The 134,634-nt window shown below is 42.7% G+C and overlaps 3 protein-coding genes across 4 annotated transcripts in view; all 3 read right to left on the reverse strand.

Annotated features, from left to right (window-relative positions):
* Positions 1-24,581: 24,581 nt before the first annotated feature.
* Positions 24,582-91,511, reverse strand: LOC307268005 (rho GTPase-activating protein 12-like). 2 transcript variants are annotated; one of them, XM_080050509.1, is made up of 17 exons: positions 91,409-91,511; positions 83,119-83,905; positions 42,329-42,595; positions 40,209-40,349; positions 39,975-40,055; positions 39,327-39,449; positions 35,286-35,347; positions 34,771-34,852; positions 33,023-33,124; positions 32,832-32,930; positions 32,021-32,123; positions 31,401-31,520; positions 30,938-31,036; positions 30,405-30,482; positions 28,723-28,857; positions 28,185-28,290; positions 24,582-26,135 (listed from the first exon to the last, which is right to left on the reverse strand). In XM_080050509.1, the coding sequence occupies exons 2-17, from the start codon at positions 83,797-83,799 to the stop codon at positions 25,961-25,963; spliced, it is 2,454 nt and encodes an 817-aa protein (XP_079906635.1). In that variant the 5' UTR covers positions 83,800-83,905; positions 91,409-91,511; the 3' UTR covers positions 24,582-25,960. The 2 variants fall into 2 exon arrangements, with proteins under 2 accessions (XP_079906635.1, XP_079906634.1); XM_080050508.1 differs by having other exon boundaries at positions 33,023-33,127.
* A 1,766-nt stretch (positions 91,512-93,277) lies between these two features.
* LOC307268003 (kinesin-1 heavy chain-like) lies at positions 93,278-118,170 on the reverse strand. Its single transcript, XM_080050506.1, has 26 exons — positions 117,924-118,170; positions 116,047-116,134; positions 115,592-115,665; positions 115,380-115,484; positions 115,222-115,270; positions 115,080-115,135; positions 113,497-113,584; positions 112,658-112,782; positions 111,991-112,095; positions 110,830-110,975; positions 109,556-109,704; positions 106,728-106,930; positions 105,737-105,805; positions 104,321-104,527; positions 103,632-103,775; positions 100,473-100,661; positions 100,169-100,286; positions 99,626-99,681; positions 98,060-98,169; positions 97,375-97,476; positions 96,922-96,982; positions 96,323-96,394; positions 95,323-95,421; positions 94,767-94,974; positions 94,541-94,640; positions 93,278-94,257 (listed from the first exon to the last, which is right to left on the reverse strand). Exons 1-26 carry the CDS (start codon positions 118,047-118,049, stop codon positions 94,251-94,253), a joined length of 2,856 nt encoding a protein of 951 aa, XP_079906632.1. The 5' UTR covers positions 118,050-118,170; the 3' UTR covers positions 93,278-94,250.
* Positions 118,171-126,900: 8,730 nt separating this feature from the next.
* Positions 126,901-134,634, reverse strand: part of gfod1 (glucose-fructose oxidoreductase domain containing 1) — a 46,574-nt gene continuing 38,840 nt past the window's right edge. The window contains exons 2-3 of the mRNA XM_080050466.1: positions 130,895-131,088; positions 126,901-130,038 (exon numbers count right to left, since the gene is read on the reverse strand). Coding sequence (XP_079906592.1) covers positions 129,304-130,038; positions 130,895-131,088 — 929 coding nt within the window. The 3' untranslated portion in view covers positions 126,901-129,303. The remainder of the gene's footprint in view (positions 130,039-130,894; positions 131,089-134,634) is intronic.

Here is a 134,634-nt window from a genome sequence, read left to right on the forward strand (position 1 = left end):
TGTACCTGCTTGAGCTTTACGATCGTAACTGAATCCAAAAAGATGTTTTCTACGCTTCAAGTCCTTTTCCTTCTGGCTTAATGCAGTAACACTAAAGTGAGAGTGTATTGGGCTGTGAAGGCTAGTGTCAGACCCTTCCCCGCCTGGTAAATACCCACTGCTTTCACACTTCATGTCCCCAGGTTGTGATGCTGGCTACTAACTGGTGCATGTTATCAATGTGTCATCACGAAAGCCAAGCTGAGACACCCAAGTGTCCCCTTGAGTCATTTACTCATGAAGCTCTTCAAGAGCCACAACATACATTTAAAGGTGGAGTCAGTGATTCTGGAGAACGCTTGTTCAAATCAGTGAATATCTCCTTCCCATCCTCTACCTGTCCGTACTGTGTGTGCACTGAAAATAAAATCTTGTATTAATACGCAGCCTATGCTCTGTAATCTGGTATGTAAACAAAGGAGGCCCATCATAGCAAGCAACATGCCAGTTTACAGAGCCTAGGCTGTGTATTAACGCACAGGTAGCGGATTGTGAGGACATATTCACTGATTTTGACTAAAAGCGTGATTTGGCCAACAAACTTGCTGACTCCACCTTTAATGATGCAGTTCTGAAATTGTGAAATAACAGTTAACTTTGGCTTCTTGAAGTTTTGATGAAAGAAATAGAAAATAAAAACATTAAAAACCCATAGTTTCACCTTTGTCTCTTCACATGCCTCGTGGTCTAATAATCAGCGGCCAACTGTGTCTTTGCCAATCAGTTGTTTGGAATGCAAGAGGTGCTCACTGCCGTCCCACTCACGTCCACCATCTGCAGCTGCTGACATTTAGCAGCAAACATCAGAGCGTACAAACGTTCACACAAGTGTAAACACGCACAAGAAAGCATTCACACGTAGACAAACTCTCAAATCTGACTGGGGCCAGGGCTCTTTGGGAGAATGCAGACGTGTCCTCCTACCCCTGTATGGCAGCCATACGAAAACCACACACACACTCTACGCCAGTGATTCCCAAACCTTTTTCCCTCGAGCATTTTTTTGATGGAAATAAAGCCTATAGAAATAATTACAATACAATGATGTTCCACCAGTGTCTAATTTGTAAAAAAAACATTGTAATTGAAAGAATACTTGCATTAATAAACAATAATCTGTAGTTATAATTGCACTTTTAGTTTTAGTGCAAAACATGTTTAATTAACTTATTCTAATATGATTAGATTAGTATTTATACATGATTTTTTTAAATCTTGTACACTTTCCCCCATTTGAGAACCCTAGCTCTACGCTGAGCTCCTCTGAGGTTTGGAGCATGGACCTTGGGCTCCAGTCTCACCCAGTCAGCCCTGGTCTGATGATGTGAACCCGGGCAACACTCCACTGTGCAGGCTACAGGGTGAGGCTGGATGCCCGGGGAAGAGGTGATGAAAGAATGCCTGTTTCTTTAAGCTTCTAAAATGCTACTTTGGCTGTAACAATGGCATGACGTCAGTGCTGACATTTTCCTTTCTAAAAACATATTTTCTTCAACCAAGATATTATCAGTGTTCTAGTGAGACACTTCCAGACATGGTTCACATTGCCCAAAACATGATCCAGAGTGGCCCTCCTCTCTGCTCAGCGCAGGCTAGGCACACAAACCCTTCAATCTCATGTTCATCATTTAAAAAAAAAAAGCTTTTACAGATTAGTCATAATAAAAATACCCAATTATGTAGAAGTGTAGCGATTTAGACTAACATAACAAGGAAATATCTGTATGCATTACGTATCGGAAAGCGCTGTTCACTCTCAATTAATTGTGTTTGTTTTACTTACAATATCCACACCTGGCAACGAGAGCCTCTTTTTTTTTAACCTTTCCTGAGTTCTGTTCTTTCTCACAGCACTGGGTTATGGTTATGGTCAGGGCAAACTTATGGGCACGATCAAGAGTCCAATAAGTCAGAGAGATGGAAAATGTTTTGTTAACGCCGCGGTTCAGTTCTGATGGTCTGAACCAAGGACAAAAATATGATTCACCGTTACATTTGAGTTCTTCTTTGTTTAATGAGAGACGTAAACAAGGCGCTCACAGAGAGTAAAGTGATTATGATCACTATTAGTTGAGACGGCAGCTGGACCTCACAGGTCAACTAATGACAAACAGATAGAAGAATTTGGATGGAGAAAAAAAAGGTTTCTTGTTGTAACATTATGGATTGTTGTCTGGCGCTACATTTCACTGCGTGTTTACTGACAAACTCAGCCCTCTACGTAGCCAATAGCTTGCAACATTTGGGTTACATTTGGGTTCCCAGACTTCAGTGTCAAACACCTGGGGCCTGTTTCAGGTAGCTGGTTTTGAGGCAACCCGGAGTTTGTTCGCTCTGAGTTGGTGGAAACTCTGGGTTTTCCGTTTCAGGTAGCAGGTTCAGTGCAACCGAGAGTCAGTTACTGCGGCAACATACGCCGTGGGTCTAACCTGCTGGATAGGTGGTTAGACCTACCCGAGTTTGTTTTCACTTTACGCTGCAGCTCCGACTGAAGAAAGAGTGTCACTGTCACACGCGTCCCTGTACAGTTTGAAGCAAAATCACTCTATAGAAATCTCCATCGGGATGTTTTTTTATCATTTCCTGATGATTTTACGTTTGACCAATCATTTATCTGATCAGTAGCCTTGTTCTCAGCCCTCGGTCCGTTCATATAGGCGGCCACCTTACACATCGTGACATGCTCTACATTCAGATTAATAAACCTATTTGTAGCCTATTGTATGTTTTTTAACGTCTGTGCCACTGAACAGATTTATGTCAGGTGGATTCATGTAACGCTGCGGCTGCACGCGATCGTTGTAGTTCACTTGTGCGATCCTAAAGTCACAGACAAGCCTCGTTAAATAGCCTAATATGAATATAAAAATGATGTAATAATTTAAACTGTGATCACTTGAGGAAAATGGATCTGGTAATAAATCAATCAGGCTCTTCAATGGAAACTGTCACCTAATGTGTCTTGACGTTAATGTATTTCACTCCCCATTTAAAAGAAGCGACTGTCTGTTCTGTTTACTGCACAGTAGGCTTTGGGCACTGTAAGCAATGCTGTGCCGCGCCAGCTTTATTACTTTACAGCTGATATGCGTAACTTTTTAAAATAGACTATGGCTTCTCATACGGAAGCGAAATGATTATCTTGACAAAAAATGTTTGCTCTGTTTTTTTTCTGAATTGCCGAGGAGATTAGATCAGAGTTATGAGACAATATCCCGTTAATTCTTCTCCATAGGCTACCATAAGCTCATTCGTTAATATTTCTAACTCTAGTGGGAGGAGCGGAGATTTCTTTTTTTCTTTTTTGAGAAGTGGAGAAGTGGGAGGATCAATCATTTGTTTCTTCTGTTTCCATGGTGAATCATGTTATCAGCGATCCATTGACGATGGCTTTTATGCACACGCTCCACCCAGAGTGAACACGCTCAGAGTTGATAAACCCAACGCCGATCCACTGTTCTGAAACCGAAAACCCAGAGTTGCTTATCAACCCTGCGCTCTGAGTTAACCAACTCAGAGCGTATGATTAAACCCAGAGTATGTAAAACCAGCTACCTGAAACAGGCCCCTGTCCTTTGTAAGTGCAAAAACCAATCCGGACGTCCTAACTATGAGGTAACGATGGAGTCAGTATTATGTGAGAAACATGTCTAAATCACTTTTTGTAAACATCAGTGAATGTCTCCTGATGATCCGCTGTAGCTGTACGTACTGTGTGTGAGCTGGAGAAAATCTGGTGTTGATACATACAATATATACAGATATAGTGTCTGTAAAATAATATGTAAACAAAGGGTATGTAAACAAATAGGGGCCACTGCGCACACATGACAGGTATCGTAAGGAGATATTCACCAAAAAAAACATTTGCTTTGGTTACTTTGGTTTACATTAAAGAGGACCTATGATACTTTTCGACTTTTATGACCTATAAACGTTGTTATAATGATTTATAGTCATGTTTAACCATACTAGAATATCAAATAATTACGTACATGCATTTCGACGTATTCCCTGCTGACCGTCTGGGGTGGCTGTGCAGAGCGCTAAAAACTATGGCAGCCGGTCGAGTCGAACTTGTTCAAATTTCAGGGTAGTTTCTGTCACGCTCGGGTAGTTTCTGTCATGTTTCCATGTATGGTAATGCTGCTCAGGCAAGCTCCGGCTGCATGCCCCCACCTTCCTGAAAATTTCCCGCTGCTGGAAGGAAGGTAACCAATCACAACGGAGTGGTGTTTGCAGCAGGGGGGGGAGGGGCGGAGAAGCTCAAAGCAGTGTGTAGAGAGAGACTGCTGTGCTCGCTAGTGTAAGAGGAAGAGTGTCCCGAAAATCTACATAGTTTTTTGTGATGTGACTCGTGTCAAGTTGCTCTATAGCAGTTTTTAACAAGAAATTAAGACCAGAAAAGTAGTAATAGGATCTCTTTAATGTTAAATCAAAGACCCACCACAATCGGGCTGCTAAAGACAGATGCCAAGCCACGATCCAAACATTAACCAGCCAGGTTAGCAAAGAGGCGAGGTTAGGCTGACCTAGGATAACCTAGCCTAGCTGCCCACCACTCTCCATCCAGGATCTCACCCAAACTTCTGCCATTGCAAATGTCACTGCATGAAAACATCCGCTGGTTGTTGACCGTGTTTGTCTGGTTACAAGATTGGCCGTTGACCACCGGAGCTCCAGTGGTTACGGAGCAGTTCCTCAGTGTTTATTGACTCTTTCGTGAGGATTCTGCTCTTTCTTCCTGACTGTCAAAGACTAAAACATACTGTGTACTTTGGTGGAAAAGGTCTTCATGTGTGGTTTGGCCGTTGTCTGTAGGTTTCAGCAGCTGGCCATCAGGTCCGGCCCAAGCTTTACTGACCTTTGTAGGCGACTGGATTTAACAGTGATGAACTGTGACATTTTGTTTCATATTACTCACCGTGTGAGCCATAGCCAACCGTGTGAGTTGTGGCCAGTAAACAGAGCATTCAAATTAAGATCTGTAACAGAAACACAATGTAGACTAAACATGCACAGTAACGCTGTTTGAAATCACAATGAACATCAAAATCCTTTAGTTTTTTCTTTTTCATTTACCACTTGCTTCTATGAAATCTCTGGAGGCTTCGTGAATGCCGGTTGACTCACGGCCTCATGTCAGCTCGTCAAGTTGAGTGAGAGCGGCGGTTGGACTACTGTAACAGGTGGGACACGGGCACATAATATGAACAAGCAGTAAAAACACACACACACACAAACAGACAAACACACATACACACACACACACACACACACACACACACACACACACACACACTCACACACACACACACACACACAGACACACACACAGACAGACACACAGTGGCGTGCCCCTCACCTCCATGACTCCTCACCTTCTGGTCCCTGCAGGCTTTTGGACGTGAGCCCCTCGTCTTCGTCTTGTAAACACACACTCTCGCTGTCAGGATAATGCACTCTCCAAAAATCCATGCTGAGCCCAAAACAGAGTGGCCTCACAAAACGAACACTCCCAACACCCTTGCACAAGTTGCACACACACACACACACACACACACACACACACACACACACACACACACACACACACACACACACATACACGCAGACCCCCACAGAGCTAGTGAGATTAGCTTTTTTTGCCGCTCCTGTAAATTCAGTTATCCCCCTCGCTGCTTGAGGCCAGACGGCGGGCAGGGGAGTGGGATTCTGCTGTGTCTGTGCTTTGCGTGGCTGGAGGCTTGCTTATCCCTCTCATACACAGTTCAGGTGAATGGTCTTTTTTTTGCCTGCCTGTCTTACTCATGTGGTGGGCTTCCCGCAACCCCCAGGCCACAGTGGGTAGGCCTCCTCTCTGCTAAGCTGCCATCTCAAATCCACTGTTGTGACAGTCATTCCTGACATGGTTTCCCCTTAAGATTTGTTACCAGAGGCAGTTCACTCAAGCCACCTCTGCTCCTAAACAAGCGTAGCAATTACTGAGAAGCAAGTGGAGGTTGGCAGACAGGAAGACACAGGGACACAGTGACAAGCCCACCACCAAACAGCAATGACCTGAAAACCATACTGACTATACCTGAAAAGATATTGTACTAGAGAAAAATGACTTACAAGTTTCAAGTCACCTTTTATAAAACCACTTGAGTGAATGTACAAAGGTATCTGATTTAGAAGTATCAAGAGTATTTGTTTTAGTATGATCAGGAAAATGTTCAAAGTGACTGCTCTAGTATAATATATTCCATTACTAGTTACTTTGTGGCTAGAAATTAAACTGCAAATACATCTTATTTTCATTGTGGATTTAAATATGTATTTATTATATTATTAGAACCATACTTTGCTTGGTAAAATTGAAATTGATTGAAAGGAACAGCATAAGATTCTCAATTAGAGAAGTTGGAACCATGACATGTTTGGCATATTTGCATGACAAATTACTATTATCAAGATAGTCACTAGAAAATACATTTTTGACAGTCAAGTCATCTATTCATCGACTCTTGTAGGCCTAAATACTGTTGGGTTATACACAATAGTTTATAAACTCTTCATTTGTTTTGTGTGCAAAAATCTTAATTCATAAAGAAAACAGTAACTTAGAAGTAGAGGTAACACTTTACAATAAGTGTACATTAATTAACTGTAAGTTAATGCTTTGTTAATGATTAAGAATAACTAAGTTAATGCTTAACTAAGCATAGTTCATGGTTAACTAACCATTAATAACTAAACTTTAACAGTTAGTTCATGCTTAATTAGCATTAACTATGCATTAACAAAGCATTAATAGCGTTTAGTAAGCATTTAGTTCATTAATGTACCCTTATTGTAAAGTGTTACCGAAGTAGAGTGTAGTGGAGTAGAAGTATAAAGTAACATGAAGGAAAATAAGAAGGAAGAAAATATTCAAGTAAAGAACAAGTGCCGCAAAGTGTATCTAATGTCAGTACTTGAGTAAATGTAGTTAGTTTACAGTACACCACTGTGATAAAGTAATGCAGCCAGTGAGTGCTTGACGTGCAGGAGCCCACGTTACTATCTGCAAGCCTGCACGCAAACACAAAACATACCATCCACGGAGTGAGTCACGAACACACAGTAGGAGCGTGCATGCACACAGTGGGAGAGGGAGCTTTCATGGCACAGGTTCACCACAATGCGGGGCTTTCCCTCCTCCTTCCCCCTGGCCCTCTCCTCTTCACCATGGTGGACCCCCTTGCCAAGGCGGCCAGGCCTGGAAAAGAGGTCACATTCTCCAAGGTGTGTCTAAACAGAGATGACATGATGTGGATGTGCTGGCACCAAGCAGCCAACGCGCTCTCAGCTCCCCCTACTCCACCACTGCATCTCACCGCCCTCCTGCCAGAAAAGCAGCCGCCGCTTGTTTTCTTTCCCCCTCTCTTTTCCTTCTCTTTTTCTTCTCCTTTTCCCCTCACTGAAGAAGCCTATCTCTGCCAGAGAAAACACAATCATTGTTTGCTTTTAATGGTTGTTCCATTCCTTCAGGTTTATCCCGACTTTAAGAAGGTACCAATAAAAGTAGAGAAGGGGGGGGGGGGGGGGGCTTGACAAGTGGGAGGATGCTTATGTTCATTTGGGTACGCTGTGGTGCTTCTATATGGCCCGGGGAGTTCTCTCTCCGTCATTTCTCATTAAACACTTTCTCTCCTGACTGACATGTTTATGGAAATGTACCGCTGTGACTTATTCCCTTCATAACACGACAGCCTAGTGTTTACAGTATCAGATCTTTTTCTCGGGGCAACGTCTAATAAACATCTAATTACACACTGACGGACACTTCATAATAACCAATGAGGTGAATTAGGAAAAGGTGTTTAGAAAATACTCTGACCATTGTGGTTTCCTTTGGATAAAAGAGTTTCTTTTTAATCATCTACAGTATATGGAGAGGCTGTTGATGCTGGCCTGGTTCCTGGTTCCTGGGAGCTGTATGATGATTTGTGAGTGTCACCTTCCCGTGAAACAGGATGTCTCCATTAAAGCCTGACTCAGAATAAGGAGGAAGTGAGACGCACACATTACAGATTCCCCCTCTGGACATGTTTTTAAGACGCGTAAAATGAAATCAGCTTTGAAATTACAATTTTATATTATAAGGTTTTAAGGGTTTTGTATGGTGTGCTGGATGTTTTTATATTTATAGAAGATGCATTTTTGATCACGATTGGACTTTAAAAATGGTTGTTATTTTTACGTCTTCAACTCAGATGCACGGCAGTCTTCAGGGGATTGGAGTGAAAGCAGCATCTAATGTTGAACATCCAAGTAAAGGAACAATAAGCGACACCATTTTTTCAGTGGAGGGACTTTAAAACACAGTGACGGGGGCACCTAAACTAGAATATTCTGGGGGGGGGGGGCGCTAGTGGTGTAGAGTTTTAGAGCGTCGCCCAAGATTCACTGATGTAATTTTGGGAGCATGTGTAATAATAACAGGTTTGAAATGTCACCTTTCATGATTAAAAAGTCTACAATAACAATGAAAATAGTTTTGTGTTACCTGTTGGCGTAGCAGTCATGGAGCAGGTGTAGCATTTGAAGCATATTCCGGGCCAGGAGTCAATATCCACGCTCCTATAAGGCTCTGATTCAGTCTGCTCCAACTCTTGATATAAAAGTATCTGGCTCTCTAGCTGTGAGATATTCCCCTTCGTTCAACAGCTAGTCGATAACTTTGTCTAACTGCTGTTCGATGCACAGTAGGTATAGTACCATTCATCAGAACTTCCCTGAAAATCAAAATGTTGAAAGCAAATTGAAATATGCGTTGTCACTCACTACCGGCAACACCTTAAACACAATTTCATCCATTGTTAACATCGAAATACAGTATTGATTAGATTAGCAGCTTTAAGTGTCATGTGCCCGAAGAGTTCCTCTCACTCAAAGTATCCCCACCTATCCCCTACCAAAAAATTCTCCTCCGGAATTAGCTTCAAGCGATTCCTAAATCTGAGAGGATACACGACTGCTCCTAGGTAAAACTCTCTGTATTTTTTAAATGAGTAACATCTTAATTTTTTTTTGGTTGTGTCCCGAGGCCAACACAGCTCCAGTCCTGTGCCTCCCCCCTCCCTCCCCCCCACCCTCTGGCTGATAAGCCTTTTAAAGCTGACAGCGCAGGACGGGAACCGCAGCAGCTCTGGTAAATGGAATGCTGTGCGATGAAAGCTACCCACACTCAAGCGGATTGCTTTGGCTTGCATCATTTTGCGTCCCTGGCTGAATTAGTGCTTACTAGGTGGTAATAAAACAACTGGGGAGCTGTAACATTGAGTTTGGGGTGAAGACAGAACTTGGATCCATATAGTCAGATAGGTGTAATGTAAAACCTTCTATTTACTCAACTTAAAGGACAAGTGTGAGGCTCTTGTCATTGACTTGAATCTTTTTTATTTGCATGCTACATTATACTTCTACTCCAACACAATTCAGTAGAAGATATTCAACTTTTTTACTCCATTACATTTATCTGATTTAAGTTAAGTTACTTGTTACTTTACCAAATAATATTTTTAGCACATGAAACATATTCTAGGGTTTATTAAATATTGAAGGCTATATACCCCAAAATAATTTGTGGCTATATGGACTATTTTTAAGCAAGTCATTTGTAATACAAATATGCCAATAATGTCATGGATTTTGTACTCTTACTCTTGTGGTACAGTAACTTGTAACAGTTTTTTTTAGTAAGATATCTCTGCTCTTACTCAGGCACTCTTTACAACACTGTCTTAAGCCCTAAGCCTGTAGGTATGTCTACCTTTCCTGGCCAAGGCTTGAGAGTAGGTATCAGATTCAGAGCTGTCCTGGTTTTGATTTACTGCATGGCTGGAAGAGAGCGTGGAACATCACCTGCATCTGGTTTGCACTGACAAATCAAAGCCAGTTGCTGTGTTGTGTTTGGGAGGGCACAGTTTAACCAAAATAGGGGCTTTAATCATTTTTATAGATGGTGGGAGGTTACAGCTTCTAAATATATATGTTTGTGTTCTTCTGGGCCCCTCAGGTACCAGGGGATAAATCACAGCAGTGATCAGGCCGTGGAAAAAGGCTAACAGCTAACGGTTAGCACAACAGGCCGGCTAGCACACAGAGCTGAGCAGATAGTTCAGCAGAGGCTGAAGCTGTCCAGTTTTATTTCTTTAGGGGATGTTAGACTGCTAGTAGGAAGGCTGTTGAGACAGTCCGTGGGGGTCTGCACTTGTACATAACTTAACTTGTACTTAACTTGTTCTTTGCCCTTTGTACTGCGTTATTTTACAGTTTGTGTTCTGTGTTGTGTCTCCTGTATGTTTAGTTAGTCTGTAACTTTGTGTTGCTGCTGATGCCTACCTGAACAGGTCTCTCTTGTAAATGAGACCCTGGGTCTCAATGAGATTTTACCTGTATAAATAAAGGTTAATAAAATAATAAAATAGTGATGAGGTCACTACCGATGGACATGGGAGTGGAACGGATCAGGTTTAAGTTCCTGGATATCTGACAGGGAACTGCACTAAAGTGAAATATGAGATGACATGTGATACTTTAAGTAGTGATAGACATCATGGTCACATTAAAGGTGGAGTCAGTGATTCTGGAGAGAATGCTTTGTTGTCAAAATCACTTTTTTGTGAAAATCAGTGAATATCTCTCACAAACAATACATACAGGTAGAGGATTGTGATGATAATGTATTCACTGATTTTGACAAAGAAGTGATTTTGACAACAAGCATTCTCCAGAATCACTGACTCCACCTTTAAGCTGTCAATGTACATATATGCTCTGAACATGCTGGAGTTAACACTGGAAAGCAGTTGTGGAAATGAGGATTTCATTTGGCCAGTGTATGTTCTGTTTAGTAATATTTTCTGAAATTGTTCTATGTACTTGCAAATCATAAGATATTGTGTTTTTGTATCTGCAAACCTGGCCACAATATACTACTGTATATGTACCAGACTAAAGAGCATGACTTTGGCCATATGTCTGCAGAGCTCACATCTTAAATCAGCGCTAAATTACCTTGCGAAAAACTCGCTATAAGGAGCATTATTTTCTTTTTAAATTGCGACTGAGATGAAAGGCTGTATAAGCGTATCCCATAGTGAGTGGACTGGGATTAACATCAGTACAGAATGTACCGTGACTCAGCTCCAATCTGACATCATGAGGATTTTTTAGTCTTATGGTTTTGATGAATTATGATCCATGCATTTGACCTTTAAGCTCACACCATGGAATATTGGATCTTAAAGCTCCCTGAAATATGGAAGAAAGTCACTTTTTCATACATGTATTTAGGTAGAAGGAAATGTTGTGTTTTCCTGCGATCTCATGTTACGTCACTTGCTGCTGTTAAAAGTATCACAGACACGAGCATAAAAGAGATAGTCAGGTTGACTATGCAGATCAAGCCTTTCTCTTCACAGTTCTGATCACAGTGACTATGGAGACAGGTTGGGGTTGCCAGACGACTAACTGAAGACGAGAACTCCCTGTGTGTGCCAAGTGATCAAACGATGATGCAGGAGCAAGTGATTACTGTAGTACTGACTAGTATAGGTTGTGTTTGGTACATGCAAGCAACTGAGCAGTTACTGTCTCCTACATGTCAAGTTATGACAATTCTTTAAAAATCTATTAATGGAAAAAACTACAACAGATGCCAGCCATCCTAGAGGAAAAGTCAGTCACCCATGTCTATAGAAAGAGCCACGCTGATAGTGGGACAAATATAAAGGGTGAGGGGGTCATCCCTATGTTCTCACAGCCCTGAAATTGGCGATTAGGTTCAGGCATCACAGCTGAGTGGTTATAGGGTTAGGGGACACGGAGAGGGTAGAATAGGAGTGAGACGACACACACACAGACATACTATTCTCTATTATATAGTTAGATTGTTTAACGGCGGGAACATAGACACGCTCCCAGGGTGAGAATGAACTCAAATTGCAGTCACTTTCCCTCTTTTAAGAAGAAAAGTTCCCCTTTTAGGACAGCTTTTGGAGGACAGGTGCAGGTCACACATTATATCAGTCCGTGATCCTCCTCTCTTCTCTGACTAATTTCATTTAGCCATGGCCTATGGAAGGTAAGTCCTTATTAGCCTCTTTTATTAAACCACTAATTATGCTTCAGACAGGAGCCAGCTGTTTGCACGCTGCAGCAGCTTTCCCTCCAGTTAGCGTCCCGGTGCGTTGATGTGTGTATACGTGTGTGTGTGTGTGTGTGTGTGTGTGTGTGTTTGGGGGGGTCGACTGTTTGTCACCTAAGGCAGTGCCATAACACTGATGGAAACGTGCTGTTAGGGGCCCCGGAGTTTTTTAATGTTGTCTCCTCATCACTCTTAATACACACACACACACACACACACACACAGACACACTCACACAGCGAGCAGTTGGAGCGAGTTGACAGACAGTCCCATTTGGAGTTGAACTAAAGAGAGAGAAGCCCAGTGTTTTTGTTTCCCCCGGCTTTTTGGATAGCACAACAGAGCGTCCCGAGGCTGACTCACTCTCTCCTCTTGGTTACGGCCTTTTTGTGTTTTTGTTTGGGATCCCTCTGCGTCTGAAAATTATACACCTGACCCCTCGCCGTTACCCTGCAAACACACACACACCACAAGAAGAAAAAACCTTTGATGTCAAACTCATTTATGCTTGGAGCAGCACATGTTTTCTACATGACACAAAAGCAAAACCTCTTCCTGCCTTTGTACACCCCTCCCCCCCCCACCACCACCACCACCTCTGGCCAAAGGAGTCTAGCAGAAAAAGTAACTTATTCTACAGAGAGTTAAGGCTGTGTTCAAATTCACATACTTCCCTGCTATTTAGTATGGTAGGAAAAGATTTAGCATGTCCCGATACATGTGATCAGATGCAGCATGCTAAACTACATCTGGTCTTGATTTTTTAGTGTGGAAATCAGCATGCTTTTTGGGCGATTCTGACCCACAATCCCCTGCACACCTAAAGTTACGTCAAATCGAAGGGGGCATCCAAGTGAAAAAACAACCAGGGATGCGATGGATATATAAGCAAGAGGCAAGTTCAAGGCGCAATATTATGATGAAATAAATGAATAAAACTATATGTCCCAAATTGTTTGCCTATACTTCATGATAGCTATAGGTCATTCTCATGATCAGCTATAGTATGTAGAATAGAAAAGAGAAAGAGTATGCTAGTTGGAACGCAGGGCTAGGAACTGAAAACACGTGAGTAAGTGGCCCTCTAAATCCCTCCTTCACCACCCAGCACACTGTCTGCTGTCTATCACCCACCTGGTTAGCTGCACCCTGCCCTCCCCCAAAATACATGCACTACTCTGCCCTCCACAGCAGGCTGCCAGGCCCGGGGCAGGGGAGGGGAGGGGAGGGGAGGGGAGGGGAGGGGAGGGGAGGGGAGGGGAGGGGAGGGGAGGATGGAGTGTGTTTGTTGGTGTTGATTAGAGGTTTACAGCCTCTTAATGATGCCAGGTGGCGCTGGGAGGGCAAGTCTCTTGACTCCGGTCATAAAGGCTTCGATTTGGAGGTGTGGTCAGTGCGCCACTGGGAAGTAAAGATACACACACGCACGCAATTGTATCTTTTTTAGGACATAATGCATTCCCTAGAGCCTTCCCCTAACCATCACAACTACATTTCTAACCCAAACCCATCTAGCCCTAATGTAAACCTAATTCTATTCCGAACCTGAACCTTGAAACCACGTTTTAACCCTCAAACAGGCCTTTGAAGAAGTGAAGACAGGGCAAAATGACCTCACTTTCCAAAAATGTCCTGACTGCGATGGTTAAAAGCTTAAATTGGTCCTGAAAAAGATGCCTGTACAAGTGCACACACACACATATTGAAGCTTCTTACCATGTGTAAAGCATTGCCTATCAGCCATGTACTTTCACAGTTTTGAGGAATAGAACTGCCACGCGGTAGCTCTAGATGTGTTTGAAATAAGTGAGAAGAACTAAGTCCTATCATTACTCAAGTATTGATCGTACACACACGCACACCGTCATTTGCTTTTGTCCTTATCATAACCTATGAAGTGACCCATATAAATGAGGCTCCCAGTCAGAGGGCGGTTAGAGGGAAATGAACAGAAGAAGAAAAAGGAGGATGAGGGGGAGGAGGCGGAGGAGAGAGAGAGAGGGGGGGGGGTAACGCAATGATGAGGAGGAATCCTAATCAGCGCGGGCAGCATCCATTCTCTCCTTCTGTCTCTGTCTGTCCTCATTTCCTCCAGCTCTTTTCATTAAGACACTGCAGGCTGGGTTTGTCCATCAGCAGAACACTAACCTTCTGATCCGAGATGGAGCACCCCCCCTGTGTGAGGGTTAAAAGATGTGTGCCCCCCCCCCCCCTCCCCTCCCTCCCTCAGGGCTATGTCATGCCTTCTCTCTCTGTCATAATTCACTGTGTGTTTGTGTTGTGTGTGTGTGTGTGTGTGTGTGTGTGTGTGTGTGTGTGTGTGTGTGTTTGCTATGGGGGGCTTTGGGGGGGCATCGTGGGCCACATGGGGACAGGACCAGATTGGTGTAAATGATCTAGAACAAGAGACAGAGGAAGACATGCTTTGTCCTCAGCATAGGTGAGAGAGAGAGAGAGAGATAGAGAGAGAGAGAGAGAGAGAAGGAAAATAAGTCCGTAAGTTACATTCTATAACAGCTTTTAAAGGGTTGCAAAGTGCTTCACAGGGGACAATAAGAATAAATTAAAAACAGACCAACATGACAATCTGAACATAGGCCTACAGCAATAATGCAGAAGGAAGTGTTAGAGCAGAACACAATAGTAATAATAAAAACAGTAATAGTAAATAACTATTAGGACAATGATAATAAAAGACAGGAACTAAATTTATAATCAATTATTAATGAAGACTCATCGTTTAGACGCATGTAGGCGAGGCGACTGAAATAAGTTTGAGTCAATAAGTGATATGATACAATTTGTGTGTGTGTGTGTGTGTGTGTGTGTGTGTGTGTGTGTGTGTGTGTGTGTGTGTGTGTGTGTGTGTGTGTGTGTGTAAATGTCATGTGTGTGTAACCCAAGCCGTCTCTCCTGATGCCCCCCTCCCCTCTCCTCTCCCACTTTCAGGAAAAGGAGAACAGGTTGGAGCCTCATCTTTCCGTGCCAGATGGCTCCACATTGACAAATCAATTAGGCTCCACCTCATCACCGGGGGGACCGGGGCTACAAACCTGCCGGCCTGCCCCCTACCCCCACCACCAGCCCGGGGTCCACCACTCCTCCATCGCCCCCCCCCCCCCACACAAAGCTTTGCCTGGGTAAAGAGGAGGCAAGCGGGGGGAAAAAAAAGATAAAACAAAGAGGTTGGCAGCACATGAATCACCTAGCATCAATATGGATGACTTCCATGCTAATGCAAGAGGGGGCCGGAGAGGAACAGTGGCAAAAAGCTTGGTTTTGTGAGTGTGTGATGTATGTGTGTGTGTGTGTGTGTGTGTGTGTGTGTGTGTGTGTGTGTGTGTGTGTGTGTGTGTGTGTGTGTGTGTGTGTGTGTGTGTGTTACAAGCTTAGTCAGAGCAGATTTGCCATGTGCCGAAGAGCCAAGTGTCTCTGGTTGTTTTTTTGCTTGCCTGTGTGGAGGTGGGAGAGGAGGAGGAGGAGGAGGGGGTGGGGTTGGGGGGCGATTGGGGAAATTAATCCGAGGAGAATAAACAGCGCAGCCTGGAGCAGGTATACTGTATGCATCTGGGTCGCACGGAGGAGAGAGGATCAATCTGTGTTCTTCACTACACCCTAGTGGCAGAGGAGAGACACTGCAGGGAGACAGATGCACTGGAGTTTGAATTACGGCGCAGACATCACTCAGTATATTCCTGTGCTTCTTATTTTGTAGACATGCCTGATGGATGTCGTTACTGTTGGGTTGTTTGATTGGAGCTACAAGATCAAAATCATTTTCTTTTGCAAAAAATTTAAAAAATTGTATTAACACAACCAGAACCAAACTTATATATTGGTTACAGTTATATAGTTATATATTGGTTATAGTTTTTATATATATTTATATATATATAGTTTTATATATATATATATATAGTTATATACTGTATACTGTCGGGTTGTGAACTAAAAACATGACAAATATTTCCATAAATTTTCAAAATCAGAAATCTTTCAAATGTTTGATAAAGTAATGCACGGTTTCACTCACTCCTCTACTCCTGGAAACTGGACTGGTGAGACACACATGAACACAAAGAAACAAATATAAAATCAACTTCATTTGATTTCACAATTCCAGCACAAGCATTTACAATAGAACTCTGGAGAATATCACACAACAGACTAAATGCAAATTACAATGACAATAAAAAATGACTTGTAGGTAAAAGCCTTTCATATAAAAAGGTGTGTGTGTTAAGATGTTGTTGTGATCAAAGCTGCATTAGTTCTGTAAAGCCCCAGGTGGAAGATATTATGATCCTGACATTCTAATGTGCTGTTGATGGACTGTACTGCTCCACAATGCAATGCACCAAGGAAATAAAGGAGGCACTCACAGCTCGGGAAACTAAAAATTAAAACTGTGGGAGGTAGACTGTGCTCCTGGAACGCCTCGGAGAAAAGAAATGAAGTTTTAAATCTCGCTAGCTCTCCGCTTCTTGCCCAAATTGTATCAGCAGTGGCAGCTTTCCAAAGTTTTGTCGAGGTCTTTTGGTGTATTATTTCAGTACAACACATAAAAGTACATTATTAATCAGATAAAAGCTAAGGGCATCTCAAAGTATTTTGTAGTAGTTTTGTAAACCTACTAAGTACTTGGGGGGGGGGGCTGCAGAACGAGTTATAGACAGAAAACTTTGCTATAGGCATTCACAAATTCAGCAAACGCAGAGCAACATTATCGCTATAGCTACAAGTAAAAGTACTTAAAGCATTGTGTACTTTAAGTCATTATGCATATTGATACCCCATTCCTAGCCTGGTGAGACCAGCCGGAACTCGCAACCTGCAAATCCGTTTCTTTCCCGCAGATCCTTCTGGACTTTCTCCATTCTCTGTAGGGAGGAGCCCGGCCCCATCCGTTAGTGAAAGGCAGCTTCTGATTGGTTCATGTAGTCGTCAATCTAGCCTCCAGTCAATCCGGACCCTCCCCCCACCTTTCGTCTGTTAGTGGAAGGCAGCCCCTGATTGGTTCATGGATTGACCATAAAAGCTTTTGAGATATGGCTGGTCACACACGCCAGATTAAGGACTACATGAACCAATCAGAAGTTGCCACTATAAGGGTCGTAGGTTAGGTCAGAACACGGGTCCTGATTGGCCAGGCCCCTCCCCACAGAGATTGGAGAAAGGCCAGACAGATCCTGCCTGAAGCTTGCCAGTTCAGACTAACAAGAATACATTTACTACTACTTAACTACAAAGTTTCTGTCTGATATATGTGTAAAAATCAATCAGTAAGGTGAAAGGTATTGAGACATCAGGAGAGAAATATATCTGATTGTGATGGTTGTCATGTACATCCCAAAGTCTCCCGGTCGAAGCCTTGAGCTCAGAGTGAGGGGAAGGTGGGAGGGTAAGGTGGGAGGCAAGCTACCGTCATGGGGTGGTGCTGTGTGGGTGCTCCTTCTGGCTCACCTCCATCCCTGAGTCCCTTTACTCATCCCATCTGGGGGCAGCGGGGAGAGAGACAGAGAGAGAGAGAGAGAGAGAGAGAGAGAGAGAGAGAGAGAGAGAGAAAGAGAGAGAGAGAGACAGAGAGAGAGAGAGAGAGAGAGAGAGGGAGAGAGACAGAGGGAGAGAGAGAGAGAGAGGAAGAGAGACAGAGAGAGAGAGAGGAAGAGACAGAGGGAGAGAGAGAGAGAGAGAGGAAGAGAGACAGAGAGAGAGAGAGAGAGAGAGAGAGAGAGAGAGAGAGAGAGAGAGAGCTGATGCCCGGACCCCTGGGGAGAGATTAGCGCTGACAGCACAACAAAGAAGAATGATGCCAGGGGGCCCTCGGCTCTTCGACAAATTCAAATGTAATGTATGGCTTTAACTGCAGCCAGAGGAGGATCAACATAATATATGATCGACCCACTTTGCGGTGCGCTCCGTTTGGCAGCGATGTAAAAGCGATTTATGCCCGTAAAAATGTGCAGGCTAATTAAGTAAGACGTTGGCACCGGAGCAAATCCAATGAGCTTATGAGCGTGCTGGCAAAGTAGAGCGGCCCTTCCCTTCTCTCTCTGTATACCTGCAGTGTAGTGATGGGGAGAAAAAGAAAACTTTGAGTTGACTTCACAAGTCACAAGTCACTCCTAGGTGGAGAACTTGCCTGATCAGATGTTATAGACGTCCACGTGTGCGGCTGTTGTTGATCCTCTAATTAAATTCTTGTTTGTGATTTGTTTAGCCCCCTCCCTCTCCCCTTCCCTCGTGGCGATGTCGGGGGGCCCGGGGCCTCTGTAATTACGCACGGCCTCTCCTCCAATCAGACAGCTGTGTTGAAAAGGGGCTGCGGATGAAATGTCCTAATTACAGTCTCTCAGTGGAGAAAGGCTCCACCGGGGGAATACATACATGCGCTGTTAGCTAACACATTCTGGAGCCAACAGTGTTAATGAGACAGAGGGAAAAAACAGAGAGAGCGAGAGAGAGAGAGAGAGAGAGAGAGAGAGAGAGAGACCCCCCCCCCCCCCCCCACACACACACACACCAACACCCTTCATGTTAATCAGAGCACCTAGTTCTTGCTGTCTCACTGTCAGTTTGTATCATGGCCAGCCCTCACCCTCACATCTCAATCCTAATGCCAGTCCCACTTTCCAGAACACGGAAGCCCCTTCTTTTTTTGCTTTTGCACCCTGTCCCTCCATCCAGTTTTGAACTATCACCTACAGCGGGCCGATGCAAAATGCTCTCTTGAATCATTAATATGGGCCCGCGGTGGCTCCCAAAGTATGAGAAGAAACAACCGCCTTTCTCTGAAAACCGGTTCAAAAACCCCAGACAGATTTATCTCCTCTTATGACATCATAAGGGGGTAAGCCACGCCTCCTAATTACCAACCTAACTATCTTCACCGGTGATAAGCCAATAAGACCAGAAACTCCTAAATCTACCTGGCAGTCAGTCTCAAACCAGCAGTTAGATTCAGGGCCAATCAGAGCAGACTGGGCTTTTTGGACGGGCGGGGCTTAAAGAGACAGGCTCTAAAACGGAGCTTTTTAGACAGAGACTGAAAAGAGGAGATTAATCAATGGCACTGTGAGAAATATAAGGGGCTTTTTTGGACACTACACCATGAAAACAGTTTCTAGTAGAAACCCAAATTACAATTCTTGAACCTGTAAAATTAGCATCACATACATTTAAGCATTAATCAAAAGAAATATGGCAGCATTTTGTCTGCGGTGGCGGAAGAGTGTGTTCTTGCAAAAGAAGGAGGGGCAGTCCACCGGCTCATCCTATGTCTCTGATGAGCTGCTAAACAGGCCGTGTCAGAGACCTGCAGAGGCTAACTACCACCTAGCCCACGGCACTCCACTGCATGGGAAAAGTATACATTCAATTTGGTGTTAATATTCCAGCCTGGAAGAAGATGTTGTAACCACTAGTTGACAAAGCCAAGTATCTTTTTCTCCCCCATAGGAAGAGTAGGTGTAGTGATAGATTGAAGTGGCCCTCCACCTCTGCATACATCCTAAAGCGCTGCACTATTGTCTCTGTGTTCTCCCAGTTAATTTCCCCAGACCCCCATTGCATCAGCTGCAGGTAGCCCTCAGAGAGATTGGTGGAACATGGGGCCCCATCTCAATTCTCCATCACACCCTCCTCTTTCCTCACAGCCAACTGGTTTTCCATACTCCATCATGGCCAGAAGAAAATCAACAAATGCCACACATGACTGAAGCTGTCAAATCTTCTTTAGCATTTTGAAACGAAAGCTAATGTAGGTAGCAGCACGCGTCTGCTAGAACAGCGGCTGTAACTGTCCATGGGTAAATAGATAGATATTCTGGAGAGGGGCTGTTATCTGTCACGGAGCGCTCATACAGTCACTGCCTTGTATTTATTGCCTACTTAATGGACTTGATTGTATTATTGAAGGTAAGGCAGGAGAGAGAGAGAGAAAAAAAAGTCTTCCGCCAGCGAGAAAGGTACTTTCAGCGTGCCGCAATTACCTTATGTAAATCCTGGCCTGGAATGTTGATCCACTGCTATTTAAAATGCATTGAATTTCCATGGAAAATGATCCACTCCTGGCCGCCTGAAGCTCATTAATAACAACGAGGAGTCGGGGGCTGACATTTGGAATACTTACACGCTTACTTAGCATGGCCATGCATGCGAGAACACAGGCTTGTTTAGCCGTGAGCCGCCGCTATGACAGCACATTTGGAAAAAGGATGGCTTTGAATTAAAGTGCACCGGAGAATGACTTATTTCTGCAACTGGAACCAGTTTTTCTTCTCCTTCTTCTCTTCCACATGATGTTCTGCTAGGTGCTCACACAGGCTTTGATCATGCAGAGCGGGGCGTGCAGGGAGTGTGAAGCCGTTTTTCACGATGGCTGAAATAGTATCCATTCGCCTGCATCTGACCACTCTATCAACGTGACCAGTACAATGTACAATGGATGGAACTGTCAGTTTTGAAGAAGCAGTTCAAACAACTGATCAGAGAACATGTTTCTCTCACTTCTCTCTAATGATGTGAAGCCATGCAGACAGGTTGGGTTTTGTATTTCCAGTACTCAAGAGCTTTAGAGCATTCAAAAAGGGCCAACTCTACACATCAAGAGCAGTTAGAAGTATACAAATGTACAGAAGCTTTGGTGGCCTTCAAGGAAAAGAAGCTAGTTACTAAAGATGGCATTATCCCACCAAGTCTTTCCACAATGTGAACGGGTGAAGATTTATTGAGTTATTTATTGCTTCTTCCAACAGTGGCATGTCCACAGGATGCCCACTTTATGGAAACATGAAAGGGGTTAAGGTGTGTCCTTTCGGTGCTACTGTAGAAACATTGCATTGCGCCCGGCTCCTATATAGATATAAAAGGCTCATGCTGAAGTGATACAGTGGGGACTTAGTTGCCATCAGAGTCAAACAACAGAAGGTCAGTGCTATGCCACTGCCACATCACTCTAGCAACATTGTAGCAAAGGGCCCTCCAAAGGTTAAGATGGACACACAGGAGCCAGTCGAACATTGGTTCTGTCAAGCCAGTAGTTTAGACCTGGGGGGTAGGGTTGGGCCATAGGAAGAGGCAGAGGCTGTGGGTAGCTCAAGCTGTATATTAAGCTATAAACGCACTTCATGTGTCAAATGAAATAGCGGATGTAGCCTCTCCCCCCCTTTACACAAATGCTTTATTAGCATCTCAGACAACTGATTTAGGGCTGAGAAAGTTTTACTGCTGCTATTTAAAAAATGAAAACATTGAAAGATTTAAGCTATGTTTTATGGCTGCGCCTATCAATATTTTTTTATATTAACAATGGATCAAATGAATATGTATAATTTGAAAGGTATGGCTTGGAGTGACCAACCTACAGAGGGTTAAGCATCTGCAGTTCCCCTTAGCTACATGGAGGGTTTCAGCATTTTAATTCGAGCATTTAGCCAATAAAGAGCAAGATGTTTTTTCTGTGTTGGCAGAGAAGAAACCTTTTGGACTTTCATTCATTATGTGGCCGGAAACATGACTACAAATGAATAACTACATGTCATCTCGCAGACGCTTTTATCCAAAAAGACCTACAACTGGTGGTAGGTAGTTAGCATTAAGGGTCTTCCCTAACCACCCTCACTGGACATGCCCTGCCCTGACTGAGAATCAAACCATGGTTTCCAGTACCGAAGTCAATTTTGTTAGCTACTTAGCTATCAAGCTGCCCATGATAACTGATCTTAGCTGCTGGACTTCTTGACTGCTTGCTAACAAGTTAATAAAGATGTTTTTTTTTAAATGTCCTTCTAAAATACTGTTTTCCTTCCTGCATCCATTACCTAATTAGCAAACTAATAGCACCATCCCCTTGGCTAAGCAGCCATTCGCTCACTGAGCTGGTAATAAAAGCAGTGGGTAAAGTACAGGGGCCTTTACCACACACCTTCCCCGACCATTCTATTCCTCATCCAGCCACTTTGCAGACAGACAGCCCACCTGCAAACCAAACCAGGAGGGAAGCACTGAGCAGCTATAAATCTTTAATGCTCCATAATGGCTTGTTCACATTACCTGCCCACACCTCAGCCTCCATGGAGCAGCAGGCCCCCGGACCAAATCAGGGCCTGAAAAACCACCGCGAGCATATATGGAGCACTCAAAACACTCAAAAGCTGTGAGCCCGTGGTCGCACCCATGAATTATAGAAATGATCTAATTGTTTTCTCATTTGGAAATAGTGTGTGTGTGTGTGTGTGGGGGGGGGAGGAGGGGGGGGGGGGGGGGGCTCTCCTCTCTGCGTCTCAAGTTTTTTTTACGGCCTGTGGTTCTTTTTCCAACAGGGCACATGATTCAGAGCTGCCTGCCTACCTCCAGCACGTCTGTTTGAATCCAAGGTGGTCCCGTCCTGTCAAAATAAGAGCCAGAGCTAAAGGCTTTAAGTTAAAAACCTGTTGCAGTATATTAACACCAACTGGCAAGAGAGAGGTAGAGTGGGTTCAATATGACTTCAAAGAGGACTGGTTGTGATCAAGGGGAGGGGGGGAGGGAGGGAGGGAGGAGGGCACATGTGGTGGTAAATACACATAAAACAAAACCTGGATGAAAAGTCCCATTCTGGGTCTGAAGAGAGCTACGGAAGCTCAGTGCTGCCAGAAAGACAGTGAAAAAAGGAAGTGAATATAATGGGATACTTCAGTCATCACTATGTGTTACTAAGTCAAAATATGTACTTTATAAGTGTAATCGTGACAAAAACAAAACATTTGTACATCTGCACAACATTGCTACCTTTTACACAGCCCTAGACCTTCATTAGGTGAAATTCATGACTTTATGAAGTTATATTATGAGATCAAAAGTTAAAGTTGTGATGAAAAAGTAACTCCTTGATCTATTCATAGTCAAAATGAGACTAAAAGTCATATTTTTAACAGATCTAGCAAATTATATGGCTATCTTTACACCTGGAAAAATATGAAAAGTTAAAGGAATAGTTAATTTTTTTTTTGAGCGTTTTGCCTCACTCTCCCGCTCAATAAAACGTGACAGAAACCGTTCCTGTAACTGTGCATGCATTTCTGATATATGAATGTGCAAAGGTCACTCATGCAGGTTAGCTTAGCTCAAACACTGGCAGGCAAGGGGAGCATGTCATGAGATATACTTTACTACATTTAGTTTTCAAATTACATAATGTGTTAAAATATAGAACGCGGTAAAAAAGTCTCAACAAGACACAGGTGGATTTAGTAATGTTACTACGATATGAGATATCCGATCCCTGTATACATGCAGAGAGAATGCCTACTATGAACAAGTTATCTAGGTGTTCTTATCCGACTTTGCTTGTCCGTTAATGTGCCGATATGTGTGCGAAGTAGATCGGATAAAGGTGTTTACATACATTTTACAAGTCCTGTTGAAGTCTTATTCGTTTATTTACCCGATTATGAGTAATGTAAACGCACTGACTGTCAACTTTGAACAATTTCCGCTTGGAAGTCACAATGTTGAATCTGAAAATGTTAACCATTCAATGAAATAAGTATCTCATACATTTGACCAAATACTTTTTCACTTTTGACCATGAGCATTTTTGTCATTTCTAAAATGTAATCTATTTCCACCTTTTTATTTGGCAGCATTGGGCTTCCATATTCAGCTGCCATTCTGCAGATGATGAAGTACAGGCCTGTCAGATATCCCAACGCACACACACACCACACTGCAGAAAAAATGAGGCAGTGAAAGAAAAAAAGCGCTAGATTGAGTCGTTTTGTTCAGTTGTGCTTGCAGCAAGCAGCTTTGCTCAGCACTCGCTCTAACCTGCGCTTCTTAATCAAAACTGGCACCGTGGCAATTACCTAATTAGACATCAATTAATCCACAGCCTTCAGGTCTGCAGCCAAGTTTGACCCGAGGAGTAATGACAAAAAATGCCTTCGAAGAACGGAGAAAATCAGATTAATGGAGGGCCCAGAGGCAGAGGTTGTGCTGCATTTGAGAAATCTCCAGAAATATAGTGCAGTTGCTTTCAAAATTACCAGGTAGCCATATAATTGATTGAGACATGAAAGCTTAATCACTCTATTCAATAAGCAGGATATCAGCTAGAGTAGATTAATCCAATTCTGTAATTAAAAAGGCGAGGGAGAGGTGAAGCATTAGAGCTGATTGAAGGTTAAACAGCAGACTCACCTTTCGTTCCTTGGCGTCTCTCTGTCCACCGCCAATGTTTAACCCTCACATGAACACACACTCTGGAGTCTGGACATTTAACTTTGTCTGTTTTTTTTTATTAGACATAGCAATTTACACAAACAGCAGTTAGCTTGAAAATTACATTCAAAATGTGCAGCTGACCATGCGCTAAACACTCCCAGGTACACCTTCAAAACAAAAAGGTAACAGTCGGTCAATGTGTAGTTCTTTTTTTCACAATCTGTGTATTCATCATGTTTTTTTTTTTAATTCAAATTTACAAAAAATCAAAATCATCTTTCACTATAGTTCACCAACAAAAGCATACATACCCTCGGTCACTATATAACACATTGTTGTAACAACTAGGTTCTGTCCACTGTACATAATGCTCTGAAAGTTTATGTTTTTTTGAAATATTCTCTGTACCGCTTTTCCCTTCTCTGAAATACTTTAGCTTAGGTGAGCAGAAGGCGGGGCATTGGGCCGACGGTCCATGTGAATTGGGACGATTGCAGTTCCCCTTTATTGTTTTCCAGTAACTCCAGGACGTGTGTGAACAAACACTGCAGTTCATAGAGGAGCACAGCTCCACAGGAACTGCACCAAAGCACGTTAAGACGACACCACACACAGGAGACAAAGACGCTTATGCTGCTCAGGGTTTGATTTAGCTTAGGTTTAATTCACACGCGCACACACACACACACACACACACACACACACACACGGACTTTTTGTCTTCAGTCATTCAAGTCACAGGACATTCATGTCACAGGTTTTAATGCTTAACACTGGTTGGTTGAGGGGGGGGGGGAGGGGGGGGGGGGAACACCAGTCTGTAACTCTAGTTCATCCAAGTGCCAAAAAAAGACAGTCTGTTAATATAACACTGATTATTATTATTTTTCCACTTGATCCATTCCAAACCCACACACACACACAACGTACACATCACAGACGAAAGCTCCACGACGCAGAAAAAAAAACTTTATCCAGTTCAGAATCATCTCATTCCATCAGCGAAAAGGGGGATGAGGTTGCCAGTTTTGGTTTTCTTAATGCCACGCGCGCCCCCCCCCCCCCCCCCTGCAGTGCTCTGCCAGACGTCCCACCCAGCTTCCAACAGGCTTCTGCTTTTGAAGTTGTTAAGTTGACTGGCCACAGATATCCAGTGTATGTGAAAAACACCTGAATACTAAAAAATCCACCAAGAACTCACAGACGACGTCACCACCACGGCATCACTCTTGGAAAAACACTGTCCGTTGTCCGGCCCCGCCGCTACTATGGCAAACTGAACAAAGTGGGTGAAAATCTGTACACCTTTTTTTTTAAATGCTTCTCCCAAAAGCTTCTGTTAAGTGCAACGCTTTTTTTTTGTAAACGGTCCTGTTGATGAAGGTAAATTCATTTGTTTTTCTTTTTCTCTCCCAACTGCTTGGTCCACAGCAATGTTCAGCTCAGTCAAAGAAAAAGTGGTGGGAAAAAATGAAAAGGAGCCCATGGGTTTTGAAAAGCCCAGCCATATTCTCCTTAGTGTTTTTGGGGTGCTTCATTCTACCTGCCGAAGATGTTCTGGTACTCCAGCAGTATGAGCTCCACTATCTGGTTCTGGTAGACCATGTGGACGGCGATGTTGCCCGTCTCCGTCTCGGGCCTCAGCAGCGTGGGGCCGAACACTATGGCCACGCTCTGGGTGGTCATACGGTTAACTTCCCCATGATCGATCACCCTGCAGGGGGAGATAGAGAGAGAGATAGAGGGTACGTTAAGTTGCTTGCTTTGTTGGTCAATTTACACAAGGCTACGTTGAAACTTGTCTTTTTCGCATATCCCACGTCACACCACAGTCCAGAGGGGGTCCTTGGCACAGGGTCAGCCAAAGCAGTGTTGGGGGTTAAAGGTGGAGTCCCCTTGTTGTCAAATTCAGTGACCTACTTGTTCGTACGGAACTTGTTAATACAAAGTTTAGGCTCTGTAAACTGGTATGTAAAAAAAAAAGGGGGCCCACCGTAGCTAACAACATGCCCGTTTACAGAGCTGTGTAGGCTAGGCTGTGTATTAACACTTTGTTCACTGATTATGACAACATTATTTTTGACAACAAGTATTCTCCAGAATCACTGACTCCACCAAGTCCCTTGCTTAAGACTGGACACAGTGGTAGAGATGGTGGGCACCGTAGATGTAACACCAGCTGCCACAAGTATTACAAGTAACACCCTCCTATCCTGTGGTTACCGATCAGCCCTTCTTTCTATCCTCTAGACTAGAGTGTAGGCCACCCTGCCACCTGAGGCAGATCAGGAGGAGATTGTGTAGATGGAATGTGTCACACATGGCTTCAGGTGATCCCATATTTGTTTGACAATCCTTTGCTTTCAGAGCGGCTTGAGGCTCTCACTAGAAATACAACATTAAGGTCTTTACACACATCTTCAGGCCTCGTGATCCAGCACACAGGCAAACAACACACTCTCTCTGTGTAGCGCTATTCTACGCTCCGGGGCTAGAGCATAATAGCCTTTTTAAATAGAATCTACATCCTCGCATGCAGATGCACAAAACAATAACATATTCATAGAAGAAGAAGAAGAAAAAAAAAGATGATTAAATCCGCCTGCTGATATACGTAGACCTTCATACACTGAATGTCATGCTATAAATTTCCCCCAAGAAAACACCACTTCATCGGTGCTGAATTACAGCGAACACCGCAACCATATAAATGCAAATTGGAAACCTAAGCAAATGTCATTGTGAACATATGATATTGCCAGTGGGCTCCAGTGGGTCTAAGAATACACGGTTAGACCTGGCTGCAGCTTGTGTGATTCCCCGGAGGCAGATCAGTCTGATGAAACAGTGAACACACAGTCATACAGGAAAGTTGATAGAAATACAGCGAGACACATTCGGTGCCATTTATGATCCCAGTGTGTGGAAACAAATGGAAGTGACTGTAGGGTTTAAGAGGTAATCTTTGATAAGGAAGGATGATTGTCAGTTAGGCTGCTTCCAACTCTATATTTACAGTTACTTTCTTCTTCTCGTTTCCTATAGGTTTCGACCACTGAGATGTTTCAAACATTTATGTATACCGCTTGGGAAGGTACATCAAACAAGCACACAATGAGTGAAACCGAGGCCCGCTGCAGAGTGAGTCATTTGCCTGGATGTTTGTTTGAGAACACCCACTCATGTCCTGATATCACTAAACATGATGATCAGTATTGATCTTACTTGTATGCTAGTTTGGTTAGCCCTTCAAATGAGATGACGTTTTAACTGATGGATGGAATATTAAATGATGTACATGAACAGTATATCTTTATAGGAATGGGTTTCTAGCACCTCCAAAGAAAAAGAATAAATGAGTGACTTATTGTAGTTTGGGAAGTAAACATATTTTATTGATATCATCTCATTAAAATAAGGACAAACAAGCCTGAACAGTAAAAACAATCTGTCCTAGATATCAACACCTTTCAAAGTGCAATAGTACATAGACATTTCGGTCTGTACTCAGTAACCAGTAACAAGACTCTAGTGGCATAATTGTTCATTGATGACACTTTTCAAATGTAAAAAGTATCAGAAATATATCAGTGACAACGTTTAAATGGCTTTATAATTTCCAAGAAAAAGATCTAACCGCCGAGAATCCCACCTTTGGTAAACAGTACTGATATAATGGAGACGGAATATGAACTTTATCATAGTGTACATTCATCAGATTAATAAATAAAGAGAGGATGAGTGCTTTGTTCCCTTGTCTTACCTGTGCAGGTGTTGGAAGAGGGTTTGCATGGTGTCGTGGTTGGGCTTTGGCAGGTTGTTGATTAGGTCTTTGATTGAGTTGACTCGCTGCTTGTAGTCGGAGCATTCTGCAGCAGAGAAGCATGCGGAGGACAGTCAGTACAATGTACATGTGTGTAGGGCGCCATCTTGTGGTGCAGTTAGGAACACACACACACACACACACTATGTTTTAATAAACTGTCCCTGCGTTCCAAATCACATATTTTTTCTTTTTATTACACTACATACTAAAGTACATAAGAGTTTGGGGCCACAGGAGAGAAAATAAATTCAGATAAGGAAGATTTTGTTTTCATTATGTCGACAAAGCTCAAGAATAAAGAACGAATACTCCAAAAAGCTATTGGAGTTAATGAGGCATTTATGTATTTTCGGCATACTAAAATTTACCTGCATGTATTAGAACATCCTAAATCTTTTTCTGGCATACTAAATAGTAGGGAAGTATGGGTATTGGAACGCAGGGTGTGTTTACAGTACAACTTTAAGCTACTCACTGATGGCTTCCACAAAGTCATCGAAGGACCCGTAAGTGAAGAGCGGCTCAGGAAGCTCCCTGAAGAACATCTTGAGAGCTCCGGTGGTGACGTGGATGTCCTCCCACTTACTGTCATTCAGATCCACCTTCTCATCTGGTAGAGAGGGAGGGACAGGGTTCTGTGTTTACTACAGCACAGTCTCAGGTATCAACATTCTGTGTGTGTGTGTGTGTGTGTGTGTGTGTGTGTGTGCGTGTGTGTGTGTGTGTGTGTGTGTGTGTGTGTGTGTGTGTGTTTAGACACTTTGTATGCTGAGAGTCCTGCAAATCGTTAGCCTCATAGCATAATTGCCTACATCATATTTACTCTACTCTACTTTTACTCTACATCTACTCTATTCTACATCTACTCTACTTTACTACTCTATAACCAGGGCTGTACAGTGCGACAGTTTTGATCGCATTTGCTACTGAAATTGATCACGTGCGATGCGATGATGAATACAAGTACACTCGCACAAGTGCTAATGAGCAGATGCTGTCTGTTTGAGACACAGAGGAGTGCTGCTCAACACTGCTTAGAGGGCTCTACATTAACACTCTCCAAATTCGGGTAAATGTAGTCTTAGGCAAGTAAGTTATTGAGTCCACCCTCCACTTTGGCTGGTGAAAGATGTGTGCTCTGGACCTGTGCTTGTGCGGCGATTCTAGCGTCTAATACACTTTACCAACGGTAATAACCGGAAGGAGACGGCATGCAGTTAAGTTATCGCGTGTGCAAACAGAACATTTCCTGTGCGCCTTCACATTAAAAGCATGTTACTAGCCAAACGTGAGTTGACTTTTTTGAAGCCGGTAAGAACAGGAAGTTCGCACTTCACAGCCCTGCAGTGCGCTAGCTTGAAAATCAACTGCTTCAGCTGCAGAGAGCAGTCAACAACAGTAGTCTATGTAAACAAAGTTTGAAATAACTGATAAGCCACTGAAGAACTACTCCCAACACATTCACAACAACCTATTTAACTTATCCTAAATTGTACCAATATGTATACTTATTTATTTAATAGGCTATATGTTTTAAAGTTATAGGTTTTAATTAACAGAAGGACATTTGCCAATTTTTTTTATTATTATGAATATAATAATGATATGTATATACAAAAAATATATAGATATTAATTTTATGGGGAGAAATAATTCTGAATCAGCAAAAAATTGCAATTGGCAGGCAGGTTAGATTATTTTGTCTAAATTACAATCAGTGCACCCCTATTAATTTTTCTACAATTATTACTGCACACACTAGGATATGACATTAATTGAGAATTTCAAATGAGACCAAGATGACAGGCTAAAAGGTAATTAGAGCTAAATGCATGGGTTAAGGTTATGCAAGTTTTCGATCATACTTTGTGTGCTACTGAATTTATTTTTGTGCTACTGATTTTTTTTGCTTGCTATCACCAGTGCTACCACCTAAAAAAATAAGCGTACAGCCCTGCTATAACCCTTAAAATATGACTCAGGCAATTATGCTATTAGGCGAAAAGTAGAAGTAGAGCAGAGTAGATGTAGAATAGAGTAGATGTAGAGTAAAAGTAGAGTAGAGTAAATATGATTTAGGCAATTATGCTATGAGGCTAACGATATGCTATCTGTATCATCCTAGATAAGGCATTGTTTCAGGCATGTTAGTCCTACCGTGGTTCACGGCAAAGCGGAGCTTCTGGATGACCGCCAGGTTCCCGCTCACTCTGTACAAGCCGTCAACACTCAGACCTGCAGGAGAAGCATTATGTTAAAGAATGGAAACAGTGTTGGTCCTGACATGCAGAGCAGGCCTTTAAACAAATGGCCCCTACAAAGGTTGACTGATAAGGTGCTTTGTATCTGTTCTGTTGTATCTCAAGCCTGTTCAATATGCAGTTTAAGATGTCTAGCTGACCATCGACGTGCAAAGATGTTTGTGGCAAAATAATAAGTTATAGATGCTGAACAGTGGCCTATTTGCTGAAGGGTTACAGTGCTTTACAAAGCTTCTGCTCAAAGCTGGTCTGTTCTAACTGATGGAAGTCTAAAGCTGCAATGTTTGTACTGAATCCTCATTGTCACTGAAAGATTTGTATTTACTTTTTAGCTGGGAAGAGCCCTTCTCTAGTGATTATGAGTGTGATAGTCAGACCCACTTACTAAAAGAACATGAAGTCCACAGTTGGGTGTTTGTGTCTCATTACCTGTGTTCTCCACGTGGTCAATGCACATTGTGACAAAGTTGGGCACCGACGTGGTCTCCCTCTGACACAGACTGCTGAGGCTGCAGCCAAACACCTGATCTGTGGATCCACACACACACAGGATGGATGGTAAATGGACTTGACTTATATAGCGCTTTTTAGCCGATTTTCTCAGCCCCAAAGCGCTTTACATTTCTAACCACATTCACCCATTCATACACACTCATACACCGATGGCAGTAGCTGCCATGCAAGGCACCTTCTGAACCATCTGGAGCAATGTGGAGTTCAGTGTCTTGCCCAGGGACACTTTGACATGTGGCGGGTACCCTACCCACTTCAATAGCTTAACAAACTGTCATCTGTCCAGGTGGAAAGTGAAGGAGAGGACATGCGGGCCATGCTACTACACAGTCAAACAGGCTGCACTACATCAGCACTGTATTGAGTATAGATGAAATACCTTTGATGTAGCCTTTGTCTCTGACGGCCTGGTAGGTGGGCCGACGGGTCAGGAACTTCTTGAGCTTCAACCTGGTCTTCTTCTGGTCGGAGGAGTCCATGCTCACAGAGGTCTTCATCACTGGATAGAATAGAATAGAATATAATATCTTTATTTGTCAATTGTAACAAGTACAACCTAATTAAGTGCAGTCCTTGTTCAGTGCAAAAAAACATCACATTGAGGAAGAACGTATGCATGAATAAATGCATTAAAAACTAAGTTTAAACTATAAAAATAGTCAACTGTAGACATTTTAAAAAAAACATAAGAAACACCCACACAAACATCCACATTCTATATGTCCTTAAACAGGGAACAGGGAGACAGGCAGGATATTTTGAGTGGATGTGATGGAGAGATTAAACATAAAACACATGTACAGTACATAGTAAAGGCAAGGCAAGTTTATTTATATAGCACAATTCAGACACAAGGCCATTTAAAGTGCTTTACAGGGGCAAGATTAAAATACATAATACACATTAGAAAAGCGAATGAATAGAAATAAAAACATTTAAAAGCTTATGAATAGAAATAGAACATTTAAATACAATGGGGGGGGCCAGTAGCACTCTCACCTCTGTTCTTCTTAGAGTCCCGGTGTTCTTTCTCCTTGTCCTGTTTCTCTGCTCCTGGAGACTCGGGCATGTCCTCCTCGATGGCCTCGTCAGACTCCCACGCCTGGGACAGCACACACACAAGGGTTTGATCAGGGGACAGCAGACACACAAAGGTTTGATCAGGGGACAGCACACACACACAAGGGTTTGATCAGGGGTTATCAATCTGATTTTAAAGGTGGAGTCAGTGATGTCTGGAGAATGCACATTGTAAAAAAAAATTCACTTTTAAATCCAGCCCAGGCTCTGTAAACGGTCACGTTGCTAGCAATTTAGAGAACCTAGGCTGTGTATTGACACCAGGTTGTTTTGCGCACACACATAGTACGGACAGGTAGCGGAATCGTGAGGTAGATATTCACCGATTTTGACAAAAAAAAAAAGGGATTTTTGACGAGCATTCTCCTCAATCGCAGACTCCATCTTTTAAGCTCTGGTGACATTGAATAGAGGAAGACAATCATCGTCACTGTAGCTCTTTCATATTCAGCTATGTCTCTGCTACGAGTAAATGAATCAAACGGAAGAAGTGCAGATAAAAAGATCTAAACAAAGATATAGTGTTTTATGGTCTCACTGTCTAACCCTACATTTTACCATGTGTGACGTCACACATGGTAAAATGTAGGGTTACGATTAACAGGACAGCTGGGCTAAGGGAAGACTGAGGGAAGAAAAACCTCATTCATTATATTAGAATAGCGGTTTTATAATGATAGAACGCTGGTTCCGTATGGGTGAAGCATTCCTTTAAAGTAAATGTGCTCACATGTGTGTTGATGGCCTCTGTTAGCGCGCGGTACCAGTCGTTGATGACACTGTCTATCTCCGACTGGATGAGCAGCTCTGTGCCCTGACGAGTCTTCAGCTGAGGGGACAGAAGGTTCACATTATGTTTTACACATGAAAACCTCTAAAGTACGGTGAAAGCTGACTTCAGATCAGGCTGGTGTGTGATACCTCGATGACGTGCTTCTTGCTAGACTTGTCCTTGGAGGCCCAGTCCACCGACCCTCCCCGCAGGTCCACAGTGAACTCAGGCTTGGACTGGTTGCCTCCAAACTTCTGGAATCAATTGGAATAAGTATTTAGATATGATGCCACAGGGACTCTGTGCTGTTTATAAAGGGGGATTACTCGTTTCATGTTAAAAACACATTAGATGCAGAGTTCAACTTCAGTTACATAACTGTTTCGGGAGACACACTCATGTTCTTAAAACGACAGACAGGTAAATATGTTACAATGTTTATTAGGGAGGGTGTTAAGACTCAAACACTGTAGAGCTCATATGTGGAACTCTTCATGTGAACACACTTTAGTATCAAGTTACCAGAAAAAAACCAAAGCCCTGTTAGTTGTTGTTATTCATATCATGTGAACATTAATATTGGTAAGTGTCTTCTCAAATTAAAGCCATACATTGAATTGCTCTTCTGATTTTCACTTTTTCAACTTTGTTTTGGTCATTGTTGTAATTGAATACTACATGATGTAATGCAACATTTCAGTGGCATTTTGGTGACAGACATAGATAAATCTAATAATTGTAACCGAATATGCTTGTGTTTATACCAAGCCATGTTATCTAATTGTCATTTAGATAATATATTTGTGAAATCTGACTTCAGGCCAGTTTGCATAAACTACCCTGCCTTGTGTCCAGCTGGGGACATGATGTTTTGTGTCTTTCCCATTCTCTCTCTCCTGTCCTCTCTCTACAGTTGAGTATCTTATAGATCTTAACCTGCATTAACTGGTGGACGTGACAGACGCTGTTAACTCAACACTGACATATTGTCACTTCATAAAGTTGAGAACCTTGTTTTTCTTCGGTTGCATTTGAACATATCCAGCAGACACAGAGCAACATTGGAATTCATTTGGAGTCCTGTGTGTGCACAAGTTAATGCACGCAATAACACTTACTCTACTGGGAGAAAGATTTGCCTTTTTGCTTACGAATGGCCCACTTTGCTCACTGTGCTGGGTTCTAACTGTCTGTCTTTGAGAACCTGCCTGCAAACGTTTTATGCTGTAAAATGACTCCACAGACCTGGGGGGAAGGGGGGGGGGGGAATTCTCTACCAGTTCATTCTAACACCCCTTTACATATTACACATGTAATGCATTGTCAATGTAAAATAAATAATAAGTGCTGCTTAAGTCTTTTAACACTAGGATCAGTTTAGTTAAACACACACACACACACACACACACACACACACACACACACACACACACACACACACACACACACACACACACACACACACACACACACACACACACACACACACACACACACACACACACACACACACACACACACACACACACACACACACACAGTAGGAGTGAATAGAAGAATGAAGGACAGGCGGGAGCAGAGCATGCATAGAGAGGGGGGACATACAGCGGCAGCCTGCACAGGCCTACAGTTCACATAGGACACAGCAGGGCGCGGCTTGACTGAGCGCTTCCAGTTGCTAAGGAGCGTGAGGAGCAGCTCAGGGATGGAGCCACTGCGGTAGTAAGACTTCAGGAGAGGAGAGAAGCAATAAACAGAGGGAGACATGTTTGACAGCACAGGAGGCAATGAAGATAGGTGGCTATGCAGACATGAAGGAAGAGAGAACTAACAGAGATGAATGGAACGCTAAAAAAAGCTCATAATCTTTCCATAAAGAGTGTGATGGGATACGTACCCAGCTGGTGCTGCCCCCTTGACCCTTAGCAAAGAGCAGGGAGGAGCCCTGCAGCACTGTCCATGAGGAGCTCCAGTTCTTTCTGCACAAAAGCACACAACAAAGAAATGTTTTATTTTTTCGACAGGCAAGTCATTAAGAGCACATGCTTATTTACAATGGCGGCCTGACATTAAGGCTCTGGGGCCATTTTATTTAAAGGTGTAATGTAACTTTAGGTGTGTCAGAGAAGTGAACATTTGTCTAAGGTATTTTCATAAAACTGAATAAACAAACAAAAAATGGGATCCCTGGAACACTGTTTGAAGTTAGACAGCTATTTGAAAAAAGTTACTGTTTCGCTGTTGTGAATTTTTCAATACGAAGAATTACATGCAGAGAAAACTGTTTTGTAAACTAACTTCAGGCTGTGCAAATGTAAACAAATCCCCATCATCTGAAACTGCTTAGAGCACCTTTAAAGCTCATCAGAATGTTGTAAAAGTATGTCTCAGTTCGACCCCTTGGATTCCTACCTGACTTTCTTGCCATGCTCTGTGATTTTGGTGACGTTGAGGACTCCACACTTCTCTGAGGGCTGAGGAGACATAGACACAGGTAAGAACCTGCTAGGACACAGGCATGAAAATACACACACACACACACACACACACACACACACACACATATATATATACACATCATCCATACACAAGCACTGAAGCTGGAAAAACAAATGGGACAATGTGTAAGGCCGGAAGTGGCTTTGCTGCCTAATGCCATGTCCAAATATCACCAGCAGAGGGTGGCCTAACACTGCTGCAAAGTGTCTAAATGGCTGATTACCTATAATAGAAACTAGGGGTGGCCCCAAACAGAGTCTTTTTGAGATAAGATGGAAGGAGCCTGATTTGACTGCCAATGACAACATGTGGTCATGAAACAAGGATCAATCTATTCCGGCTATATGGGGGTTCGTCTGAATTTCTCCGATTTCACACGGGATTGCTTGGTTTCCCGGGCTAGCCTATAATAGACAACTGTTAATTCAAAATGTAAAATAACTTGTGAGTTTGATCAATCTCCATAGTGTGTGTGAATAAATCACCATGGTAGACTAAGTCACAATCGAAGAAAGTCTAAAGCTAAAGCTGCGAACACACTGCACTCGCCGCCTGCTGCAGTTGGCCGCATGAGCGCCGGTGGCTCGTCTGCTTGATCATATTGGGCCACATATGCCTGACGCCGACGCCGTTTCTGAGATCAGACCCGTCACACTGACGGCGCAACAACAAAAACATGGTCCAGCTGTGCCAACAAAGACAGATGTAGGAACACTGTGTAACCAGCGGCAGTCATGTCACAAATAGCATTAAAACAGCCTGAACACGCACCCCGATCGCAAATACATACACATTAACAGCAATTCAGCAACATACTAAACACATTAACACCAGCAGTGTGTGCTGAGCGGCAAAAATAAAGGCGGACATCAGCCTACCTGAAAGTGAAAGTGCGCGGTCTGGCGGAGGACAACACCGGTGCTTCGCTGTAGCCTACTATATTGGAATTCCACACGGACACTGCCGTCAAGTTTGGGTTCATATTATCCTCCATAACAGCACACAGCTGGGTGAGTTTCACTATGCTAACCGGCGCTACCTTGGCTAAAGTACAACCAACAGCTAAACAGATGCAAAATACGCATATTTGCAGAATGTAATGGAAGCCCAATGTCCTCACTCCACACGCCCACCTCGTCTTGCAGACCACCGGGCAATCTCAACGCTGATTGGCTATCGCGGCGGGGCGACGCCGAAAAGATCAATATTTTCATCTTCTGTCTGCGTTCGCTGCATATGTTGGCCGTGCCGCAAATGGTCGCGCCTTCGATGAAGCGAGGCCATGCGCCGCGGAAACGCCCGCCACTGGACGCCGACTCTTGGGTGGACGCTCTAGTACATTGACTTTGTATGTAATCTCGACGTGCGGCCAGTGCAGTGTGTTCGCACCTTTAGTCCAGAGGAGAAACTGTAATTGGGTGTTTCAGCCCCTTTGCCTGGTGTGGAAACATTGAAAGTCAATGTAGCAATGAGAAGATCAATGAGCTGGTAAAACTGTAGACAAGACTTGACCAATCAGATGGGACTATGTCAATTCTTAGTTGGGGCCACCCCTAGTAGAAACATCATGTGACATGTTGTAAGATGTGATGCAGTTAATGTGGCATATGGCATGCAGCAGATAAGGGAAAGCAAATGCAATGAGACTTGGACATTAAGAGTTGGTATATGGATGCAGGTGAAAGCAAGGAGGATGATTATGATGGTGATGGCGTGTGTTGCGTTGCCATGCGGTGCAGTGCATGCTGGGATACTAACGGTCAAAGGGTGCTTAGGAGATGAGGGGCAGGAGTCAGAGTCTGGAGAGCTCTGTTTGGGCGCCGGAGCACACTCCTACCAACAAGAGGCACACAGCATGGTGAGTGAGTGGCTAACAACTAGCAGCTAACTAGCAGCTAACTACAGGACACATGAAGACAGTCAGTCTGGGGGTTAATGAGGAGGAGATATATGGACCAGCCACCTAGAGAGGAATCAAAGGATTGTGTTGGATCATGTTAGTGCAGGTCATCAAAAGAGAGGGATGGAGGAGGGCAAGATTAGATTTAGGTTAGATAAAACACATGCGTATGAGCTTCAGGTTGAAAGAGAGATCATTTTAAAATCAGAGATGAATTTCTTCCTGTTTATTCCACCCACAAGAAGAACCAATCAGACGTGTATGATTGAGTGGCCACACAGCTCTGGTGGTCCTATCACCATGTAACGAGGTATTCTACAGGACAGGCTGACAGCCAATCAAAACGGCCGGTGTGTTGATTATAGAAGGGGGCCGGCTCTGTGTGGTACCAACTTTATCACGGTTAACAGAGAGACCCAATCTCCTCTTGTGTGGGACGGAGGTGAACCGCCACAGTTTGAAAGAGAACTGCAACAAGAGCCACAGAGTTAGACTCCGAGATATTTTTAGTCTGACTGTTTTATCAACAGTAACAATATACAGTGCTGCTTGAAAGTATGTGAACCCCTTGAGCCTTTTGGAAAGTTATTTATTTCAACCATTATTAATTAATTTCTATCAATACCAGTATTTTTTATATGGAATAAAATATGTTTGTTTATCAATTCGACATTTTTCTTTTCCGGAAATCAATCGTTAACAGATAAAACTAATTATTTGCCAACTTTTGTATGTGCAAAAAGTTTGTGAACCCTGAGCTGCGTTGCTTAAATCGAGCAGGTAAACACAATCAGGTGGGACAAATTGAGTGATGAAATGGAACAATGCAATGAGAGATCTTTAGGGAAGAAATTGGGAGTCATCTGTTATATCATATAAAAAAATACCGGTATTGATAAAAATGAATGATTAATGGTTAAACTGAATACAATTCCAAAATGCTCAAGGGGTTCACATACTTTCAAGCAGCACTGTATATATATTTTTTATTTTTTTCAAATGCACTACACTTAAAAATTGTACAGAGTTTTTAATTTTTTATTGGGAAATAACTATAAATAATATATAACTAAAATATATCCCCAAAATCAAAGAGGAGAGTAAAATATGGAGTATTTCTTCAATGGGGAGTCAGGTGACAGACCGTAAACAAAGCATGATGTTTGGTGCACATTGGTACAGAACACCAACTCTGGGGAAATGAAATAATAAACTAAGTAATTAAACGTATTGGTTTTATTTTGTGAATAGATACGTGAATATACTTCTATGTGTATTTAGACTGATATATCCTCTGAAAGTATATGTTATCTTTGACATACGGGAACATGTCGACTATATGTTCGTATTGGAAATATATTTAACATTAAAAAAAAAAATATTTAAATTTGATGTAATTAGTCCTGTCTGCTGTAACGAAAGACCTGTAAAATAAGGCTACATCCCGAACATGATCGGAAATCTTATTTCAAATGGGATTTTGCTTGTCTGGTAACGACACTGAAAAACACAGGTAGTAAACATTCTTTCCACTTCAACAAAAGACCACCCCTTTGTCAAGATTCCACAATAAAAGAGACAGATTAAGCCATAGTAAACCTAGCCCATTAGTTCTGCTCTGGGATTACAGTCACTGCCAATGAGATGAGAAACCTTCAACAACAAGAGTGTCTGTGTGTGCACCAGTCCCAGCCAACACTGACCCTGCGTTCCAATCCCCATACTTCCCTACTATTTAGTATGCCAGAAAAAGATTTAGGATGTCCCAATACATTCAAGTCAATTGTAGTATGCTGAAAATACCTAAATGCCCCACTAACTCCAATAGCATTTTGGAGTATTCGTCTCTATTTTTGACATTTCTTGACATAATGGAAAAAAAAACTTCCTTATCTGTTTTTTTTTTCTCTCCTGTCTGTGGCCCTAAAACTCTTCTGTACTTTAGTATGTAGTGTAGTAAAAAAGAAAAAGTATGTGATTTTTAACGCAGGGACAGTCTAACCACCACACTGGTTCCTACTATTCTCAAAGCTGCCTCCACTGTGCTGTCTTACCTTGTCGTTGAGGTCTAGGACGTAGGTGCTGTGTCTCCACTTGGTGAGCACTATGGGATCCTGGGACTTCCTCTCCAAGCTGCGACTCTTGGGAGCCTCTCCGGACTGAGGGGAGATGTTGTACTGCAGAAATGGACACACAAGAGCGAACGTTTAAAAGGACACACCGCACCACAGTTATTCTGGCTCACCATTCACTTTCCCTCTACCCTCTCTCTCCCACCTCTCCCTTTTCTCTCCACAGCACCATTGGACAGAGACCTGGACTTGTCTCACGGCGCGGCCATCCTCTTCCACTGTCCACTGAAAGTATCCATGTGCTACTGTCTGTACTTCTGTGAATGGACTGCTCTGGCCAGATTAGCGGTAGGTAGCGAGCCGGTAATAGGGTCAGTCACCGAGATTTCCAACACAAACATGGCTCCCTCGAGTCACTCATCCACTTACAGTACATGTAACAGGAGTCTTAAGAATACACCAGCAGGGGATGGGAGTGTGTTATAGTGGGGCTTTGGTGATGTAATACGAGATGATTTTTTCCATTAGAAAAGAGAAGGAGATCCCTTTACATGGGTTGAGAAGACTTAGTGTATACTGAAGACAAAAGCACACAGGGAGAGCCACTGTTGTTCGTTAGGATTATCTTACCTTGGGCAGTTCCCATTCTGATCTGGATCCGTCAGCGCTGTAGTAGTAGGGCCGGCCTTGCTCGTCCACGTGTTTGATCCACTGTGAACCATAGAGAGTATATAAAAGCTGTGAACACAAGCAATACTCAAGTTTCCCATGAAAAATGGTTCTGATAAAGACCTGATTTGCACAGTATGAATCTAAAACGTCTTATCTATAGGAGTTGTGTGGTTGCATCAATAGAGGCCCTACCTTCTCCTGTGTGTATTCAGACACATAGAGCGTGTGTCCGTGTGGGTCCAGTTCCTCAGACCAGCCTCTAGGGGGCGAGCCGTACTGGCTGTCAGACTGACTGGAGTGAGTGCTGTGGCAGTTCTCCTCTGAGGACAGTGGCTGGGGGAATGAAAAAACAAAGATGGAGGGCTTAATGATACAGGTTTCATTAGGTGGACACAACAGATAGGCCCATGAATATGTTACAACCATGACATTTTTTTTCATTGAATATACTTTACATCCATCCTTACTTTCCTTAACATAATACTGCAATAAACCAAATCACCACGTGGGGGCAGTGTTGGGCAAATAGACAGGAGACTACAACCTGACAGGAAACCATCAAAACCCCATATCAAAGGAACTCTGGTTGCGTTCCGAATCGCATACTTTCTACTATATAGTATGTAGAAAAAAGATTTAGGATGTCCCGATTCTTGTGGCCAGATTTAGGATGGTTAGAAGTACCCGGATGTCCTACTTCATGCGGCCAAGATTGTTAGTGTTGAAAAGTGCATCCTATTTGGGCGATTCTGACCCACAATCCAGTGCGCACGTGAAGTGACGTCACATCGACGAAGCCTCCATATGAATACAAACGGGGATGCGACGGATATAAAAGCAAGAGGCAAGGCGCAATGTTATGATGAAATAAGAGAGGAAAGTATGTCCCAATAGTATTCCTACTGCATCCTAACTAGATTATTTTTATCGTCGGATGTAGTATGTAGAATAGAAAAAAGAAAGAATATGTGATTCGGAACGCAACCTCTGTTTCCCTAGCTTCACTAACCACAACACCATTTACAAATTCCTTTGAAGTCCACCACACCTTCACCACAGCCTGCATGACTCACACAGACCTGCACCACCCTGCCTCAGACTTCTACCTGAATCCAGGGTTTCATCATGTGATAATAACACCCACCCTGCGTTCCGAATCTCATACTCTTTATTTTTTCTATTCTACATACTACATCCGACGATAAAAATAATCTAATTAGGATGCAGAAGGCAGACTATTGGGACATACTTTTACTTATTTATTTCATCATAACATTGCGCCTTGATCTTGCCTCTTGCTTTTATATCCGTCGCATCCCCGTTTGTTTTCATATGGAGGCTCCGTCTATGTGACGTCACTTCAGGTTCTCACTGGATTATGGGTCAGAATCGCCCAAATAGGATGCTGTTTTCAAAACTAAAAATCTTGGTTGGATGTAGTAGACATCCGGGTCTTTCTAACCATCCTAAATTTGGCCACAAGAATTGGGACACACTAAAAAAAAAATTCTACCCTACTAAATAGTAGAAAGTATGCGATTCGGAACGCAGGGCTACTGTGGGCCAAAAGGCAGTGGCCATGTTGTATTGTAGTTTTGTACACTCTTTGTTCATGTTACCATATAAGAGAGATTATAAGAAGACACTGCAGGCAAAAGACTGCATGAATTGTCTTCGTTCATACTAGTAATAAAAAGGTCTGAAATTTACATAAAGCTGTTTATTTAACTACACCTTGTCTGTCTGTACATTTCTCCTATACAACCATCTTTAACGGCCATAATCTCAACGTAATTTCTTAACAATACTCAAAACAAAAATCTTAACTTCTAAAGCACTCACATCAACTAAACTTCCCACACATTCTAAGAACTAACAGGTTCTTCTTAAAAACAAGATGAAAATTAATGTTTAAGACCTGTACAATACATAGTATATTTTATTTATAAAATGAAAGAAGGCTGTATCCAAAATCTGTTCCGTTAAAACTTTGGACTCCAATGTGTTGTAAAAATGAGTTAAAGATTTGGACTCTGGCTTTATCAAACATCTCGATTTTTAGTTTTTAAAGAGAAGCAAATTCACGCATAATCAGCTAGATGTTGCCAAATTTGAAGATTTATTGAAACATGTTGCATGATGATATACGTATAAATGATATTTTACTCTAATCACCTGCAGAGGCTCAGTCACCTTAACTAGAAGTCCAATAGTCTCACAATAAATCACATGACTCAATTTCAATGTATAAACCCCATTGAAGAAAACATTGCGTGAAGTTTTTTTTTTTTTTTTTTTTAAGCCTCCCTCACCTCGCTCTCCACCGTGCCCTGGCTGTCTCCTCTGAAGCTGCTGCCGCTGGTGTCCCTGGTGCGTGGGGGCTTCCAGGTGCGCTCCCCTGTGCCGCGGTTGTAGTAGAAATGCCTCCCGCTCAGGTCTTTGTGGGTCTCCCAGTCTCCCAGGATGTGTAGCGGGGAGGTGGCGGGGACAGGAGGCAGGCTGGACTGGGAGATCTTCAGCTCCTGGAGGTTGGTGTAGACCGGAGAGTCGGACCGGCCCGGACCCGTGGGTGACGTGGTCTGGTGGGAGAGAAGAAATAGACAGGGGGAGGTAAGTTCACAGTCTAAGGGTGGAAATCGCTGGTTTCGTCAAGATACAATGTAAGATCGTTGGACAAAGATACGATATTAGAGCTGCAACGATTAATCGACAAATCGATTATTAATCGATTATTAAAATAATCGCCAACTATTTTGATAATCGATTAATCGTTTCAAGTAATTTTTTAATAAAACATTTCCAAATTCTCTGATTACAGCTTCTCAAATGTGAATATTTTCTGGTTTCTTTAATCCTATTAATCCTATCCATTTTTCACCATTTTCTGACATTTTACGGACCAAAACACTAATTGATTAATAATCGACAGATTCATTGATTATCAAAATAATCGTTAGTTGCAGCCCTATACGATATGTTCAAATATCACAAAGTCTGCTGGGATACTACTTCGAAACGATCCGGGGGGTCGAGAGGAGAAGATATCATATAAAACAACCTGTTGCATTTCTATCAACTCACAAATAAAGTAGATATGAATTGACTATTTTAAATCTGAGCTCTTCCAGATATCTAAAAGAAAAACAATCCATTCTTTTAGTGGAAATAAGTGTCTCACACAGCCGTGCAGAGAAATATCAAAATATATTTTTTAGATTTTAGAGACGGCAATATGCATCAATGTTTGGCCATTGGATCGTTGCGGTTCGATCTTTCCCCAATTAATTGATATATTGATCTACGATATCAATGTATCTCTTAGGCCCCTGGATCATACATTATTGGAGATAACTTCACTTTCTCCTGGTTTTCCAGCAGATGTTCCCTATACTTCAAAATAGAATTTACGAGTGTCCTGACTTTCCTTTTGAACATCTTTTGCTATTCCAGGAATACCAGAAAGAAAGGAGTATCTGAGATCACTCCAGAGTCTGCTGGGATTGCAGTGATCTGTAGGAATGTTGGTCCCTTCCATCAGCGAAACACAACCCCTGCGTTCCAAATCACATACTTTTTCTTTTTACTACACTACATACTAAAGTACAGAAGAGTTTAAGGGCCACAGGAGAGAAAATAAATCAGATAAGGATTTTTTTTTTTATTATGTCGAGAAATGTCAAGAATAAAGAACGAATACTCCAAAATGATAATGGGTTTAGTGGGGCAATTATGTATTTTCAGCATACTACAATTGACGTGCATGTATTGGGACATCCTTAATCTTTTTCTGGCATACTAAATAGTAGGGAAGTATGGAAATTGGAACTCAGGGAACTTCTCTTTTCTTCTGGGAGCGTTAAGGTGAGACGGGGAGTTATGAGTTTCTGTCTGACGGTATACGCATGGCAGGAAGCAGCTGGTGATCCCATCAGATGCCACATGTGGCTCGCAGATACTTTAGAACCATATCAGTCCCATTCTAATACGCTCCTCAAAACAGATGGACTCAGGAACGTTACATAATCATCATATAAGTGTCTCATCATGAGCCCAGAGGAAACTGCTGGTATGAGCAGAGGAGATAGGTGAGATAGGGAAACAAATATATGAAGAAAAAACTAAATAAAGTGTAGACAAACCAAAGTAGAGAATGTCCTGACCATGTATGTGTTGTATGTCAAGAAGAGCAACACTTTAAAATGGCTTCTCCTGCCACCCTTCGGACGATAACACAAAGTAATATGTATAAATATGCAAAGAGAAAATTGTGTATTGTGTGTAATTGTCCGAAAAATAAAAATAAAATAAAAAATCAATCATAGTTACAAGGAACCTGGGACTGATGTCTGATGTAGCTATTCTGAAAAGCCTTTGAGTTGAGGTTAGTTCATGGATGAGATCTTTGGAGTTCAGTAGTTGAAAAAAGTCGAACTGGGATATTATATGGAGCAAAAAACTTTTTTTTAAAACATTGGATAACACTGCGTCCATACATAATGTATCGCAAAATCCTCCCAAAATAGATAAGAGGAGACCTGCAGTGAGCAAGCAGATGGTAGATTCACCCTGTGTTCCGAATCGCATACTCTTTCTTTTTTCTATTCTACATACTACGATACTGACGATAAAAATAATCTAGTTAGGATGCAGTAGGCATACAATTGGGACATACTTTTACTTATTTATTTCATCATAACATTGCGCATTGATCTTGCCTCTTTTATATCTGTCGCATCCCCATTTGTTTTCATATGGAGGCTCTGTTGATGTGGCGTCACTTCACGTGCCCACTGGATTATGGGTCAGAATCGGCCAAATAGGATGCCGTTTACTAAAAATCTTGGTCGGATGTAGTAGACAACCGGGTCTTTCTAACCATCCTAAATCTGGCCACAAGAATCGGGACAATCTTTAATCTTTTTTCTACCATACTAAATAGTAGAAAGTATGCGATTTGGAACGCAGGGTCAGTATCTGAGCAGGATGCATGTTGCACGGATTGAAGCTTTCCCTTTTCTGTGTCTTTGAAAATCCTGGCATCATCCCAAGGTCACTCCACTTAGAGAGCCAAAAAAAAGTGTGTTTCCACAGCTACGGCTCTGAGCATTTAACATTGTTCGGAAGAAATATATTTTTGGGGTTTTGGAGAACTGCCTTGTGTCCCCTAGAGGACATTGTGGAAAAAACAGAGCGGATAAACGTCCGACCAGAAACAGTTTAGATATGAGAGGCAGAGACCAGGCAGCTCACCTCTCTCCACTCTGTTAGTTCCAGGTGAGGAATGTGGAGGGGAAAGCTCTTTTTGAACCCTTTTTCAGGACACAGATGGGACTTCCTGCCTGCTCTTTGGAATAACAGGAATATTTGTTCTGGTATATTATTAGTTAATATCCGGCACACATGCCATGGGAGCAGTGGAAAGGTTTTTCAGCGCTGTCCTGCTGCTTTCGGTTAGGTTTACCCCCGCTGTTAATTCACTCTCAGTCCAACACAGAGCGAGTGCTCAAGCACTACAGTATGATGCTTTGGCTGAACTCCTATCAGTCACCAGCAGAATGGAGCCAGTGTGCTTGCTGCAGGCTGCCATTGGATTTTGAAGGAATAATGTGTTGACGATCAAATGCCAAATGCTGATGATTGCGTGTGGCCTGACTGCGAGGCTTGGGTCAAATCTATTTAACATTCCGCTCCAGCGCCGACAAACCCAAACTGGATCCAGTGGAGAAGTAATTAAGGACAGCAGTCACACCAAACATTCTCCTGACGCCTACGTTTTTCACTCAAATGATTTAACAATCATTTTGGACAGAGCGGAGTGTGCACACAGCACATTACTGTGCAGAGGAACATACTGCACTTCACAGTCATTTATGCCTCGTTTCCACCAAGTAGAGCGGGTCGGGTCGGTCCGGTTCAGAAACAAGGCATTACCCTCATATGATGCCCTCTAGGGGAATATGTCTCTTAAACTGTACCTACAGAGGTGGTTTAGTTACAGTATGTAGTATTGCATTGACATGCAGTTAGGAGATGACAAGAATCAGATTTTAAAAACGATGGGTACAACAAGCCAGCCGAGTTATCTTTACCTTTGAGGAACAAGCTCCAGAAGGTCTTAAAGGTCACCTATTTTGCAAGATGCCCTTTTTCATGGTTTAATAAAATAAAATTAATATGGGTCCCAGGTGTGACTAGAGACTCCTAAAGAGTGAGAAAAAAAAATCTCTTTTTCTCCACCTTTCTAAAAACCTGTGTTCAAAAACCCCAGTCAGACTTCTCTCCCCTTATGATGTCACAAGGGGAGAAGCCATGTCCCCGTATTACTAACCTAACTTAGCATTACCTCCACCTGATTCCTCACATACCCCTGAATCAAACTGGCAGTTAAATACAAACCGGGCCAAATAGAGCAGACTGGGCTTTTTAGAAGGCGGGGCTTAAAGAGGACAGGCTCTAAAATGACATGTTTCAGACAGAGGCTGAAAATAGGAGATTCAGCAATTGCTCTTTGAGAAAGGTAAAGGGTGTTTGGGCACTACACCATGAAAAAAAGTTTATAGCAGATACCCCAATTACAATGTGTGACCTGGAAGTTAGCATAATATGTGACCTTTGAATAAAACACTTCCCATAATGCAACTCAGCAAAGTTGTATTATGGTCACAGAGGTTATTATCTTGGTCTTCCCTTCAGAGCCACAAGAGCTATCATATGACGGATTCCAGCAGTACAACCTGTACCCCAACCCTATAACACAATCCGCAAATCTTTCTTTTTAGCCATTCCAGCTCTCTGGTAGGAAATGTCTGTCAGTCCGTCAACCACCTTGGTGACCGTGAGTTCAAAATGTCTTTGTTCAAAAATGTAGTTTATGTCAAAAATACCTGCACCGATCTAATGTAATAAACTGTGCCAGCTGCTTCAGCTGCACAAAGTCTATGAGAATGCTAACATTGGCACATTATACCACACAACACTGAGATGGTGAGAACATTCAATGGTTAATAATACCAGCTAAACAACAGTACGTTAGCATGCTCATGTTCAGCATTCAGCTATAAGCACAGTCAAGTACAGGCTCACAGAGACTGGCTGGTGACCCAACAAACACTCCTGCCATTGGTATCACACTGACCAACAGGTAGTGGTAATCTGCCACAGTGAAGAAGAAGACTATGCGCTAGTAAACATGAATGTTAGCGATGCTTAATTCTAAATACTTAATAAATGTGCTCTACAAATGTTTCATGAGGAACCAAATGCATTCAATACGCTTGTTCAAGCGCGGTGACACACAGCTGTGTGTGCTGGGTCCTTCATTTATAGAATGACATAGTTATACATAATTTAAATCATCTTAAAGCCTGCAATACAATAGTGCAATTAATTAGACGGGTCATTTGGACTCAGCCCAAGTTGGTTTTACGCGTCTCAGCCTCACATTAAGAACAAAATAAGATATTGATGCTTTAAATTTGATAGTTAAGGATATGTAACCAATAAATATATAACTGTCAGTGCCCCCTGCAGACACACATTATCACCTCTAAATAACGATAGTAGCCATTAACAAAGTCATGTTCTAGCACTTTACCTTTGAGAAATAGTTTTAGGAAGAAAACATGGATGACCAACTGCTCCCCTGAAACCCAGCAACAATCTGAAAATAGAAGTGATGATGTCAAGAGACAATGGGGGGCCCTCTTTCTGGATATGGACTGTGTTCTAGACAGAGAAGCCTCATTCAACGTGCACCATATGCTGAGGAGAGAGGAGTCCAACACAGAGCCTGGCACAGCAGCAGAGTACACACTGCTCTACAGTACAGTCAATGATTCATTGAAGTCAACATCAAGTGTGTTCTTTTTTTTTTACTGGCACACTGTTGCAGTCACACACACACACACACACACACACACACACACACACACACACACACACACACACACACACACACACACACACACACACACACACACACACACACACACACACACACACACACACACACACACACACACACACACACACACACACACACACACACACACACACACACACACACACACACACACACACAGTATCGGATTCTTTTTAAACAGGCAAACTTTTGTTAAATGAATGCTATACCTGGAATTCTAATCAACTGTTTAATACACAGCGTTCCCTCTCTAACTCTACATGGACAGTTTGAGAGGGGAAAAATGACAGCAGGAAAATTCTTGTTATGGGAAATTGATATCCATCCGTTAGCAGAGCACGCGCACACACACACACACACACACACACACACACACACACACACACACACACACACACACACACACACACACACACACACACACACACACACACACACACACACACACACACACACACACACACACACACACACACACACACACACACACACACACAGGCACCCTGCTCATCCTGTGAGTGGACACAAATACCAGGTAAAATAATCATCTTTAAGACAGTTTAAAGTCCACATATTTCCCTACATCCCAATGTGTTGTATCACCTTGTGTCCGGCGCCGCACACAAACACCTCGTCATCATCCTCGCTGGCTCTGCGGTAACCTCGGAATAGACTGAGCGCTCGACGCATGGCTATGCACGGCAGCCCATCCACTAATACAGGACACACACGCTGACCCCCTGTGGCTTCACTTCCCCCCCCCCTACAGCACACACACACACCTACACACACACAGACAGGGAATTTGAGCCGGGCTGTGTCCGAGCCAAAGAGGGAACAGTATCTCTCTACCTCCCAAACAAGCAGCAGACCACACACTGTCTAACACAACAGGAAATGACAGCCAAAGAGTGGAGAGCTCTTCCTCTTATCAGAGTGTGTTTGAGTCAAACTGGGCCCTTGACACACGTGTTGACAGACACACACGCACGCGCACACACACACACACACACACACACACAGGCAGGCAGTACTTCGGACTGTTTCACCAAAGGCCAATAGACTCTATATTCAACACATGAGAGCAGTGTATCGAGGGAGAGGTATTAACACTGATGGCTTCGTGCTCTCAGCTTTCACCTGAACAATTGATGGAATGAGCAACAGTGTACTAGCAAAGTTGTTGGCAACTTTGCTAGTACACTGTTGGGGCAAAAACTAAACTAAAAAGATTACAAGAGTTGCCGAATGAGAAGGCAAGAGGAAGGAAGACAGAAAGGAGATGTGGCAGAAAGTCAAAACAACCTTGACACAGCTTACCAGCCTCTCCTACAGATATTTAAGGCTGACTTCAAGAAGTGATGTGGTATTGTATTGTGTACCAGTGTGACTTGTCCAAGGAAAAGAAGCCTATGTGTCTAGTTTTTGAAGTACTTCAACATTTCAATCAAATAAAATTGCAATACGTGTAGTAATGTGACTAGGCTCTTTGAACATTACAGGTCTATTTGTCTGTATATGAAACACATGGAGCGTAGCGTTAGTTCAGGCAGGATACAAAGGCATTGTTGCATGTGTGCCTGGTTGATACAGGAGTTTCCTAAATAGGAAGTTGAGCGTAATAATTGTATTGAGTGATTGATGGCAACCCCGCCACAGTTTAATTTTTCCCGCCAGTCTGCTAATTCGAAAAAAATATATATAAATTAATTTTTTTTAACTGAATTGGGATCATTATGTAGAACACTCATTTCAATTGATAATATGTAATACAAATATCTTAATGAAGAAAATAATAACTTATTCTTCAATAGCTTCCACGTCATGTTGTAGCACACCGTCACACAGCTCTTAATTACCCTCTCAAAGTAAGTAAGTAAGTAAGTAAGTAAGTAAGTAAGTAAGTAAGTAAGTAAGTAAGTAAGCTTTATTTATATAGCGCCCTTCACAGACCAGGGTCACAAGGCGCTTCACAATGCGCTTCCAAAGCGCTTTACGTATCTTATCACATTTTATACACACACTCAAACACCGATGGCAAAGTGCACCAGATTGATGCATTCTAGTTTCAAACCACATTTTCTTCCCAGTTTCACACCATTCTGTGGGAAACACTAATGTGTAGGTTGTGTTATTTCTACTTGCTGACCAAACAATTGATGAATGCAGTTGTAAAGAAAATAAACAATGTGATATGATCAAGCCTGTATTATCACCACTACACAAACCATTGAATGGAACATAGTTTGTCTTAGTAAATAATTGAGCAAATCCATGTGGTGAGGCGGCATGAGGCCTTCCCAGAATGCACTAGCAGTCCTCTCAACAACGGCTGCCTGATTGTAATTCTCCAATCATTATATTCTCATCAGACTAGATTCCCTGCTAGTTTGAGCTGAATGAGATCCGTATGGGGGTCGCTCATACAGCTTGAGGGGGGGGGGGGGGGGGTGTATGAGGGATGGACGGAGTGAGACGTAGAGGGCAGGAGGGAGAGGAGAGAGAGAGAGAGAGAGAGAGAGAGAGAGAGATGTGCTATTGAACGCATAACCAGGGCTGTACAGTGCGACAGTTTTGATCGCATTTGCTACTGAAATTGATCACGTGCGATGATGAATACAACTCCAATCGCACTCGTGCTAGTGTTGCCACCCGTCCCGTTTTTCCCAGAATTGTTCTCTTTTTTTCACCAGCTGTGACCCGTTTTTTGGGGAAAATGCCAAAACCTCATTTGATTTCCTTCCTTCGTTCAGTAGTTAAGGCCGTCTCACACGGGCCGAGGAGTTTGTTGCGCCCGCTATTGCATCGGAGAGGCGGGCGGGCAGGGGCGGTCTTAACGATCTCGGGGCCCGTTTCAAGACCCTGTGTGGGGCCCCACACTTTTTTTTTTTTTTTTTTTTTTTTTTTTTTAATAAATAATGCTTGTGCATGCTGCCCGCGAAAATAAAAAAGATTGTGGAAACCAGTTGGTTCATAGACGGATTATGAGATAATGGGCCCAGACTCTTTGTACCGTTTTAAAGTTAAATGCATCAGAGCAGAGGAACATTTTAATCAAATCTTGAGCTGCAGAAGGAACATTATTTTTCTTAAACAGGCACTCTTTACTCTGCAACTGTGAAAACAGTACAGTAGATTGGTCTGCAGACTCATGTTATATGATGGAGGGGCCCATTGCAACATATACAGGGTGGAAAGCTACTTTTCATGAACAGTATAGAATTTACACATAGCAAGCTTATTCCTGTTTGTGTGTGGGGGGCTTAGCTGTCCCTCATGAAGCCCCTTAGACAGAGCTAATAATGCTTTTGTTTTGCACTTGCTTTTCTATTTGTCACCATAGTTGGGGCCATGATGATTTATTTCCTTATATTTAGGCTATTCCTTGTTGGACCCTGTTATTGACATGAGTGACTGAGCTCTTTGACAATGCAACATTTAAAGTTACTATCAGTATTTCTGGCTTAGGCCCCCCCCCCCCCCCCACGAGCCCTTGGGCCCCTGGGCATGGTTGCATGCAATATTATTCTCAAAGTGCACCAGATTGATGAATTTTACTTTAAAAGGTTGCATTTTTTTCTTCCGGGGCCCCCCTACAAGGTCCAGGGTCCCCACCCACCTCAGTCTCCCTATTTAGCCTATACTGTAAAAAGCACTGTAGGTGTGTATGGTTATTATAGGTCATTACACTGGTCAGTCTGAACTGGCCGAGCCCTCCGCCCCAAACATTCAAGTGTCCCTTTTTTTCCTAAATCCAAGGTGGCAACCCTAACTAGTGCGACAGCCTGCCAAATTGCAATTGGCAGGTTAGATTATTTTGTCTAAATTGCAATCAGTGCACCCCTATTAATTTTTCTACAATTATTACTGCACACACTAGGAAATAATATTAATTGAGAATCTCAAATGAGACCAAGATGACATGCTCAAAGGTAATTAGAGCGAAATGCAAGGGTTAAGGTTATGCAAGTTTTCGATCATACTTTGTGTGCTACCAAATTTATTTTTGTGCTACTGATTTTTTTTGCTTGCTAGCACCAGTGCTACCACTTTAAAAAATAAGCGTACAGCCCTGATAACACTCTCCACAGCAGCAGCATGTCTGCATGGCCATGATGAATGACTTTCAGACTACAGGCCACTACAGTATAGAATCCACACGCTGCATTAGAATGCATTATGCAGCCTGGAGAGAGAGAGAGAGAGGCACGGCCCAGCATTGGAAATGTGTGATTAATTCAACTCAGAGAGGTCTAATGGAGTGTCTGTGTGAAAGGCAAGAGGGGGACAAACGTACACAGCAAGAGCAAGATAACTGATTAGAATTGGCTTTGGCTAATGGGGCCCCCGATGAGATTATGCTCTTACTGTACCAGTGTATTTATCCGCTGGTTGGGAATATTAGTCAGCTACGGATGTCCCCTTTTCTTCCCCCCCTCCTCCAGTCTATCCTGCCTCCTGTCTCACTGCACTTGTACAATCACTAGAAGATGCCGGCACCACCTCCGACCATAAATCATTCCTGTGTGTAGGTCAGGATGAGGGCAGCAGGGACAGGGGGCTGTAGTTTCACCCTGGGTCCACTAGGTGCCTCTCTTGGGTCGGGGAGGGAGGGAGTGAGGGAGCAGGGTCGCTGGTGGTGAGTGGGTGGGAGTCTCCATCAAATGCATCTGGCCATGAGGAAAGCAATGCGAAAGGGGGAGGGCTTTGTCTCGGTGCACACATGGCAACCCACTCTGCAGCATCTCCACGCTGCACTTTGACACATGATTAGTGGCTGTGCAGCAGTGTGTGCACACACAGAGCCATGCTGCATACACTCCACACAGGAGCAGCTACCATGCCTTCATTCATAGTGGTGTCATCTTAAGACTGGCTGTATCTTGCTATAGCTGTTTCACAGTGGTGCTGCAGCCAGCATTCTGTGTGTGTGTGTGTCTGCATGCGTGCGTGCGTGTTCAAAGGCAGCATTAGGTGACCACTGACATACTGGGCACTTTAAAACATCCTGATACTTTCTTGCTGTTCATACAGGACTGTCACAGCAGCAACACATTGTGAGTGTGTATTTAAACGATCCAGCAGCAGGGAGGTATATCAGACAGTACTACCTTTTACAAGATAAAACTGACTTAAACGACACCAATTTAAGAGAATTAAAAAAAGTGATCTTTTTTACTAATTTAAATGGTTATTTTGAAAGGTGCATTTTGTGCTGCTGTTGAATTGTTTTGTATTGTGAAATATAAAGAGGTGTTTCTAATATTTTGTTCACCACATCTACAGTATGAATATTCGAATGAGTTGAAATATATATGTATGTACGGCAATTTGAAGCTGCCTCAGTGACAGTTGTAAATAAACAGCTTGCCAAAGCTATTTGAGGAAGCATTGGTAAGCCGCTAATCTATACTATATAAACGGCTGCTGATATACACACAAAAAAATAAAATAGATTGAAAGTTTAACTGCCATAGTAACATTATCAAAGCAACAAGCTAAAACAAAGACTATTTCATCTGCTCTCTCTTTCCGTAAGCGATGGCGACTGCATCAATGTCACACCTGGGAGCGTGTGTGCATTTCCCCTTAACTGTGTAATGTGATTGTGTAATTGAGTTAGATGAAAGCAGGTTAAAGGAAGTGTGGCTGGGAGAGGTGGCACGCTGAGTGACGGGGGTTGCATCCGTGACCATGGCGACGGCCAGCCAATGGTGCGACCGGCTGGGAGGAAGTGTTTGAAGATAGCCGGAGGGGTTAGAGCAGGGCACCACCTCAGAGACACATCCATCAATCCACTGCACTCACTCTCTTCTATTGTCCCCGCTGCCTACATCTTTCTCCCCCAGACCTCTTCACCCCCCCCCCCCCCCCAACTCCTTCATCTCACACCCTCTCAAGGCCTCTTTTCTCCACGCGCACGACACACACCCATACACGCACACGATCACGCACACACGCGATCGCGAGCACGCACACAAAATACTCCTTTCCTCCCACAATCAGGCAGCGAACATCTCTGGCCATTCTTTCCCGTTCTGTGAACCCCTCCCTGGCTCAGCCAACGCCCAGCCCCCCCCCCCCCCCCCCTCCACTCTGCCCCAGGAGGTATGATGCTGATCATGATGGTTGTTGCCATATGATCAGATTAACCTACATTTCCACCTCGCTGGGCGTCACACCACATTTGCCCAATCGCCCATCATCACATTTGTGGCATTTAACAAGCCAAACAACCCCCTCTCTTCAAAAGCAGAGCATGCATCCATATGAGCTCAAGAGCAGATGCTGACAATGGGCACACACACACACACACACACACACACATTGCTCTTCACTTTCCCTAGAAACCAGGTCCAGCCATGTGCTGAGCTTCAGAAAGGTGTAACGTTCACAATGGACTGTGTATTGGCAAGGACTTCACCAGATGGTACGTGGGGATACACCATATGATATATCACTATACATTGGGACGTGAGGCATAATTCGATATATTGCAATATTCCATATGGAAATACAGAGCTGAAATACAGGTCGTTATGTACGAGCCAGGAGGTGTTAATATATCACAAAAGTAAATATCACGATATCTAGCCATCCATTTTTTTTCACAGGCCCTGGTTCAAAATCACTTGATATTCAGCTTGAGGGGGAGAAAGACTGTGGAAAGAAAATAAGAAGTTAATTGGCTTTGAATTGACTCACACACTCAAATGCAACTCACACACACATACACGTGTGTCAGCGAAACGTGACCTGGGTATAAGGGTTGAGAGCACAAAGCATCCAGAGAAAAAACCCTGAGATGACAGCGAGTCAGCATCTTTTCACTGGTCAGGATGACGACAGCTACTTTCATTTACCGGATCAGAGGATTGGGGGCGAGGCTCCCAACCTGACAGGGAACGAGGACAATTAACCTTCTTGGCCCTGAGCTGATAGCGCTGGTGCTAAAATGTCAGTGTGTGTGTCTGTGGGAAAACACAGCCTGCCCCTGATAAATGGAGAACAACTAGTCGAATCTAGGGCCCTATGATTTCCGCGATAACGAAAACGCGGACGGAAACACGGAATCGGGCAATAAAAACGGAATCTGCTGTTAACACGGAATGTCACGGAATTCGCCATTATTTTGGTTAAATTAAATTTCCAAGGCAAAGGGAAACAACACGGTTGAAATTAAAGCAGAACTAGGGAGGAATTTTGGTTTGGCGACATCTAAAGACCAGAATACTGCCTTGAAAAGTAGAGCCTGGCTGCAGTACCGGTAATGTAACACACGGCGCCAAACCCCTTTCACAAATCTGTCTATTCAATGTTTACTTATTAATTTATCCATATCCGTAACTTTGGCATGTACATGACTTAATTTATTGTTAATAATATGGTCTGTTTATAAATTCGGCATATGATTAAAGCATCTAAAAGCACGTAATCATGTTAAACGTTTACTGTTTTTAAGTTATTAATGCCACTCGCTCCCACAGATACACAGCACAGGGAGCTCTTATATTCAGCCATTGCTAAAGGGAGTGTTGTATTATGGAACGGCCGCTGCGGTACGAAATTCCAGTCCCAACACTGTTTCCTACACGCAATTATAACTCTAGCGTCGCCGTCTACAGCCCGTTGTTTTCATGTAGGCCTAGTGTAACTTGTGAAATGTAATACATTATTCAGCTGTTGCCGTGATGTCGGCTAACGCTGATGCTAATGATAACTAGCTCTCAGTCGCACAATAGACTGTAGGTTGGTGTTGCAGCCCGCTGTTGGGTGAAGCGCTGTCCCACAGGTAAAAGCCATGGACCTATAAAGCCTGTCCAATATTCACTCTAGTCCAGCTTCTTGAAAAGTTATAAGGACTTTATTATTTATGTAAAAAAAATGATTTAATGTTTCACTTGAAGCACAAAATGAATGGCTTTATTTTCTGTTATAACCTATACCCAACAAATTTGTTTTCGGTTTTTTTAAGCACTAAAAACAGTGCAATGTTCTGATGTATTTTAAATGTAGTCTTATATCAGATTAAATTGTCAGAATATTATTTGTTCGCATTAATTAGACACTAGTTCTGATGACGAAATGAGTGTTAATTGTAAAGAAAACGGAAGTCATGAGATTAAAACGGAATTTGTGAAAAAATTAAACGGAATTTGGAAAAAAAATAAACGGATTTCATAGGGCCCTTCTAATCTACTACACTGCTGCTGTTTTGGAGTCTGCAGACAAAGATGACCAAATTAGAGCACAAAATGGTTTAACAGTGTGAAAAGCACGGCCAAATGTACAGCTGGGCCAAAGTTACTGTGTCAAATAACCTCACTATACACCCTCAGGATTGTTCAAACATCTCTGCAGTTTTGGTGTTGTTTGCGCACACTGCCTTTACCAATCAGATGTTCCTATTGAAATGTTAATGAGTGAGGATGAGGGTGGATTTTAAGGACAAGGGAAGCCTGCAGCCCCCCCCCCCTCAGCCGCCCTTCCCTCGTATGCACATGGGGAGACATTGTCATTGGCCGAGAACCAGTCTGCCATACTGGGTTACCAACTTGAGTGTGCCAGGAAGCAAGCTTAACGAGCGCGGGGGAATCCAGCAATTCATATCTGGGACAGCAGAACGTCCATGGTTATTTGGGTATTTTACAGCCACCCAGTGGATCACAGGGTTTGGCTGCTATATGGGGCTAAACAAGAGACGGAGCGTGAAAGCAAACACAGACGAGCCAGAATCAGTTAGACCTCTCCTTTTTAGTCCAGTTCCTCTCTTTGAAATATATGAAGACATTCCTGGAGTGTTTTAGTGTGTGTGTGTGTGTGTGTGTGTGTGTGTGTGTGTGTGTGTGTGTGTGTGTGTGTGTGTGTGTGTGTGTGTGTGTGTGTGTGTGTGTGTGTGTGTGTGTGTCTGGATGTGTATCTTTCCATATCAGCAGGTCTATGTAGCACAGGAGCATACAGAGCTTGTGTGTGTAATAACGGGAGACCATGTTTTTACATGCTGCTTACTGTCAGCGTGCAATGCGTGACATGATTTGTGTAAGAAGCAGCTTGAGGCTGCAGCACCTGTGTCCCTGCAGCACCTGGACATGTCTAGATGTCTCAGTGTCCTCTGGCACGTGCTCTATCTTTCTGGGTATAGTTATAACAGCCTGGTCACAACAGCCTCCTCTGGCCAATATATAGGTCTTGAAACTTGGTGTCATACTGACTAATGGTGTCACCATCTTGATTGTAATTTAGAAAGTGAATTCACAAACTCAACCTTCAGATCTTATGGTGGAATCGTCAAGGGTCACGTTCGGCAAAAAGACCTCAAAGCAACCGTGGAGTGGACCATCTTTTGAAATAAAAATCAATCAATCATGGAACTTAACCAGTGATCCTAGACTAGACTAGTCGAAAATGGCATGTCCATCTGTTCTAAAATAATAAACAAATAAACAAACAAACAAACAAACAAACAAACAAACAAACAAGATCAAGAGTCAAATCAAATCAAATCAAATCGTGAACTTAAACTCAAAAATCCAATCCAGGATTTGGCAAATCACGACACCCCTAGTACTGACAATATTCACAGGGTTGGAGGGTGGATCCTTGTACTGACCATAAAGGGAAAAAGTCCAACCTAACACGTTAGCTAATGGGCAGTTGAATAAGCTAGCAGTTTTTCCCTCCGCGCAAAGGAATGTGTAGGGTGAAGGGGGTGAAATTGAGACACAAAGAGCCTGCATGTGCATGTATGCTATGCAGACACTCCAACCATGTTCTCCTATGGGGGGAGGGGGGGGGGTTAGATATGACACAGTTTCACACACAGCAGAAGTGACACCCAGACCCCAGCATTCCGGACAGTCTGTGTGCTGCCTGCCATCATCCTAACCCTCCTCCATTCCCTTCAACTCAACTCTCTCTTCATTTTCCTGTCAAACCCCTGAACTCAGATGCACTGCTTCTTCTAAAAGCTGAGCCAGTGCCCGGTGCTTTCCCATCAAAGAGTGAGACGGACAGACAGACGTGTGGGAAGGGATGACAGAGGGCCACTACAATCTGTTACCACACGATCCATCCAATAGAAAGGCTGAAGAACAGGATGTGATGGATTCTGTGTACACTCCTGAGAGAGCAGAGTGAACGATAAATGAATACTGGCTTCTGAAGTCAAATGACCTGCCAGCGCCCTGACAGCATCCATTTGTTCTCTTTAGTCACACACAGGGTTTTTTGGATGGGGGGAGGGGGGGCATTGAAAATTCTATTTCTTAAATGGAACTGTCATTGCCAAAAAATTTAAAATATTACTTTGTTTAGTGTTCGTCACCTTACAATGACTCCGTGTTCAAAACAGTTCATATGCTAACACCCATGTTCATTACACATTAGATTGTCACACTTGGGACTGTGCAAACGTGGTTAATTATTTCCAATGGGAAACCTATAATAATAATTAATAATAATTGCTTGGATTTATATAGCGCCTTTCATGATACTCAAAGCGCTTTACAGGGTTCCAGACAATTCGTTCACACACAGTCATACCGGTGGTGGTAAACTACCATAGTAGCCACAGCTGCCCTGGGGCAGACTGACAGAAGCGAGGCTGCCATTCAGCGCCATCGGCCCCTCCGACCACCACCTCAAACATACAGCAGTCATACACATTCACACGAGGCAAGGTGGGTGAAGTGTCTTGCCCAGGGACACAACGACCATGACACAAGTGGCCGGGCTGGGATCGAACCGCCAACCCTAGGATCATTGGCCAACCAGCTTAACCACCTGAGCCACAGTCGCCCACTATAGCAGTATCCTCTTCCGTACATGCAAAGACCAACACCCAGGCTACATATGCAATGGCCACATTTTGCAGCTGGTGCCTGCCTGATAAATCTAACCCGTGGTGTGGCTATTAACAGAACAGCAGACAGTACTACTGTATTTTCAGATCTATATAACTGTTATTATTATTTCTGGGACATTTTCTTGTGGTAGCAGGGACTACAGGGCTGGATGCAGAGACTTAGCAGCATTCCTCTGTTGGCTGACAGCTGACAGCTAAGCCCCAAGTTAATGACTAATCCTGCCCTCATGCCTTCAGTGTGATTGGTTCATGCTAATTACACTTGCTTCCCTTTCCCTGGTTGCTGAATGGCTGGTCTGACGGGGTTTGGGCAGTGACATAAGCATTGCACTGTGACCTTAAAGTATAGCTAAAAGAATGGCTGGACGAAAAGAAGTAATGTGATCGCACTGGACTGATCACACTGGTATTTTGGAGTTTTCTTTTCATTAATTGGTGGAACGTGGCACTGTGGCAGAAGAAGGGCAGAAGTTTTATTATACTCAGGTCTATTCTGGACTGGCACTGACCTGTCCTTTCCGGTTGAGTCACGGAACATTTATTGATGCACAATAGATTTGAGTTGATTTTAAAACAGGTCTTCTTTACTATCCTTCAATCTCTTATTTGAAAATGAAAGACTAATATTAGTGTGAACTAAGGGAATGTTTTGAAATATTTGAAATGTAATAATGTTAAAAAATAAATTAAAAAAAAAGTTAGTAGGCTACAACAAACCATGCCTTGTAGATAATATGTTCACTATAGCCTTATCAGCAGTAGGACATTGTTCTTTTTCTAAGTTATAAATGGAGGAAGCCAGCAGGTCGTAATGAATAGATAACAACATTGAAGGTTGAAGAGACAGAGAGAGATGCAAGTATAGATGTTACAGTTCTTGGACAGCATCTTAACCCCTAAGCCCTAAGGTTCTACCACGCTTGACTTCTTTAACAAGGTGACAGCAATAGTGCCTTTCAGATTGGACCGTGAAGACACCAACTTTAGAAGGTTTGTAGTATGGAGCCTCTCACATCAATAACTGGTCAGTGTACGAGTGAAAGCCAGCTTCCATAACGTCATCAAAAAGCAGACGGCTTTCCACCTGTTGTTGAGAATGATGAATGACATCATGAAATTCCACTTTCACACCACATAGAGCACAAGAGTGTCACAGGATCTTTACCCAAAGTTTACCTCGGGGCGCCCCACCGGCAGTCTTTTGCTGCCGACAAATTCAGTGTGAAAGGCTTATTAGTTCCCCATATCAGTTCTCAAAAACAACACTTGAAGAGCACAAAGTGGGGAGACGGGTCTGAAAAACACAGGAAAGGACTCTCAGTCCAGCCAACTCACACATATCAATTTGTGTTATTCGCTCCATACAACTTGTTCCCTTTTCTTTTAAAATGAATGACTTATAGAACCTTGTACCTTACCGAGTCCATAAGCAGGTAGCACAAACTACATCATGAAAAAGCACATAATGGCTTTGAGGATGCTCATTGTACTTCAGAAGAAGCTCATATAAGACCACTAGACTGTGGTTTATAGAGTGTTATTAATATTCCCCCAAATCTCCCCCTGCTTATCTGCTCTGTTTATGTGGACGATAGATATACTCAGTAATAGGGGACTCTGCAACCACCACAGAACCTAACTCAATCTCATTTTAAATGGGATGATACTAATCAGCTGTTCCAACAACACTGATGCTGGACAACAAGGCATGGCAGGATTAGGATTTGGGATTGGATTCACGCCAGATTTTCCAAAACAAACTCAATACTTTCCCTTTTCTGGTGATCTTGACCAGCACACGAAACAAGAGGTTTACTTGTACAGCTCAACACAGCTGGAGCATTCACACATTGTCCTGAAGCTGCCCCAATGTTCTGTTGTCTTTAAAACATCAAGGAGACTTCCAAGAGCCTAAGAAGCAGGAGAGGAGGACGCCCATATATTCCTTTAGACATGCAAGCAACTCACACAGGGTCCAATGTCTAATAAAACCCAACAAAGAGCACATAAGCCTTCACCATGTAAAGGAAATTATCCCTTATTGGGGAACAAAGAGGCCTCTGTACTTCCTGTTTTAGTGGATTAGGTTTCAGCAGAAGGAGATTACATGTGGTGGTGAACTTTCCGTGATGGCCTGACGAATGAATAAATGCTGTAAACATGTTGCTAATAGTATTACATTGCTTGCAGTACTGCCCAGCGTTTGTGCCTGTTCATCCGCCGAGGATCACATTTTCTTAAAGACCTACTTCACCGGTGGAAATATGAAGGCGTATTTAACTCTGAGATCCTATGTAGTATAAATGTGCAAAGATTTTAGAAATCAGTTCATCCTGAGAAAAGGCAGAAAGAGTGTTTTATGGTCTCAATGTCTAACCCTACATTTTCCCACGTGTGACATCACACTAGTAAAAATGCAGGGTTAGGATTAACATGACAGCTGGGCCCAGGGAAGACTGAGGGAAGAAAAACCTCATTCATTTTAATATAATAGCGATTTTATAATGATAGAACGCCGGTTCGGTATGTGTGAAGTATTCCTTTAAGTGTCTATGAATCCTGTGCAGCTGAAATGCACTTTAACTTCCACATAAATCTTAAAACAGAGACACCGACATGCAAGTCTTTGAATATAAAACAAAAATAGGATCCGTACATTGAACCAAAAGAAATTGCAATGTCGTGTATTCCTGACTCTTTCAATGTTCCACTGTTTGACATCTTGAAACGGGTTATTTCCTCTCTCTCTCTCTCAGCTAAGATTTCCTCCGAAGCCTTTGTAGCAAAGTGAAAAACATAGAAGACACACACTCACGTCAAGTCAACAATCCAGGTCAGTGCAGGCCAAACATACCAGTTCAACAAAGCAAACATACATCTGATTCACAAAAGGAATGATTCGAAAGATTAGAATTAACCATTAAATGTCAGTAATTGGAATGAATTGATTGACGTTAATTGGACTCAAGTCAGGACATAAGGGACAGGTTGAACTGAACTGAAAGGCGGTTTTCGGTTCTGCCGTCTATCCATGCCGATGTCCGTTTTAGATTTGGATATATTCAAGCCATACTGCAGCACAGTACTGTATAGCGAGAACACCAGGAACTTATCACAGCCCTATCAAAATTCAGTGCTCCACACTAATCAAGGAATTACCTTCCTTACTTTTTGACTGATCACAGGTGTGTTTAGTAATATTAAAGATGGCCCTTATTTGCATGAATCCTTGTACTGCTGCAGTTTGGGAGGGTGGATGATGGGTGTGATGGATTAGACTAGGGGTGCTGAAATAAATCCATTCATGTAAAAATCGCAAATCTCATCTCCTTTGATTTTAAATCGATTAAAAATTATAATAATAATAATATATATGTATTTTTTAATGTATTTTGTTGCTGCGGTAGTGTTGACTTGCCTTAAAAATCCACAAGCTTCACATTAAAATACAGTAGACTAAAACTGAAGATAGACAAGAAATGGACATAATTTGCCACATCGCCTCTTAGCACAGAGTAGATCCTGAAATCCTCGTTTGAATCGAACAATCCATTTTGAATTGAATCGTTTCCCTGAGAATCGGATTCGAATGGTGTGATTCCAGAAGATCCACAGCCCTTAGAACAGACCCTGGCCTGGTGGCAGTCGGCCTGAGGTCTATTGATGCGCTGCCACATGAAGTGCAGGGACAGCGCGGGAACACAAGGGCTCTTGGTACGGAGCAAAACAATGGACAAGCCTGCAGTCGCTTTACAGCTGAGCAGCTGACAATGACGCCAGGACAGGAGAGGTGGAGGAGGCAGGGGAAAGAGATGGAGGAGAAAGAGGTTAAAGAGAGGTGTAAAGAGTCACACGGGTTGTGGGGGCATGAAGAGACACTGTCTGTCACACATAGACAGAGACACAATACTATGACACAGAGATGAAAAGCACCAGAACAGGAGAGAATAATGTAGACACAGGTGGTAGAGTTGGAACTGTGGGTATTGTGAACACTGGGGCAAAACCAGCAAAGCTTACCCTTCTCAGTCAATACTATCCTCTAAGAAGGTGTGTATGACTGAGTATTAGGGCCACCTCTAGTGAAAATAAATGAATAAGATTGCGAGAATATGGTTGAAATTTTACTAGAAAAAAAAAGAAAAAAAATCAGGAAAACGTATTACCGGTAGCCTACAAAACGATGGCGAGAGCAGTCTAATGGCAGGGTCGTAGTTACCCACATTTTGTCTCAGGAGACAGACAGACAGCAAATCCATGATAACGTGGTGCTGGTTTGCCAAAAATGATGCAAGGGAAAAGAAGATATCTCTGTAATATAACAAAGCCTGAAACTACGACTTTCTTCTTATATAATATAACACATGTTTTTCTCTCGCACAAATATGAATTTTAATATTGGAATATTGAGTGATGACTTTTTATCTTGTAAAACTACGAATGTATTGTTTTCTTTCATCAACATGGCCATTAAATACTCTTTGGTGGCAGGTGTGTCGAGGCCTAGCAGAAAAGAGTCTTTTAACCTTTTTCTGTGATGGACAAAAGCCTGAATGGTGAATACAATGAGTCATGTGCACGGACATGAGCGCACACATGCAACCTCAAGGCACTGTCACTGTCTCACAGTATCCACTCTGTTCACTGACAGACCCTCTGCTCATCAGTGGAGCCATTCCAGTTCAACTGCATTTGCCCTGCAGTTAAGTGAAGGTCAGATCCTCTTTCTGCACTCTCTTTCTCTCTCTCTGAAATGGTTAGGGACTCCTTTTGATGCTGATGACACTGAAAAACAACCCATAAGCCTTCTGTGTAGCCCACACAACCTTTACAATAGACAGCCTGCCATCTTAGCTAATACTCCTGAGGGATGTTTCTAACCCTTTCAAGAATACACAACCACAAGCACAATCAATTAAGCTAAATCAACCCACTAAAACCCGCAATGTAACCACATCATGTAACACTTACGAATTCAATCCCTTACTAAAATACACTCAACACCACCACTGGCCAATTTAAGAGTGCTACTAAATGATAATACATATCATTGGATTTAGCTATTTAATTGCTTCTAGCAATCTACTCAGAGCCCTGAATGTGAATAATGTGGTGGATTATTTTGTACAGTTGTGGATGAGGAAAGACATGCTGTGACTAACTAGTTGTATCATTGCTTTAATATGCACATAATATTCCTGATAAGCCGCTGTAATATGTCTGTGCTTGTATTCAGTTTATGATCGATGATGTGAAGCAATCATTCATCCATCACCACAATTTCCAAGACGAATACTAATATTAACTGTTGACTATTTTGGAGTAAAAAGTTAAATCTTTCCCAGTTAAATGCAGTGAAGTAGAATGATAATGAGGGCGTTAAGGCCAGACCATTATCCATTAGCTAACAATGTGACCTGCAGTGTATCGCCTGAAATGTAAATAACCTTAACACTAAGTGGAATAATCTCAACACTGCATTTACGAGTGTGGGAATAAATGTGTGTCAAATTTCCACCAGCGACAATTACCAAAACGATAACAGCATGGAATGCACACAGTAAAATAAGAAAAAAAGGGTTTCAGTGCAGATCTGCACTCGTTACCCAGTGACCATGACAAGAACCAGGACCCACAAACACCTTCTCTCAGCCAAGTATCCTAAGCCTCCACACATTCACTCAGCCTGCTGTTTGACAAGAGCAGGACCACAGCTACTCACAATGTAGTGTGGGGTCCTCACATATGAAAACATGGTCCAAAGAAGAAAAGAGTGAAGAGTTCGGTCGGGGGCTGGGGGTCCCAAGCAAAGGTATGTGGATAATGGTGACTACTGTAACTGGCCTCACTGGATCCACACTGTCGTCACACGGGACAGAAAGAGGCCCTCTGCAGCCGATTAAAGGATCTTAAGAGGTCTATTTAGGGCCCTGGTGTTCCACTTAAATAGGAGCACTCATTAGCTGAATGACCTGTAACTCTCAGAGACACGGGGGGGGGGGATAGGGAGAGAGAGAGAGAGATGGAGGAAGAGTGACAGAATATACAGAGTATATGAAGCAAGAAGGAAAGTGATTGGATTGCTTGACGGGTGGCCACGATCGAAAGTTCAGCGAACAGGTCGTAAAGGGTCAGAGTTTGCGATCCCTGGGTCATAAAGTCCGTGGTTCACACGCTCCGGTTACACCAGGAGACACTGCAGTGAAATCTGCAATGAGATTCTGACAGCCTTTTGAACGCCAATGTTGCACCGTAAATAACACCCAACGTGCCGCAATCACAGATTTGACTAAATCCATTGGTTTTGTATCTCCATTGGCAATTGTTCGGGAGAAGATTATAGAGATTAGATCTAGGAAGTTGTGGTAAGTCCCCCACCAGCTGTGTGTGAAAACAAAGTGATCACAGCTGATCCCAACACCCCTGTCAATGCTCGTCCTCCCCAGCCTGTCAACGGAAGGGTCAGCCAAAAGACAAGGGGATGATGACAGATTACAGCCATTATCCGGCTCCTTTAGTGGAGTGGCAGACTGGTGGGAGGAGCTAACTGTCATGGGAAAGCTGTGATGTTATTGTGACGAGCCAGGTGAGAGGGAGAGTGTCTGCGCCTCGAGATGCAAAGAGTCGAGAATTATTTCTGAATTGCATTGTAACATGCAGTGCACCATGCAGAGCCACATATACTGCACAATATGCATAGTTGACATGTTCCCCAATAACCAAAACAAATCACATTATAGCTAAATCTATGATGGGCTTAATATTGGCAACAAAGACAGAAACAGGTTAACGCTTAATGCATCACTGCACCTCTATTCCAAATCAATAATGAATACTTGATTATAGCCTAGGAAATAATGAATACAGTATGGGAAATATGGAGTCAACCTGTAGACCTCTGAGCCACAAATATGCCACTTTTTACTGTTAGATTCTGCTGCCCGGACATTGGAACATACTTGTTATCAACATCATGTCCTGGACAATTGTATTATTTTTTTTTCATTCATGTGCCAGTCACACCATATCCACTCTGATATACTTCAACGATACGCCACCTGGGTAAAGTCCTCACAAATCCGGGTAGAATAATCAGGATATTTTGGGTTCACTCCGAAAACTCACCCAAGTATACTCTAAAATGAATTCTTATTCACCGTGCATGTGTGAAAGGAACTATTCGGCTAAGTCTACTTTGACTTCAAAGCTTTGATTATCTTCATGTCTGTGTGTTAGTTTTTTCTGCTTTATATCTCCACAGTAGGCCCATGGCGATGGTCTACAGTGCTCACACAGAATGACTCATTACTGAGTAGACCGGAGTGGGAGCGCCTCGGAGCAGCCGAGCACACGCCGGCTGCGGCACATGAGGGTATTAACCCCGGAGAATCAGGTTAATTGAAAATCAAACAGTGAGGAGTGCTTTTATCTCACAATGCAGTTTCAGTTTTAGGTACGGCAGCAAAAATAAGGAGAGGGATGACAAGCCGTGGTGGTGTGAGCCAGTGTGTAGCTTACACTAAGTGTCACTGAGTGATTGTGTTTGAAATGTGCATGCATTAGTGTGTGTTTTCTCTCATGAAGCTGATTTCTAATGCTGAAAACTGAATGATCCTCCTCTCCAGAATGTGACCCAGATAAAGACTCAACCCCAGCCACCCTGGAGGATCAAGTGGCATCCTTTCACACATCTCTCCCTCTTTCCTCCTCTGCTTCAACACTCCCAACATCAACCTTTAACCCTCTGTGGAATGTCACGGGCAGCGTTTGCTAAAGGTATAAGGCATGTGTGTGTGTGTGTGTGTGTGTGCGGTCGTGCACATTAGCATTTAACCACAGGCTGAATTATATTAGGCCAATTGCCTCTCTAGAACGCTGTGGTGGAACTAGGCGCTGAGAGGCTGCATGTACCACTTCAACCTGCGCTACCCTACCACAGAGGATATAAGGCAACTTCCTCCCAGATAAAACCCTCAAAACCATTCTTTGAAGGCACAACCAGCCTACGGAGGAAGATAAGACAGACACAGGAAGTGGTGTGCCTCAGATTGGAGGTGAAAGATGACAGGAACACTCTGAGCAAGCTATTTCTTCAAGGTTCATCTATATTCAAGCAAACGTCAGCAGAGTGGAAAACTTAGTTGCTAAGTGTTTTTTGTGGTTGCTGAGGATTTTTTTTTTCTTCTTAAAAGACAGTAGGATATCCTGGGTTATATAATTTGAAGGGCCGAAACAAAATATGTCATTTTTAACACAGAAGAACCACTGGCAAAAGGAGGAGGGTCCCAAAGGAAGGAGGCAGCCTGAGAGGAGGGAAGGAGGCTGCAGAAGTAGAGAAAGGAATGAGAGATAGTAATTGAGGGAGGATGGAGGTGTTTTTGAAGCACATCTTGGCTGAGAGGGACTGACAGCACAGCAGAGACCACCCACTGCGGGGACAGCTCATCTACAATGAGGAAATGGGCATTACCTGAGCAGAGAGTGAGAGAAGCAAAAGCACAGCGGGTGTTTGGGACAACACACGAGGTCTATTCGTCTGCCTCAGGCACCGCACTCCGGGAGGGAACATTTCTATTCTGGTAGTCCTCTTAAAAAATATATATTCTAACACCCAAATGAAATGAAATAGTTGCAGTTAGTGCTAGCTGAGGCATAGCAGCGCACATTATCTGTCAGATATGCCCTCTTTATGGAAGATATACATGCAATTTTTGTAAAAACCAAAGAAGTCATGGCAAGAGGGGAATCTATTGAATTGTAAAGGGAAAACATCAATGCATTATTGAAAACTAAGCCGCACTAGGAAATATGATCAAATAAAGCTACATCCTTGAGTTAATAAAACACAAAAAGAAAAAGTATAACACCACAATTGGAGATCATTAGTATAAGTATTAGGGGTGGGAATCTCTTGGCACCTCACGATTCGATTCCGATTCAGAGGTCAACGATTCGATTCAAAATCGATTTTCAATGCATCTCAATGCAAAACATTTTTTATGTACATACCCATGTGTGAATTTCAAAAATATATTTATATGCACATCTGAGTTTGCTACTCAGAGTTTGCTAATCACTTCCTACTTTTGTGATGATCATTAAAGACAATCAACAGATGAATTACCTTCTCTAATATTGTATTAAGAGAAAAGCTTTTCTTGTCACAAATATGACTTTCTATGAACAGTGCAATAATCAATGCAGCTTTCAACACAATATGGAAGTATGTAAAAACTAAACCGATTCAGTTTTATTTTATTTCTAATCTCGTAAATCATGTTTCTATAGGATTTCTATTCTATTATCTATTTTCTATGTCATTTCAACACATTGTACAAAAAGTATGGCTTGGAATTCAGCAGAGATAAAGCCTGTGCAAGTGATGGGTTTGCTGCTCTCAGCCCTTTTGAAGCCACTTTGGAAACAACTCGCACATGTGTGGTGTGCATGCGCAATGGCGCAGGAAGTATTAGTATTTACAAAAAAAAAAAAAAAAAAAATTATTAAAAAAGAAATTATTAAAAAAAAAAAACGATTATTAACTTTTCTGAATCGATTCAGAATCGTTCGAGAGAGAATCGATATTAATCGGAAAATCGATTTTTTTTCCCACCCCTAATAAGTATATCATAAGAACACATTGGTGTGGGTTTTGGTTACTTGTAATGGGCATTTGTCATTGGAGATTAATGCATAGTAATGACTAGAGCCCTGTGGTGATAGAGAATGTGGGCTACACACAATTAAAAGGCCATATTTAAATCTCCAGCCCATTTACCCATTGGCCCACATAACATGACTCAGGGGGGTGTTCGATTGTGTGTGTGTGCATGTGTGCGTGCTGTGGGCGGAGATGCAGTGACAGAAAGGTCCATTGTGTCCCGTTCGTATGGGTCACGGGTCACTCGGCCCACTACCCAGAGACATCCAAGCCAGAGCCGGCCCTCCCCTGCTCTGTGCTCCCATCCAGAGAAAAGTTCCAGTAGCAGAGCAGCCACTGTAAAGCCATTGTTGTGTGCAGTCCCTGTCAGAGAGGGAGAGGGCTGCCTCGTTATCTATACTGCCCAGTCACATGCTTGGGGGTCTTTAGTAAAAATGAACTGCATCATCAGCTGGCTGCTGGTCCGCATGTCAAACTGAAAACATGACCACATACTGAACTCTTGACTGTCCGCCTCCTCCTGATCCACACACCGACATGCTCTTGGCGATGTGACACCCACCTACTTTTGTATGACAGAAGATTTGACACAACCCCAACTGCCCTACATTTGGAACACAAATTAGGAACTTATTGGTCATTTCTCAGTAGGATTTTACTGGAAAAGACATGTAAATTCCAGGTAAATAATCCCAGTGAACCATAACAGAGCTAACTATCACATACAGCCACACTTTCCCAGGCTCTAATGTGTCCAAGTGGAACGTCTTGTTCCCTTTTGTCCTCCGAGTGAACCATAAAAGGTTGTCGGTTGGGTAATTGATCGTCACAGGACTGCTTGTGTAAAAAGCAATTCAATTTCCACAGGGCATGACTTGCCACATTAGCGAGAATGGTGCTATTGTTTTTGTCAAGCCGGCAATGGCACGTAAGACATCTCTCTGTCTGCCAAATGGTCCGAGGTCCATTGACAGAATGGGCACCAGGCGGGGCAGGAACTGGGGCTCAGTAACCGCGCTGTGGTCCTCTCCTGCTGAGCGGTGCTGACAGGGATCTAGGGCAATGGTGCCACTGGGTTGGATGGGAGAAGCAAACAGGGTCGTTGGGTTTGCTCCTGAGTAACAAAGGGATACTGGATAACTGGATCAGAGCCCAAATGGGCACAGAGATGGTTCATAAGAGCTGGAATGAGACCGCTTACACATTTTCTTTAGAAGTGCATCCAAATTATGAGCTAAGGGAAAATATTTGTTAAAAAAGTAAAATTGATGGTTATTTTTTGTTACGTGAGTGACAGGTGGCCACTTCGAAGGCTTAGATGGGAAATAAACTCTCCCTTTGTTAATTCAAGAAGACAAAACAAGATGATTTGTGTCGGTCGATATCTGGTTCTTTGACAAAAAGTCAAAGGTATAAGACTATTTACATAAGACAAAAGTAAAAATAAAGTAAAGGGTAGAGAGGACAGAGAACAGTGTTTGCTTTACACATTGTAAAGCCCTTGGAAGCAAATTTGTTCTTTGTTCTTTGAGTGGAACCTAATCAAAGTGCCGATGGCCACCGTCTCGTTTGAATATGTCACCATGGCTGCAAATGATCACTCATTTCAGATCAATAGAGGCTCAAGAGCATGGGGATTGGGCTGGCAGATCAACAACAAACCTCTCCACTGGCCATCATCAGGGGGTCCTGGCCCAGGCCACGGAGCAGCCACCTAACCCCTCACTCTTAGAAAGACAGATTACTTGCCTTTCAATTACCACCAGAGGCAATGAGAAAGAGACACGAGTAGGGAGAGTGAATTTCTGAATTAGGCAACAACAAAGGGATTGAACTACGCAGTAAATAGCCTCTCCCTAAAAGTCTTAGGTAAACAACAGTATGGCACACTTGGTTCTGGACAGTGTTGGGCTTGTTTTGCCCCCCACTACCTCAATCAGGGTTAAGACCAATAGCTTAGCAAAAAGGCAATTTTTCAACAAGATGAGAAATGTGAGAACATGTTGGTGTAGGCTGAACAAGAGTTTTGGTGTGTGTGTGGGTGTGTGTGTGTGTGAGTGGGTGTGTGTGTGTGTGTGTGTGTGTGGGGGGGGGGGGCGCAGGGGATTTAACCCAGGAATGTCCTGTACACAACCCGTTAATCCAGATATGTAAGACGATTGCATTCTAGAATACGTGTAGAGGCAGGGGCAGTCTGTCCAGGCTTGGGCTGACCTTTAAGCCCCTCTGCCCTACAGTCGCTGGTGCATGAAGATTACCCAGTGAGGGACCACAACACTTTTTTTAGATGATTATGGCACACAGGTTTGGTCTGTTTCTGAGGTTTAATGTAATCCATACAAAACAATCTTCTAGTAGCAGTTATCTCACTGTAAAAACAAAAGCACACACACATCGGTATACCACACACAGGTTTATATGCTAAGGCGCCCAAACAACAGAGGCTCATATAGAGAGTACAACAAAGGGAACGGTTACATCTGCTGCACTCAACTGACCTTTGTGATGTTTAAGGTTGGAACTTAGAATATTTATCTCATATCTTAAATCTCATATCTGAAACTTTGCAATCATCCCAGACAGTATAATCAACCAGATGTTAATCAACTATACAAAGAGGTGATCAAACCAGCCAATAGAGCCATGGAATCATGAAAGGAACACCAAGACTGCTGGCATATCCATTTCATAGATGGACAGTGGGAGGGCCCTTCTGCCATCAAATACAAGGGCACTGGGAGGCTGCTGGTCTCGGAAGTGTCCTGCATGTGCTGGAGATAACACTGCCTCCTACTGTCTCTGTTTTATCTACGAGTTATTTCTGACCAGCTTTGAGGAAAATGTACAGAGAGGTGGACTGTATCCCCAAAAAGGCAGTGCTTGGTGGCAGACCCCCCATTGAGTGGAAAGTCCATCTGAGTGCAATTATTGGACTTGCGTTGATGGTGTGTTAACATGGGATTTGCCTGCTTGAAGTGACTGTTTGGGTATAGAGCTGTGAGGCTGGTAGAAGGATCCAGACCGGTCCACAGTGGTACAGTGAGCATTCTCTCTGTATCCCCTTTGTTTTCAACTGTAGTATCTGGGTTCAGTGACAGCTGCTAGTGGAAAGTTCTGAGGACAAAAACAGAGTTTCTGGAAAGTCAATTCAGCTGTAACATTCACAGGGCTGTTACAGGACCTGTCGGAGCAGCATATCCTCGACTATCATACAAGGGACGTTCAAAACCAGAACGTATGATATAGAACGCAATAACGCATTCAACAGTAAAATGATGCCACTGATAAAAAGATTAATAAACTGAGAATAACAAAGTCATTAACAGATTGTAGAGGTCACTCACATCACACCTCAGTAACTCACACCTGTTTAAACTCTAAGCATCCACCTAAAGCTGCTAGGTGACAGTGACAGAACAATTCTAATCTCCCTTTCACAGTAAGTGACCTCCGGAAAGACAGCCGCTAGCCAAACTATTTCAATGCTGATCAATTCACACCTCATCGTTTGTCACGTTGGCAGCCACCACAGGTAATTAGAGATAGCAGTGGCATATGACGGAGACACCGTGCCCCTCGTTTCTCAAAGACGCCTACACTCCGATGCTTTCGTCAGTCCTTCCACACGCTGGCAAGCAGATGCAGCTGTACCTCTCCAGAGGAAGGCAGCGAGAGCAGTGTGCTGTTACACTAAATCATGGAGGGATACACGGTGTTGTACAAAAAGCCAGAGTGCAACCATTCACAGAGCAGCCAAAACACATGATGCCCTCGCAAGAGTATGATGTGAAGGTGATTACGCAGCAGATCAGATTTGGCCTTGTTCTGAACTCTGGTTTTTTTCTGTAAGGAGACTCATTTTATTGGAGAACCAGCTGCACAGGATTCCCTCAGAAATTACACGCAACGTCCTTGATCACATTACTTGTGTTCTGTATTTTGGACAGAAAAGATGTGAACATAAGACAAGTTCTGTTCTTGGACAGAAACAGAAACATTTCATCAGGAATATCCATCACTTAATGAATGATTTGCTTCAACTTTCAAATCTTAAATTTGAGTCCCTATGCAGACAGGCGTTACACCTTGTGTGGGTGAAAAACAAAGAGGGAAGTAAACACAAAGCCAAGCACAGTGGGGAATGATGGCGCTCCACTTTAGCGCTTTGCTGACTCCATTCCCCCAAGGGAGATTCAGAGGTAATGGGAGAAATCGGATACCGAGCACACCACACAGGAAGCACAGCATACACTGGCAAAGGCCAAAAGCGCTTTTATATCCAGAAAGTGATATCTAAATGGCTTCACCGTCATTGTGCTAATAGCCAGATACATCCAACACACAGACAGATTTGTAAGGGATACAAAGGGAAAGACTTCCGCGAACTGTGATCGCTGTCCTCGAGAGAGTTGAGTGTACGCATAGTTTGACCTGCTCATCCAAGGCAGGAGGCCACAGGGGTAAAATGACTAGCAGCTGTTTAAAAGGCTATGGACACTGCCAGGGTCAGTTATGTAACTATGCACCGAGAGCCCAGCGCCTCCATCACTTGTATGCAAACAAGGACCTCTGTGGATAACACCATCAAGTTACTTGCTAAATAAAACCCACACAACTACACCCACACGTGCACAACGCCACATCAAAACACATACTAGTTGGCACTGTCGGTCTGAACGTCGAGTCAAAATGTCACAGACAGAAAAACTCTGGTGGTCTGAAAGAAATCCCACTGGAAGACAAAATGTCCCAAGCAGCCAAAGCAGGAAAGATCAACGCAGGTTGTTGGCTGACAGATAGGAAGGGAAGCAGAGGGAGGAAGCACAGGGAAAATAAATCACTGTGCTATCAAAAGTGGGCCAGCTAGGAATTCTTACCTTCTCTGGGTACATGCTGTCCCCAGTATACGTGCTAGAGCAGTAAGGCAGGCCCAGAGTGAGGGACAGGGTAGGGACCGACTAAATCCCTGTGAGCAATCAATGGAGTGAGGAGAGGAAGAGGGAGAGAGCGGGAGGGAGCAAATGAAATAGGTGATGTATCCCTGTCATTCGCTCCGTGTGAATAAACGCCACGCTGCAGCATCACAGGCTGACAGGCACATCGGCTTTACACTGGAGTGAAGAGAATTTCAACCTACTGGGTAGACAGAGAGAGGAGAGGAATCCTTTCTCTACTGGGTTCTGGTTACATGATCTGCAGTGTGGTCTGCCGTAGACCAGTTGGTAAACAATGAAATCATTGCAGTTTATATTTATTACGTCACTTCTTTAGAGCTGCAAAGAAGCTAAAGATGTCATGTGGCGGGATTTTCCACCTTAATGGCGTATCAGTCTTCTAGATGTTGGTCTATTTTGGGGATCATGTGTGATGTTTTAGGGTTGATCAGTGGTGCATGTGATGGAGTTAGGGCCTGGACCTGACGGAAAGTGAGACAGTGCTTGAAGAGCGGTGACGTAGGGACTACTTGAAGGTCATGCGTAGGCTGACTACTAAACTGAATTGCCCTATAGTTTCAATTCTGGCCTGATATTGTGTTCATGTTAACTGTTCTGTTTGTTTTGCTTGGAATTGTGTACCCCCTTGTGTATGTTAAGAAGTGTGTTCTTAATATGTTGGTATTGTATTTCTATGTTGTTGAGGAACCAATTGAAAATAGGATGGGTTCATCTCAAGGGGTTATTCCTAATAAAGAATTGTTTTAAATCACTTTGATCATTTTCTCTTAGGACGGAAGCTACAATAGTGGTTTCAAATGTCTCCACTTAACATTTTATAATACAATCAAACAAACGTCATGTTTTACGACAAACTGTGCAGCTTCATGGATCTCATCCATGCTTTTCGTCGTGTGTCATGTCAGTTTGTCACCATGTTATGGATGTAACTATTTTAGAGCCCTTACAAGGAATGACTGGTGCTGCAAAGCTTTGGATTTGTTGCTGGTTTTCTAAACTCCATTGAGGCATAACTATTTGTAGTATGATAACATACATTGTGACGGACATCGTTAAAGGAGGATTTCAAGAGTCAGGAAAAGAACCAGGTCAGGTGGGTCTGTGCACTAGTGAGTGACACAATACCACCGGTGAGATACCATTCCCCTTATCAACAACATGCCAAGATATGCAGCAATGTGCCAACAAACGCAGTGAAGAAGATTGCAAGCTGGTAAAGACATGGATGTAAACACACATAGACTAATATATTGTGTTATGATGAAGGAAATTCACATTCAATAAGTAACACTCAAAAAAATAAAGATGTATTTTGTTATAAGAAGAAAGCGCATACAGTTATTGTTTGTGTGACCAAGATAGATCTACCAGATATTATCCCTTTATATGAAGTTAGGACACAGCTGTTAACAACGTACATGTCAGTAGATAATTTAACTAGCAATGACAAAGGGCAATGCAGCATTAAGTACATCTGCTGCCCTCGCTTATGGAAATAACCAAAGCGGTGAATTCTTGCACATTACACAACAGACATGATTGTCCACAAGCCTGAGCCTCATTTGTCCACAGCAGCGCTTGTGGCCGTCTCGTCTTGAAGGCTCGGCCCCTGGAGGCTTGTGGGGTTTAATCCTCTTGTTGTATCACAGAGGCATGGATCAGGGTGGATGTGGAGAAGGGGGAAAACATGGCTGGTGCAGACTATAGGATCCCTCCGTCTCCTCACTGGTGTCCTGTCCGTCGCTGTGACCACAATAGACCAGGGGCCGATAACTGGCTTCAAGGTATAACAAAAAATAATGCGCTTTGAAAAAGTCAAGGTTTCAGAACCACTATTGTGTTCAGTCATACTTTAAAAATAGTTTTTTTTACCCAGACAAAAGTAACACATTGGACTCAGAGAGCTGTAAGTGGTAAATTTGCCTAAGGTTATCATACTGGCAGAATGTCATACTACCGGCCCATGCCAAGAACACAACATGGCTCAGTACAGGTGAGCAGAGGGCAACATGAGGCTGGACAGTGGAAGAAGAAGCATCAGAGACAGAGCCAGACAGAAATGTAGAAGAGAAACTAGAAAGGCCCAGACAGAGGAAAGAGGAGAGATGTAGCGAGATCGCAGGCAGACGCACAGAGAGGGGGCAGACACATGAACACTGCGGAAGGACTATTTGCTCAAGTTTAATATTAAATTAGTCCACGATCCAGCGCTTTGCAGACTTTCATTGAGTTAGCTTGCCTGTTGCCCCAGTGTGTGTGTGTGTGTGTGTGTGTGTGTGTGTGTGTGTGTGTGTGTGTGTGTGTGTGTGGAACTGAGGCAGGAATGTCAAGTATGCACTGGAAAACAAGCAGGGGCCTCCCTTTTCAGCCCGTGAGGGAGTAAGACTCTGGGTAGAGCTCCAGAATACGGGGCCCCAACACACAGAAGATGGTAACACTATACCGAGTGGCTTGCCCTCATATTTGGTGGCATGTACGAGGTCGAGGTTGTGTAATAAGAGCATGGGCTTTTCTTGTACTTCAAAAGATTTCGGCTCAATTGGAAATTGGCTGTGAATAGAGCTCGGCAGCAATTTTTTTAGACTCTGCAGGCAAAGAATCCTTTTAGCACAACATGTAATCAGCAGGTTATTGTGGCGTTTGGGATGTTTAGGAACAAGTCTGTACAGTAAACCGGGGAGCTTTCCCAGGGTCCGCAAGTGCCACTGTGCCAGACTTCATTCACAATAGGAACAATAGCATTCTGATTCATGTGGGAGAAAACTCACATCACAATATTGATCCAATTTACTACCAAAATTGACCAAACTTTTTCTAGGTGCAAATACTTTCAATACTTTTAATTTCAGTTCACTTAGAGGAGACCCAACCCCCTTCCCCTTATAGCAGGCTATTTCAATGCACTGCTAAGCCCCTGATACACATTCTCAGCCTTTGCTCTGTTGCACAAGTCAGCAAACAGACAGCTTAGCTGAGCCCAGCCAAAGAGCACATGTTGAAAGAAACAACAGAGCACCATAAACAATCCATCTACATTCAAGCTAATCTAAATAGACTCCCATACATTCAAGACATCCAGTATATTGCCCCACATTAAAGGTCACCTATTGTGCAAAATGCACTTTTTTAATGGTTTTTCAACATATCCCAGGTGTGACCGGAGACACCAAAAGGAAAAAAAATCAACCCTCTCTTTTGCTCCGCTTTCACCTTTCAGAAAGCCTGTGTTAAAAAACCCCAGTCAGAGTTATCTCCCTCATGACATCATTACGCCCCTCATTACCAACCTAACTTAGCACTACCTCCAACTGTGATGAGCCCGCCCCCACATATCCCTGAATCTAACCGTCAGTCGGCTTTATTGAGCTGGCCAATCGGAGCAGACTGAGCTTTTGGAAGGCGGGACATAAAGAGCTGTCAAACGCAGCGTTTTCGAACAGAAGCTGTAAAGAGGAGATTCAGCAATGGCCCCGTGAGACATAAAAAGGTTCTTTGAGACACTACACCATGAAAACTGTTTTCTAGTTTATAACAAAATTACAAATTTGAACCTGAAAATTAGAATAATATGTGACCTTTAATAGAGGCCCAGTAATGTTGCACTTTCATGTCATTCATCTCACCACTGCAGCCGTCCTACAGTATACGGCTCACTGGCGTCAACCAATCTCCAGGGGCCTCATTTATAAAGCTTTCTACGCACAAAAACCTTGCGTAGACAGGCAGAATGTGCGGTCAAATGTGCGGTGGCAAAACGGTGGTATTTATAAAATAATTCTTTGCGGAGAAGTGTGCGTATTCCCACGCAAACTTTTGACCATGCGTAGAGCTACCGCAAGGTTTTCCTGACTCGGGGAATCAGCGACACTCAATGGCAACACCACGAAATAAAGCTCTGTCATCGGAAAAACACACATATCCTTGTGAAATGCATGGCACCCAATATATTTAATCAATTACATGTGCGTACCTATTGTTGCGAATATAGGCTACTGTTGTCTATGGCATGCAGTAATGATGTAGGTTGATTTAGGCTACTTATCAAGTAGGTCTATACATGTTTTGGTTATATTTTTACATGTAATCTTATAGTTCTACTCTATAATAATATCATATACGTCGGGAGGTGTGTCCGTGAGTGGCCAGCGGGAGAGCAAAGTCAATATTTTAGGCTGTGTGTAAAAAGTAGTTTTGTACAAAGTTAAGGCAAAACATATTAATTAAAACTAAATATTTCGTTAGATAAAATCATGTTGTGAATTTAGCAAATTATTTCATGCATCTCTTTCCCATAACAACTAACCCTGGAAGATATAACTATAATCTGACGTTGTTGTTGGAAATGTGTTGATCTCACGGAAGGGAAACAATGCTTTGGAATAGACTATAGGCTAATGCATTATTTCACTTCTCACAACACATTTTATATAGGCCTATATAGTCCAACAGGTTCGCTAATACGTGATATTTCATACAGTACAAAGTTGGGCAAAACAGTTTACCAAAGACTATAACGACTGTACCAATCATGATATGTGATCAGCGCGCGCGTGTGTGTTTGTGTTTTAGTGGCAGTTACAGCGACGCATGGCACGGGCTTTCTTCCTTCCCAGTCGCTTTCTTTGCGGCTGGTTGCCTCCCTTTTTTCCCCATGTCAGTCAAAATGTCGTACTTTTTAAGAGCGTCATCATATTCAGGAGCTATTTAGCATTCGCCATGTATGGTAGATTGTGGGATGAAATTGGGAGGTGAAGTGGGATGACACGGGCGGAGATCGTCTGCGCACAATTCACCGCAGGTGGATAATTATAAAGGGAAGATTGCGTGCAACAGTGCGCCGCACAGTTTTATAAATCTCAACTTTTTTTTGCGCAGCACATTCTTGGCTTTGTGCGAACGAAATGTTTTGGGAAGGTTTCTACGCACACCTTTATAAATGAGGACCCTGACACTTTGTCCCTGTCGCTCTATACACCCATACCAACCCCACCAACCCCACCTGCCCTCTCCTCCGTCAGCAGGCAACAAGACCACACAGCAGGCTGAAGGCAGAAACACTCTGGCCTCCACTCAGCCGTTTCCTTTTGTTTTAAAAACCCTAGGTGAATCGGTCCGGAATACATTTACAAGTCTGTTATGTCATTGTGGCTATAGGCATCCTTGAAAGACAACCTTCAAGGAGCTTTCTGTGAAAACAGAATGCTATACTGGAAGACGGCTTATTTTTAAAGGGGAGTGACTGATCCAGCTTGTAATCTCAGGGAATTACTGTTGGTGTTATTACTACCATAGGGAGTTGCACTTCACATACTACGAGGAGTTACTTGACAGCTAAATGTGTCCGAATTGTGAAAGAAAAAGGGAGGGCCCGTTGGTGGTGTTGGATACCTTGTTTGGACTTGGGATTGTGTGAATCAGTATAAAATAGGCGTGGATGTGAGGGCCACTCAAGGTCTTTCTAATCAGACAGCGAGCGAGGGCAGAGGCAGCCCGCTGGCTCCACCGCGCAAAACCACAGACACAAACACATCCAGGGCCACCACACATCTCCCCCATTCAGTGACACATCTCAGAAAAAGAAAAACAACAATCTGATCTGGCCACACACACACACAGACACACACACAAACACACCAGCCTTCATTCGCCTATTAGGTCACAGTGCTTTGGAAAGAAAAGCAGCCGCTTCCTCCAGTCAAAAAGGCCAAACTCTCCCCTTTCCACATTTTCTAAGAAGATATACCGTATGAGTAATTGTAAAATAAATAAGCCAAATCAAAATAACTTCCTTTGGGGTGATTCAGACTGTGCTGGCCATGTTCAATTTAAAAAATAAGCAAAAACAGCGGGGTCTTAAAAAAACTGAATAGCTGTAGGGAAACCCAATATGTTTACGTGAAAAAGAGGCTTTCAAATCATATGCTTTGCCACATTCTTTGAGGAAAATAAACACCCACCATCCCCACACTGCCAGGTTCTTGAGAAGTGAGGAAAAGAGGTTTATTTTACCAATCCCTTAAGAGCATAGGAGCTGTGCTTTTAGAGGAGAGGGCAAGGGGGGGAGGGTACTTGGTAACTAAATAGGATTCAGGAATATGACCACAAACCCCCAGCCACCAAGAAGGGGCTCATGGAGGAGGAGGGGAGAGGACCACTGTGTCAGAGTCCCAGGGATAAGCTAATTCCACATGGAAAGCATGGAGGGAGACACCGGGGCGTTAATCGTCACCCGGAGATCAAATCTAATCAATTAGGAGGTGACCAGCTGGCATGTCAGCCACAAATCCATCTAACACAGCGCATCCATGTACTACTATAGTAGCCACCACCACTCCATCCATGCAGCCACTCCTTCGCTCCTTCATGGACTACTAGTGTAAGAGGGGGAGGGAGGGGGCAATGTTTTGGCTGGATGATTACAGTAAAAAATTGCAAGTAGTGGCAAGTAAGCATGAGGGCAACATGAAACAGCATCTTTATTTTATCCACAAATCTAGGCAAACATTTTTTACACATTACTTTAGGATTGTGTGTCATGGGAAGTACTGCTCAACCCATTGAAGACACGTGCATCAATACACCTTATACCTTGATTTATGAGGAATGCTTTAGTTATTGTGCGTGGCCTAATTCTGTATTCAAGTCCACGGTTTGTGTGAGTCATACAAATAAACTGGAAGGTTTATGTTGATGTGCTTTTCCTGTCATCTTACATGATCATGGTCTGGTTGGTCCCAAAATGGAAACTCTACCAATTTCCCTTAAAATGACCTTTACAGCTAATCTTTTTAAGTGTTTTTGTGTTTTTCACTAAAGTATTTATCCACTTTAAAATATCACCTACGTAAATGAATACTAGATCTTGTTCACAACTCTTTATTAACTAAATTGATGGGATCCGTATCAAATACATTTTTATACAGCAATACTAAAAGACAAATATCAAACCAATGGCTCAGACTTTAGGAACTCAAACATCCAGTGTCAATGAGAGCACTACACATATTCCAAAAATCTATTTGTACAATATAGTCACAAAATGATTCTCTCTCACTATTTTAGGCCCAGTTTGTCTCCACCGGAACAAAGACAGGAAGCCATGGAAGTATAAAGGGCCAGTTCAAAGATTTTTTTTTTTGTATGCAGTGGTCATTCACTAACTTGCCTGGCAACCAGCCAAACAGGACAAACTTCAGACAACAGCACAAAGAGCCAGGCAGTGGGTTCCACCTGCCCCGGCCACCACAGACGGACTGAGCTTCACAGGGGAGGAGGTTTGGGGGCTGAATCCTGTCTGTTGTCTGTTTCTTATCCGCCCCTCTCTCCAGCACTACTGTAGCCTGACAACAACACCAAAAACTCCACAGAGCTGCCCATACAAATGTGTTTATTTTGGCCCCCGCGTGAATTGACAAGCGTGAAATTCATAAAAAAAAAAAAAAAGGGTTTGGTGAAGGAAAGCAGTTACGCTAAAAAACAGCCTTTTTTTTCTCGCCTTGATAAGGGCTTTTTGAGGCCTGTCAACTGGGGACCCACACACCATTTAGTGTGCTTTCCATTCTCACTTTCAGTTTCCTTCACACGGCGAGGCAGAGCACATGGAAATTCACACACTCCTCCGCACACGCTCCGGCTCACACAGTGTGTCCCCACGGCCGGGGCGAGCAGGGGGCAACAACAGACTGATGCTGGACAGATATGACCTAGTTTCTATTCAAGCCCCCGTCTCTCTTTGTTTGTCTCTGTCGTGGTGGTGGTGTGGTGGAGGAGGAGGCATGCTGCAGCCTGTGGAACAAAGGGCACAAGCAGCAACTACTAGGAGCACCTTCAACCAAGCTGACCCTGCCTGGATACAGACAACCCCAAAAAAATGTCTCCTCCCTTTTTTCTACTTTGATCTATACATCCGCCGAGCACAGACACACACACACAAGGGGAGGATATTATGTTTTTCCAGCAGATTTCCCCATTCCCCTGGCTCAGAGTGATGACACACATATCACAGAGGTGGGAGGAGGCCAGAGTTATCAGTGTAGGGACCTGGGGGAGGTAGATCATTTATTTTATCTTGGGGTGGGGGGGGGGGGGCATGAGGAAGTTTGGATCCCTACATAGTGCTTAGCCACTTTATACAGATACCAAACCCTTTGGGGAGATTATCTAGCATTAGTTCTGTAATAATACAAACATACCCAGTACAAAAACATCAGCAGGTTGTTATGGCTCTCCAGGCGTGACTTAAGACTCCCAAATTATGAGGAAAAAACAACCCTCTCTCTTTTCTCCACCTCCGCATTTCTGAAAGCCTGTGTTCAAAAACCCCAGTCAGATTTTTCTCCCCTTATGACATCATAATGGGAGAACCATGCCCCCTAATTTTACCTCTGCCTGTGCTAAGCACACAGCAGATACCACTATATCTAGCTGGCATTTAGAATCAGGGCCAATCAGAGCAGACTAGGCTTTTTTGGAGGTGGGGCTTAAAGAGACAGGCTCTAAAACAAAGCGTTTCAGACTGAGGCTGAAAAGAGGAGATTAATCAATGGCACTGTGAGAAATATAAAAGGTTTTTGGACACTACACCATGAAAACTGTTTACGGTAGAAACCCAAATTACAATTTTGAACCTGAAAATTAGCATAACATGTTCCCCTTTAAGAGCAAAAGAAACACACTACAGCACCACATAAATAACACCACCAAACTGTTGTGTTTGGCATTTCCTTGTACCTGAATGTGCTCAATGAGAGAACCCTCCATTTAACAGTGTAGATGTGAACAGGCCATTACGTCTTTAATGACCCCACTGCAACAGCCGCCCCCAACCCCCCAACAATGCACATCTGTACAAGCCAGACAAATGACGCATCAAGGGGCAGCAGTAGAATATTTTAATAAGCGCCTGCAACTGTTGCTTCTTTAGTCAAATCTGTCAAATGGGGCACAAAATTGCTTTGCAGTGTAGCTGGGCTGATGAATGAATGTAGCTGTGCAAGAGACAGTGAACGTGAAGAACCATGCAATCTCTTAACTGCCCAATACCACCGAATCTGATGGGATCGAGGCAGGGGCCATCTGCAAGCCAGCCAACACGACTAAATGAGCACCAGGTGTAATATGAACATCGGAGAATGGATGAAAATGGAAAGGAACGCAAGGCACAACTGAGAATACAAAGAAGGACAAAAAGCAGTGGTGGTCATGACAGTCAGTGCTTCCAATGTCCTGTTTGGAAGACAGCTTACAAAGAACCAAAGGCGCTAATGGATGCTCCCAAACACAGTAGTGCTGTGATTGTTTTTTTTTGCGTTGATTATTCTTTTGAGGGTGAGACACTGCAGGCAAATCCATTATCTTCTTTCATACTAGTATCAAATAAAATGTCTAGAATGCACATTTAGGTGTTTATTTGACTTAGCCTTGTTTGTTTGCATCAGTATAATTCTCCTGTACAACCATCTTTAATGGCCATTATCCCAAAGATAATGCCAAATTTGCATAAAAAAATGAGTAATACGAAAAAATCATTGTTTTAATGTAAGTAACCAATTGGAAAAGTTTCGCGATAATACGGTATGTCAATGTAACCCTATTCAGCTGCAGTGTCTTGCTTTAACCTACCAAAGAAAGCTAAACAGCAAAAAGTGACATCCATCAACAGGTTGCGTCCCTCTTCTTACCAGGGTAAAGTAGGGTCTTACCTGCATGAGTTCAGTGGAGCTGCTGCTCAGCTCGTCCCCAGACTCAGAGTCGTTGAGGAGCTTGCTCAGCCCGTCTCCCGGCAGGTCGCTAGGCGGGGACGTCTTTGGACTTCTGCTGTGTCCGTTCCCCACTTTGAGAGGGGGCGAGTCGGCCCGTGTCCTGGGCAACGTGGAGGTGTTGGTGTGGAGGTGATGGTTGTTGTTGTTGTGGAGAAGCACCAGTTCGGCCACCATCTTGCAGTGATGGGGACTGCCCAGGTTCTGGTTAGCGTCCTTGGGCAGAGCCGGGGGCGTGACGCGGTCTGAGGACGGGGAGGGGGAGGGGGTGGAGGAAGGGGAAGGACGCCCGAAGCTGGACATCTCCGGCTGGGGCCTGTTGAGGTTTTCGTCAGACGCCCGGCGGATGTCCAACACGGTGGGCTTGGCCCTCAGGGTGGGCTTGTGAGGGGGCAAGAGGGCCTTACGCACCTCCCTGACATACTGCGCCGGCACGTAGAATGCCTTAGAGCCCTCCTCCTTCCTCACCTGCCACCAGTCCTCGTTGGTCTTCTTCACCAGCACGTACCACTCCCCCTGGCGGATGGCCACCATCTTGTCTTTGGCCTTGTACTCGTAGTCATACTCCACCTCGATGTAGACCTGGCCCGGGGCCACGGCCGGCCCCTCTCTGTCTGTGGCCATGGCTGCAGGAGGAAACAAAGCGCTCTGGAACTATCTGACCCTCGGCTGCTGCTTCAGGAACCTGGGCCTGGATGGCTCCTCATGTCTGACCGGAGGGACTGCTGGGCTGTGGGAGATAAGATAAGACAAAGGGAAGGGTTTAAAATGTCACAAGTTAGATTTTAGGCGAGACTCAGCAGGAAAAAATATTTTTCAAGCATTGGTAAATTTTGAGATGTATTTAGCTTCCATAACATTTCTTCTTTCAGAGTTGTAAAGGTCCAAAATGAACATTTAGGTGTTTATTTGACTAAAGCTTGTCTATGTGCGTCTCTGTATTTCTCCTAAACAACCATCTTTGACGTCCACTATCTCAATATTATTCTTTTCTCATGCACTAAACTTTCAAGAAGCTCTATTCTGAAGGTTATTGCTGAAGGATTTGTTCATAATATTGAACAAAACCTTCCATAATAATTTGTAGTCTCATTGCAGTTCATACAATTCAGAAACATTTTCAATACAGAAAATACTTGTTTTAATGTAAGTATTTCAACTGGCAAAGTCTGATGATATCTGAAATATTTTACCCTATTCACCCGTGTCTCGCCTTAAGGCAGACGCTATCCCAGAGACATGAACATGCTTGTGCCCACCAACCAAACCACACAAACACACTCCCATTTCAGCATAAAAAACTCCCAACCCTGTCACGGCCTAGCCTATTACTCACCTGGTTACCACAACCGCAAAGTGCTACCGCTATAATTTGACTGTGATGTGCTTCCTCCAGACACACAAACACGTACGCACATGCACACGGCACACACACACAAACACAGTCTACTGGTGAGTTGAGTAAAGGAAAACCACATGGCACCCTCCTCCCTTTGAACACTAAAAACCACAACAGACAGTCCACACTGATTGCGATGCTAACTGATACCTCCGCTAAGCATAACCAGCCTGGTTGGTGTGGTAACCTGATCGCCCTGTGTGGAGCTATGGGGTGATGACAACATGACCCCAAACACTGACCCTGCTGCCTGCCTGGCTACAATGACTCCCCAGGGCGTACATTATACATTCCCCTCAGAGACTGCAATCCAAAAGTAAAGCAATGTGTTTCATAAGAGTCCTCTCCCTGCAGTTCTAGCATCATTACACATTAATGCAGTTACAAGAAGACACAGTTGGGAAACCTTTTAAAAAGTATGGGGTGAGCTTTTAATAAGTCATACACAGCTACTGAGTATAGTATAGTGTGTGAGGACAGCTGGGCCCACACCAACACTCCTGCTGCACGTTTGTTTTGGGACGAAGCCTTGTCATTGATCGGTCTGTCAAAAAGAGTCTCCCCCCCTTGGTCGGTCAACCTAAATAAATAGCGGAGGGCGCTCCCACATTAAGAGACACACTGCTACCGAGCAAAAGACTACCCCTCATATCATATTCTCCTTCTTCCTCCCTGAAATAGCAGCAGCCGCCGTCGCCGCGTTGGACTGACATCCTGGAAGTGCAGGCGGTAAGAGCAGGTGCTTTTAGTGAGGCCATGAGAACACGCTGCTGAATCTATAAGGGGCCCGTCCTCATGTAAAGGAATATGTACACAGTACACACACACAGTAACAGACTGACAGCTTCCCACCCAGAATAGATGTGCGGTAGTGAGAGCAGTCTGGGCCGGACTGTGGAGGCCCATGAGAGATGATGAGCTGCTGGCTGCATGTTCATTCATAATGGGCCTTAAACAGTTTTTGTTTCAACACGGTGACGCACAGACACACACAGTGTTACGTCATGCCGGGGCTTTTAGTGTCTGAGAGCAGCCCAGTCCAGGCCTGTCCCAACACAAACTTCAGCCCTGTTGTCACACGCATGCATGAATGACTATCTCTCAAGGAACATTCACAGTCACTGTGTGAAAGGCAAGGTGAAATATGGTGAAGAAGATACAATGATAAAATAGATACTAGGAGTGTAACGGTACAAAAAAGTCACGGCTCGGTGCGTACCTCGGTTCTGTTCTGTACGGTAGGGTTCTCAGTTAAGAAGAAAAATGCAAAAAAAAAAAACTGTGTACCTTTAGGTCTTTTTCAGTATAGAAAAGAAAATACTGTCGCGAACAATCAAGGTCTCCAATAAATGAACTACTTATCAAATAAAAGTGCAAGTTCCGCAACGCAATCAAAACAAGCCACATTTGGCACATTACGTCATCTTGACGCTATTTACACCATAATTACGTATTGCAGTACGGTGCAGTTCAGTATGAATACCTGTATTGTCACACCCCTAATAGATCCCATCATGAAACTTTGCCAATTGATTACTTACATTAAAGAGATACAATTTTGTTTGACCTATTTTAAGACTTTTTTAGAAGAAATATACATATTTTCATCTCTGACTAAACACAAACAGACACGGTCTAGTTAAAATAAACCTCTAAATGTGGATGTTGGACCTTTCATCAATACTAACCTACCTTTACAAGTATGAAAGAAGACATTTTATGGAAGCAAAATAGCCAACATTCCTAACAACTGACCAGTGCTATAAAAATAAACAAGGTTTTAGCCTGCAGTGTCTCAGCTTAATCAGTGTGAGTATTTGAATGTGGGTGTTGGGGATCAGTCACACATATCCTCCTGTGACCCTGCCTCACTCCACTCAGAAACCATGTACAGTTCACACCATCAGCAGAGGTGCCACAGATGTAAGTCAAGAGACTGTCGGAGCTTCAAGTCACGCACATGATAACCTCACGCAACAATGATGTCACTGCATTGACGTGTAGAAAAATAATGTGTTTCTGATTGAAGTTAAGTTACTTTATTAGTCAATGGTTGGTTATGGTTACATTGATTTTTTTCTTTTCTCATCTCCCCTCTCAAGTTACCACACTTCGGAGGGGGTCAGAGCGCAGGGTGATCGCCGCAGTACAGCGCCCCTGGAGCAGTTTTGAGGTTAAGTGTCTTACTCAAGGACACAATGGTAGAGATGGTGGGCACCGTAGACGTAATACCAGCCTCTGCTAGTTTTACAATAACACCCTCCTGTCCGGTGCCGGGAATCCAACCAGAGACCTCATGGTTACTGGTCAGCCACCTTTCCTCTAGGCCATCCTACCACCCAGTCTGAGTTTTGTGTATTGCGTTTTAATATAAAGGATTAAAAAAAACTCTAGTAAGTGAAATGTCATCCAGTGACAGAGGCTGGATTGAATGTCCATGTTGTGTGTCCAAAGATAAGTTTATCAGTTTTAATTACCAGCCACCTTCCTCTTTATACCAGTAGCATCCTTACTTGGAGACACTTGTCTTAGAAGATTAAAGGTGGAGTGAGGTCAGTGATTCTGGAGACCGCTTGTTGTCAAAAATCAGTGAATATCTCTTCGCTACCTGTCCATATTGTGTGCGCGTGCTGAACAAAGTAATCCAGTGTTAATACACAGCCTTGGCTCTGTCAAAGGGCATGTTGCTAGCTATAGGTGGCCCCCTTTGTTTACATACCCTTTGCCAGTCTAAAGCCCAATAGGTTGTGTATTTACACCCCCAAAAGATAATCTGTGTACAAGTACACTCAGTACAGACTGGTAGCAGATCATGAGTTGATATTCTCTCATTTGACAAGAGTGACAACAAGTGTTCTCCAGAATCGCTGACTGATAATCTGGCTAGCTATAGAAAAAGCTAAATGGGCAGCCTGCAATGGCTAAATGATCCAATGTGGAGTCACTGTGAGGTATTATCAAAAAGCCTGAGAAACCTCTAAAAAACCACAAGGAACAGAAGCTGGCTGTGGGTCTGGCATGACATCACTCACCTTTTGCAGTGGGGGCCAAAAATACTGAGTCACTGCAACAAAAACGTATTCACTCATTAATCAAAACGGACTATTAAAGGCACAATGCAGCAGAAATTTACAACTCCACTCTCCCCCCCACCACTCTATAGTTCAACTGCTGTGTTCTTGGCAGAGGACCAGAGAGAGTAAATTTTGCCGCAACTGAATTGCCCGTCACTGCATGGTTTCAGAGAGAAGTGAAGGCTCTGGGAAGTGCTGCCCGCCAACTTGTTGCTCTCTGTGAAGCAACCGTCCTGTTTTTTTTCTATTTGGGGTTCTATCAACTGATGGGGCCCAGGCTATCAATAACATTACATCTTATGAGAACTAGTTTTGATCAATCGTAACCCTAACCTCATATGTTCATCTCACTTATAGCCATACAGAAATGACCACAAAAACCCATTTGATTAAATTATAATCAATTCAATTTGATGAAACAGCCCAACTTTTACAAATAAAAACATTGATTATGTAGATTGTGTTGCAGTGGTTGTTGTTTTCCCTTCTATTTGATCTGTTGACAGATTTGTAATACTAGAGAGTACCTCAAACATTAAAGGTGCCCTGTGTCACTTTGGGTGTGTCAGAGAAGTGAACATGTTCTAAGGTAAATTCATTCAACTGAATAATATACTTTCCTCACAAAGGAAATCAAATCCATGGAAGATAGTTTGAAGTTACTCTTTCACTGTTGTTGTTTACAGCAGCAGGGCCCACAGTTTGGGTTACACACCTGTTCTAGTCTAAGTTTGGTTCCACGTGTATTTTTCATTTAATGTACCGTGATAGAATTATTCAATAAGAATTACATGTAGAGAGAGTGTTTTTTTCTTGAACTAACTGCAGGCTCTGCAAATATAAACAAATCCCCCTCCTCTGAAACTGCATAATGCACCTTTTAACACAAACAAATGATAACCGAAGCAAGCAAATCTTTATGGTGACCATAATAATAAATAAATAAATGTCATCCCTCCCTTGCCCACATACAGTCATATGAAAAAGTTTGGGAACCCCTCTCAGCCGGCATAATAATTGACTCTGCTTTCACAAAAAAAAGATAAAAGTGGTATGTCTTTAATTTACCAGGAACAGCTAAGTACTGGGATGTTTTCCAAACAAAGATTTTTTGAAAAGCAGTATTTGGTTGTATGAAATAAAATAAAATGTGAAAAACTGGCTGTGCAAAAATATGGGTACCCTTGTGGTTTTGTTGATTTTAATGCCTGTAACAGCATGTAAAACTGATGACTTTAAACGCAAAGTTGGTTGGATTATGTTGTTAAGCCTTGAACCTCATAGAATTGTCTGTTTAATCATGAGAAAATGTATTTTAGGTGCCTAAATGCAAGTTGCACTTCTCTTTGACTCTCTGCTGAAGTGAAACAGAATGGGATCATCAAAACAGCTCCCAAAAGATCTGAAAAACAAAGATTGTTCATTGTCATGGTTTAGGGGAAGGCTACAAGAAGCTTTCCCAAAGGTTTCAATTGTCAATTTCGACTGTAGGGAACGTTGTCAGGAAATGGAAGGACACAAGCATAGTGGCAGTTAAACCCAGGCATAGCATACCAAGAAAAAAACAGGAGCGGCATAGGTGGAGGATTGTGAGAATGGTTGCACACAACCCACAGATCACCTCCAAAGACCTGCAAGAACATCTGGCTGCAGATTGTGTATCTGTACATCGTTCAACAATTCAGCGCAATTTGCACCAAAACATCTGCTTTTTATAAAGACCAAATAACTTAATTGTTGTCTCATCAGTCCAAAGCATTTTCTTCCAATATGAAGCTGGCTCGTCTAAATGAGCTTTTGCATACTCCATGCAACTGTATCTGTGGCGTGGGCGCAGAAAGGGCTTCCTTCTCATCACCCGGCCATACAGATGTTTTGGTGCAAATTGCACTGAATTGTAGAACCATGTACAGACACACAATCTGCAGCCAAATGTTCTTGCAGGTCTTTGGAGGTGATCTTTGGGTTGTGTGCAACCATTCTCACAATCCGCCGCATATGCCGCTCTTGTACTTTTCTTGGTCTGCTAGACCTGGGTTTAACTGCAACTGTGCCTGTGTCCTTCCATTCCCTGACAACGTTCCTTACAGTAGAAATTGACAATTGAAACCTTTGGGAAAGCTTCTTGTAGCCTTCCCCTAAACCATGACAATGAATAATCTTTGTTTTTCAGATCTTTTGGGAGCTGTTTTGATGATCCCATTCTGTCTCACTTCAGCAGAGAGTCAAAGAGAAGTGCAACTTGCATTTAGGCACCTAAAATACATTTTCTCATGATTAAACAGACAATTCTATGAGGTTCAAGGCTTAACAACATAATCCAACCAACTTTGCGTTTAAAGTCATCAGTTTTACATGCTGTTACAGGCATTAAAATCAACAAAACCACAAGGGTACCCATATTTTTGCACAGCCAGTTTTTCACATTTTATTTTATTTCATACAACCAAATACTGCTTTTCAAAAAATCTTTGTTTGGAAAACATCCCAGTACTTAGCTGTTCCTGGTAAATTAAAGACATACCACTTTTATCTTTTTTTTGTGAAAGCAGAGTCAATTATAATGCCGGCTGAGAGGGGTTCCCAAACTTTTTCATATGACTGTATGTAGCATACTAAAATACCCCCTGTTGCATAAGGAACACGAAGACATCGGTATAATTTACTTTAAAATACACTTGTAATGGCATTATGGCAAAGCACTACATGGCACTTCAACAGTAGCACTCTATCAATGGTTTGTGGCTGGCAGAAAATCAAAGCTATGCGTGCATTCAACACACACACACACACACACACACACACACACACACACACAGAGCACGACCTGTGCTTTTTGTCTGCAGACATCTGTAGAGCAGCCACTCACTGGAGCAGCAAAACACCCGGAGACTCTCGGACTGCCTTTGTCCCTGAGCAGAGAGCTTCATTCAAAACAGATGTGGCCGAGCCAGCGAGCAGCATCCACTGCACTGCAACATGTGCTGCTGCTCAATGCGTTTCACAACATTTGTTATGCGGGTTATTCGCAGCATATGTGGGGATCTGCACTGCATGAAAACACTGCTCTTTTGCAATGGGAATAAATGAAAACCAGCAGCTGTATAGGCTACGTTCTGTATAGTGTGGAAGGGGGGGCTAGCTAGACTGAAGCATGCCTCGGGCGGGTGGTGGTGGCGGCGATGAGGGGCTATAGGTGGGGGGCAGGGTCCCTTCCTTCCAGACCCCCAGACTGCAGAAACACAACACAAAGGAGTTTAATCCATGTGCATTGCATAACAAAGAACACTGGTTTGGGTCGACATCACCAGGAATTCCTGCCTGGGAGCGAGGGGAAGGGATATGGACGTGCCCGAGAAAGCCCCCCCACCACGGGGACAAATAGCCTAAACACACCGCGAGGAAATGAGCTCAACAAACAAACCCGTATAGGTGATTGCCTGGCCGATGCTATCACGTGGAATGTTTCATTTACCCAAGCTGGTAAAAACAAGCGCGAGCGACGTGAGCTTATTTTACCTTACCCGTAGTGGGAGACATTTCGGTGACAATTTTCCCAGAGGCTTCGTGGTGTGGACAAAAGCACTGCAGGCTGAGGCAGGTTCACTCAAGATAGATAGAAACCCCTCCGCTCGGCAACAGCGTGCATAGCAACAAAGTAACTCCCGACACAAGCCAATAGCCTCTCTCTCGCGCGCGCTGCTGACCAGGCAACGGTAGAATACAGCCTTACAGAAAAACTCAAACAAGGGCTACCAACCTTCAAATATATAAACTCAAGTGCTGTCTCTGTAGGCTCCCCCGTCGACAGTAGTAGTATGTAGTCCAGGAGGAGGAACTTTTCCCACCCAATTCCAGTGTCGGCTGCTCCGACAGAGTGTGCGCAGCAGAGCCTCCAGTCAGCTCGCTCTGTTCGCAATCCCCCGCCTGTCTGCGCGCGGTCAAGCTCAGCAAGGTAGCACGCGCCATTTCCGGCCTCAGTCTTCAAAGTAAAGGCTTTAATGACGCCCACCTGGATATCATGTTTTTGTTTTTGGCGCATGGAATCAAATCCAGAACTTTAATGGATATTAATAATAATTTACAAAAAATAGTCGTAGGCTACACACAATACCTACAATAGGCTACATAGCCTACAAAATAATAATTAGTTTTTATTTCTCTGTCTCCATAATTGTCATCCTTAGGCCTATGTCTTCTTGTGTTATCTTATACCTTGAGAAACACAAGATGGAAGACAAACTAAGACTAAAAAAACTCGGGCAACAGAAAGCATACCCCATAAGGCATATTTCTGATGTAATTTTAGCATAGCCTATGGGATAACACGATTGAGTGAAAAAGTTGAAATGTGTTTAAAAATCTTAACCTTAAGTTTATGAGGCATTTTATGGGTGCTCTTCGTGACCTGGGGCCCTAGGCAGTTGCTTAAATTTCCCTAATCATGGTAAGTCCTTTTCTGTTTGTGAAATACACTTGACATGCACACGTAGCTTGTCTAATTTTGGTCATTAGTTGTATTTTATTTTGAAAGCAGATTCGACCCGGTTTGTGCCGGGGTGTTTCCTTTACACTTGACGCAGTTGTGGTCTTTAACCCTGCGGACTGTTCTGTCGCTCCCACCCCGCCCCGCCTGTCAGCTCTGATGGACGGCGTACACAGCCCTGCGGCCGCTGCCTGCCCCCTCCAGGTTCAACACCTCACTGTCCGATGCGTGCTTCGCCTTCCCCTCATAGGGTGCGATGAGCCCCGGGGTAGGCTACTTTGTTCCATGGGATTCACAGTGGAAAAACCCTTAAAAATATATCATTACATTTGCAATACTCATAGGCTGATATAGGCCTACTTTAAGCCATGTAACACCATTCAAATTTAATAGGACAAACATGGAAAATATGCTCCCTCCCTCTCTCTCAGCCAGCTCTGTCTGGCAATCACAGCAGGGGGTTTCACCATCCAAGCATGATCATGAATGATGTATTGGATGATCCAGGAACACAGACAGTCTTCAATGGAGACAAACACTCAGACTACAGGCTAGATAGAGGTAGGGCTATACTATATGAGACTAGGATTAGCCTCAGGCAACATATATCCATGTTTACATTACTTTGGAATAATGTATGAACTACACAGTCATGTAATCACTTCTCATTTCACATTGGGATATTTGTGTATAAGCACGCCCTGTTGGTGAAAGCCGGGAAGTGACATAGGAGCTCGGCTCATTTGAGTCCCTTGCCGTATTATATGGACTGATGTGTGTATGTTTCCATACAGAGGTCATGATTTGCATAATGCTTGTCAGGATGTCATATGGAATTAGTTCATTTACAATCAAAAATAGTGCATTTTAATAGTACTTTCAATGCCTTTATTTATTCTGTAAAAGCTTGTATCCATTTCCCAAGTCTTATGCAGTGTTCCTTGCAATCCTCTAATGGTAGGCAAATAAATGAAAAAACAAAAAGTTTTTTTGAATTTCAATTTATTATCACTAGAGTAAATACTTGCCTTGAGGTCCAGTTCTACAGGAAAGTATTTTGCAGTGGTTGTATCCTTCCTGGTGTAGCCTGGACAAACTGCAGGCACATAGGAAATGCTCTAAAGCACCTCTCCTTTGGTCGAGTCATTAATAATACTTGGGATGTATGTTCATTTATGATAGTAAATAGCAAAATAAGCATTTGAAAAGCATTATCAATTCAGGAAAACTTTTTTCTTTAAAGGCCTTTGGTTTCAAGTACCAAAACAACTGATCCATTCAGAGGTTTTTTGTCAGATAATGATTGTATGTCATTGCACCTGTTTAATGTTAGCCAGGAGTCTTAAAGGGCTACTACATCAGAGATGACAGGCTTTCACAGGTAGGCAAGGCAAGCGTCAATCATTAACCTTTCCACTCCAAATTCAGCTCAGTCTGGCTACGTTAAAAAAACACACACAGTAAACATTTGTGAACTCTCTTCTGCAGGTATCAGGAATAAATAAATAACATTTGTATATATCTGTATACTCTATCTACTTTTGGCTTTATGAAGTGGTGTTCCACTCTCAAATAATATCTGGGAAGGTGAGGTTTTAATGGCTTAAAGCGCTATCCATGAATAAGACCAGTGACAAGCAGCAGTTAATGCAGGGCATGTACTGTATACTACGTTTAGGACAGGTGCAGCAATGCAACTTTGCAAAGTCAGCCATTCTGGATAATGCTTCTTGTCAAGACAACCTTTTGTCAAAATCAGTGAATATCTCCTCGCAATATGTCCCCTGTCTTTACTGTGTGTGCGCTGAAAACAATCCAGTGATATTCACTGAGTTTGACAACAACAAGCATTCTCCACAATGGCTGACTCCACCTTTTATATCTTAATAAGGTGCTGCTGGTAACAGAGCGACTTGTTGCGTTATGTGTGTATTTTTGCAAAGCAGTGATGTGTTCATTTCTGTCCTAGAGCCCGGGGCTTGATGGACTGCACAGTACAGGCCAAACTTATATACAGTATATACACACTCTGATGTGACAGTGCAGTGCTTTCAGATAAAAGTTCCATATTTCAGAATGAGATCATCTGGGGGTCTGGTGCCACTGTCCTCCATCCTCAGAAGCTGTAGGGGGGAAATACAAGAGTAAACCAATGAAACTGAACGACTGCAATCATATGTTTTTGGTTGTCCTTAATGGTTTGAAGAACATAAAAAACAACACAAGACAGTGAGCCTGTGTGTGTGTGTGTGTGTGTGTGTGTGTGTGTGTGTGTGTGTGTGTGTGTGTGTGTGTGTGTGTGTGTGTGTGTGTGTGTGTGTGTGTGTGTGTGTGTGTGTGTGTGTGTGTCTGTGTGTGTGTGTGTGTGTTTGTCTGTGTCTGTGTGTGTGTGTGTCCTTGTCTCACCTATTGTCGTCCCCTTCCTTGATGTTGTTGTTCAGGGTGAAGTTGGCCCTGCTCAACAAAGGGGAGGCTGCTGCAAGCTGGCCTGGTCTGATGGGTTTAGCTGGGGGCGGACACAGAGAAATAACGTGGGTCATGTCCAGGGTAATAGTTCTCATGTCTTTGTATGAGGTAAAATTCTTCTTTAGCACAGCCCTACAACATGTACAGTATGTGTGTTTTAACCTACCTATGGAGGCTCTCCTGGCCATGATTTTGGGCTTGGGGGTGTCCTTGATGCGCTCCATCTCTTCCTCGTGGCGCTTTCTCTCGCGGGCTGCGTTCTCCTTGGCCTCCTTCAGAGCCGACTCCAGGGCTTTGACCCGCTCGGCCAAGGCCCGCAGGCGCTTCTCCATTTTGGGAATCCCGGCTCGAAGGTCGGCATTGTCCCGTACCAGCTATATACGAGAGAGAAGACAGAGTTAGTATGGAGCCTTTTTAAACACAATCCCTGCGTTGTGTATTTTTTTTCATTATGTCGAGAAATGTCAAGAATAAAGACGAATACACTAAAATGCTATTGGAGTAAGTGGGGTATCGATGTATTTTCAGCATACTACAGTTGACTTGCATGTATTGGGACATCCTAAATCTTTTTCTGGCATACTAAATAGTATGGAAGTATGGGTATTGGAACGCAGGGCATATTTGGTTGAAAGTCACTTCTATGATTATTTTTTGTAAAGGAAGCACTCTGGTATCTCTGTGTGTGTGTGTGTGTGTTTGTGCATGTGTTTTTTTTTAACCTGCTTGTGAACTTGGGAGAGCTGATCCAGGTTGTTCTCCAGGAAGCTGATCTTCTGTTTGTGAGCAGAACTGCCTTCTGTGTCATCCGAGTCGGCATTCTGCATCGCAAAACACAATCACACAAACACACAGCTTTATCAGAGCACTGATTTCAATCCATGTTTTACCTTCTTCGTTCATTTATCAATGTACCCTAAGTATCACATTTGTGTCTAAACGAGATGATAATTAGCAGATATTTAGGACGAGTGTGACAGCATGGCGTATTCTGTGTCTTCCAGGAATAAGCATTGCGTTTGCCTCTGTTTGCCTCAGGGCTGGAGACCAGTGCCACGCAAAGACGAGCCCGGCTCCCTAATTTACAGCTGCTACCTTTGAAGAACGGGATGGCCTACTTATGGCAGACGCTTTCTGTTGTGTTCCCCGGATTCATTAAAGTTTCATCACTGTGCAAATGAAATGGAGCGCCACCGGTGCATTAACGAAATATAGATCCGTATCTCATCACTGGTAAATGCCACGATGGGGAAACCAAGAGCTCATAACAATGTTACACACGTCACACACACAAAAGCAGGGCACAGGATAATCACGATGATTATGAGCAACACATAACAGGTAACAACATTTTAAAAATCATGGAAGAGTCCATTCAAAATGGAAACTTTCATATATTCTAGAATCATGACACAAAGTGAAATATGTCAGGCCTTTTTCTTTTGTTTTCATTTGGATGATTACGGCTTACAGCTCATGCAATAAACATTCCAGGATCTCGAAATATGAGATTATTACATAAAAAAACTATCAAAAAAAGGATTTATAATACAGGATTGTCAACCTTCAGAAAGCATATTTTTTACCAGATACATTTCACTTTATATGTAATGTATCGAGAATATATGACTGTTTCACTTTTTGAATCAAATAACAGGAAATAATCATTAATCTTCAAATGCTTTGAGATGCACCTGTTTTTACTGTCAGGAGGACCTTTACCTTTTTCATTCTAATGGTCAGGTCTCGGACAAAGAGCCTCCGGAGGTTGTGGAGTGTCTGCAGCTCTCGGGCCTGTGTGAAGACAGGGAAAGCCAGCTCAGAGAAAAAACACTCCTTGTTTCGTTACATTGGTTACACTCCAAATTATACCCAGATATGTGGGATCTTCTCCCCAGAAATGAAAATAAAGGGTTTTGGAACACAGGTTTTCAGAAAGGTGAAGGTGGAGAAAAAGAGAGAGGGTTGTTTGTTCTCGTACTTTGGGAGTCTCTAGTCACACCGGTGATGAACCTTATTAATGTTGGAAAAACAACACAAAAGTGCATTTAGCAAAATAGGTGACCTTTTTTTTGTTGTTGCATTTTTCATGCTTTATTGATAGTGTGAAGAGACAGAGGTGAAATGGGGCAGAGAGGGGAGTGACATGCAGAGAATCGAACCCGGGTCTGCTGCTGGGCCCGGCCCGGGGGGGGGGGGACACACACACGCCCTACCAACTGAGCTAAGGGCGCCCTCAAAATAGGTGACCTTTTAATCTTGGGTGACATCCCCCTTTAACATGGTAACACACTCAAATGGCCATGGCAATTATAACTGACCACAGTCTCCTCCAGTCCCTTCAGGTCCTGTTTGGCTTGCTCCCGCCTGTCCTGCATCACCCTGCACAAGGCGGTAAGATGGATGTTAATGAAGCTATGTGGTAGAAAGGCAAACGGGGTAGACTATGTGTATGAAAGCATGTTGTTAGCCTCATAGCATAATTGCCTAAATCATATTTACTCTACTCTACTTTTACTCTACATCTACTCTATTCTACATCTACTCTACTTTACATTTACATTTACTTTACCCTACTATATAACCCTTAAAATATGACTTAGGAAATGATGCTATTAGGCTAACTAAAAGTAGATCTAGAATATAGTAGATGTAGAATAGAGTAGATGTAGAGTAAAAGTAGAGAGTAAATATGATTTAGGCAATTATGCTATGGAGGCTAACGATGTGGTAGAAAGGCAAACAGGTAGAGACTATGCATATGGGTTTATTACGTGAACTCTTCCAGCCGGCGGCTCTTGTCCTGGTCAGCAGCCTTCAGCTTGTCATGCTCCACCCTCAGCCTCTCCTGCTCCAGCACTATCTTCTGGTTCAGACTACACAGACAGACAGGTGGTAGTATTAGTATGGAAGTTTGAGTCATATTTAGAGACAGGGTTTCTACAGAGTCTGGAGAGTTTGGCTTGATTTGAAATTTGCTTGACATCTGAACACATAACCAGAAAATGTTGGATTTTTTTTTCCATATTGACCAGATTGACAGAGGGATTTTTTTCAATAACTACTGTACATGCTGACTTGGCCATATTATTGAAAATGACTATCAAAAAAGTGAACTTAGTTGGGCTCTCGTAACCCACTCATTCCAATTGATTGTGTGTCATTCATTTATTTGTAACAAATATTTGGATAAAAGATCATTTAAAAAAATCAAAAGCTTCCATGTTATGTGACCAAGTGACTCCAAAACGACCCAAGAAATATTAAAACCACACAGGACACACCTCTTACTTTTATTTATATAATTTTAGTGATTCTTCTATTTTAAATTATATATTTTTATGGGAAAATCCATGTGTTTTTCTTAATGGCTGATTGCCAATATAATTAATTTTTTCAAGTGCTTGAATGCTCTTCAAAAGCTGTATGGACCCTGACAGAGAGAGACATGTGTCTTACTCCTGCAGCTCTGTGATGGCTTTCTCCTTGTTGTCCAGCTGGTCTCTGAGGCTGCTGATCTGTTTCTGATGAGCCGACCTGTGAGACTGGATCTGTTGCTCCACAGCTTCCTGAAAGCACACAGGCACAACGCTACAGTCATTTAGCTCCCACTTTAGAAAGGACAGATGATATTATTATACATTTCTTTTATTTCTATTTTATTTTTTTATTTTTATTTCACTTTCTCTTTAATCAAATCAGTTTTATTTGTATAGCCCAATATCACAAAGAGACATTTGCCTCAGTGGGCTTTACATTCCATACAGTACGACACCCTGCCCTTAGACCCTTAGCTCGGCTGAGAAAAAACTCACAGTAAAAAACCCTGTATCGGGATTTAAAAAATTGAGAAACCTCAGGGAGAGTTGACAGAGTAAGGGATCCCTCTCCCAGGATGGACATGCTGCAATAGATGTCATAAGTATTCTCTTAGGGGCCCTTTACATGGTGAAAACGTGACAGTTTTCCCGTTTTTGGTTTATAAAAAAAAAAAAAGAAAAAGCAATTTATTTGAAATATTCACTCGTACACATGTTTTCAGAGGAAACGGACCGAAATCGCTGCAGTAGGCATGCCAAGCCAATAGTCAGGCAGTGGTGACACTTAGCCTAGTAGATAGCTCTTCCGGTACAATTTGATGCATAAAACCTTACTGAAACCGATTATATATTTTGCTAGAAAAACCGGCAGAGAACAAATCTTTCCCCAGACAAAGTGGTGGGTGGTTTCAATAACTTACTAATCGCTTAGACTAAATTGCCGAGTGTTATATTTGAGCCCTGCACGACACTCTCCGCTGATCACAGTGATGGTGCCGCGGAGACACCGTGCATGTTATGTTGTCTTCTAACTTTATAGCTCGCGTGTGGGTATTTTGACAGCAAATGTTATAGACTACGCATGTGTGAAGTGGAGCTGTGACGTCAGCGTTACCAGGGAAAATGGTTTCGATGTTTACAAGAAACCAAAACCGTTGTGTTTTCCAAAAAATCCTCCCTGGGAGGTGATCTCAAAAACTTGCGGTTTCATGCCTGCGTTTGCTGTTTTCATGTAAATGATGTAGTGCATCCGCGAAAATATTTTCGCGTATGCACCGTTTCGTGTTGTCGTATAAACAGCCCCTTATTCTTATACATTCATTATAATACAACAGTCCTGAGTTGGTCCTCCATAATTTCCCTCAAAGTGTGTGGGATAGACTGTTTTATCTCCTGTTTTAAATGTTAATGGTCCATGTTTAATGATCCACTTGTTTTATTCACTCTGTGCCTATCAAGTGATGTCGTATATTAAAATGTCTTTCATTTCTGAATGTAATGTGTTGCTCTGTGATTTGTGGGGAGGGAAGGGTGAGGGGGAGGCAGAGCCGGCCCAAGCCTTCAGGGGGCCCTAAGCGACCGCTTAGTTCGCTTATGCCTCGGGCCGGCTCTGGGGGGAGGTATTGTTCTGTTTCCTGATTTTATTTTAATTGTATATAGGCCTACTGTAAAGCACTTTGTGTATGAAAAGTGCAGTATACAGTACCTTGACTTCTTCGGCAGACTGCATCTCATTCTCCTGTTCCATGGTGATGACTTTCCCTGGAAAGAGACAAAAAGAAATGCCAAGGGTCATTGATTATTTATCACCAAGCATTCTGTGAACAATCCTACAACTGCGCCGTTTAAAGTCAGCGATTCTGGAGAATGCTTGATGTCGTCGAAACACTTTTGGCCAAAATCAGTGAATATCTCCTCACTTCCGCTGCTTGTAATAAAAAAATCCAGTGTTAATACACGGCCTAGGCTCTGGAAGGAGCATGTAGCTAGCTATGGTGGGCAACCCTTTGTTTAGAAACTCTTTGTTAACGTACCAGTTTACAGAGCCTAGTCTGTGTATTAACACCAGATTTTCTTTTCTTCATTTCACACACAGTACAGACAGGTAGCGGAATCGTGGCAAAATATTCACTGATTTTGACAAAAAGTGATGTTGACAACAAGCGTTCTCAAGAATTGCTGACTCCACCTTTAAAGTGTGTCCTATAAAGCAGACCATTCATTTGGGGATTTGATTTGTAGTCCTCACCTTGGGCTCTGACCCTGACAAGCTCCTCATTGAGAGAGTCCACATCCTCCTCCAGCTGTCTCTTCTTCTGCTCCACGTTCTGGAGGGAGTCTGTGAGGGACTTGATCTTAGCTTCATACTGGAAACACCGGCAAGAGAAGAAAACTAAAAGATTACAAGCTATAAATATGCTACAAACAGCATTAAACCCACACGCTCATTAAGATTCTGTGTGATTGATAACCAGACACAAGCTGCCATTTTAATGAACCTCTACCAAGGTGCTGTGGTGACAGTATCCATGGTTGGTTTAAGCAGCAATTACCTGGGAGACACGGAGCTGGCAGGCAGTCAGCTCTGTCTCGGCGGCGTCCATCTTTTGACTGGTCTGGGCCTGGGTGCTCTCCAGCAGTTTGCTTCTCTTCACCATGGTCTTCACCTCAGACTTCATCTTACTGATGTAGAGACGGGCCACTGTGAACTCCTCGTCGATGAGGCCACTGCTCTCTTGTTGCTGAGACGTCAGGGGAAAAACACAGTCATAATTCAATTCAGTTTATTTAGGAAGTGGACAGTGCAAATTAATAAAACACATGATCATACATGGGTTAAAAATGCCAGAATTAGCCAAAAGACTATTTATCATCTGTAGTCCCGTGACATCAATGTTAAAATAAAATACAATTAAACAAGATAAAAACAAACACAACATAAACAGGACGGAACCCCAGACACAAAACAGGGCATCACAGAACAGACAGAACTGACTAACTAAGGTAAAACAACACAACACAAAATACCAAGCACCAGTGAAAAAATAAAATAAAATAAATACATAGTGTGTTGACCACATCCACAACAAATGATTTTAATGCTGACATATAGGGGAAAACGGGGGAATGTGAGCCATCGGGTAATGTGAGACACCCCCTGTATCTAGGCAATAGAACACATTTTTGGTCATGTGAGATATATGTTTTCAAGCCCCTCTCATCTCCCCTTGGCCATGAAAGAGAGTACCTCGTGGTTTTTAAAAAAATTAATTTTTTGCATGTAAAAGTAAATGTTCGTGCTGTGCACTTAATCGATTGTTGTGCCAAAGCAAATTGATTCAGGTAGAAAATCCAAAAATGAAATGCCAGAACTAATTGAAAATTAGGTTTTAAATCCCTCGGATTTTGATTGCACAATTAAATCGTGAAATAAAGGGATTATTCGCGTATACGACTGAGGAATGTTTTATTTTGAAATAAACACACCGGGTAAACGTGTAAATAGAGTGAATGCTGCTGGTATGACTGTCAGCAGAGTATTTCTCTATCAGTTAAAGCACAGAGACGCGAGAGAGACGCGCTGCTCTCAGAAAAAAAATAGGCGAGCCTCCTGAGGTGAAGGGGAGCGTCGCTGCAGACGTGCCTCCGACGCGCCTCAGCAGTGCGTCTGAGGTTGGATGTGTGCTCGCTCTACGTTGATTTCACAGTCTGTGACAAAAAGTCAGACGCAGACGCGAGGTAGACGCGCAGTAGAGGTAGGATGTGTGTGGGGCGCGTAAGGGTCCTGTGTTCTGACCCCCAGACTGTGTTTTAATCTAACTGGTTCAATCTGTCATTTGAATGTTAATTATTGAATATGAATTATATGGTGTATTTGATCAGAGTTACTTTCAAGTGTTTAGAAAATGTTGTTCTTAATTGACCAAACCCCATGATTCTGTTACTTGTCCGACATTAGTTTTGGAATATTTGGTTTTAAGCTAGCTGTCAGGATTGTAACTGTTACAAGATTTGTTGTTATGGTAGTTTCAGAGTGGAACAAGGAAGTGGATCAGTTTACCCCCTTGATTTATCTGGTCTGTCTCAGTTTAACTGAGACACAAGACAACTTTTTTAAACAATCACATTTTCACTGCCCTTTGTCATGAATACATTCTGCTAATGCCCTTTTCTAGGAAACATCCTGAATTAATGGGAAATGTGTAAATTTGACTGATAAATCATTTTAGCTCGCTAAGAGGAGAGCAAATGTAAAACATGTCTCACAATACCCCGTTCTACCCTACTACAGTTGAAGTGCATGTATTGGGACATCTTAAATCTTTATCTGGCATACTAAATAGTAGGGAAGTATGGGGATTGGAACGCAGGGAATATGTCGTTTAAGAATCAAATACATATATGTCCGTCATGGGCACTTCCTGGTTTCCTTCCAGTATGTAATTTGTTTTTAAATGACATAACGTGTAAAAATATAGAACACCCACTCCCATTACCAACCTCACTTAGTTAGCAGTAACTCCATCTGTGATAAGCCATACCCCCAGACTCTCCTTAATCAAACTGGCATTTAGATTCAGAGAGAGGCTCTAAAACTGAGTGTTTAAGACAGAGGCTGAAAAAAGAGGAGATTCAGCATTGGCACTGTAAGAAATATAAAGTTATTTTTTTGGACACTACACCATGAAAACAGCTTCTAGTAGAAACCCAAATTACACCTTTGAACCAGAAAATTAGCATAACATGTGACCTTTAAGAGCTACCAGAAACAACAGCTTGTCTGAAGGGTTGATGTCTGAGATGTGCAGTGCACAAAATGACAAAATAATATATTAGAGAATAGGACTACCATTGCTAATTGGTAAAGTGAAGCTCTAGCATATAGGGTAAGGTTTAGGTCCACTCAGAACTACATTACTGTAAGGCAAAGGGTAATCTGAAAAACTAGCGATATTGTATGTAATCAAAGGAGACACTTGACCTTTACCTTCTGGTGAAGCTTGACGTGCTTACTCTGCAGCTGGGAATACACTCATCTGAAACTGTTGTCAACCTGCGTTAAACACTTCACTGCACACACCAGCTCACCGCTCCCCTAGCTTTCTACTGTGATGTCACTCGCTACCGTTCTCTGTTTCATGTCTTTGTAAACTGAACATCTTTGGTGGTTTTAGACTGCTGGTTGGACAATGGACATGTTACCATAATGCAGGCAGCACGGTGAACAGTGATCCATGGGTGTTTCACCTTAATGTTGTTTCTTCCTATGTTGTTTATGTTATGGATTCGACATATCTGACGGTGGTGACAAAAACCCAGATGTAGTCATTTTAACCATCAATAATCAATAACAGTGATTTTACAGCAGCATATTATTGGTTGAGCGTTAATTCAAGATTCACATTATAGTCCTTCAATCAGACTTGCTCTAACAGACTCAGACCAAATCGCTTCATTTTGTATATCATCCTGTACTTCTTTAAGAATCATCCATGACAAAAGAAGATTGTGAGTTTCCATAAATACAGTATTAGAAAAACTAAACCCTATTTCTATATTTAATATAATTATAATAACTTGAAAACCACCCAAATATGATGCCTTCACGTTTAATGTCAACTCCATCATTGACGTTGGGTTTTAGACTGCTGGTTGGACATGTTACCATAATGCAGGCAGCATGGTGAACAGTGATCAAAGTGTGTGTTCACCTTAATGTCGTTGCTTCCCACAGCCAGGCCGATCTCAGCCAGGTCTTTGAGCAGCGAGGACATCATCTCCGTCACCCTCTTCCTCTGGTGGTTGGTCATCTCCTTCAGCTTCTGGAGTTCAGAGTCAATGGAGGCCAAGGAGCTCTGGCGGTGGCGGGCGGAGAACATTAGTAAGTGATCATGTTTAAATTTTTTATTTAAAGGACACCTGTTATGCAAAATGCGCCATTTTTCCAATGTTTTTTCAACATCTAAATGTAGACTCACAAAGTATGAGAAAAAACTACCCTCTCTCCTACCCTCTCTCTTCGACTCCAACTCCAACTTTCTGAAAACCTGTGTTCAAAAACCCCCCCGACAGATTTATCTTCCCTTATGACATTATAAGTGGTGAAGCAACGCTCCCCACCCACCCACCCAATACCAACCTAACTTTTAGCACTATCTACACTTGTGCAATCAGTGTGGCGATTTCTAATGGATCCCTCCGGTCAAGTAAGTAAGTAAGTAAGTAACATTTATTTATATAGTGCTTTTCACAGACAGGGTCACAAAGGGCTTTACAGTGTGCATAGAAAATAAAAGCATAGTAAAAAAAATAAAAAAAATATATCTAAAAAAAAAAAAAAAAAAAAAGATCAAATCAGCAACATTCAAAAGACAGATTACAAGTACAAGAAAGAAAGTACCGATTTCTGGTTGAGCTCCTCGCTCAGAGCCTCAAACTCCTGGGCTTTGTCCTCCACCTCCTGGCTCTTCTGGTCGTAGTTGACGGCCAGCTCCTCCAGGGCCTGCAGCACCTCCTTCACCTCCTCTTTGGAGGCCTCGTTCTCCGACAGCAGCCGGTTCAGCTCCTTCTGCAGGGTGTCGTGGTCGTGGCGGGACGACGATAAGAGCTACGGAGGGAGGACAGGGACAGTGGGGGTTTGGACATCAGACACTGGGGCTCGGTCAACTTTCTTTATGAGTCCGTTGAGGAAAGGGAAGGCGGTGAAAAAAGAGTGTAATGTCTGAAACCCACAACAGGATCTACAAAATGCTTTTCTGTACAGCTGAGAAGTCTCATGTGTTCAATCTGCCTTGTGTGTTCAATCGCCAACTCCCCCCCCCCCCCCATCACAAAATACAACAGGAATAGACACAGCTTTCCAATGTTTTTTCAGACAGATGGTTTTGTGGAAGCAGTTTTTCCTATATCTGTGTTAGACGATAGAGAACTTAAAGACATGCTGCTGCAGCTATCTTAAAACCTCTCAACTCCATCTACCATTAAAGCCATTTGTTTTATTGCTGGGGACAGATATGACGTGCATCCCAGCGTCCTGTATATTAAGGTTGGTTGTCTTCACTTATAGAGAGATGTATTATTTTTATTATTTTTTATTTATAAAGCTAAAGATTGGTAAGCAACCTTGTTGAATTTCAATGTGGCTTGATTGGTATCTGGGTGTCCCGTTGTACTCGCTAAAGTAACCTACTCAGGCTAAAAGTCCCCAGAGTGTTTTTCCAATCTTGTAAAGTCGGCCTTTTCATTATAGCGCCACCAGGCTCCTGAACCGACCTGGTATGCAATTTAAAGATTGCCGTCCTTTCTAGTTTTACAGAGTTCAAATCCGTGGTCACAGGCCACTGCACTTCTCTCTGTTACTGTTACATCTGATTCCCTGTTTTTAGCTATGTTTTTTTGCTATAGCTGAGATCCTGTATATCTCTTCTTCTATCCTTAATTCTGTCCAATTTTTATTTGATTGCATTTGATCTATTTACCCTGCCTTTTGACCCTGTGGAATTCTGCATATTAGATTGTTTACTTTTACTGCAAACGAGGGGGAAGCTCAGTGTCCTTTGAGTATACAAAAGGTTGATTGATTGATTGTTTCCATCACATGAATAACAGAGCCTGACCTCTCCTGCAGTTCTACTAATGGTAAAGTACTAATGGTGTGCTATCAGCTGGCAGGCCGGGTTTGTGCTAACAGGAATGGCTGAGACACAGTGGGAGACTTGGGGAGGGGGTGGAGAGAGGAGTGTCTGTGTGTGTGTGTGTGTGTGTGTGTGTGTGTGTGTGTGTGCGTGCGTGTCTGGGGGAGGGGGGGCTGTGTCACCTCCTCCTGCTCCTCCATCTGCTCCCTCAGCTCCTCCGTCAGCTGAGACTGCTGGTTGATCTCCTCGTCCTGGAAGAAGGGATGGATGGAGAGAGGACAAGAGAAATACATCACTCATTGATTTATCTATCCACAAGCAGTACTGATTCACAGCCAACCGCGCCACCTGCTGACCAACTGTGATACTACAAGTAACAAGGGCCAAGCTATGGAAGCTATCACCTCGCTGTAGAGTTTGACAGTATATCCATTTGAATAGCACTGAGACCAATTCAGTTGATGTTGACAATATTAGCGCAATTTAGATATATCAAAGTAGAACTGATTCATTTCGTTTTCAACACAAGGAACTGATTATAAAGATAAAAACATAAACCTGGTCTACTGAAAACAGCTGTGTGAAGGTCTCTGAATGCAGAGTTAAATGTTCAGGGATAATTAGCTACTGAAAAAGGCATGATTTGCTTCTTCTATGGAGGAGTAAAGGGCTCATTTTATCGTTGATTTTAGAGGATTAAGAAAGAGTAGAGTTGTGTTCAAGGAAGGCTTTTGCAGATTTTATCTAGAGCCTGGGACACAATGGAACGTTTTATGTAAGGATGTGCTCATTTCTGGAGGAGAGGCTACACAAGGTATTGTTTGCATATCAAGTCCAAGTCCTTTGTGTTCGTTTCTCAAAGTCATTTTTTTTGCTTCACCAAATTTAAGGCCACAATGGATATATGTACTGTCTGTCATGTGCAACATCATATTGCTTAAGTCCATAATATATAAATGTCCTCACATAGTTTTAAGTTATAAACATACTGTATGTGATATCATTGTGACTGATACCTGAGCTCATTGACATTTTTCTGACCTGACCAGGCCCCATTACTGACACCAACACGCTCGTGTGTGGCTATACAGCTATGAGCCTACCTGGGGTGTGTGTTAATGTTAACCCCGATAAGCATGTGCAATAAGTGGCCTGATAAAGAGCACTCCTCACCTTGTCATCCAGCTGTTTGTACAGCTTGGCCATCTCTGCCTCAAACTTGTTAATCTCTGCGTCAGTGAGTTTGACTCCGGGCACGGCGCCCAGGGCAGGTTTGGGCGGCGTCTTGTCGTTGTTGTTGAGCGCAGTGTCCAGAGCCTGGACCTCTGCTTTGGCCTTCTCCTTGTCAAACTGTTCCTCTGCTGGCACACTCTCTCCTGTAGGGGGCAGCACAGCAGCACAACAGTCTAAGGCTGTGTTCGTAAAGCCATACTAACGTCCTAATCATACTCATTTTGACGTCAATTTGAATATGTTGTGGTTGTGTAGGCGAGAAATGCCCGCATGAGTACTTAATTCTGGGAAGATTTTGTGTATGGATCGACAGGTTACTTTTCCTACTGAACAGCCCCACAATGCATTGCGTCTTTTCAAACGACACAGAATCTTTTTCTTTTATTCTTTATTACTTCTGTATACTTCAGTGTAAACGGTCCGAAGAACCTCACATACACAATGGATGGTTAAGTAGACAGTATGTAGTATATACATGTTGAGTGTGTGTAGGAGGGAGGACGTTACTATAGGCCGTTTTGAACAAAGTCAATGTCTCTATGGGAGACAGTGTAACATGTCCCCTTCCTGCTCTCACTGACTGTCCCTCAACCAAAGTTTTGTTTTAATTTGAGACACTGCAGGAGAAAATTAAGTTTTTTCATACGCTTCTCACGGGATAGGCAGACATGATCGTGCACATTTTTGAAGACAAACTGTTCCCGTATTCTGTATGGTGTTGCCAGTATGGACACAAAGGATTCTTTATTACGGCACAGCCTTTAAAAGCCCAAAATAGTATCAGCGTGTGACTCAGATATTGGGAGCATTATAGAGCGATAGTGAGCAAGTTTATTGTCATTAGTTTAGCTTATATCATCTCAACTAACTCATTACAAACCAATGTGATGATCATCATAATCATGATGGAATTCCTACTGTGTATTGTTTTTAAAATAATCTATATTTCAGGACATATTTTATTGCCTTATTATGGTTTTAAAAATACATTTTTGGAACACAGAGAAATTAGTCTAAGAACCAGAGAAATATACATATACTGTATGAACAAGATCACAAATGTATCCTCAGTATCCCAAAATATATGAGTATGCAGGATGAAAACTTTGAATGCTTTGCGTACATGTCACATACTCTGCTAATTCCCAAGTTCAAAATTGTAATTTGGGGTTTCTTCTAACTAAATGTTTTCATGGCGTCATTTCAAACAAACAAAAAATCTTGACGTTTCTGCCATTGCTAAATCTCCTCTTCTCAGCCTCTGTCTGTAACACTCCGTTTTAGAGACTGCCTCTCTAAGCCCCACCTTCCAAAAAAGCCCAGTCTGTTCTGATTGGCTCTGGATCTGACAAGCAGGGGGATCTGGGGGTATGCTTATCACAGGTGGAGGAAGCGCTAGGTTACGCTGGAAATGTTGGGGGCGTGGCTTCTCCCCTTATGACATCATAAGGTACTTTGGTACGCAAGTCACACCAGGGATCCATATTAATGTGGAAAAAACAAAAGTGTGTTTTGCATAAAAGATAACCTAAAACATTTTGTTAGCCTAATAGCATAATTGCCTAAATCATATTTACTCTACTCCACTTTTACTCTACAACTACTCTATACTACATCTACTCTACTCTACATCTACTTTACCCTACTCTATAACCCTTAAAATTAGGGCTGTCAAATCAACACGTTAATTTCGATTAATTAATCACAGAAAAATTAACGCCGATTAAAAAAATTAACGCAAATTAATCGCACTTCTATAATGTCATTTGACCCGGTGCAAAAGTGGTGCGGAGCTGCACCTGTAGCTCGCCGGGCTGGGCGCGTGGGTTAAAGGGAGAAAGGTAAAGAGAGAAGCAGGGGAAAGGGGCCGACTCGAGGGCTCTATGGACGGTTTATGGGATGCATGAAGGTAGGAAGACATCTTACTTAATTCTCCGCAGTGTCCGTGCATTATTGATTTAGTGGGTGCAACAATGTAGGCTAGGTTCAAAACAATAGGCCTATCTCTCAATCTTCCTCCAATTTTGTTTGCTAGCTGTCTAGCACCCGCCCCGTGTGTGTGTGTCAATATTTTTGCCTATGAGTAGGCTACGAAATGGTGGCAGTGCAGCGTTGTCTGTTGTGGGAGATGGAAAGTCGTAATTTTGTCTGCTTGTTTTTTTGAGAAAATTCGGCGCTAGTTCATGTATAAAGCTGGCTGAGGGGAGGAGACAGAAGTTACGAGAGACGGAGAAACAAACAGTAGTAGGCTATACAGCTGTTTACAAACAGGTATAAAAGTGTCATATAAGTATGCGATTAATTTAGATTAATTAATCACAGAGCCTGTAATTAATTAGATACATTTTTTTAATCACTTGACAGCCCTACTTAAAATATGACTTTGGCAATTATGCTATTAGGCTAACGAAAAGTAGATGTTGAGTAGAGTAGATGTAGAATAGAGTTGATGTAGAGTAAAAGAAGAGTAGAATAAATATGATTTAGCCAATTATGCTATGAATGAGGCTAACGATTTGTAACACATTTCAAGATGAGCATGTGGTCCCTTCAAACTCATCAGCTCATGTTTTAAAGTCACAGCGTAGCACACATAGGGCCAGTTTCCCAGACGTGGATTAAGCCAAGCCCTGGACTAAATTGTATTTTCAAAGGACAATTTCCATTCAAAATTCCATTTAGTCCAGGACTTGGCTTAATCCATGTCTGTGGCCCGTAGCGTGTCAAAGCATGGGATGTGACAGTGTTGCCCCCCCCCCCCCCCTCACCGTTCCTCCAGCGGTTGAGCTCCGTCTCCAGCCAGGTGACAGAGTTCCTCAGTGTCTTGTTCTTCTCCTTCTCTTTCTCCCACTTGCTCTTCCACTGCTCGGCGGTCAGCTCCACATTCAGGCTCACTGTGTTCTTGATTTTCTTGGCCCTGGGCAGACAGACAGACAGACAGACAGACAGACAGACAGACAGACAGACAGACAGGTGAGACAATAATGGCAGCACCAGCCCCGTATACGCATAAAGGCTAATTTATGCTCTACGTTACATACGTAGAGCATAAATGAGCCTTTAGACCGCTCTCACTGCAGTTTCACAGTCTTTTTTTCCCCCTCCAGGTGGTGCAGTTGGAGGATAATTTCAGACTCTTAAAGTAAGAGGGGTTGGTAACCCACCATAGCTCTGTCAAATTTGCATACAATACATTATTTGTATATTCCTTTATTGAAACAGGTTGTCTCACTGAGACCGAGATCTCTTTTTTGAGAGAGACATGCGCACGATATGAGATAAAGCATGTGATTAAAGGTGAAGTCAGCAATTCAGGAGAATGCGTTGTTTTGTCGAAATATTTTTTTTCTCAAAATCAGTGAAATTCTCCTCACAATCCGCTACCTAGAAAATCCAGTTTTACAACACAGCCTAGGCTTTGTAAACGGCCATGTTGTTAGCTACTACGGTGGACCCCTTTGTCTACATGAAATATTCAGTGATTGTTACAACGAGCGTTCTCCACAATTGTTGAGTCTAATTTTGATAACAGATAACATTAGGACTTTTACAGTGTGTTGTTAAATCAATTTATTTTTGCAGAATACTGTCCAAAAGCATAACAATGATGAAAAGGGCCATGTTGCCTTACATACATATTATACCCATGCTTCCTCTAAATGTTGGAATACGAATGTAATCAATAACCATTTGAAGTAATGTTATTATTCAATATCTTAAAAGTAAATGTTCTATTCTGTTTTTATATTTCTATCAACCAGAAATGGAGTGTGTGTCCGTGTGTGTGTCTGTGTGTGTCTGTGTCTGTGTGTGTGTGTGTGTGTGTGTGTGTGTGTGTGTGTGTGTGTGTGTGTGTGTGTGTGTGTGTCTGTGTCTGTATCTGTGTGTGTGTGTGTGTGTGTGTGTGTGTGTGTGTGTGTGTGTCTGTGTCTGTATCTGTGTGTGTGTGTGTGTGTGTGTGTGTGCGTGTGTCTGTGTGTGTGTGTGTGTGTGTGTGTCTGTGTCTGTATCTGTGTGTGTGTGTGTGTGTGTGTGTGTGTACCTCTGTCCAAACTGCAGTGTAGTTTTGGTCTCGGCTTCATTGAAAACAGAGGGTGAGCAGCAGATGACCATGGTGGTGCGACAGTTCCCCCCCAGGGAGTCCTGCAGGATCCTGGTCATCTTACTGTCTCTGTATGGTATGTAGGCCTGTGGGAGGACACACATTACAACACACAGGGCCCACTTGGAATTACTACGAAGAACAGTCATTTAAACATGCACATGGCACTCACAGTCAACTTACATCCTAACAAACATACAATAAACAATTAAGTAAAGCACTGTTACGACCATGTTAAGGGTCCTTCCATGGTTGTAGTCTTTTGCTTACCAGAGCTGATTGTTGACATGCTGTAGCTGTGTTTATGAGTGTTATGTTAGTGACTACACTTCCCAGCACCTTAGCGCCAGGATATGACGTCACGCAGAAACAACGGAGCGCATCATCAGACAACGAGGAGTATAGCTACATTTAGCCTCTGTCATATCAGCTCTAGGTTTGCTTTTCTTTTGTTCTTTGTGTTATATTGCAGTATAGTGGCAAACCCGAACAGCGGGCTTGCGATGCTGGGGTGTGACAGCACCAACACAAAATAACCGTTTAGAATTACTCCCTTCTTCCCCACTTCTGTACTCAGTATTTACATCTTTCTTATCCTAAACATAAATCTCCTTCTAAAACACAATACATTTCAGTTTCCACTGAGCGGTACGGTTCAGTTTGGTATGGCTCGGCACACATTTATTTGCGATTACACTGTCAACAGTCCGAAAGGGTACCAAAATAAGCAAACCGTGCCGCACCTATTAAGTTGTCCCAAAGGGTCCAAAAAGGGTGGAGCTACACACTGCAGTCCGTTGATTGGTCGACAGAATAGTCATTTCCGAGGTAAACTGTGGTGTGTAATCTCCTTGGGCTACACCGTGTCCTGCTGCTATCATATCACAAAAGTTTTGTAGGCACAGCCAGTGCATAGACTGTTCTTTTGCATACCAAGTAAGGGTATCTTATAATTAGGGGTTAACGTTCCTTTACCAAACTGTGCCGTGACGAACCGAATTGTGCTACTCAGTGGAAACAAGGCATGATAATTAAAGGCAGGTATGAATCCTTCTGAAAAACATCATCCATCATCCACCAGAAAGTAGCTGAGTGTCTCACCGAGCCCTCTGCCAAGGCTTGAATGACAATCCCCAGTGAAGACAGGGACTTGTTGATCATCTTGGCTTCATCCAGGACCGTGCCCTCTGCTCCAGTCTTACCAATCTTTCAAACACACACACAGAGAGAAGAGTTCCCATCACCAGGCTAGAAGCAGACACTATCATTACAGACACACACTATGCTATTAGGGGGAATGCCTGGACCCTCAGTCATATCAAATTGATGTGAAAGTTTTGTTAAGTCACTTCTAAATTAAAGGTAAGCGTCTTTAGAACAATTTTGGTTCGAATGTCAAGAAACCAGAGCAAATTGAATTGTTTTGGCCCTGCATCTTCCAAAAATGGCCACAATCGAATTCATGACTTCTTGAAGCTTTTTAAATCAGGTTATTAACAAAGTGTGGTCTGGTTTCTTGACACTTGACAGACCCTTACCTTCAATTTAGAAGAGAAAAAACGTTCACATCAACTTGAAATCAAAACATCACATTGCCCATACATGGCCCCCCACTATATAGAATAGCAGTCATAAAGCACAGTTAAAGAGAGGTGTAATGTCTTCTGAATAACTAGGGGTATACAAGGGCAGCCCCTTTGGTTTAAAATGCCTGTATCATGCTGTACCGAAGGCTGATTGAAATAGAGAGGGGGGAGGACAGACATACACTCTCACTGCCGGCCAGGTCCACCAGGTAGAGCTTGCCCGTGAGTTTGGCATCTGTCTGAGTGTTCTCCTGCTTGATGTTGATGAGGAAGATGCTGTGACTCCTGGAACTGTGCTCGTTCATGTCTGACACACACACACACACACACACACACACACACACACACACACACACACACACACACACACACACACACACACACACACACACACACACACAGTTGCCTGAATCTGAAGTGATGAAAAGATAGCTGGACAACAGAGTTCTTCTGCTTCGTTCATCTCACTGCGTTGGGCATGTCTCATAGAGCACCAAGCCCAACCCAGAGGACCCAGCATAATATTCTATTTTAAATGTATACTTTTACGGAAAATCCATGTGTCTTTCTTGAACAGCTTCTAATTCGTCCGACCCAGTGTCTCCAAATTATTTGTTCACACAAAATTCCTCAGATTTAGCCTCTTAACTTTTCCTCTCAAAGTGCACCACATTCATGCATTTCACTTTAAAAAGGTAAAAAAAATCTTACAGGGGGGGCATACCCCCGGATCCCCCCTAGGAGGGTCAGGATCTCTACTAGCTACTATTTTCACCCAGGTGGACATTGGAGGCACTAGCGGAAAACACTGGGTGTGTGAAGGACATTTAACAATTGTCAATCATTTGGCCAGCGCTAACATTGGAGAGGGCCCCCCCTAATCAAATTCTACTTAGGGCCCCATGAAGGCTTGGGCCGGCTCTGCAGACAGTGTCTTAGCTGCAGTCAGGAGACCCAGTGATGGTTGAATTGTGGCCATGTGAGTCAGCGGCGCCAAAGGGCCCTCACTGTATGAACTCACTTGTTTCAGCCACACTTCTGTTGTTTTTGCCTTCGTCTATGGCTTCCATGACCTCGTTTGGATGGCAGACAAAACGCTCGGTACACCCCTGTGGACACAACATGCAGTCACAAGGGAAAGAGGAGCTCAACAGCCCTGCAGCGGGCCTGGCTTTACAGAGGGACACTTATAACACATACTGTAGCAGACTCATGCTTTCTCTTAAAGTGAAGATTATGAAAGGAGAATTATAATTTCTCTTTCTCGGTGCCACTCAAACTTTTAAAAAAATGTACCCCATACATTTTTAAAGGAAAAAGGGCCTATACAATGAATTACAATACAGTGATGTGCCATCAGTGTCTGAATTCATTAAACAACATTGTGACTTAAAAACACTTGCAAAAATATACAATAAACTATAGTCATAGTTGCATTTAAAAAATGTTTTTTATTTTACTTAGTCTAGTATGATTAGTTTAGTAATTATGCATAACTCATATTTTTTAATCAACCTTATCCCCATTTGAGAATCACTGCTCCATCTAATGGAACTGAATGTAAAAGATTTTAAAAATAAATCCTATTCCATTGAATGTAGTGATTGTAAAAGTCTTCAATGAGCTGGTTATGTAACGTATACCCTCTTCTTGCAGATCTCACTTGTGCCATTGTTTTCATCACATTCTCATTGCTAATGCATTATCAACTCTCCCTGAGGTTTCTCATTTTTTTAAATCCTGATAAAGGCTTTTTTACTGGGAGTGTTTTCTCAGCCGAGCTAAGGGTCTAAGGGCAGGGTGTCGTACTGTTTGGATTGTAAAGCCCACTGAGGCGAATGTCTATTTGTGATATTGGGCTATACAAATAAAACTGAAAACTAAAAACTTTGATTTGATTCATTGCATCTGGTTGTGACAAACAACGCCATTTCATAGAGGCGTAAAGAGTAACTGAAAAGCATACATGAGTAATAGTAGGGATCCCTTACTAGGGCATTGACTCTGTTACAAGTTATAGGTCCACTTGAGTAAAAGTAAAAAAGTATGTGATTTTAAAAGTATTGAAGTATGAAATGTATTCGGCTGTTATGGAATGTACAATGCTGTACATTACTGATAGTTCATAGAATGAATTCATATATTTTCATGCATGAAATTAAGACATGCATTAACGGTGATTCATGTACCATTAATATAAAGTTATACCCTTGATTTTGTTTTTGCTTGGTAAATATATAAATGATTAAAAGGAATAGCAGCATATCATCAAATGTTAGAAGTTGGAACCAAGACATTTTGGGCATATTTGTATCACAAATGGCTATCAAAATAGTCAATAGAAAATACAATTTTGTCAGTCAAGTTATCAATTTATTGACTGATGTTTCATTCCTAAAGTTATCAGGTAAAAGTACGTAGTGGAGTAAAAACTAAAATATTTTGTAGTGCCCCTTTAAACGTGTACCTTATTACAGTACTTGAGTTAATGTAGTTAGTTACTTTACACTTCAATGCAAAAATATTCTGATAATTCAGAAAGTGTCAACGTTTCACCTCAAGGTCCATTCTTTAACATCAAAATGAAGCCCCTGCAGGTCTCACCTTGACAAAGGGAACCCTGTTTTTGTCCTCGTGCACAGAGAGGTTGGTCTTTGACACTGTGGAGGAAAGGGGAAAAGTAATCGTGTTGGAATGAATCATGCTGTCAAAGTTAGTGTGTGAATGTTAATGAACCGAACCGTACCGTCCAACAAGTCCCTGATTTTGTCCAAGTAGATTTCAAAATAGGAAACCTGAAAAAGCAAACGCTTCCATTGAGTCTTCATTTGAGACCAACGTTACGAGGTTTCGCTGGCTGACATTTATGAGCAGCTTAGCAACCCACTTGAGATGTTAACCTACTTTGATATGCAGCTCCAGGTTCTCATCCATAGAATAGATGTAGTTGAAGATGTCTTGAACCAGCCTGGGGATGACTCCCATCATATCCGGGTCATGGAGAACCCCCTTTTAGGAGACAGAAAACCAGACAGAACCTCATTTTGAGTAATTTTCACACACTATATGATTGGATTTTTTGGTATAAAAATATATACCAATTACTTTTATTTTACCTCCATTGTGTGAGTTTTTCCTGAAGACGTCTGCCCATAGGCAAATATTGTCCCATTGTAGCCCTCCAGAACATCTGCACACATCAATGCAAAGAAATACAACATATTGAGTGGTTTATAGAAATAGTTCAGTATTTTTGAAGTGGGGTATGAAGTATTTGCATAGTTAGTCTGTTACTTCATGGAGATGGTGATCAGCAGGGAGATGTTGCTGCAGCAGAAGTCAGCATTGTAGTGTTGCAGAGGGGGGCCAGCCAAAAAGTTATTTTTCGCCAAATATATACTGTACATGCTTACCTTAAAATGACTGGGCTGACAGTAAGTCAGACTTACGCATAAGTAGCCTACCTCATACAACCCCACTTCAAAAAAACTGAACTATCCCTTTAAGGCTTGTATTAGCAGGGTTTTAGTATGTCTACTGGTGACACTGTCTGTATTCTACTACATCTAACCTTTGACAATCTTCTGGGCTGTATGGTTGTAGAACTGCTCCTGAGTTGTATTGGACTGGAACACGCGGTCAAAGTAGTACGGTTTACCCTGTGGAGTAGAGGTGGCAGTGATATTAGCACCAGGCAACACAGGCTTACATTAAAAATCCACATTCCTACACAGTCCTTGGCCTGCATAACTTAACATCATTCATCTAAGTTTTGGGCATTTGAATCAGGGAGGTGGGATGATCAGTTTTGGTTGACTTGTACAGTTAACAAGTCCACCAGCTCAGTTTGACAAGGGCAAATATTTGGACGCTTGTTCAGTCGACAAGACCTTCAATATGGACCTTCAGAATAAAAGAGGTGGAGGGGAAGACAGTGTTAAATTGAGATGATTTGTTATACGGTAGGACATCATACCGTCAAAATGAAAGCAGGGATTAAAACATGGTGAGGAGGATACGATAACAGAATGCTATACACATGTACAGAGTGCAAGCTCTGATTGTTAAACGCATAATTGTAAGCAAAGCTAACGTACAGGACAGGGGATGTTAAACTGTGTGGTGTCACTTGTGGTTTATCAATGGAATACGTTGTGTTCAATGGCTAACATTCTGTGAATTGCTTATTTAGGGTTAATGGGATAAAGACCATGAGCTTTTTTTTAAAGAAGAAATTACTCAATTACAACACGTTACAGTCAAATGTAGCAGGAGATACTGTACACACACTTTTCTAATAGAACAAGAGACTTTATCAGGCCTACAGTATCTGGCCTGGTAAAACGCTTTACCTCAGCTAGGATCTGAACACTGAACACTGAACAGAGCTTTTTTCCCATGAAACATCTGATCATCACTCCCTGTGACTGGGAGTCAATGCCTCAGAACAAAGCAGCCATTCAGTTGTATTTTTGTATTTAATGATCATGAACATCAGGGGTTATAGTTAGCCAAAGGAATATGATATTCTCCCCTAATCTGTACACAGTCATAATGATGTCATGTGTTGGTCAGCAAGCGTTTTCATTCATTTGGCTCCAGTCACGAAGCTCACCTTGTCAGACTCACCTCAAAATTCTCAACTCAGATGAATCTTACTACAGTAGCACTAGAACGACTATATGCAAACACATTAACATGCTAAGGTTAGCCGGCTGCACTGCATGTAAAACGGAGACGATGCAGTTCAAATAAACTGTTCATGGTCGAGACTGATTGAAGTTAAACTATGATCTACAAATTGTAAGGTCAAATATATTAACACTGACTCCATACTGCTGCCCACTTTTTGGAGAGGTCCGTGCGTAAAAGCGCAAGAGACATCCATTAAGCTTGCATGGTTACGCGCGACTTTATCAAGCCCACTGAAAGCATCAAGTCTGAGCTACACCTTACTGAAGGAACACAACTAGTAAAACATAATGCAATTCGAAGCTAGCATTACATCAAGCGTGAATAGGACGAGAGAGGAACCGTTTGCGTCAGCACGTTTGACTTTTTCATCAACAGGTTCTTTCTGCAGCATGACGTCATCTTAGTGATTTAGAAAATGTGTTGAACCTTAAACATGCTGGTTATTTATATGAACAAATTTCCATTCAATTGTTAGAACGTGTTTGCATTAAGTATGTTACAATGTTCAACAATGTACAACCAGGACTTTAAGCGGACTTAAAATAACTGTTATAACTAAGTGTATGGTTTCAGAAAAACCTTTTCAAACCATACATTGGACATCTATCCACATCATAGCCTACACACACATGTTTTTTAATGATCATTTTCTGACCGTGTTACTTTGAGTAGGCTGGAGCGTAAGAGTGAAAGAAGTGAAGCGCTGATGCCAGAGCTGTGAGTGTATAGGCCTAATAGAGACAACACACTCACCGCAAGGGTCACACAGTCGTCCCCTTGGAACTTGGGGATGTACTTGTCTCCCCGGGCCACCTCGCTCTTGTTCAGCGGCCTGAAGCGGCACACCACCTTGATGCTGGTCGAGGTCGGGTCCGCCATAGCCGCCTAGGATGGATAGAGCGCACCGTCCTTCGTGTTCCAATCTGAAAGCTCCACAGACTAACGAGTTCCACACACTAACACAGCTGCAGTCTGTGGCCAACGGAGGGGGTGTCCCAGCTGATCAGGCCACGGCGTTGAAACAATCCTTATTAATATTTAGGCCTTCACTATAGCTAAAATGTCACGTAGCCTACCTGGCCGTTAAGGCACATCAAAACTTCAGCTGCGTAAAAAAAATTACTCAAAAACATAATTTAAAGTGGATTGATATATTAATGTGCAATGTTACACAAAATCCCATAAAGTTGTTGAAAAAAACATTTATATCAAGTTCAGTTGCTCAGTAAATAATAAAAGCATGAATATATTAGGAAAAAAAATACAAAAAGTCCTCCCAGATTCACTTCGATGCTCAGATTGAATAAAAAAAGAGCAGCAGTGATGAGAGCGGGACTAAAGAATGCTTTGGAGCGCACGTCATATGAGAATCACATGGGACTTGACTGTGGCACACAAAGTGATTTTTTTTAAATAGTTTATTGGTCAGCGAATCTTTTTGCTGACCAATAAGTGGCACGGCAGACATATTAAGATCACTCTTATTTGGAATCTAAGATACTACTCACACGCCTTACATTATTAGTGTTTCTGATGTACAGATGTATGTTACAGAACAGCCATTCCTGACTCAAACACAGTAGCCTATGTTTCCCGGGGGTGCTCGAGCGCAAGAGTAGCCTAAACGAAACACTAAGATATGTATTTGAAACCATGCTCTCTACGGCCGAGTCAACCATTCTGGAGATGTTGTTGTCTAAACCAATTTTTTTTGTCAAAATCAGTGAACATCTCATCAAGATCCGTTACCTGTCCGTAGCCTACTGCGTGTGGACTGAAAAAAATAATCCAGTCTGGTCCTTAAACAGAACGAGACAAACACAAGAATGTGTGTGTGTGTGTGTGTGTGTGTGTGTGTGTGTGTGTGTGTGTGTGTGTGTGTGTGTGTGTGCGTGCGTGTGTGTGTGTGTGTGTGTGTGTGTGTGTGTGCGTTGGCCCTGTAGATACCGCTTCTTTTCTTTCTTTCTTTCTTTCTTTTTAATCACATGTAGTTTCTTACACAGGAAAATGACATTTCATCCCTGCGTATACATCTATTGCCTACCTCTTGTCCTATCCTGGTCCTATCACGTGGCCTGTGGCGCCACCGTGTGGACTAGGTGACACGCAGACTCGGTGCTGTACGGGAGTAAAACTGCAACCTCTGTTTCAGGCTACCACCTGCATTTAGGGTTAGTAAAATTGTTTGAAATGTTTTATATTATACTATCTGTGTTTGAAACGCAGCACCAACATATATACAACAACATGGGTTGGTTATATACTATCTATGGTTGGTCCCCATTCAGGCTGCACTCACACACACAAACCAACACAACATCATATTCTCACTCACAACTTAATGTAGCCTATGCTTTACTGTTGTGGCTGGCAGTTTTTTCTTTCGTCCTTTCGGGGGTGCAATATGCATTAGGACATGATATACAGCATCTGGGCCATTCCGCCAAATGGGTGACATTTCTGTCCCCAAGCCTTCAAAGGTATAGGCTACATTTGCATGAAAATGTATTATAACATACATTAATGTATTAAGCAATGTGTCTTCCACATTGACCTGATTATGAATTTAAAATATGTATTTTATAACACTGATAAAAACTACAGTTTACACTGAAAAATAGCATTTTTAACCTGTTCCCACTCTCTGACACAACACTTTACTATGAAATATAATGAAATAAATCCTCCAGAAATCTTAATATTTTTGCACTGCTGTGTGATTCTATGTTCAATATGCTTCAATGCAAATGTTGTCATCAGAAATCCATAATGTTTTAGTTAAAATACACATGTTAGTCGTGTCCCCAGGTTTACACTCAGTCCTGTTACCCTAACACATTTAACGCTCTAAAGTCCTTGCAACATTACAAACAGCCCTTGCTAAACTGGAATATGAGCACTGTAGCTCTTCTGATGTCATGGGAAGACCAAAAGTAGGTTCCCCCCTTTTATTTTCACTATATTGGATTATATTGTAACAATAGTTGACGGGGTACATCTTAACGTTCAGTCCTGTTACCTAAATTATTTCTTTAATGTTATTTGTTTATTTTTAAAATAATACTTTTTAATAAATCACCAGAATGTGCTGAGTGTACTCATGCTACTAGAATGGACCCTATGTATCTATATTTGCATGTTTATGCCAATTATATGTTAAAAAACTCAGTCCTGTTACTTTCAGTCCTGTTACTTTAATAAATGTATATATATTATAAACCTAGTTAAAAATGCAATACAATTTCCTGAGATTGACCAATATATATTTTGAATGGTTAAATATATGTGTTATGAGATTCAGCTTTGATAAAACAAAAAATCTGAAGTTTAATTTGGAAGAGTTACATCATGCAAATGTCACCCATTTGGTGGAATGGCCTATCTACAGCAGCCACCAGGAGGCAGCAGAGGCTTCCATATAACCAACTGTGTGCAGCCAAGGAGGGTCTGAATTCCTGTGTGTCCTGTCCTCCCTTTAAAAATATGACTAAACCATGAAACAAACATAAAATAATAGTTTGTATGTAAGTAATCAACTGGAAAAGTTTCATGATGATATCTATAAGGTAACATTTGAACCCTATTCACCTGCAGTGACTGAATGGGCAAACCACATGAACATCCCACGTACGCTGGTCTGGTTTATGATATTAATCCTGTTATTCAGTAAAGATATTAAATAAAAAAGACAACATTTTATTAATTATGGATATACTTTTTTTAATTCCATAGAAACTGCAGCATTAGATACGTGCTGAAGCCGTAAAGCCCGCACATCCTCATCCACATGCATTCTATCAACGGCAAGCACTGGTGCAGGGAGAAGAGACAGGGAAACACTGAGGCTGGAGAAATGGGCTGTGTTCCAAATCACATATTTTTTCTTTTTACTACACTACATACTAAAGTACTGAAGAGTTTTAGGGCTACAGGAGGGAAAAGAAAATCAGATAAGGAAGATTTATTTTATCATTATGTCAAGAAATATTAAGAATAAAGACAATTATTGGGGCGCACTTAGCTCAGTTGGTAGGGCGTGTGTGTGTGTGTGTGTGTGTGTGTGTGTGTGTGTGTCCGGACCGGGCCCAGCAGCAGACCCGGGTTCGATTCCCGCCCGCGGTCGTTCTCTGCATGTCACTCCCCTCTCTGCCCAATTTCACCTCTGTCTCTCTGCACTGTCAATAAAGCATAAAAATGCCAAATAAATATCTTTAAAAAATAAATAATAATAAAGACGAATACTCCAACATGCTATTGGAGTTGGTGGGGCATTTATGTATTTTCAGCATACTACAATTGGCGTGCATGTATTGGGACACCCTAAATCTTGGTCTGGCATACTAAATAGTATGGAAGTATGGGGATTGGAACGCAGGGACAGTCAATCCAAATAGGGGGGGGGGGGGGGGGGGGAGAACTCAGAGGGGCTTTTATTTTTTGCAAACTAAAACGGCATGTCGTCCTTAAGGGATATAAGATATAGATAATTCCTACAGTTAGTTACATCCTCTACAGATTAAGACCCATACATATGCGTTTTAAGAGCTCAAATGACAGTTTGTACAGAGGTCAATGAGTCTGAAGAAGCTATAGCCTGGAGAGACCAAACCTGATCTAGAAAAGCTATACATTTGTGTCTCTCCCGCAGATCATTCTGGACTTCCTCAAATCTCAGTGATGTCAAGAAAAGAATTGAGGGGGGGGGGGGGATGGACACGAGATGCTGATCTTCAGTCACCCTGTGAAAAATGAAAACGACAGATCAGTGAATAGCAGATCAATAATTGTAAAACCCCTGTTCAGAGTTCACCCTTTGACCAGTCAGTCAGAGAGAGAGAGGGTAGGTGTGTGTTTGTGTGGGTGTGGGTGTGGGTGTGTGTGTGTGTGTGTGTGTGTGTGTGTGTGTGTGTGTGTGTGTGTGTGTGTGTGTGTGTGTGTAGGCAAACAGAGGAGCGAGGGTGATGTGTTACTGTGTGAGAGAAAATGAAAGAGAGTGAGAGTGAGAGAGAAAGAGAGAGAGAGAGAGAGAGAGAGAGAGAGAGAGAGAGAGAGAGAGAGAGAGAGAGAAAAAAACAAGACAGGACCTAGTTTTGGCAACGTGGCTTCCGGTTGCTAAGTAACGGTCTCCGGGGGCAGAAGAAGCGCCTCTTTGAGGTTGTTCGTCTCCAAATTGAACAATTCCCCCCCCCCCCCCTAGTCCCCCCTTCCTCCTCCACCTCCACCCTTCTCTCTCTCAGTCAGCAAGGGAAAGCCTTTGCTGGACTGCTTTGTGAACGCTGGCAAAGCAAGAACAAGCAGCTCATAGTCTGGACTGTCTGTAAAACATGGCGCCCTATAGGCCTAGTGCAGATAAAGTTGGAACCGCCTGTGTTATTGCAAAAGAGCTTAATGATTAGAACAATAATTATTCATGTCAACAAAAATATTGGAGAGTACATTATAAAGCATCACATTCGTATTAGCCTTATGCATTATGAGTGAGCAAGAGTCACTGTCCAAAGTCATATTTTGAAATAGCGTTGCAGCACAGTGTCTTTCCAATAAGCGTCAAACAATGGAATTAAATTATTTAACCGAAATAAAAATATAGGAAAATCAATCAGGGGGACGTCCGACGACGCTAAATGAATTCTTATAATGCATGCTGAAACCTTCATACTGCACTGTATCGGCTCATTAAAATTCCATTCATCCATTAAATATTAAGTGCTTCATCAGAACCCAGATATTGCCTCATCTGGTCAACCAGGCTCCATGCAGAGCTACGTGCTAAGCTAAGCACCCCCACCCCCTAAATTGAAATACTATTGACAACCTGCTAATATGTAATTATTTATCTGTACAAAACCACTCTATGAGTTTCTGGCACAAGCATTCTGCATACAATCACCTTATTATCAAATTAGATAACAAAAATTAGCTTAGAACTTCTGCAGCAAAAGAATTTCAAAATTCAGATTATTAGCAACATTTAAACAAGACTGCTCAGTCTGTGTGAATCTCAGGACAGAGAAACAAGAGCAAATGATTCACTGAGATTTGCATTTCATTCCAAAAATGTTTTAACTGTAAACATAGTTAAATAGGCCAATAGGCCTTCTGTGATGCGATAACCAATAATTCATTAATGTTATTATTAGTCTACTTGCTTGATTTCTTTTTAAATAGCCTACAGAGACACTTGGAGACACATGTGGACATTTATTTACTGCAAATTGCGGCCCTTCGCGCGAATATGATCATACACAAGCACACATCTCCCTTGCTAGCACTAAAAAAATATATATATATATATACAGTCATATGAAAAAGTTTGGGAACCCCTCTCAGCCGGCATTATAATTGACTCTGCTTTCACAAATAAAATATAAAAGTGGTATGTCTTTAATTTACTAGGAACAGCTAAGTACTGGGATGTTTTCCAAACAAAGATTTTTTGAAAAGCAGTATTTGGTTGTATGAAATAAAATAAAATGTGAAAAACTGGCTGTGCAAAAATATAGGAACCCTTGTGGTTTTGTTGATTTTAATGCCTGTAACAGCATGTAAAACTGATGACTTTAAACACAAAGTTGGTTGGATTATGTTGTTAAGCCTTGAACCTCATAGAAATGTCTGTTTAATCATGAGAAAATGAATTTTAGGTGCCTAAATGCAAGTTGCACTTCTCTTTGACTCTCTGCTGAAGTGAGACAGAATGGGATCATCAAAACAGCTCCCAAAAGATCTGAAAAACAAAGATCGTTCATTGTCATGATTTAGGGGAAGGCTACAAGAAGCTTTCCCAAAGGTTTCAATTGTCAATTTCGACTGTAGGGAACGTTGTCAGGAAATGGAAGGACACAGGCATAGTGGCAGTTAAACCCAGGCATGGCAGACCAAGAAAAAAACAGGAGCGGCATAGGTGGAGGATTGTGAGAATGGTTGCACACAACCCACAGATCACCTCCAAAGACCTGCAAGAACATCTGGCTGCAGATTGTGTATCTGTACATCGTTCAACAATTCAGCGCAATTTGCACCAAAACATCTGCTTTTTATAAAGACCAAATAACTTAATTTTTGTCTCATCAGTCCAAAGCATTTTCTTCCAATATGAATCTGGCTTGTCTAAATGAGCTTTTGCATACTCCATGCAACTGTATCTGTGGCGTGGGCGCAGAAAGGGCTTCCTTCTCATCACCCGGCCATACAGATGTTTTGGTGCAAATTGCACTGAATTGTAGAACCATGTACAGATACACAATCTGCAGCCAGATGTTCTTGCAGGTCTTTGGAGGTGATCTTTGGGTTGTGTGCAACCATTCTCACAATCCGCCGCATATGCCGCTCTTGTACTTTTCTTGGTCTGCTAGACCTGGGTTTAACTGCAACTGTGCCTGTGTCCTTCCATTCCCTGACAACGTTCCTTACAGTAGAAATTGACAATTGAAACCTTTGGGAAAGCTTCTTGTAGCCTTCCCCTAAACCATGACAATGAATAATCTTTGTTTTTAAGATCTTTTGGGAGCTGTCTTGATGATCGCATTCTGTCTCACTTCTGCAGAGAGTCAAAGAGAAGTGGAACTTGCATTTAGGCACCTAAAATACCCTTTATCATGATTAAACAGACCTTTATATGAGGTTCAAGGCTTAACAACATAATCCAACCAATTTTGTGTTTAAAGTCCTCAGTTTTACATGCTGTTACATGCATTAAAATCAGCAAGACCACAGGGGTTCCCATATTTTTGCACAGCCAGTTTTTCACATTTTATTTAATTTCATAAAACTAAATACTGCTTTTCAAAAAATCTTTGTTTGGAAAACATCCCAGTACTTAGCTGTTCCTGGTAAATTAAAGACATACCACTTTTATCTTTTTTGTGTGAAAGCAGAGTCAATTATAATGCCGGCTGAGAGGGGTTCCCAAACTTTTTCATATGACTGTATATATATATATATATATATATATATATATATATTTTGGTCAGTTGGAAATCAAGGCTGCCTGACAACTCACGGCGTGCCCCACCATTTGAGAAGCACTGACCTAACCTAACTTAGCACCACATCTACCTGCAGCCGCCTTAGATATCGATGAATAGAACCGGCAGTAAGATTCAGGGCCAATCAGAGCAGACTGGGCTTTTTGGACGGCGTGCTCAAAGAAACAGGCTTGAAAACGGAGCGGTTCAGACGGAGGCTGAAAAGAAGAAATTCAGCAGTGGCACTGTGACTTAAAGGCTTTTTTGGACACTCCACCATGAAAACTATTTCAAGTAGAAACCCAGACTACAATTTTGGACCTGAAAATGAGCAGTGTGTTAGACCTTTAACTGTGATCATTACCAGGTTACACAAAGCTTTCCAGGCAATCAAGCAAGCATTGAGCAATAACTGATGGAAAATTGATTTGTGTGGTCAAGCCACCAAAAAACCAATGATTAACTTCTAACTGTGTTTGCGTAACCCTGTCAATCAATGTGGAATGACCCTTCGTCTCTAGATTTAGACATGGCACCAGTGGACTAAACCATTATTGAGATTCAAAGAGGGGGATTATCTTTTTTTGTCAAGCATTTCCAGTCCGCTTTACTTGCTATCATCACTGGTATCCATTGACTTTCAATTGAACACAGAAAGCAAGTCACTGCCTGACCAATGACCAAATAAACTGTGGTCTCTCACCTCAGATTCCCTGCACTCAACTGGCCTGAAGAGCAGGCCATAAATCAGACGCTATAATAAAGTGTGTATACAGGTGTGTAAACTGTCATTGTGTGTGTGTGTGTGTGTGTGTGTGTCTCTCTCTCTCTCTCTCTCTCTCTCTCGTAATTTATATTTTAAAAAGTATTATCGGACCGAGGGGGGAAAGTCTATATGCAGATTTGATAAGGCGCTTGGTACACAAAGAGGCACTGGAGTTAGGGTTAGGGTAATCATAAAGGGTGATAACTTATCTGTGTTGTTGGACTCTTTTTTTTCAGGCAGACCAGCTAACATTGGTGGGGGGGTTTTTCCCCTTAAAATGTGTGTTACAAAGTAGCTCTTCATACAGAACCTGGTTTACAATGTGTTCTGACCTCAGAAAACCACGGTGTGAAACATCCAATCACAACACTGCACAATAAAAAGCAGTCAGACATAATGGTGAGATACTGTGAGCTGTGAATGGCCCAAACTGTTGATTCTTCATATCAGTTTGCACTCTATGACAGTGTAGTTATGTTGGATTATTTATGGTAAATCGACTCATACAGTATAGCGCTTTTTAGCCTATTTTCTCAGCCCCAAACTGCTTTACATTTCTTACCACATTGACCCATTCATACACCGATGGCAGTAGCTGCCATGCAAGGCGCCCTCTGAACCATCAGGAGGGTTCAGTGTCTTGCCCAGGGACACTTCGACAGGCGGGTAGGCGGGGGATCGAACCTCCAACCCTGCACTCCAGAGGCAACCTCCCTACCCACTTCGCCACTGACTGTGACGATGTATGACGCACCTTCAGTCCCACACATAAAGCTTTAAAAGATGAATATTTTGGTCATCGAAGTGAAACTTTACCAAGCTGGCTGCTCCAGTCTGCTGCCTATCTCCCAAATACACTGTAGCTCAGTCCACAACACGTATTCAGCAGGAAAAAACACCATACCAGTCGTTGACACATTTGCAAGTTCCTTGTTTTACAAATGAAATACATACAGTACTTGTTTATTTCTTTAGACAAACGCATATCGTTGTTTCATAATATTTCCATATGTACATTTTCAGTAGTCGTTACATAGATAGTATTTCAGCACAGTTTAAGAACTTGAAACCACAAAAGGGGGAACAGAGATGCATCAAGAAAATCAATCTTTTGGCTCGTAAAGGTCAGTTGTTCATCTGTTGTTCTTTCACCTGTATCAACTGATATGCTAACCGTAAGTCAAAATGCATTAGCGAATACTTTCTGATGTGTGTGTGTGTGTGTGATATTGTGTGTTTTTTAGCTTTCTTAGGCCATTGGTATTAAACAACAAAGCATAGTTCAATTTTCTGCAATGGACAAATTAAGTGGCACAAATAATATCCTAACACTGAGAATCAGGTTTGATTTCGTGTTCATCACATATCAACTATAACTAGCTCATTGCTAATGTCTGTTGCTCTGCTCATTGCTAATGTCTGTTGCTCTGTCTTTGGTGTCTTTGAGTGTGTCAGACATGTTTTCAAGGCTGTAGGTCTCTGTAGGTTTGTCACTTTGAGACACACTTTTCATGTCATTTGACCCATTGTTATTAAAAATCAGTTGGTGCAGCTTTAAAGGTCACCTATTATACAAAATGCACTTGTTCATGGTTTTCCAACATTGATATGGGTGACTAGAGACTCCCAAAGCATGAGGAAAAAAAACAACCCTCTCTCTATTTCTCCTCTATTCCTCTCTGAAAAACCTGTGTTTCAAAACCCCAGTCAGATTTCTCTCTCCTAACGATGTCATGAGGGGAGATGCCACGCCCCCTCAATACCAACCTTACTACCTCCACCTGTGATAAGCACAGGCAGTTAGATTCAGAGCTAATCAGAGCAGAGTGGGCTTTTGGGAGGCGGGGCTTAAAAAGACAAGTGCTTAAACCTGAGTGTTTCAGACAGAGGCTCAAAAGAGGAGATTTAGAAATGGCACTGTCAGAAATATAAACGTATATTTGGACACTACACCATGAAAACAGTTAATTGTAGAAACCAAAATTACAATTTTGTCAACTGGAAATTAGTTCAATATGTGACCTTTAAAGATTTAATAGAACTCAATGGGCTGGGGCTGTGACAGAGATATGGAACAATCAATGTAGGCCTACTGATAGACACGGGATTCGCTTAAGAAAAACATAAATTAAGGTTTAAAATCTTGTAAATACACTGAAAGGATTTTTCATCTCTTCTACCTTCTACAACACTGTGCTTCGCATTTAATTAGCTGCAAGTTTCCCATCTGATTGCGACAGGAGTCCTTAATTCACAGAGACAAGACTGTATTTCACTGTGTCATCATGTTAAAGAAGCTTTAGCATGCATGCTAAACGCTAAATCACTGCAGCGTGAAGCATTGCATTGAACTGCATTGCAATGTGAAGATAACTCCCCCACATAGCTCAATATTTGTTTGCACCTTGGTGAAAGACTCTATTAATCTCCACACTTAAGGCTCAGTACAGATATGCACACCGCACAGAATTCAGTGTATTTCATGGCCATGCTTCATAACAATAGAAAAACCGTGGGGTTTATAAGAAGAACATCAAGTATCACTGCACCGGCCAAACATACAGGATTTGCAAACTAATGCACAGGCTACTGTAACTGCATAAAGGCATACCATTGTGTTGAACCCTTACTCTAAGCTGGAAGATACACACATTTCTTCTGCAGACTACAGCCTGGATATATATTGCATACGTAAACCAGAAGGTAACGCCCTCTGAAAACCCACCAGCCAAACAATTGATTTCATTTCACACATACAGAGGAAGCATACAGAGCGGAAAGAGGCCGAAAGCTATCAAGCACACTGATTATTTTAAACATTCACCTAGTAAAACTTACAAAGTACTTTTAGATTATAGCAACAATACAGCGGCACCGTTTTAACTGTGGTTCTTCCTTGGCTGCCCTCGTGTGGACCCACAGTGAAAGGTGTTGTCTTCCAGACCCAGTCATATGGAAGAGAAGCCAGTGAGAGAGGTGCAATACCATTATGGTCAAGTACAACACAGTAGCATTAGTTTGACTCCCTGATCCACCTCCACTGTGGGATTACTTCTTGTCTTTTTGTTGTTGTACGGATCAGTGCATCTCCCTGGAAGCACTCAAGTCTTCTGTCAAAAGGGAAATAAACAGGAAAGGCTTCCTCATAAATAAAGGTTTGATTATTGATCACATTGTTTTTCCTGTACAGCTGCGACAGGCTTTCAGAAGTAATAGTGGTGTAAACTCTCTGAAAGTAACAATACAGATTTGACAGTATTAAAAATGAACCGGTGACGAATTTAAGAAGTGAACCGGGTTAGCTGTATGAATAAAGTTCCAACAACACAGAGGTCTCTCTTGTGGCACCTCCATATTCTCCAGGTAACACAGGTGTTAAGGCCCAGCACATCAACGTACATCAACAGTAGAGCGACATCCTACTCCGCCGCATGGCCTCGCTGATCAAATAGGCCGGGCTGATCTCCGGTTCCTCTGTCATCACCACAATGTTCTGCCACTCTCCAGACTGGTTGGACTTCTTGATGGTGTCCACCACGCACAGAGCATAAAGACAATCCTCAAAGGTAGCTGCCATGGTCAGGGGCCGCCCGTCCCACGTCCGCCTGTCATCCTGGTCCTGGAAGGCCTCCCGAACCGCTTGGATCATGCGGATGGTTCCGGTTAGAAACGGGGACGGAATGTCACTGAAGGCCTTCTCCGGTAAGGAAGACTTCTCCAGGGGCGTGGAGTCTTTGAGCAGGAGTTCAGGACCCCCTCCTCCGCTGCCATCGTTCTTCTGTCCGTACAGGTCCGTCCCAATGACCGATAACCGTCCGACCGTCCCAACCACGATCACCTCCTGCCGAAACTCTCCCGGGACGTTGAAGTTGAGGGTGACGGTGCAGCAGGCGCCCCCCTCCAGCACCATCTGGAAGGTGCAGAAGTCGTCGCTGGTGATCTGTCGGATGCCTCGGATGTGGTCCGTTTGTTTGACGAAGGTCTTGAGAAAGCCGTGGACCTTCTCGGCACGCTGACCGGTAAGAAACGTGAGCAGGTCGATGATGTAGCTGCCCACAGAATGCAGGCCGCCGCCTCCCATCAGGTCATCGCAGCTCCAGTTGTATTTCTTCCCCAGGAGACTCCCACTGTGGACCTTAGGGAGAAAAAGAGGAGGTGATTTCTTAGACTTCTTGACGACAAGTATAGAAATGTTACCAGTAGATTACCAACATAAAAACTATTTTTTTTGTGTTACAACTTCAGAACAGTTTGAATCAATATGCAAACGTGGTCATTTCTAACTAATTAAGGGTCAATTTGCATACTTTAAAAAAACCATACATCTGTAGATGTTGCATAAAGCCAGAGTTAAAATCTTTATTTCACAACATATGAAAACGTTTCACCAGAACAGATTTTGGATACAGCCTTTTTTCATTTTATAAATCAAAAAATACTATGTACAGGTCTTTTGAACAATTAACAATATATGAGCAAATCCTTTCCTTAATAACCTTCAGAATTGTAAGAACCTATGACGTAAGATTTATTATGGAAAGTTTCGTTTTTTATAAGGGTATTTTAACCTTTTATTGACAGTTGAAGATTAGAGAGATAGAGTGGAAATGGTGAGAGAGAGAGGGGGATGACCGACTAGGTGATGTCAAATAAACACTTAAAATTTACATTTTGGACCTTTGATTTATACTAGTATGAAAGAAGACAAGTTATGGAAGCAACATAGACAAAATTGACCGGTGCTTGACCAAAACACAAGGTTTTTGCCAGCAGTGTGAAACATGGGGATATGGGATCAGATCTTGTTTGGCAGAGTTCCTATGCTGCTTAAGTGGCTTCAAGGAAGATACTTATTCCTAGACAGATCTACGTATGCTGCTCTAAAGTCAAACTAATCTCAAAAATATAATATTGTCGTCGACATCATTGGCAAAGGGACTGAACGATCTCCATTTAAAAAAGAAATAAGCATTTCAAAGTGTTGGTGGTACCTGTGCCTCACAGACCAGCAGCTCCCCGATGTAGCCTTCTTCTAACAGCTCCTTCATCCGAACGAAGGCCGGCAGGAAGCGCAGCACATTTCCCATGATGCTCAGCAGCTTGGGGTAGTACTGGGCCGCTGACATCATGCGGAAGGCATCCAGAGGCGTGGCTGTCCGGTCGCAGATGACGTTCTTTCCGATACCTTGTGAAAGAGAAGGGAAGGACAGTTGGAAATGAGCCATTGATGAGCTTCACTGTTTAGATGTAGGAAGTCATTGTTTTGACAGTAAGTTTTCCTCCATATTATATAAGGTAACGTGGTAGGAAACGAGTGAGGATTGGAGAGAGAAGTCACTGTATGTGGTCAAACTTAGAAAACACTCGCAGACATAATTTCCTCCCGGGCACAAAAACATCCCGTTGAAGAAACAATGAGAAGCTGCAAAATGTGGCAACTCCCCAGAGTATGGCTGACTTAAAGAGCTCCTAAACTTTCTGAGCTATCCGTTGCAGGTCGCGGGGGATTTTTACAAACAAATGACACAACATATATGTATTTTATATTAGTATCGTCTACAGACTAAGGCTAATAGGGAGCATGCTGTTTTCAGATAACTAGTAATAACATGTCAGGGAGACTTCTGAAGGGCATGAATGTATGATGTTGCAGTCAGGACAGTTGTGTGTGGCAAGACTGCACACCTGAGAGTTTTAAATGGTAAATGGACTCCACTTATATAGCGGTTTCCCCTGGTGTTTCACAGACTCAATGCGCTTTACATTGTTTTGTACACATTCACCCAATCACACACATTCATACACCGATAGCAGCAGCTACCACGCAGGGTGCAAGATAACTATCGGGAGCAATTCGGGGTTCAATGTCTTGCCCAAGGACACTTCGACATGTGGCGGGGAGACGGGGGATCGACCCACCGACCCTGCACTCAAGAGGCCGACTGCCCTACCCGCTTCGCCACAGCCGCTTAGACCAGCTTGTATGATCTGAGGCCCGATGGAAAGTTAATAAAAAAGACGAGCACAGAAGGTGCAGAAGAGATGGAGAAGGGCGAGAAGAGCCTGGAGACACCGTATGAAACCTAATTAAAAATCACTTCCAGCACATTAAAAGGTAACACCCAAACACAACAGTGAGGCTAGACAGTAATGTGAAGAGTGCATTTGCTTTTTAGTGGACAGTCTACTGGAAGGAGACAGACGGGAGCCAGTGAATGGCATTAGATCAATATTAGCCAAGATCATTTTTATTACGGCCTAATCTTTTAATTATATCTTCAACTAGCGGAATGATCACTCAAGCTCTAGATAGCAGGAATATGGCAATCCTAGTTTTCAGCTATTCTTTGAATATTCAAAAGAAAGGAGTATAATATATTCAAATAGATGTTAGCATATAACAGCCTATAGCACAGAAGAAGAAACTCTGACTTTGTCTTAAGATTGACTGGTTGTTATTTCAGATTTCTGACCTCAAAGCAAAAACAAAAGAAAGGAACATTGGCTGACCATGACAAAGTGCTGTTTCTTTGGAAAGGCTATAGACAATGTGATATTGAAAGGAATCCAATTAGTGTACATCACATCAAATAAAGGTTATCTTACATGATCATGCTGTACATAGCCACACATGGTCATGTGCACAGTTGAGTTTAGGGGCATCACTCCACCCACCCACCAAACCACACACACGCACGCACACGCACACGCACACGCACACGCACACGCACACGCACACACACACACACACACACACACACACACACACACACACACACACACACACACACACACACACACACACACACACACACACACACACACACACACACACACACACACACACACACACACACACACACACACACACACTCCTTAAGACCCTGCCCTGAGTGTGAAAAGCAGCACGCCCCTTCACTTCCAGTCCTGGCTGAGGGTTTTGGGCGGAGGGGCTGTTTTGGAAGTGAAACTTCCCAAGCTAATCTACCATTAGCTTCAATCAGGCCGCACCAGGAAATTAATCCCTCTGACCCAGATCTGAGAAGCGCTGTGGGAGCACACCCACCCAACCAACCCAACCCCTCCAGACCTCCAGACACACACAAGCCAAGCTGCAACAGTGCACCCATGTCCCCTTCTTTTTGGCTGTCAGAAACACGAACAAATACTGGAAAGATGCATTGTCCTGGGTAAGGCCCCCTCTGGGTAAATGCTAAATGCTCTGGACTTGATTTGTTTTGGCTCTTTCATGGGCTCAGTCTTTACAGAACAATAGCTTGGCCAACCCCCTAAAAAATGCCCTTAAGGCAAAACATTTTCTCTCCCACAGCTATTCTCTTCATGATTTGGCCAAACTACACACACAAGTCTCTTCAGCAAAGGTCCACAATCATCAATACCATTTAACCTACATAACACTAAAGCCAGAGAGAAGTGAACTCAAGGCTTTCCCACTCCTGACTGCAGTGACCGCTCACCGTGGGCTCTCAGTGTGTGGCCTTTACAGAGATATGAAGCCAGCTCTCCTCTTTAGATCAGTATTGACCTTTCTCTATTCGTGTCCAAAGCTCTGAAATGTGGAGGCTGGCTTAGACGACTGAGCCCTTTGGAGAAAGTATAAGCTATACTCAGCTAACCACAGCCTGCCTCGCGCTGTGAGCAGATGTTGTGTGTGTGCAATAGATAGTGGAAGCACTTGAGCGCGGGCCAACGTTGCAGCCACTGCAGTAAAGCAACAGCTGGGAGATACACCCTGCATTTCCAATAACCATATAGTACCTGCTGCTATTAAGTAAGGTAGGAAAATATTTAGGATGTCCCAATACATGTGGTCAGATGAAGCATGCTGAAAAGATATCGGAGGCCCAATTACATCCATACGGTTTAAAACGTTTAGTGTGGAAATCAGCATGCTTATAGGATGGTTTGACCCACAATCCAATGCACACAGGAGTCTCCGAGAGGAAACAACCAGCGATGCAAAGGATATATAAGCAAGAGGCAAGTTAAAATTGCGATGCTATGATGAAATAAATAACTAAAAGTATGTCCCCAATGATGTGATCAATCCATGCAAACTAGCCTACTACATACTTGTTATGGTCAGCTGTAGCGTGAAGAATAGTTCAAAGAAAGTATGCAATTTGGAACGCAGTGACGACGTCGTGGACAAAGGTAACATTTGGCATAGGAAAAGAAAAGGGCCGAGAGATAAGAGTACAAAAAAGGGGGCGGAGAGAATCGATAGTTATGAGTATAGAAAAAGAAGAAGAGAGAAGACAATTAGAACGGGAGCGAGAGCATAATGTCAATCTAACCGTTGGCGTGGAGAATGCTTTGAGAGGCAGGATGACATGCAGAGAGACAGTGTGCCTGTGTTGAGTGATGCTCCCATAACCTTACCCTCCCTACACAACCACACAGCTGCTCCACATAAGATAACTGCTTGAAACAAAAGCTCCAAACAGATCAAAACAATGCAGGGTGTTGCATGTTGGGTAAGGCATTATGATACGGCAGCATCAGCGTCACAGTTTCCTACATGAATCAAGCTCACACGCTCTTAATCAGCGCCTGGATAGATGTACAGGTCCAGAATACATGCTCTGTACTGTCGACAAACAATATGGTTTTCCTTTTGCAGGTGGCTGGGGGTAACGCGGCCTAAAGCATCGGTGTGCTTCAACCAACGTGCTTGTCAGATGGTTGAACAGCGGCATAAACTAATTCC

This window comes from Ammodytes marinus (genome assembly GCF_949987685.1).
Source record: "Ammodytes marinus genome assembly, chromosome: 21".
In the NCBI taxonomy this organism is placed as follows: Eukaryota; Metazoa; Chordata; class Actinopteri; order Uranoscopiformes; family Ammodytidae; genus Ammodytes; species Ammodytes marinus.

Bases quoted from the DNA above. Each gene is read 5' to 3' on its own strand.
- LOC307268005 (XM_080050508.1), bottom strand. From the start codon at position 83,799: ATGGCCACAGACAGAGAGGGGCCGGCCGTGGCCCCGGGCCAGGTCTAC. The intron at 32,124-32,831 runs GTGAGCACATTT...GTGCTGTCCCAG, and splicing joins CAGAGGCCATCAACACACAT to GCGTGGGAGTCTGACGAGGC. The intron at 30,483-30,937 runs GTAATGAGACAC...CTTCTCCTGCAG, and splicing joins TGACCACGTGGAGAACACAG to GTCTGAGTGTTGACGGCTTG.
- LOC307268003 (XM_080050506.1), bottom strand. From the start codon at position 118,049: ATGGCGGACCCGACCTCGACCAGCATCAAGGTGGTGTGCCGCTTCAGG. The intron at 113,585-115,079 runs GTGAGACCTGCA...TTGTGTCCACAG, and splicing joins ACAGGGTTCCCTTTGTCAAG to GGGTGTACCGAGCGTTTTGT. The intron at 96,983-97,374 runs GTAATAAACCCA...CGCCTTGTGCAG, and splicing joins CGCCGGCTGGAAGAGTTCAC to GGTGATGCAGGACAGGCGGG.